This window comes from Trachypithecus francoisi, unplaced genomic scaffold (assembly GCF_009764315.1).
Source record: "Trachypithecus francoisi isolate TF-2019V2 unplaced genomic scaffold, Tfra_2.0 Lachesis_group0, whole genome shotgun sequence".
Classification (NCBI taxonomy): Eukaryota; Metazoa; Chordata; class Mammalia; order Primates; family Cercopithecidae; genus Trachypithecus; species Trachypithecus francoisi.
Window position 1 is genome coordinate 160,116,852 of NW_022681453.1, and position 144,179 is coordinate 160,261,030.

At 46.1% G+C, this 144,179-nt stretch overlaps 2 protein-coding genes across 2 annotated transcripts; both read left to right on the forward strand.

Annotated features, from left to right (window-relative positions):
* The first annotated feature begins 16,881 nt into the window (after nucleotides 1-16,881).
* Nucleotides 16,882-105,282, forward strand: SLCO2A1 (solute carrier organic anion transporter family member 2A1). The gene is made up of 14 exons (XM_033212639.1): nucleotides 16,882-17,304; nucleotides 56,769-56,906; nucleotides 62,561-62,723; nucleotides 82,131-82,358; nucleotides 83,537-83,635; nucleotides 85,982-86,118; nucleotides 88,664-88,742; nucleotides 89,288-89,452; nucleotides 90,534-90,723; nucleotides 92,768-92,933; nucleotides 95,288-95,451; nucleotides 99,534-99,598; nucleotides 102,122-102,245; nucleotides 103,141-105,282. The coding sequence occupies exons 1-14, from the start codon at nucleotides 17,209-17,211 to the stop codon at nucleotides 103,256-103,258; spliced, it is 1,932 nt and encodes a 643-aa protein (XP_033068530.1). The 5' UTR covers nucleotides 16,882-17,208; the 3' UTR covers nucleotides 103,259-105,282.
* Nucleotides 104,639-110,547, forward strand: LOC117078777. Its single transcript, XM_033202239.1, is given in 5 exon segments — nucleotides 104,639-104,900; nucleotides 108,858-109,271; nucleotides 109,274-109,551; nucleotides 109,553-109,695; nucleotides 110,169-110,547. Coding segments are annotated over 5 exon segments (1,476 nt in total).
* Nucleotides 110,548-144,179: the final 33,632 nt, after the last annotated feature.

Consider the following 144,179-nt stretch of genomic DNA (forward strand, 5'->3'; position numbering starts at 1 on the left):
GGTGACTGATGTGGCCTGGAGGTGACGGCCTCCGAAGGGGAAGAAGTCAAGGGAGTGACGGTGTAGGCAAAAGATGGTGGTCCCTGTGGACGTGGACATTGCCCAATGTGGCAGTGGTGTGAGTGGAGGCTGAGGGGAAGTGCTCTAGGTTAGAGCCTCAGCCTGGAAGGATGAGGGAGAGGGACCTGGAGAGGAATTCACGGCAAACAGGGAAAGGGTGGGGTGTGGAGCCTCACAGACAGAGATGAAGAAACAGTGTGGGAAGGGGCCTCAGAGAGCCAGGTGAAAGCCCACACCCCACCCACTTCCTGGCCCTGAATGTTGGAGAAACAGCAGCCTTTGCTCAGAAGGACACAAGGAGCAGGGCCCTTGAGGGCAGCTGGGTTCCAGCAGACACGAAAGCGGCAAGAGCAGAGATGGCAGAGGCTGAGGCGGTGGGGGATGGACCATGGACCCAGGGATCCAGGGGGCTGGGAAGGGGTTGGAAGGGGCAGGGCAGTGGGAGGTTGGGTCTGGGAGGAAGCATAGAGGGGTTAAGGGGTGAAGGAGGCAGAGGATCAGAAACTGAAAACCTTGCGTTTGGGGCCATGTCCCAGGCCAGTGTTGTGATCACATTTCCTGAGTTATGCCCATACATCACCAAAGTCAAGCCTCTGTTGATGACTGTTTCTTGTTGCCTTTGATAACTTCTTCTCTCTCTCTGAATAAAGCTCACCCACCCTAACTCAGGTCCCACCTTCTCTGAGAGTCTTTCTTGAGCATCCCTGAACCTTGAACTCTTACTATATTCTTTTCATTTTAATCTCCAAATAACCTTGCATTTTTATTTTACAGTTTTATGTATAGGGAGTCATAAATAAAATTGGTGGGTCTCCTAAACTTTTTTTTTTTGAGACAGAGCCTAGCTCTGTCACCCAGGCTGGAGTGCAGTGGTGTGATCTCGGCTCACTGCAACCTCTGCCCCCCGGCTCAAGCGATTCTCATGCCTCAGCCTCTCCAGTAGCTGGGACTACAGGTGCACACTACCACGCCCAGCTAATTTTTATATTTTTAGTAGAGACAGGATTTTGCCATGTTGGCCAGGCTGGTCTCGAACTCCTGACCTTAGGTGATCCGTCTGCCTCAGCCTCCTAAAGTGCTGGGATTTTAGGCATGAGCCACTGCACCTGGCCTAAACTTTTTTGATTATACACCAATCAAAGATTTGTCACATATGTTTTATGTGGCTATTCCTATAGCAATATATTATGTATATTATAAAATGCATAAAAAGTATAAATTTAAAATTATGAGATGGCAGCAAATACCTCTAAATAAACATTGTGATGTATTCTGCCCACTGCCCAAGAAATGGTCCTATGTTCCCACCAGGGTGCACACACTCCCCTTTGAGACTGCTGAGCCGTGGTATGAGTGGCTGGGGTGTGCTGGTCTCTCATATGTCCTCTGTATCTCCTTTGTGAACAAGAATTGTGTTGTGTGCATAGCAGATGATTTATAAATATTTGTGAGAGGGACAAATAAACAAGTTACCCAGGAATGTTTTGGAATAGAGGTATAAACAAAAGGTCTCTGAAAAGGAATTTGGAGGAAAGAGACTTTATTCCAGTGAACAGTTTGCAAACTGGGGAGACACGCCTAAAGTGTAAAATAAAGGTGCATTCCAGAGAACAAATGAAGAGTTTGGTGTTTATTTATTTACTTTTGAGATGGGGTCTCACTCTGTCACCCAGTTTGGAGTGCAGTGGCATGATCATGGCTCACTGCAGGTTTGAACTCCTGGGCTCAAGCAATCCTCCTGCCTCAGCCTCCCAAGTAGCTAGGACTTCAAGCACGTGCAACTATGCTCTTTTTTTTTTTTTTTTTTTTTTAAGAGATGGAGTCTCATTATGTTGCCCAGACTGGTCTTGAACTCCTGGCCTCAAGTGATCCTCCTACCTCAGCCTCCCAATGTACTGGGATTACAGGTGGGAGCTACGATGCCCCTCTGGGTTTGGCTTTTATAGAGAAAGTGCTTTCCCAGGCTCCCAATCAGGTCTAGCTGTGCAAGTGAACGATTCAAACTTACTTAGTTCTGATTGGTCAACATAGCTGAGTTCTGTTTGGTCAATACAGCTGAGCCCTGATTGGTTGATACAACTGAGATCCGAAAGTCCCAGAGTTAGACAGAGATGTGGGTTTTCAGGGAACTCAGAGTAGTATGACCTCTAGTCAGCAAATGGTCACTTAGCTCTATTTAAAATTTAGGCCCAATTAGCCACTTGGAATCCATCTTGAAGAACTGGCTCTTACAGGTTCACATTTGTTCACATTCTCCCATTTTGATCAAAACCTGTTGGCAGACATGCTGATGATTGAATAGGTTGATTCAATCATCAATGATGGTTCAACCAATCATTGTGGCACTGGAGTGGTTGACTACGTGCTCCAGGTTCATCTAGTCCTGTGCAGGAATTCTAATGTCAGGACAGTGACCAACTGAGCAATTAGAGTCACTTACTTATAAGTGGTACTCAGGTACCTGTCAAATTTGAATAAAGTCTCTTGAGTTAAGTTGGTTCTGGTCTGGATGGAGCAAGTTTAAAGTCTCATGGTGTCAAGTTAGCACAATCCTGGTGGAGGTTAAAACAGGCTATAACAATTTTAAAGAGGAGCCAAATGCTTAGCCCAAATAGGAAGAGTGTCATTAATACTTGTAGGGTGGAAAGCATAAGGGATCCTGTACCAGGGCAAAGCCAGCTGAAAATATCTGGAAATTGGAAGTCTAGTCCAGTAAGTCCAGCCAGAAGGCTTTCTGAAGAGATCCCTTTCAGAGATTTAACCAGATTTAGGCTCCTAGATGTTTACAGTTCAACATGACTGGAAATATTTATCCAGGTACTGCAAGAAATGTTAGTGACAGCACAAACACCACCCAGTGTGGTGAAGTGATTGTCTAAAGCAATGTGATTGTCTATGACCACATAAGCAAGGGAATCTAAGGGACCTCTGGTTTGTCCTTATGCTTCAGGCAGCAGAGCAAGCAATTCTGTTAGTAGTGTGGGAAAGTTTTCTGACCATATATATTCATTCCAAGCAGGGCCTAGTTCAAGCCAAACCCATCTAGTTTCTTCACTAGGGTTAATCTCCCCATCACTCCCAGGTAAATGAGAGTGTCCTTGAGAGTGTCCACACGACTATTGTCTTCATGATCTGAAGGGTTATCATTGGTGCTGGATTGTGCCCAAAGACGCTTAGCTAGCTCCTGGAGAGCAGGGTGGCAGGTAACATTGGTGAGGCTAATGGAAAAGATGGAAATTTGGGTAAAAGCCATTTCTGTGGCAAAATCTCCTGATGAGGATAACTTCAGCATTATTTCCCCATTTGGGAAGAAGGAAATACAAGCCTGGTAACTTTCTTAGAAGTATTTTCCAGGAAGTGTCTGGGGACCAACAGGACAAGCAAAAGGCAATGACTGCCAGTGAGGAGTCTACTTGGAAGGGGATAGGTGGAGATTTAGGGACCATTGTAGGCTGATTGGCCACCTTGACCATCTGGATGAATTCAGAACTCTGGGGAGGAGGGCTCATTGAATGCATATCAGGGTTAAGGATGGACAAGATAGCTCCAGTGTTAACCACAGCTCTGATTAGTTTGTCTCCAATTTTAATATCCAATTCTCCTGGTTGGTTAATTTCAAGTAGGGAAAAATGTCCCTTGAATGTCTTTGAAGCATCTCTAGTTTTGCATGAGAGAAGAGAGCCAGGGGCTTTATCAACATGTAGTCATAGCCAAATATTGGAGGAAATTAGAAGAATTCAGGATCTAGTCCAGTCTACAACTTGAAAACAATGAATAGGGCTACAATCTAATAAGAGGTATCTTTTAGTGTTTTATTTTCCCCAGAAACATAACTTTTTCTCTCCACATTGATTATATAGAAATCTCAGATTTAAAAAACCTCTTATGGCTAAGAAGCCAGACCAAGGGAGGCTTTAGATTTTGCTTACAATCTTCAGGTTCTTGGGCCTGCCAGGAAGTGATGATTTTTATGCATTCTGGGTAAGGCCAGGAATTCTTGAAGCCAGGCATTTTTGCACCTTCTTAAATATGACTTTTCCACCAAAATCTTTATAATATAACCAAGGTTTCCAATTTTATCTTGTATATAAAGAGAGAGCAGGTTTTTATTGAACTTACATAAATAAAAATAAGAATACTCACAAATAATTTCTGAATTTTGGGGGAATCAAATAGGTATAAAAATCAAATGTTTCTACTTTTGCTCATGAAAGGATATTTCACTAAATTATAGCAGACTATAAATCATTTATGAAAGAAAATTTCCTTGAATCTGAAAAATAGATCACATAAGTAAAGAATTAACCATCCTTGTCTCCTTATGTAAGCATTAGAGGAAAAAATCAACTTTATCAATTATCAACTACTTACTTAATTTCATGTAATTAATTTTGCTGTTGTTTTGCCCAATTTTGATTAGCAGTTCCAGGAAAAGCAATTTTGGACTATAAATGGTTGCAAATGCTTCCTGAGAAAAATTTAAAACAATAACTGTGGGTAACAAAAACCTAAAACAGCCATGCTCAAACATCTGATGAAAGTGAACAGTGGACAAGAAAATTTAGTTGTATTTGTGTTTATAAGAATTTAACATAATAGCCTGATCATGACTGATGGTACATGTCATGACATATCAGAGTTTTAGAAATCTCACACAATTTTGGAACATATTTTAATACCATGTGTATATACATATAACTTAAAGGAAGTTGAATATCATTTCTTAATTGATAATGCTTCCCCTATGATTTCTCAATAAGCCTAATCATTTAATCTTTATGCAAGATGAGAGATACATTCTTTGAGGCTCTCCAGGAGCCCAACTGGAAAATCCCGAAGTTAATTTTAGGTCAAAAAGATTTAATTTTGGATTTTGATCCTGGGGAAATCTACCAAAGATGTCAAAAAGTCTAAGGTACTTGATTGAACAGAATCGTAGGTCACTGCTAAATAATAGTTATTCATTTAACTAGAGTGGTAATCAAAATACTTCAAAAGCACTACAGAAAGTTACATGGATATAAAAACCTTAACCCTTTTAAAGTTCAATTTTCCTAGATATCAAAAACTCAATAAAGATAGCATGCAACACAGGAAATTGTCTTGGTAAAGCATAGAATCTTTGTTTCCTAGGCCAGTTTTCAAAAGGGCAAAGAAGAAAGAAAACTGCCTGTAGTACGATTGCTTTTATTTATACAATGTCCCTTTAGATAACCTGGAAGTTAAGCCTAACGAAAAGGGTACTTGAATTTAATCAGGCACAGGAGGTGTGCATCCAGGGTTATGAATGTACTCCATGTTATAGAGAAATGTAAGCAAGAAAACTGGTACCTTGCACAAGAGAATCTCTGGCTCTTAGTAATAACATAGGAAATTTCCTGGTTACATGGGACAATTCAGACATATCAGGAAAAGTCAAACGTACAGAATCAGGCTGGGCATGGTGGCTCATGCCTGTAATCCCAGCACTGTGGGAGGCCAAGGCAGGTGGATCACCTGGGATCAGGAGTTCAAGACCAGCCTCTCCAAAATGGTGAAACTCTGTCTCTACGAACAGTACAAAAATTAGCCAGGCATGGTGGCAGGCACCTGTAATACCAGCTACTCAAGAGGCTGAGGCATAAGAATTGGTTGAACCTGGGAGGCAGAGGTTGCAGTGAGCCAAGATCACACCACTGCATTCTAGCCTGAGCAACAGAGTGAGTCTGCATCTCAAAAAAAAAGTACAGAATCAAGTTGTACTGGAGGAAACACTGCTTTCCTAGACCTTCAAGATAAAAGCTTACATAAAAATTAGCCGGGTGTGGTGGCATATGCCTATAATCCCAGCTACTCAGGAGGCTGAGGCAGGAGAATCACTTGGACTCAGGAGGTAAAGGTTGCAGTGAGCCAAGATTGTGCCACTGCACTCCAGCCTGGGTGACAGAGCAAGTCTCTGTCTCAAAAAAAAAAGATAAACACTTTAGTGACAAATTGTAACGGCTGTGCTAAAACCAGGGAAAAAGTTACAGGACTTGGCAAAAATGTTGAAGGAGAGGGTGATCAACCCAGCCAAGCAAAAAGATAGACCTTTTCAAGGGTAGAAAGAAGGAGAGTTGCATTTCTAACCTGAAACTAGGGAAATTAGATAGAGCTCAGGAAGAAATGTGGCAGAAATAGAAACTATTTGTAGTTTAGAGGATTACTGCTAAGAAACAGATTTCAGAACCAAAAATCAAAACTTCTTACAATTTTATTAAAAGCAAATCAACATTTTATGAAACACCTCATTGTTCTAACGAAGGGGACCAACATTTTACGTTCTGTATTAGTGTGTTTTTAACATCAATCTCTAGAAAGGCTCATACACAATTTCCTTCCAATTGTAACTCACTTGATCACACAGAAAATTCCTTTTATAAATTGTCTTTTCATAAACATTATCATGATTTACTTAGATCATTAACAACATGCTTGGACTTTCTGGTTTGTCCTACACTTCCTCTTTCATGAATAATCAGTCATTTAATCTAGAACAGAAATTTACCACCCAAGACTTTTTTCTCATATAAAATTCTTTTCTTTTCTTTTCTTTTTCTTTTTCCTTATCTTTTCTTTTCTTTTTCCTTTTCTTTTCATCTTCCTTAGCAAATATACATCTTACCCTCCTCATATGCTTGCACACAGAACAGTCTTTCTCATCAACAGTGGTTTAATCACACACATTAATTACAATGTTAACTCTTGGCAACCCTAATTTTCAGTAAAAACCTAGAAAGTAAGCAGCTTTTAACCATCAATCATGTACCAACAATCCATTAATACACATTTTACAATTTCCAGGAACACATACTTTCTAACAGAACCAATTCTTTAATATGGAACAGGATATTTTTACTAGAAGATCCACTTATGTTTCTCAGAAATAAGAAGCCAAAAGTATATGAACCTAAACCCAAAATATTCAGCAGCAAATGTCTTAGCATTACGTCTTATCTGAAAATGATCTAGACATACAATGTACATCCATCATTTAACTTAGCTTAGCAAACCCTAAGGATATCATTACTAAAAATATTTGAGAGGCTGGGCACGGTGCCCCACGCCTGTAATCCCAGCACTTTGGGAGGCCGAGGCAGGCGGATCACCTGAGGTTGGGAGTTCGAGACCACCCTGACCAACATGGAGAAACCCTGTCTCTACTAAAATACAAACATTAGCTGGGTGTGGTGGCCTGTAATCCCAGCTGCTTGGGAGGCTGAGACAGGAGAATTGCTTGAACCCAGGAGGCAGAGGTTGCAGTGAGCCGGAGATCGTGCCATTGCACTCCAGCCTGGGCAATAAGAGTGAAACTCTGTCTCAAAAAAAAAAAAAAAATACATCTGAGAAACCTTCTCAAGTGAACATATAAAGCATAACCATTATCAATAGTTCATTTATGAACTTTTATTTCATTTATATGCATTCAATTCTATCACTTTTAACAATTATATTTGGAAAACTTCATGAGACACTAGACAAATCTAGCTACCGTCTTAAGCTAAATTTTTTCATCAGTCAAATTTACATTATTGCATGCCAGGCAAGTATCATAGAAGCAAGAACCCTAAAGTTAAATACATGCATATTTTCCTAATAACTCAGAAAACACAGTGATTCCCACCAAACCAACAATATTAGACTAGTCCCACCTGCCAAAAGATTACTAAGTCATGTGAACTTGACAAGCATTTGGACTTATTTGCTTAATTTATAAGTACTCATTCATTTATAAACCAATTTGGTAGCATGGACAATATACAAACAGATATGTATACACATATATACACAAAAATACAAAAAGACACAAAGATTTTACAGCTTTAATTTTAAAACTCACTAGTTTAAAAGGACAGTTGGATTCAAACTGTGTTTCTGTAAATGGAATAGGCTGAAATTTATCTGTCCCCCGTGGCCAAAGCCTTTACTGAATTTCAGATAAAACAGGGTTGGCCGGGCGCGGTGGCTCAAGCCTGTAATCCCAGCACTTTGGGAGGCTGAGACGGGCGGGTCACGAGGTCAGGAGATCGAGACCATCCTGGCTAACACGGTGAAACCCCGTCTCTACTAAAAGATACAAAAAACTAGCCGGGCGAGGTGGCGGGCACCTGTAGGCCCAGCTACTCGGGAGGCTGAGGCAGGAGAATGGCGTAAACCCGGGAGGCGGAGCTTGCAGTGAGCTGAGATCCGGCCACTGTACTCCAGCCTGGGCGACAGAGCGAGACTCCGTCTCAAAAAAAAAAAAAAAACAGGGTACAAATTTACATGTCAAGCACAGAGAGAGTTTAAGTTTTCTCAAGAAGGAGTTCAAGTGTGCTAGAGGAGGATTAAAATGCATGCCAAAGTAACATAAATCATAGCAATTTATCACACGATTTTACAAAGAAACATGTAAATGAGCCTAGAGAAAATGTAGGAACCTTTTCAAGATAACCAGCTGAAAGAGTGAAAGAGGAAGGAGGGAGTGAACAATAGAGCAGAGATGGTGAAAAAGGTGCAGAAGTCAGGCAGAGGTGAGCAAGGGGGCTAGTGGAAGAAGGGTCTTTCAAAGGTGTTTTAACAGTTTTAATTTCAGTCTTGCAAGAACTATCTCTTTCTGTTTCATTAAGGCACTCACTCAGTTTGGAATTATTTTCTCTAATGGAGGCAATGGTAGCCTCTTGATTCCATTTAGAACTTTCAAAGGGCCAACTGAGAATTAGGCTTCCTTCCCATTTTCTCTGGGATGCTCAGTATTTTCTTTGTTCCAATTGTACACGCAAATAGGCAAGTTTGGAGTTTCAAAGGAGCCCCCATTTTAGCCAACAAAGTTTAAGATTACCCTAAGTAGTTTTTGTCTAAAGACCTAGCCAATTACAATTCCATGGACTGTAATTTTTGCTCATAAGGCCAGCAGGAGAAAAGGAGTGCCGGAAGGTGGCTGATCAGCAGGGGAATCTTAAAATGTGGGTTATCCACTGCACTGACCTGATGAAAATGTCCCTTCCAATGCCCTTGGTGTGAACCTCACCACAAAACCTTACAGACCAGCTGAGTTTCACTGGGAAGAACCCCCCAAAAGGCAGGGTCAACGGGGATGGCAGATCCACCATCTCCCTAAGGTGCTGGGTAGTCCCACCTCCACCCTTAGTACCTTCTTAGCCACCAGGGCCTGATCCCAGCAGTGACAATAGCTCCTTGGGACTCAGCAGGAAAACAAGGTCTGTATTCAGAAGTCTCAGGTGCCAGGTCACAATGACCTCACAGCGGGGGTGCCAGGTCACACTACCCTTTCACATGGACTGGGGAGCCCTTAATAACCAAGCCTTAGTTCCTGTTCTTTGAAACATAGATTACAACAATCAGACCCACCTCTCATGGTAGCTGCACGGGTTAAGTGAGATGCTGGCTCTGAGGCTGCTGTGTGAATTGCCCAGTGTTGTTGAAAACTTGGTTTATTGGATTCAATAGTACTCTTCAGATGCCAGCAACAGGAAATCCAGCTCAACAAAACTTAAACTATAAAAAGAATTTATTGGCTCACAGAACTGCAAAGACCAGATGCAATGGCCCATCGAGACCTAGAGCCTAAGGGATGTGGCCATGGGCCTCGGTGACCTCTGGCCCACACTCCTGTTCCTCTGGTGGTCACATCCTGGGGCAGATTCTCCCCAGGGCTCCCTAGACCTTGACACTGAGGGAGGCGGCCCTCTACCCTGACGCTGGCCCTGGGAGACAGCACACTGTCCTGGTCGCTCCAGCAGGGGGCCCAAGTGGCCAGGCCTAGGCCCCATGCCCTCCTGCACCAGTGAGTGTCAGCTTACCTAGGCCTCAGAACCTGAGAATAGGGAGGTCTGGGACCCCGAAGGAAGGTCGGGGAACTTTCACGAGAAGAGGGACAGATTTGGAGAGGAGTAAACAGAAGAGGTCTACCTTGCTGACCATCATTCCTACTACTGTCGCTGGAGGGAGGTTCTCAGAGCTGGTGAGGCCAGGAGCCCCTGCGTGTATTTAGTCTCCACACCCTGGTGTGAGAGAGCCATGGGCTTACTGTCCTCAGGTCAGAGTCCTCCCTGGTCACTCTCCTCGGCCTCCTCGCCTGCTGCCTGCACAGGGAAGCAACGAGCATTCTCTTCCTGAGTGCCCTGCAATGGAGCCACACCTCCAGGCACTCCCTCCCTGTGACCATGAACAGGGAGGAGGCCTGACTTCTAGTGACCTCACCAGGTGACTCAGAGCACCATATTGGGTCCAGGGTGTGTTGCAGACCAGGGCCCAGGTAAAGGGTCTCCCTGAACTTTTATTGGCCCTGATGTTTACAGCAGAGAAGGCAGAACTGACATTGCCTGGAAGAGCCAGGCTGGCCTAGGGCAGGGGCCAAGCACAGGGAGAGGCTGTGGTCCGGGAGCCAGGAGCCGCTGCCCAGCCCCAGTGCTCTTGGCCCCTGCTTTGTTCAATTGGGAAATAAGGTATGCACTACATGCGTCTCCCATCAGCCCCTCGCGCAGGAGTGGTGGGGAGAGGCAAGCTCTTCTGACAAATCAGCCCTGCTGTGTCTCCGGCGGTGGCATCCTGCTATCTGCACTTGTGTTTGTACTTGGTCCCTGCCCTGAAGGCTCACAATCTACCTGATATGGGGTCAGTCCAAACAGTGCAGAGAGGGCGTGTGCACGGCAATGCAGGGCACCCGCTCCCTTTCCCAGGTGAGAGAAAAACAGGACTCAATACGTATTCCCTGGGCTCTGTGGACAGGGGCTGAGGTGCAGGAAGGCACGAAATAGGGAGCCTGGGGCCTTTCAATAAATGAGGAAGCCACAGACCTGGGCAAATAAAGAGAGGGGAGAGAAGAGGCCCAAGAAGCAAGACTGAGGAAAGAAGAGATCCCTCCCAGAAGTGAGGCCAGGGCAGGTGGGAGCGTGGGCCCAGACCAGGGGCTGGACCCCAGGCAGGGCACATGAGCCCCAGAGTGATTATACAAGTGATACAGGCATTGTGGGGAATCCAGACAACAAATAAGGATGTGCAGGGAACCTCCTCATTGCAGCTTCCACAGGCTGACCCTGCTACGAGCAAGGTGAGGACACAAGGAGAGCACTTCTAACCAGGAAATGCCAAGAGAGCATTAACGAAGCCTGCCTGCCAAGTGTGTGTGTGTGTGTGCATGTGTGTGTGTGTGCCTGTGTGTGCATGTGTGCATGCTCACGTCTGTGTGTGCATGTGTGCATGTGTGCGTGCATATGTGTGTGCCTATGTGTATGTGTGCATGTGTGTGTGTGCCTATGTGTGTGCATGTGTGTGTGCCTGACCAAGTTATTTTACCTCTCTGTGCCTCAGTTTCTAATCTTAATCTTCTCAGTCCTACTAGTTCTTAGGGCCCAGCTTGACAGTCTCCTCCTCCAGGAAGTCTTCCTGCTGCCCAAAGTGAATTAGGGCCCCTCTTCCATGCTGTCATAGCAACTGTGCACAATAGCTTTCTTCCTACATCACAGCCACATTTTCTTTTTGTTTTCCCCTCTGAGACCATAGAGTTTTTGAGGTCAGGAGATGTTCTTGGGGCTATTTTTTTTTTTTTTGTATTTTCTCAGTGCTAGGAAATATTTGCTGAAATTTGTGTGAAATGGAACTAATGAAAATAACCTTCCTCATTTGGTGATTTTGAGGATTAAAAGAATCAACCTTGGCAGGGTGCAGTGGCTCACGCCTGCAATCCCAGCATTTTGAGAGGTCGAGGAGGGCGGAACCCTTGAGGTCAGGAGTTTGAGACTAGCCTGGCCAACATGGTAAAACCCTGTCTCTACTAAACATACAAAAAAATTAGCCGGGTGTGGTGGTGTGTACCTATAATCCCAGCTACTGGGAGGCTGAGGCAGGAGAATCATTTGAACCTGGTAGGCAGAGGTTCCAGAGAGCTGAGATGGCGCCACTGCACTCCAGCCTGGGCAACAGAGTGAAACTCCATTTCAAAAAAAAAAAAAAAAAGACAACCTTGTATTAGAACCAGGCACAGCCTGTTGGCACTGTTAAATACAAATATAAAATAGTGATCAGGGTGACTTGCAGAGGAACAGCTGCCCCACCAGTGACAGTGACAAAGCAGCAGTGGAGCCCTTGCTGCAAACATGGCCTGTGACTCAGGAGAGGCAGTCACTGTTGAGAGTTAACCCATGATTACACTTGGATATCTAAATTGCCAAGGAAGCTTCATCAGCTGCTGCAGGAATGGGCAATGTGGCCCATCAAGTTCATGGCCAGCCACCAGTGAGAAGAGACAAGGCTGAGACCCAGAGACAACCCAGAGGCCTCCAGGGGGCAGAAGGAACAGGGTTTGGGCAGAGAGAACAATGGCATGGAGGTGTAGGAGCAATGAGGCCTTTTCCAGTCACCAGTCACGAGGGCCCTTTTAGAATTCATTTCTGCTTAATAGCACTTAATAAACATTTTTGAGCAACAGGATATGTTAGGTCAAATGGGGGAGATAAAGAGAATTGACACAGAACCTTTGCCCTCGAAGAGCTCACAGCTGAGATGGAGAAAGATACCTAGAGTGCAGTTTACTAACATCTATACCACCAACCCCCACAGCAACGCAGCTTCCCAGCATTGAGACCTTGCTATGCTCCAGGCACTCCATGCATCATCTCATATGCACTTCACAACAGTTCATCATGAAGAGAAGGCACCGCAGATCCAATGGGTTAAGCAAGCTATCGAAGGTAGTCAGCAATTTTGTCTGACTACAAGGTCTGTGCGTGACAGGACTGTACCACTGCAAGACATGATTCTACTGTTGTTATGGGGCCCAGAACAGGCAATAATAACATGAACCACTCCTTGAAGAAAGAAGCCAAGCATTGCGAGGCAGGCCATGCAGGCAGGGTAACAGCATGAGCAAAAGCCCAGAAGTGGGAATGAATTTAACTGCCCCCAGCACGAGGCCAAGACAGCTGGAGACAATTCAGGCAGAGAGGAGAGCCCGGAGCTGCTCAGCTGCTCCCTATCTTTCTCCTTCCCTCCACAACCTTGAGAAAGTAGTTGATGGGTTCTATTTGCATTTTCTCCTTTCCAGTTCCTCCTGCCCACATCACCCGCTGCAGACACTCTTGCCAAGTTCCTCAGTGCCAACGTTGCCAGCCTGGTGGCCACTCCTCAGGCCTTCTCTCGCCTCCTCAGCAGCCTGGCCATGTGCCTGCCCTCCTCCCTTTTGAAAGAGTACCCTTGCTCTGTCAACATCTCCTCCCCTGGTTTACTTTCCTCCACTCTGGCTCCATCCCTTGTGCCACCTTGATATTGCTGTGGCCCATCCTGGACCTATTTCTCATAACACAGTCTCTCCAGGAGACTCATCCCTTCTTGAGGCTTAACCATCACCTCCACGTGGGATTTCCAAGCCCATATCAATAGCCCAGTGTCCACCCTGAGTGCTGGACCCACATACCCATCTGCCTCCTGAAGATCCTTACCTGGGTGTAGTCTGGGAAATTTGAATTCAGAATGCAACCAGGATGCTCACTGGCTTCCTTCAATAGTGGCTACTCCTTCTGGGCCCCCTCTGTCAGGAGTGGGCATCACCAATGCTAGTTGCCCAAGCCAGATCCTGGGAGTCATCACTAACATCTCTCCTCTCACTGATATGTGGGTGCCACCTCCTTCTGACATTTCTCAAGCTTTTCTCTCCTTCTTACCACCATCCCACTGCTGCCATGCAGGCTTTTATCATAGCTCCTAGGATTCCTTCCACAGACTGCCCAATTCCACTCTGGCTGCCAGAGAGGTCCATGTGGAATGCAAATTAGCCCAGGCCACCATTGGTCAGAAGCCTTTAACAGCTCCCCATTGTGCTGGGGAGACAGCCTAAACTCTCAGCCTCTTTGCTTCATACCCACATACCCACTGCGCTTGGTCTTAAGCTCCAGCCAGACTGAAACCATGGAGTAGGTTTATCCTCTTTACCCTAACGCTCTCAATCCTACTAGTTCTTAGGGCTCAGCTTGACAGTCACCTCCTCCCAGAAGTCTTCCTGCTGTCCAAGGTGAATTAGGGCCCCACCTCCATGCTCCCATAGCAGCTGTGCACAATAGCATCTTCCTACATCAAAGCCATACTTTCTCTTCTTGTTTCCCACCCTGAGACCATAGAGTCTTTGAGGTCAGGAGATGTTCTTGTGGTTTAGCTTTTTAAATTATTATTATTGTTTTATTTTTATTTATCTATCTATTTATTTATTTATTTATTGAGACAGTCTTGCTCTGTAGCCCAGGCTGGAGTGCAGTGGCATGACCTTGGCTCACTGCAGCCCCTGCCTCCCAGGTTCAAGCGATTCTCCTGCTTCAGCCTCCCAAGCAGCTGGGACTACAGACACCTGCCACCTCGCCTGGCTAATCTTGTATTTTTAGTAGAGACGGAGTTTCACCATGTTGGCCAGGCTGGTCTCGAACTCCTGACCTCAAGTTATTTGCCCGCCTCAGACTCCTCAAGTGCTGGGATTAGAGGTATGAGCCACCGTGCCCAGCCTGTTTTTTGTATTTTTTCAGTGCTAGGAAATATTTACTGAAATTTAAGGACGGAAAGTCTGGGAGGCATACTCTGGGAGTGCTCTTGAAAGCAAATGGGTTACTCCATGTGTAGGTGTTGAAAATGTAAAACACAATATTATTTCTTTTTCCCTAATAAAACCCCAATTTTGTTCAGAGGACAGCAATAGTGTTAACTATACTTCTTAGCATCCTTTGCAGGGGGTAGCTATGTGACCCAGGTTTGGCCAAGAAGACTTAAGGAAAAGCAGCTGTGCATGCAAAGGAGCGATTTGCTCCCTTGATGTAAGCATGGCCCCTTCCTGTTTCCTGTCTTCCACGTCTTTCCTGGAATTAGGAGAGGAGGCTGGAGATGGAGCAGCCATCTTATGACAAAGAGCCAGCCATGGGGATGGGAACCACAGGCTAAGGAATCTTGAAGGGCCTAAGTCATGACCCCTGGACTACCTACTATCAGACTTCTTATTATGAGAGACAAATAAATCTCATTTAAGTCATTTTGGTTGGCTCTCCATTACATTTAGCTGAACTCCACCCAGTAAAGGTCAATGAAGGAAGATAAGCATCTGTGAGCATTTCTGAATAGGCTTTTCCTTTGGAGATGATGCTGGCGCTGACGGGAGGCAGAGGGCCAGGTTAACGGGACAGGACTAGGTGAGGGCTGGAGAGGCTGATCCTCCAGGGGTTCTACCAGCGGATCATAGTGAGGTCTCAGGGTTTGAGAAAGAAGCTCCAGCCATGGTAACCCTAAGGTGCCTGTGACCTTGGCCTGGGGGTTTTCTGGTCCCTGTTTGGTTCAACTTGCAAAATGGGGCTGCTGGACTAGACAACTTATCAGAAAGCACAGTGCTTCAAGTCTGGGCTTTGGAGTCAGACAAGGCTGAATTCAGGGTCCAGCTCCACCACTTGCTAGCTGTGGCTTTCAGACAGCTTTCTTATTGGACTGCTCTAGCATCCTTGCCTGTGGAGTCCAGACTCTAATAGTACCTATGCCTGTAGGGCTAACGTTGGGGCTTTATGAAATCATGCGTGTGGGTGCTCAGCAGAGGGCCTGGTATGCCCAGCACACACCAAGTGCTCCATGCTGGTATGTGTCCTTGCGTGCCATGTTCTCCCAGTGGACAGATGGGAGCTGGAATTAATGCCTGCCCTGAGGCTGGGGCTGCTACAGAGCTGTGGAAAGCCTGTCTGGATGTACCTTGCTCTATGGCTGAGTGAAGTGGCCAGGGGCTGCCCATTGTTCAACAGCTCTGGAATGCTGCCATGTCCAGGGACTTTGGGTCGCAGGTGGACAGAAGCCCCCAGACCCAGGCCAGGCCAGACCAGGCCCAGAAAGGTATCAGATCTTGGGTAGAAATAAGAAGCCTATGTGGTCTCTCCTGTGGCCTTTGTCTTAGCCAAAGCCTCCTGGATATCGACGGCATCTTTTCCTGGGTTTGGGGTGGGCTTGGAGAGGTTCCCTCTGCAGGGGACTACAGGAATGAGGGAGCTGGGAAAATGCCTCCAGAGCTGGATTCCTCACTGCAGCTGCTTTTGGAAGAACCTTGTTATCCTTCCCTTGAGAAGCCTCACTGTCTCTTCTCCACGCTTGGAATCCTGGTGGTAAAAAATCTTGGGAAAAAATAAACCCACTATTCATTCCAGCACTGAGGGGGTCAGTGGGGTGAGTCTCCTTTGTCCACACCCTCCCACCCCCTCTACCCCTCCCCCCAGCACCCCAGGCCAGACCCAGCCATGCCGACACTTGACAGCCCCTGCAGTTTACCTTGGCTCAGGTCCAGTGACTTCGGGCCCAGCCCCCATCTTTTCACCTTGTTACCCAGCCCCCTCTCCAGCGCAAAGAGCAGTTTAAATATAAATCAGTCCTCAACACAAACAGAGCTGCAGCTCTCAGAGCCATCACCGGAACTGAGGGCCCAGGTTTTATGCGAGTGCAAACAAGCAGAGACTGGCTCCGTAAATCTCCCCAAGAGCGTCGGGAGGGATGCTGGGGCTCCCCTCCACCCCCTGGATCCCGCTGGCCCCTCCAGCGCCCGCCTGGGGCCTCCTCATACCCTAGCCTTCCTGCCCCCCAGCCCTGCCAACCTCTTTCTCCATCCCCTCTAGTCACCCACCTTCGCTTCGCCCACCCTCTTTTCGCCAATCCCCAGGAGCCTCCACCCCCTGGCAGCCTCCTGCCTCCACACAGCCCTCACCTCCCCTCCCCGGGCCCGCCACCTCCTTCCCTCCCTCTCCGCCTCCCGGCAGGCGGGATCTTCTCGGGGCAGTCAAGCCTAGCGGGTCGCTGCGGCGTCACACCTGTCTGAGGGGGCGGCGGCGGCGGCGGGGCGGGGGCTCGCAGCGCCTTTGACACCCGAGTAAAAGAGGGAGGAGGGTTTCAGACAGCTTTCTTATTGGAGAGCGTTTCATCATCGGCGGCTGCCACTTATAAAAACTTCTGGACGCGCACTCCCTGGCTCAGTCTCCGCTCCGCGAATCTCCTCCGGCCACCGCCGCCGCGCTCGCCTCTCACCCGCCCAGCCGCTCCAGCCCGAGGCGCCCCGGCCCCCGCGCGCCAGGTCCCTAGACCCGGGGCCCGTTGCCCCCGCGCTGCTCCGCGCCGGGCCAACCGCCCACAGCCATGGGGCTCCTGCCCAAGCTCGGCGCGCCTCAGGGCAGCGACGCCTCTTCTAGCCGAGCCGGCCGCTGTGCCCGCTCGGTCTTCGGCAACATTAAGGTGAGCGGAGTCCGCGGGGTCGTCTGGGCCGGGGCCGCGCCGGGCGCACCTTCGGCTGGGCACCCGCGTCTATCTGCGGGAGCCAGGAAGCGCTGCGAGCCCCGGGCTCCCTCCCGTGCTGCGCTCCGATCTCACCCCCGGGCGACGCGTGCTGGGCGTGTGTGTGCGAGTGTGTGTGTCTGTGCGCACGCTTGTGTGCGTGTGTGTGCGAGTGTGTGTGTGTGTTCACACACTTTCATCGGAGTAAGTAATGGGACAATGAAAGTACCTACTTACTGCTTACTGGGACAACTTCAGGCAGAGTTTTAAGCGAGAGAATTGTCCTGCTCGGTGATTGAAAACGATCATCTCGAGGAACCCTTTTTCGGCCTCCAGCGGGCGGTTACTTCGTCAGGGGGATGGGCTTGGAGGTGCCAGGGGACACCCGCGCCTTGGGGGACAGACTGTGTCTCATCCGAGCCCCCTCGTCCTGGGGTGGGTGGCCTAAGGGATGTTCTCCTTCCCCAGGCTTTCTTCTGCCGCCAACGGGGGTGGGGGAGCTCTGCTACCTGGCTGTGCCGCTCGCGGTTATGTTGAGAATTCCCTCTCAGTGGGCAGCTTCCCCCAGGCTGGCAACAAACCCGCGTGCTCGGATTGGCTTCCCTGGTCTGGAAATATCTTGGGACATGTATGACATAGTGGGAACAGGGGACACTCAACCAGAGGGTCTGTCATTTGTCTAGGTTCCTTGTTGCTGGACAGACTAACCAATCGACTTTGGACATTCCTGCAAATACCTACAAACCATATAGTTTAGGGGAAGCGGATAAAGCCAGAAGACTCAGATCCGAGGTCCCATCCCAGCCACCTACTAATAGGATGATGAAGGGAAGCATTTCTCACCTTTCCAGGGCCTCAGGGTCCTTACCTGAAAAAGCTGGTAATTGACCAATAACCAGCTCATGGGACTCAATAAGGATTATGCGGAATGAGGCGTAGGAAAAGGGCTTTGTAAACCATGCTGTGCTCTCGAGATCAGTACCCATCTGAGATCAGTTCTTGCTTCAACAAATAGGATTTGTTCATGTTCAAACAATTAGGAATGATTGTTCCACCAATTCCATGAGGCATAGTTATTAGTTAAGAAAAACTACATTTAATAATAATAACGATGATTACAATAATAGTAATAGTGGCTAACAGTATTTGAGCTGTATGAGTGTACCAGGAACTGTGGAAATACTTTATCTGTATTTAATCCTCATTACAACCCTATCGAGTGGATACTCTTATTGTCCTCATTAGTAATGAGGAAAACAAGGCATTGTGAAATTGTTCTCATAACCAGAAAGGGGTGGACTGTAGAGGAACCAGGTGTGTGAGACTTCAGAGCCAAAGACCCAAACCCTTGTTCAAGTTGGCCCTCACCATCGACACTATGCTAGTTAACACTGGTTTAGCAGGGGTGTGCTCATTCCCAGTGGCCAGTGATTTCTCTGGGCCCTGGTGACACACACATCCCAGCAGTGACCAAAGGGAGCGGCAGTGGCTGCAGGATGGATGCTCTCGATGGCTGACGGGCTGATATGCTTTCCTTCTTCGTAACTCTTATCTCCAGAGTGTGGCAGCTCTCAGGTGGGGTTTATGTGTCTCCTCTCCTGCAGTAGTAAACCAGATTTAATTTAGAGTCTCTGTTGCCTCTGGCTTACAGGAATTTTTTTTCTTTTTTGAGATTGAGTCTCCGTCTGTTGCCCAGCGGGGAGTACTGGCGCCATCTTGGCTCACTGCAACCTGTCTCTCAGGCTCAAGCAATTCTCCCACCTCAGCCTCCTGAGTAGCTGGGATTATAGGCATCCGCCACCACATCTGGCTAATTTTTGTATTTTTTTTTCAGTAGAGATGGGGTTTCGCCATTTTGGCCAGGCTGGTCTCGAACTCCTGACCTAAGGTGATCCACCCTCCTCGGCCTCCCAAAGTGCTGGGATTACAGGAGTGAGCCACTGTGCCCAGTCAGGAATCTTAAGAAGCAAAGATCTGCTCCACAATCACTGTTCAGCATTCGGTGTCCGGAATGCTAAATTAAAAACAGGTTCATTTAGTAATCCTGAGGGTGGGGGTGGGAGGCAGCTTTTGCAGCTGACTTATCCTGGCGGCTTCAGGAAGCTCTATTTCTCCTTAAAATAAAACTTGCCCTCGGGACCAAACTGAGGTTATCTTATAGAAAGAGTGGTTGGTGACTGCTAGCAAATTTCAGGAAATTACACACCCAGAGCTCCAGTGTAGTGAAGTAATGTATATCCAATCAGTGAGGGAATATCCCAGTGGAGACTGAGAGCTGGAGAATAGTGGGAAGAAGGGAAAGGCAAACCTCACAACTTGGCTTCAGTGGCCCTGGTGACTTCTGGCCTGGGAGGACCAAGAAGTGGGGGAGAATTACTTTGTCTTGGCCTATGTCCATCACTTCCTGAGGCTTCTGACCCCCAGCGATGGGGAGGCATCTTGGGCTTGCTTAACTAATCAGTTTCCAGAGCAAAGTGCTCTATCCCAGCAACCAGATTCATGCTCAGGAAAACACTCTCAAGAGAATCCCCCGAACCCAAGAATCCCTTCCAGTGAGTTAATATGCCCACTCCTCCCCAGGGGTGGTGTTTCTCTAACGTTGACTACAGCATTGTTCTGTTCCTAGGCATCTGCCTCCTGAGAGGCCTGCCTCCCCTGCTTGTAGGGAGAAAGGAAGAACAACTGGAATGGGTAGGGTCAGGTGGACCATGGGTCACTCAAACCTCCTTTTCCTGGATGATGCTCAAAGCCCTCCTTAGCTTTCAGTTTGTCTTCTGGTGGTACTCACATGGAACACATGGAACAGTGTTGTATGTTTCGCAATATACATAGCTCATTTCACCTCTTTCTGATCGTTGTCTTTCGTTGTGACAGTGACTACCTGTTTTTTCCATTCTGAGAGATCCAGAAGTAATGTTGGAACATTGAGATGGGCACATGGCTTCCCTTTGCCTTCTTTTGTCTTGCTTGTGTAATAGACCAGAGTGTATGCAGAGGAATGGAGGGAGTCCCCTGGCCTTGCCCTTCTTCATTCTCCCTCTTCTCAACCCCCACTTAGTTTTATCCTGCCCCATGTCTTTAACCAGCCCCAGCACTCACTTCAATCCCCTTTCTGCCTGTGGTGGCACTGGCCTTCGGACCATTTATGTGCCAGAGCCTGAGAGCCAGTCATGGTAGAACTAAGCAGCCAGGGATGCTCCCAGGGCAAATGAGCCCATCAGGAAGCCTGCACAGGGCCAGGCTAGTTTGGGCCCTATTCTGAAGTTAAGTTCACTAACACGTGCTTGGCCATCCCATTCTGTTTCTGTTGAGGAAGGACATGAGGACACAGCTGTGTGAATCTGCACCTGTCTGTATCCCAGAGGATCAACACAGATGGTTGTCACTGCAGAACCTGGGGCCTCATGAGCCACCATAGAGAAAGTCAGCTGAGTTCCTAGTGCCAAACAAAATGATTGATTTAGAATTTTTAAAAAACTTTTTATTTTATAATAATTATAGATTCATAGGAAAAATAGTACTTACAGGTCCTGTGTAGGCTTTACCTAGTTTCTGCCAGTGGTTGCATCTTATATGATTTCAGTATAATATCAAAAGCAGAACATTGACATTGCTATCAAGTGTGTGTATAGTTCTGTGCCATTGCATCACATATGAAGATTTGTGTAACCACCACCCCACCACTTCAAGATACAGAACTATTCCATCACCACGAGGATTTCTCCTGTACTGACCCGTTAACAGTCATGTCCCCTCACTTCCGTGACTACCATCTCTAACCCCTGGTGACTAATCTGTCCCCTCCACCTGTATAATTTTATCACTTTGAGAGTGTTATATAAATGGAGTCATACAATCTGTGACCTTTTGAGATTGACTTTTTTCATTCAGCTTTATGCCCTTGAGATCCATCCAAGTTGTTTTGTGTATCAATAGTTTGTTTCTTCTTATTGCTGAGTAGTATTCCATGGTATGACTGTCCCATAATTTGCTTAAACGTTCACTTACTGAACGACATTTGGGTTGTTTCCATCTGGGGGCTATTACAAATAAATCTGTTATGAACAATTGTGTAAAGGTTTTTGTGTGAGAATTTTCATTTCTCTAGGGTAAATGCTCAAGTGTGTTTGTTGGGTTATATGTTAGTTGCATGGTGAGATACTTTTAAACTGCTGAACTGTTTTCTGGAGTGATCACACCAGTTACATTTTCACCAGCAATATGTGAGAGACCCAGTTGCTGTGACACCTCATCAGTATTTGGTATTGTCACAAATTTTTATTTTAGCAATTCTAACAGGTATGAATAGCGACACCTCATCATGGTCTTGTTTTGCATTTCCCTAATGGCTAGTAATATTGAACATCTTTTCATGTGCTTATTTACCATTTGTATTTCCTCTTCATTGAAATGTTTTTTTCCTATATTTTGCCCATCTTCTAATTGTAATCTTTTTTTTTAACAGTTGAATTTTGAGAGTTCTTTATATATGTTAGACACAAGTCCCTTGTTGGGTATGCAGTCTGAAATGATTTTCTTCTAGACTATAGCTTATTTTTTCATCCTCTTAACAAGGTATTTTACGGAGAAAAATGTTTAATTTTGATGAATTTTAATTTATCAATTTTCAATCTTCTGGATCCTGCTTGTGGTGTCATGTCTAAAAACTCTTCTCCAAACCTTAGTTTCCAAGTGATTTCTTCTATATTTCATTCTAAAAGTTTTTTCTCATTTACATTTAAACTTATTTTCTATTTTGAGTTAATTTTTGAATGGGTGGAAGGTTTAGGTTAAGGTGTTTGGTTTGTTTGTTGTTTTACCTATTGCTATCCAGTTGTTTCTCCACCATTTTTTTTTTTTTAAAGACTATCCTTTATTGATTTGCCATTGCACCTTTGTCAGAAATCAGTTGGTTGTACTTGTGTGATCTATTCCGGGTTTTTAATTTTGTTTTGTTGATCTATGTGTACATTTTTCTGCTGATAGCAGTCTGTCTTCATTACTGAAGCTAAAACAAGTCTTTATTTTTAGTTGATGAGCCCATCCATCTTTATTTTCTTTAAAAATTATTATTTTTGATTGACAAGTTTTTGATTGGCATAATTGTATATATGATGGAGTACAATGTGATGTTTTAATATATGTGTGCAATGTGGCATGATTAAATCAAGCTAATTAATGTATCATGACTTTGCTTATCATTTTTTATGTTGAGGCACTGCAAATTTACTCTTTACTATTTTAAAATATATATTACATTGTTGTTGACTATAGTCACTCTGCTATGCAACAGATCTCAAAATCTATTCCTCCCATCTATCTGAAACTTTGTACCTTGAATCAATCACTCTCCGTTCCCCCCCCCACCCTACCCCCAACCTCTGATAACCATCACTCTACTCTTTACTTCTATGAGTTCAGCTTTATTAGATTCTGCATTTAAGTCAGATCATGAGGTATTTGTCTTTCTGTGCCTGTCTTATTTCACTTAGCATAATGTCCTCTAGATTTACCCATGTTGTAGTAACTGACAAGATTTTCCCCTTTTTAAAGGCTGAATAATACTCCATGTGTATACATGCCACATTTTTCCTTACCTATTCATCCACTGATGGATGCTGAGGTTGATTCCATATCTTGGCTATTGTCAGTAATGTAGAGCAAGTCCTGAAGTTGGATAAAAGCTTGGTTTTACTTGGCAATGGTTATGTGTTTATCTTACGGATACCAAATTTTATTACCTGTTCAGTTTCTCTTCTATTCTGGCTTTTAGGAAGATTTAAGGGCAGGTTTAACGCTTGCTTTTGGTAAGTGAGTGGGATCTTATGTATTTATGTGCTCCAGCTTTTCTTCTGCCCTTAGCTGATTGGTATGTTTTTTTTCCCCTTGAAGCTGATTTTCAAGTCTATATTCCTAATTTTTTTCTAATCTTAATGACAGCCCTGCAAGAGAGGGATCAGCATCTCCATGTCACTGTCGAGGAAACCAAGGCTCATCCAAGGCCACATATCCAGTAACTGGCAAAGCAGGGATTCCCACCTGGTCATCTCGCTCCTATTCTTCCCATGACCACAGAACGCCTCTCAGCTCTGGATTCTCTCGTCCACCAGCATTTAGGCCTGAGCTCAGAGATCTCTGAGGTCCTTTCAGACTCTTAGATTCTTTTTTTTTTTTTTTTTTTTTTTTTTGAGGCGGAGTCTCGCTGTGTCGCCCAGGCTGGAGTGCAGTGGCCAGATCTCAGCTCACTGCAAGCTCCGCCCCCCGGGTTCACGCCATTCTCCTGCCTCAGCCTCCCAAGTAGCTGGGACTACAGGCGCCCGCCACCTCGCCCGGCTAGTTTTTTGTATTTTTTAGTAGAGACGGGGTTTCACCGTATTAGCCAGGATGGTCTCGATCTCCTGACCTCGTGATCCGCCCATCTCGGCCTCCCAAAGTGCTGGGATTACAGGCTTGAGCCACCGCGCTTGGCCACTCTTAGATTCTTATCTCATGATTTTAAGTTGCTGATTGAGATGAGACTAGGAGCAGGGCCAGTTAGGTCTGGACTCTTCTAGGAGACCTGTTATGAAACCTGGCAAAAGCACCCAGATTGTCTTTGAGCAATCCCCAGTCCTTTCAAGCTGAGAGGACCTCAATTCCCTGGGTGTGTCTTACTGTTTGGGATGGATTAAATTTGCCCAGGGGTGGAGATGAAACTGAGGAAGGAAGTCTGAGACCGCACTGAGGGGTTGAAGGATGGGATGATACTCTGCAGCCAGCAGCTCTCTTCCTGAGCCTGTCTTTCCAGCCTCTTTGTCCCGCTGAAGGGAAAGGCTATGGAGGCTCACAAGGATACACTGGAGGCTCAGACACAGCCAGAGCATTAACCTCAGGACTTGTGACCTTCAGAAACTCAGTCTGGTCAGCATTTGGCACTGTCTCCCACCCCCAAACGGGGCTGACCCCTGCCTTCAGAAATGTGGCAAACTACTGGAATCCTGTAGGAACCTGAGAGTCCTGATGACAAGTTTCATTTTGTTTACTCAAACATCAGTCATACTTGTTTATGTCTAAAAACTGCTCCATCCAACACCCTTGAGAAATGCTGGCCTAGAGCACAGACAGCCTCAGTTAAAATACCTGTGTTATCAGAGAGAGGGCTACCTTGAGCTACTGTTTATCAAACTGCCCCACCAAGAGGCCCTGAATTCTAGAAGGGAATGAAGAAGTTTCCATGCAGGAGTAGGATAAGGTGGGTGAGGGGAGATGTCTGGGGATGTGGCCTGACTCCTGAGTATTACATTTCTTTGATATATTTTTATACTTTATCTTAAAATCAAATGAATGATATATTATCCTCCACAATCTATGTGTTTCCAAATAATATGTCATATTTCTCTCCAAACCTTGGAGTAACATTGATGCTCTAGGAAGGTGTGTGTGTCTAACTGGGCTCTCCCAGATATGGACTCCCAGGTAGAGTGAATTGAGTTTGAAAAATACAACACAGGCAGACCTCACATTGGAACTAGTTTATGTGGTTGGCTTACCCAGCCAGCTTGTCAGGTGCAGAGGGAACGGTACCTAGACAATTTAAGTGGGACAGGTGTGTGAGGTGTGGACATCAGAAAATTCCTGGTCCAGGCCCCATGGGACACCACCAGACAGAACCAGCTAGAGAGCACAGTGAGGCCCTGTTGGCCTGGGGCATAGGGACAGCAGTGGAAGGGAAGAGTGGAGGGAAAGCAGGCTTCCAGAGCCACACTTCTGCTGCTTGTGTGGCTGCCAAAGAGATTGCAGAATAGGATTAAACTGATCTCTTTCTCAGACTGTTTTACAAGTCATTCTTCACTTGTGCCACAGGCCCTTTTGAAAACTTCCTCCTATACCTTTGATTTACAGTGTATTTGGGGTATGTGTCTGGGAGCTTAGACTGATGTGGAGCCAGGACCTCACTCACTCAGTGAGCATTTATTGAGTGTCTACTGTAAGCATCCGTTGAGTGTCTATTTTGTAAGCATTTATTGAGTATCTACTGGGTGAAGCTCTTTACTAGGTGTTGCTGTTTATACCTGGCTCCCTGAAAGTCTCCCAGGTTTCCAAGAAAAAATTGCCTATAAGTTCCCTGCCTTCCAAGGTGACCAAATGTCTTCATTTGCCCAGTACTGAGTGGGTTAAGACACCAGACTTTCAGTTTTGAAACTGGGAAAGTTGTGGGCAAATTACAAGGAGTTGGTCACCTCACTGCCTCCCTTGCTATGACATTTTACAAGAACAAACTCGCACCTTCTAACTGTGGTGCAGGGGAGGTGCCGAGGAGAGTCAGGGATGGTGTCCAAGAATGGAAATGAACCTTAGGGACCTATGGGGAGGAGAAATGGGGAACTTCCAGAGAGCAGGCAAGTGACAGCCAGGATGGCAGTTGCTGGGCTTCTGCACAGCGGTGGGGCTCATTGCCCTCTCTGGTTTCTATGTAGAAGTCCTCCCACCTAGCTTCCCACCTTCATTGCTGGTCATGATTTTTATAGTGTTTTTAAACATCTTATTGTATAGAATCTGTATAAGTGATGATAAAGCTGAGCTATTGAAAGATGGTGCTTCCTGGCTTATGGAATTATTGAATTTCAGACTAGACAGTGATGAGAAAGCTCATCGACTCAAAGACGCAGGAATCCTTTTGATGTCCTTGCCTCTGCTTGCAGAGTTCTGATGGGGAGCTCACTGTAGCACAAGGCAGACCCAGAACATTGTAGCACATTTACCAGGTTTCTCTTGTGTGGAGTTAAAATCTTTACCTGCCCTTCCATGTGTGTTCCCCAGAGTGAAGCTAGCAGAACTCATTACTCCCTAGTCACTTGATTCACTGTTTCTAATAGAATACTGTGTCCCCTCTCCCAGAAGCCCCTCTAACTGTGGACTGCTCAGCAGGGTTAAAATAGAAAACGAAGTAGTTAGGGCCACCCTCCTCTGAAAGCCAAACTAAGCTCTGAAGGTAGGCATTGCTGGGACATGTGTGGCTCCTGATGTCCCAGATCACAAAGGTTTCATTGCTGGTTCTGGTCACTGCCAGGAGCCTGGTCACCACTCATGTGAGTGTCTCAGGCTTTGTGGCAGCAGCTGGAAAGTGGCCCAGGACCCGTGGAACCAACAAAGACCCTCCCATTATGCCCCCTGCACTAGGCCTTGCAAGTTTGTGATGCCCTCATCAGCCCACGTCATCTCTCACACTCCTCCTCCTTACCCCCGCCTCCCTCTGTTCTCACACCCCAGCTCTCACCACTCCCCAACTTTGGGAGCTTTCATGGAGTATCCTAGACAGGTCATTGACTCCACCCTCCAGCCTCTAAATGGACAACATCTCTTTGGAGGAAGTAGAAAAGGGGCTCACTGGAGACAACATTCCCTGGCTTCATTGCCAGAGGGCTAACAGACCCCGCACACGGGGCATCTCGCCCAGTGCTCGCAGGAACAGGTCTTATGGGTCCCAGCCTGTGCTCCAGGGCTATACCCCACATACACCAGCGTGGTATGTGGCAGGTCCAAGTTAATGAAGAAGCAGCCTTGTATATGGCACCTACTCCACGTCTGTAACATGTACCTGACTTGGAAAGTGAACTCACAGGGCTGTGGTTGTCAATTTCATTTTGAAATTGTGCTTGATATCAGGACACTGCCTTCTGCACAGCTGAGATCTTCCTCACAGCAGCTCAAGCCTCCTTCTTCAGTCCTCAGAGTCCCAGGACTGCCACATCATGGGCCCACTGAATCCATGTGTAAATTTAATGTGTACTCCAGGCATGGTGGCTCATGCCTGTAATTCCAGCACTTTGGGAGACGGAGGCGGGCGGATCACAAAGTCTGGAGTTCGAGACCAGCCTAGCCAATATGGTGAAACCCTGTCTCTACTAAAGATACAAAAATTAGCTGGGTGTGGTGATGCACACCTGTAATCCCAGCTACTTGGGAGGCTGAGGCAGGAGAACTGCTTGAACCCAGGAGGCGGAGGTTGCAGTAAGCCGAGATCGTGCCATTGCACTCCAGCCTAGGCAATAGCAGAGGGAGACTCCATCTCAAAAAAAAAAAAAGATAAAATTTAACGTGTAAATGTGTAAAATTTATAAAGACTGGGGTTGGGCATTAGTCAAGCCTGTTTTGATTGCTTAAAATCACAAATATTTAGAATTTCCACCTGATATGATTTGACTCTGTGTCCCCACCCAAATCTCATCATGAATTGTAATCCCCACATGTCCGAGGAGAGACCTGGTGGGAGGTGATTGGATCGTAGTGGCAGTTTCCCCCATGCTGTTTTTGTGATAGTGAGTGAGTTCGCAGGAGATCTGGTGCTTTTTATTTATTTATTTATTTGACAGAGTCTCACTCTGTCACCCAGGCTGGAGTGCAGTACAATCTTGGCTCACTGCAACCTCTACCTCCCAGGTTCAAGCAATTCTCCTGCCTCAGCCCCTTGAGTAGCTGGAATTACAGGCTCATGCCACCATGCCCAGCTAATTTTTGTATTTTTTTAGTAGAGACAGGGTTTAACCATGTTGGTCAGGCTGATCTTGAACTCCTGACCTTGTGATCTGTCCACCTCACCCTCCCAAAGTGTTGGGATTACAGGCGTGAGCCACCGCGCCCAGCCGAGATCTGATGCTTTTAAGGTGTTTGGCAGTTCCCCCTTTGCACTCTCGCTCTTGCTCTCTCTGCCTCTCTCTCTTGCTGCCTTATAAAGATACGCCTTGCTTCCCCTTCACCATCCGCCATGATTGTAAGTTTCCTGAGGCCTCCCCAGTCATGTGGAACTGTGAGTCAATTAAACCCCTTTTGTTTATAAATTACCAAGTCTCAGGTAGTATCTTTATAGCAGTGTGAAACGGACTAATACACCACCCTTAGCACCAACACATTTTTAGCAGCAATTATAATTTTCTGAGCTACTATCACAAATATGAGCACATTTCCTTAGGACACACATATGGTGAAACATAGGGCAGTGTATGGATATTTAGCTGTGAATGCAAATACACTTGAGGCCTCTTGCTGGGAGCACCCATTATGTACCACATTTACTGACATAATATGGACAAGGGTAGGCCCTTTCAGAAACACTACCTGACTAAACCCTCCCTGCCATACTGTGAGGTATGTATTGCCCACATTTTATAGTGGAGGACATTGGGAGGCAGCCCATGGGAATTGCCACATTCCACAGTGACAGAGCTGGAATTGGGAGTCCCCGTCTTAAGATTTTTTCCTCTATGTGCTTCACTACAAACCACAAACTGTTGAGCCAGACTTTGCTATTTGATTACTTTATACCAGTAGACCCACCAGAACTGCCTATTTATATCTATTGCTGTATTTTTCCAAGCCAAGTTCGTCAATGGTGATCCTGAAGGTCTTCATTCCTTAGTTTCCTCTTCCAGTGCACATTCCCTGACCCATGGTTGTGAGCCTAGACACACACTCCAGCTGTGTGGCACATGAGCATTTACACCCTGCATGGGTGTGGGGCAATCAAGTGGCTTAAACTCTTGATTTCTAAGTGAAAGAATAAATGGGAACCCAGTCAGCTGCACAGTGCTTTATCATATGACTCACCTTCTCAGAAACTTACAGTGAGGAGGTGACTTGTATATCTAGCAATCAGAGAGTCAATACATAAATCATGGGACATCCATCTACAAAATACGTACAAATTGTTTTTTAAAAAGTCTTATGGAGGATAGTTGAAATTTGGGGGAAAAGTTCATTCTCTAATGTTAACTAGAGAAGGCAGGATAGAAAAGCATATGTAGAGATGATCCAAATTTGTCACAATCACAATATACAGAGCAAGAAGACTTGAAGGGCATGTACCCATACTGTGTGTGAAACCTATAAATGGTTTTGTTTTTGTCTTTGTGAATTTCAGTGTTTTCCATTTTCTACAGTAAACATGTCCCGTATTTATACTCAGAAAAATCTCTTAGTTAAAAAGCCCTACAGTCTATGGTCACGCCCCAGCTTCCTTTGGCAGGCGTACTAAGACCTCTCATTGTAGTATATAAAATGTGACGTACGATGGAAGTGGCTCTTCTCCGATTACCTGAGGGTGGACCAAGGATGCAGCTGGGATTGCAGCCAAGAGGATGGGGTTGTCTAGAAGGATTGACCCCTGCAATGCCATCACTGTTCCCACTGCATTTTTCCATCTGTTGTCACATTTGAGTCATGGCTTTCCAGAAATTGAGGCAAAGTCAGATAACAATACTTTAAGTCTTAAAGGGAGGCAAGAATGTGGAGCTTTTTCTTTTCTGGGAAGATCAAGAAGTGATTCTGTCCAGGAATCCGCTCTCTCTGCTCTTCTGGTGCCCACTCCCAGGGGCTGACTCAGAGTGTAGGAATTCACCCTAAGGTTTGGCCAAACATCTTAGAGAAGCAAAGATATCTGATCAGCTCCTTGCCATGTAGGAAGAGTAGGCCTGACAGTGAGGTGGTGAAGACAGAAGCCAGGATGGGATCTGCTAGGTGCTAATGAGGGGTCTGGTCCTGAGCCTGGGAGGATGTGGGGAACATTCCTGGGTGGGTTTTCACCCAGTCGTTGGAGAGAGTTTATTGACCATCCACTGTTTGAAAGGTAAAACTCTACTAGTGTAAACAGCAGGGGTTTCTGAATTCTGAGGCCAAGAGTGGTGTTGGGATGGATGCCAGAGACCTATTTATTCATTCATTTATTCTTATTGACCTTCTGTCATCAACCACTGGAGATCCAATAATGAATAAAACAGAGAGAACTATGCCCATATGAGTGAGATAGACAGTGGACAGATCACAAATAAATACAGTTACAAAGCACATCGTATGAGAGAAAAAAGGATTTGGTTTTGTGAGAGAGAGTGGGGTTTGGTTTTGTGGGAGACATAACTGGATTCTACTTAATGCATCTGGGGTCATGGACTCTGAATTTTAACAAGTCACCTTCATGGTTCTCATATAGAACCTTTGTATGGAGAGCATGACTGAATCAGACAAGGTCCCTATCTTCCTTCCAAAGGCTGTGGTTAGGTGGGGTAAGATGACCCATAAGGAGCTATTGTGAATTATGGTTTCCATCAACGTGACAGGTTCATGTGGAATCCCTCCTCCTACAAACACCACATAAAATAGAACAGCACCAGAGATTTAAATACATGGCAGAACTCGCAAGAAAGAAAGTGAAATCTTTAGGTGAAAGAAATGAAGAATGAATCGAACACAGGAAAAATGAGGACACCAGTTGACCTTGCAGCAAGGAATAAGGAGGAAATGTGTGTGGTGTGATTAGACCAGTAAGGAGACGCTAAAGGAACTCCTAATGGATGCTGGAATTTAGTACTCACACAGGTACCCAACGATGATATGGGGCGTTGAAACTCAGACCCATTCATAAAGCTAGGTGCCTTGGTGAAAAGGGAACTAATAAAACCCTGCCCACTACTCCAGGGTCAGCAGGGGTTTGTCTCTAACAACATTTCTGGGTAAAAAATTCCTCTGAGAAACTAAAACCCCAAGGCTATATCACATAGAATCAGAAACAGAATTTATGCCATCCACACGGTATAGTGATGCTTACCTTACTCCCTATATAGAAATTAACTTAAAATGAATGAAAGATCTAAATGTAAGAACTAAAACTATAAAACTCTTAGAGGAAAACACAGGGAAAGCTTTATACCATTGGATTTGGCAAGGATTTCTTGGATATGATACTGAAAGTACAGGCAACAAAAGTTAAGATAAATAAATTGTATTACATCAAAATTTAAAAGTTCTGTGCATCAAGTGACACAATCAAGAGAATGAGAAGGCAATCTACAAAATGGGAGAAAATGTTTGCAAATCATATATGTAATGAAAGATGAATATCCAGAATATATAAAAGGTTCTTACATCTCAACAACAACAAACCCAATTTAAAAATTGGCAAAGGACTTGAAAAGACATTTCTCTAAAAATGATACACAAGTGGCCAAAAGGCACGTAAAAAGATGCTCAACCTTGCAAATCATTAGGGAAATACAAATCAAAACCACAATGTGACATCACACCCATTATGATGGCTACTATAAAAAAAAAAACAACAGAATATAACAAGTGTTTTCGAGGATGGGGACAAATTGGAACCCTTGTGCACTATTGGTGGGAATGTAAAATGATGCAGCTGCTGTGGAAAACAGTATGGCAGTTCCTGAACAAATTAAAAGTAGAGTCATGATATGATCTAGCAGTTTTGCTTCTGGGTATACATCCGAAAGAATTGAAAGCAGGGTCTCAAAGAGATATTTGTGCAGTTATGTTTCTAGCAGCGTCATTCACGACAGCCAAAAGGTGGAAACAGCCCAGATGTACATCATTAGATAAATGGAGAAACAAAATGTGTATATACATACAGTGGAATATGATTCAGCCTTAAAAAGAAAGGAAATTCTGACACATGCTACAATATGGATGAAACTTGAGGACATTACTCTAAATGAAATAAGCCAATCACAGAAAGACAAAATACTGTATGATTCCATTTACATGAGATACCTAGAATAGTAAAATTCATAGAGACAGAAAGCAGAATGGCGGTTGCCAGGAGCTAGGGGGAAGTGGAAATGGGGAGTTATTGTTCAAGGGGTATAGAGTCTCAGTTTTGCAAGGTGAAAAGAGTTCTAGAGATGGATGATGGTGATGGTCGCACAACATGTGAATGTACTTAATGCCACTGAACTTGAGATAGGCTGGGCACTGGTGGCTCATGCCTGTAATCCCAGCATTTTGGGAAGCTGAGGCAGGAAGATTGCTTAAGCCCAGAATTTTGAGACCAGCCTGGGCAACAAAGTGAGACCTCATCTCCGCAAAAAATGAAAAAATAGAAATAAAAAAAATTAACCAGGCATGGTGGCATGCGCCAGCTGTGATGGGAGGATTGCTTGAGCCTCGGAGGATGCTTTGAGCCATGATTGCACCACTGCACTCTAGCCTAGGCAAGACTCTGTCTCAAAAAATAATAATAAAAAGGTTAATATGGCAAGTTTTATGTTGCACACATTTTGTCACAATTTTTAAAATATATGGGTAATCATTAAGACAAAAGACACTGAATATACCTTCTAAAACAGAAGAGAGTAAAGAATAAAGAAACCTAATTAAACAATAAAAGCCTAGGAAAGGAGGGGGGAAGTGGTAAAAAATAAAAAAGCCAAAAATAAGCTTCATGGTAAATAGGAACACAATATAAATATAATTAGGTTGATGCAAATCTAGATTTATCAAAAATTATAATACATGACAATGGACTACTCATTATTTCAAAGCTAGACAATCTCAGATTGGATTAAAATAGAGATAAAATCTAGTTACATGCTCTTTAAAAGAGACACCTAAAACAATATGACACAGAAAGATTGAAAATCAAGGGACAGAAGAAGATATAACAGAAGAATGCCAGCTAAAGAAAGATGATTTATCTACTTTAATAACAGATAAGAGTGTTTAAAGCAAAAAGAATGCCAGAATGTGAGATGTTTGCAGTGTCTAAAACTGACTAGGGATGAATGTATAGAATGCGCAAGGAAATCTTGATAATCTACAAGAAACCTAATAGGAAATGTGTGAAGGATTTGGACAGGTGGACTGGCATGCCAGCTGGGCTCGCCCTACCCTCTATACTTTTCTCTGAAAGTCATGGTCATTGTTTTCCACTGTGAACCTCTGTCTTCTCCATGGCTGAGTAATGCTTGGCAACTAGAAATTCCTGTTTTCCTTCACTGGAAAGCCCCCAATTTGACAAATTTGCTGTTAGTCTCCCATTGCTGCTGTAACAAATTATCATAAACGGAGTGGCTTAAAACAGCACAAATGTATTGTCTAATGGTTCTGGAGGTCAGAAGTTCTTGATTTCTTAAGGTGTTTGTAGGGCTGTAGGGTAAGCTTCTGCAAGGAGACCTGGAACGGGGCATTCTGTCTATGCCTTCCCACAGTTTGAAAATCCCATGAGGGATCTGCTTCTCTCCTATACACAAACTCTGCCTAAGCCATAAAGATCAGACACCCAGCATATCACCAGTGTGTAGATGTCCCTTCCTTATGTGGCTTACCAGTATATGTTCTGTGACCCACTGCTAAGGTCACAGGCCCTGGGCTGCAGACATGAATCCACCCGTGTGCTGGAAAGGTAGGTGAGCTCATGTCTGCTTCTCCTAGGACTGCAACTGGTAGGTGTCAAGTATTTGCTTAGCTAATCTTTCCTCACCTAAAGATACTAATTGATGATTTCATTCAGGACTCTTGAAACATACAGGTAGAAATCCCAGCCAAAACAAACCAGGTGTAGATGATGAAACCACATTCCCTTGCACTTGCCTTTGAGAACTCTAGTTGAGGGAAGCGGAATGTTCAAAGTAGTTGGGAAGTGGATCAGTCCTGGAATGCTCTCGGTCCACACCAACAGTGCTGCCAGACCCTCCATGTGGAGTTCCCATGCCCAGATGGGCAGATGGCCAAGGAGAGTACAGAGAAATAAAGAAATTGAATCAATTTTACCCCAGAGAAAGGCTTTTTTTTTTTTTTAGCTGCCCTGTTTTATACAATAGGTTTGCACAAGAGGTTTAGCCTTGTTTCCGAGAAAGAGTTATCAAGAAGGAAAGATTTAGGTTAGAGCTCAGGAAGACCTACTTGAGTCTAAGGTGGTGGTTCTTAAAGTATGGTGCTTGGACTAGCAGTGTTAGCATCACATGGGGGTTTATTATAAATTCTTGGGCCCCATCCCAGACCTACTGAAGGAAAAACTGTGAGATGGGCCCCAGAAAACTGTTCCAACAAGGCCTCTAGGTAATTCTAATATACCCTAAAGTTCAAGAACATCTGCTCTGAGACAAACCCATCTCAGGGCAGTGATTCCTACACAGCAGTCACTGAGGTGGCTGTGATATTCTGGTGGCCAAGGTATTCATTAAAGTGATTGGCGGGAAGTAATGGATATTCAACTCAAATGGTTGCCAGGGAACATGAGCTTCTAATGCAGGAGCTATAATTGATAGGAGGAACTTCAGGAGCATCCTAGGTTTGCCAGGGAAGGCCTCCCAGAGCTGTCTGCCATGGCCTGGGGCAAAAGCTGAGGGCTGTGAACCTCAGTCCCTGAGAACCCCTGGGCCAGGAGGCAGGAGGGTGCTGAGCGTGGAGCCTTCTTAGCAAGGAGAGACCACCACATATTGGAATTTGGAGAGTCTGTAGGAGTGCTTATAGCACACGCACTTGCTGTGCTAGGCTGAGTTCCATTTCTGTCTCTCTTTGCCCCCAGATAGTTTGGAAAAGGCAAATGTTCTGGGAGGCTGAGGTCAGGAGTGTTCTCACTAATGATGTTTATAGGTTCAAGTTAAATACTGTAGGTAAGCAAGGAATTTGAGAAATTGGCTGATGCAGTCCCTTTGGTGGCTACTCTTGCCCTTATTTTCCATGCCTTAACTGAACATTTCATGGTGCAGAGAAGACCTTGATGTCCTGAGTGACCAACGCCTTTCACAAGGGTGGCGATCACTGTGGTCTACTCGCCTTGTTCCCTGGGGTCATGGTGGTGGGGTGGAAGAGAAGAGGTTCTGGTTGCTATCATCTAAACATGGTTTTCTGATGGGGGAGGAGCAAGCATGCCTTTCTTGACCTCCTGCCTTGACCTTTGCATATAACAGTTTCTTTTCCTTTCTCACATCAGCGTGGAACCTGGGGCATCTTTTCTGAAAAGGGATTTGGGTATTTTCTGTGGCATTGACTGAAGCCCCCCACTCTCATCTTTCATTCACTTTCTCCCACCTTTCCTTACCCAGACCCTGCAGATGTTTCTCTCCCTCTTTGCCTGTATTTGTTGATCTGAGGAGTAGAGAGAGAGGGAAGGCAGAGGGGAAAGGGAGGAGAAAATGCCTTGGGAGACACAGGGAAAAGTCAAAGAGGTGAGTTTGCAGAAGGAGCAGCCAGCCCTCTATTGAGAAAAGTCCAGTCTTGGTGCAGCCTCCAGAGATAAAGCAGACTCCTCCCATCTAAAGACTAGACAAGGCTGGGTGTGGTGGCTCACATCTGTAATCCAAGCACCTTGGGAGGCTGAGGTGGGTGGATCACCTGAGGCCAGGAGTTCGAGACCAGCCTGGCCAACATGGTGAGACCCCATCTCTACTAAAAATACAAAACTTAGCTGGGCACGGTGGCATGGGTCTGTAATCCCAGCTACTTGGGAGGCTGAGGCAGGAGAATCCCTTGAACCCGGGAGGCGGAGGTTGGAGTGAGCTGAGATCGAGCCATTGCACTCTAGCCTGGGTGACAGAGTGAGACTCCATCTCAAAAAAAAAAAAAAAAAACTAGACAAAAGACTCTATGGACCCACCAACACCCCCTATGGGGCTCCAGATCCTTGCTCTCTCAGAAGCCAGAGATCAGATGTGTTAGAACGTACGCCAAGTGATGAGGCCTTTGTCCTTCTACTTTCTTGCTAATTTAGCAAGTGAAGTTCTGTTAGGAACAGGTATCCTTGCAGCTGTATTTCAGGCAAGCCCTCCGTCTTAGCAAGGGAATTGTGCAGATGTGCAGAGTTTGACAAGGCATGAAGCTCTGGCCTCAGGGAGCAGAAGCAAAAGGTAGCAGACGTAATAAGACAAGACATTTTCCTTAGCTGGCTAAGGAAAGCTCTGGCTCAGGGAGCTCCAACATTGTGTAAAGCCCAAGGGGGGTTTATTTCAAAATCCCAAATGTTGCTACTGGATTGCCATTTTAAATTGGGGATTGGTCTTGGATTCCATGCACCAGAAGGGACCTTATCTTTTCTTCTAGGATGTGAGGTTGAATAGTTGGCAGAAGTGAGGCTGCCTTTCCTTAGAGTTAAAGTTTCCCTGGAGTTGGAGTTTCCCTAGGCTAAAACCCAGGGATCTATTCCTAATGCTCCTGCCAGTCAGCCCCCTGCACCCCCTTCCCCAGGTGTGTGACTCAAGTTGTCACAATCTGTTTACAAGGCTGGAGAGAACTGGTCTTACAGTGCTAGGTGGTCAGAAAGTGCCTGGCTTCTCTCTCAACACCTCCCATCGACCCTTTTCCCTTTGCTGTAGACACCCCCATCCCTACCTCCCTGCCCCCCTCTCCTCAGTGACCTCTCTGTGGAATTGAAGAGAGGACCACTCAGACCTGTGTCCCCGGCCTGACTGCATCTGCATCTTCTCCCACACTCCCAGTGCCTCCCTGGACATCTCTACTTGGTCTCCCAGCCCCGTGGCCTCAAGCTGCCTCCCCGCACTCGCCCAGCTCCCCCTGGCTTCTTGAGCTCCTGGCTTCCCTGACGTCACCCTCCCTTCTCTTGGACTCAAGTATGCACTCGTCATCCCCCACATCTCCTAGTCATCGGCCATTGCCTCCCCTCAGTGTCTCTCCCGCTGCCGTCCCCTGGCCACTGCTACTGCCTGACTGGAGGGTTTATTTATTTATTTTTTTGCCTTGTCCCAAGACCTTATATGGCCTCTCCCCCTCTAGCCTGCTACAGATTTCTCTTTCTGAAATGTTTGACATGCATTATCTCTGCTCAGAAGTCTTCGGTGATAGCCAGATAGAGATAAAACTCTGTAGCTTCTCTCAGGCACCAACCCTCTTTCTGACTTGGTTTTCTCTTCTCACCTCCCTGGAACTCTCTCAGACTAACTGGGTCTTTTCCAGACCTCTAATCACCCTTACGTTTTTCCCCTCCTCATCTTGTCTCCTAGGACTAGGGATGGCTCCTTTTTTCTTGCCCACTTTCTGAAATTCTCCTTGTCTTCAAAACCCCAGCTCCAGCCTCACTTCTCCAGGGACTTCTCCTCACCCTCCCGTGTTCTGAGCCCCTCCGGCACTACTACTTGTACCGCTCCTTGGCATCTGCCATATCACCCTGAGAGCAGCTGCCACTATTGTGTGCATGTGCCTCATCTTAGTAATAGTATGCTCCTGGGGGGCTGGGGGAGGCAGCCCTGCTCGTCCCTTGGTCTCCTGTGAATGTGCTTGGTCTAGAATAATAATCAATAAATATTTGCTTACCATATAATCTCAAATGTTCCTTCTGGGCAAAATTAGCAATAATACACCCACCCATACTCACACACAGCCCCTGATAAAATCTGTCCAAGCTGGCAGGCCAGGGGAATTGTGAACTGTCTGCACCATTGCCAGAGGGAAGCACTATTTCAGTCACCACAGGGAGACCCAGCATCCATTTCCTGATAAGTCTTGAACAGTGTGTGTTTTGAGCTGTGATCTTCAGGAGTGTATCTCCATGTAAGCCACACCTGGACTGGAATCGCAGGTGTGATGGTAGAGAGGGGCTCGCAGGTCCCTGCGGGAGCCTGTAAGCCGAGGAGTAGCCTAGAAAAGGGATCAGGAAAGGCATCCTGGAGAGGCAATGTTCCAACAGAGCTGCCAATGGAGTCAGAGCTAGGCAGGCAAGAAGGCCAGAGAGGGGGCAAGAGAGTGCTCTAGGCAGAGGGATAGAATGCACAAGAAGTCAGGATCCAGATATAGAGGAATGGCACAACGTCAGTGTGACAGCTGCCACCACCTTCCTGAGCCGCCATGCGGGGGGAGGATGCCTCTTCCAGGGATTTGTGCTGGGAGGCACAGGTTTAGAGTGAGTCTGGAAAAGCAAATCAATCTGGAGCCTTGTCCTTTATAAGATGTGGAAGAATCGGTGAAGAGGCATTCACTGGTCGGTGGAGAAATGTCTGTAGACCCACTCCGGTGGTTGCAAGGATTTGCCATCAGCAGAGAAGGCAGGGCACCATTCTGTACGACAGCTTCGAGAGGAAGGAGAGGAAAAGGTTTGACTGACAGGGAAAAAGAAGGCCCCCTTCAGTTTGTGTGGGCTTCCTGTAGCTATGTGGCTCACATAGAGGAGAGGTCTGTGCATCTGAGGAAGATGCTCATGGGACATGAACAGCCAGAACCCTCCACGTGTGGACAAAAGGCGAGTGTGGACAGAAGAGCCTGGGAATGAGAAAAGAGGATGCCCAGGCAGGGGAGTGGAGCCCAAAGGCAAGACAGGTCAAGGGATGGGAGCAGGGGAAGGAAGGACCTGGGCGGCAGGCACAGGAGGCCTGGCTGTCCCCGTGTCTGTCCTCAGCAGACACTGAGTAATAGATGAATTAAGGAAATAGCGGGCAAGTTTGGAGGGACTTGGAGAATATAAAAATAAAGTGACTGCTTCCTAAGTCACCGGAGAGCCAGAAAAGGATAAGCAGACTCTCCCCAGAGCTGGAGGAAGAAATGTGTGGTGGGCCTAGGTGAAACGGGAAGTCTGCGCTGGAAGGGAAAGGATTCTGCCACGGAACCAAGGGGATCCCATGGCGTGTCTCCTGCTGCAGCTGTGCACCTCCTGGAGCCGGCCCGTATAGAGCAGGGGGCAGCTCTTGCTGAAGGCAGGTTTTCTGATGAGCGATCCCTGGCATGAGACAGCCAGCACCTCCCCGGCACTGTGAGCAAGGCTGTGAGCTAGGGCTTTACAATATCTCCAAACACTCCTAGACAGCCGTTCATAGTCCCTACTGTTAGCACCACCTCACAGGTGAGGCTTAATGTAAGTAGTGTAACTTGCCTGTCATTTTACTGTCTGTAATACTGGGCAAAGTCAAGAATCAAATTCAAGTCTCTCAACAGAGCTCATGCCCTTACCCTTGCCTTCAGGCCAAACTTCTGGCCTGGATATTCATTTCTTAGAGCTGCTGTTTAAAAAATACCACAAACTTGGTGGCTTAAAACTGCAGAGATGTATTCTCTCACAGTTCTAGAGACTACAGGTGCAAAGGCAAGGTGTTGGTAGAGTCGGTTCCTTCTGATGGGGAACCTATTCCAGGACTCTCTCCTCGCTTCTAGTGGTTGCTGGAAACTCGTGGTGTTCCTTGGCTTGCAGACACCCCACTGCAACTTCTGCCTTGATTGTCAAATGGTATTCTTCCTTGTGTCTTTGTATCCAAATTTCCTCTTTTTGTAAGAATGCCAGGCAATGGATTAGAGCCCACTTGATTTCAGCATGGTCTCATGTGAACTTGATTACATCTGTGAAAACGCTATTATTTCAAATAATGTCACTTGCATGAGTACCGGGGTTAAACCTGCCACATATCTTTATGGGAGGCATGATTTGGCCTGTGATACCCAGCAAGGAGACTAGGGGCAGAGAATGTCCTCAGCATTTTGCTTTGAGTTGCAGAGGCAGAGGCAGTAGGGTGGAGAGAGGTGTGAGACCAGTCGTGGGGATCATAGCGAAGAGTGCTGGGGGCTGCTTTCGGGGCTGGAGGTGAGAGGCACTCTGGGGAGGGAAGTGGAGGATCCCAGGGCGTGGTGAGGACGGACATGGACATCTCCAGGAGATGGGGCCCTTCAGGTCTGTATCTTTGGTACTTTGTTCTTGATCATTGGTAAGCCAAGACGGTGGGTTATGTGACCCTCTTATGATCCACAGGAGGTCAAGTGGAATCTGGAATTGTGCTCAGAGCTTAGCGCTTAGGGAGGACTTTCTCTGGAAGTATCCCATAGGACAGAGAGATCTGAATGTTGGACAAAGCCTTCTCCTGCTGCCATCCTTCTACCTGCCACCAGAAAAACTGGGAGGAGTGACCACAGAAGTGTGCGATTTTCCTGTGTGGAGGGAACTGACTGTGTTGCACACTGGGCTTTTCTTTTGTTTATTTGACCACTTTATTCTGGCTGCCAAAGACTTGCTGTATACGGGACCCAGTTTTCATCACTTTTGGAATGATGGGATCTTGGAAGATAGCCTGTGGTCATGAATCCTAGATCTCTCAGCAGGCAGGGGAATGCCAGGGTGACCAGGTTGGGGTGTGGAAATGTTCCCATGCCAGAAGGCATGTCTGCCAGCAGCAGGCTGTTGCAGGGGAGCTGCCGCCTCTGCCAGTGTCCCAGTGTCATGAGGTTCAGCCGGAGGCTAAGCTAGCCTGTCTGTAGCATGTGTGACTCTGGAATGCCATAGCCTCAGGAGCAACTCCACTGTCAGAGCGGAGCACTGGGTAGAGCCGACAGGCGTCCATGCACGTCTGTCCTACCTTCTGCTCTCATGGGGGTGGGCAGCCTGCCTGCCCTGCTTCTAAGCATCTGTTATTTTGGGTCTGATTACAGACTCTTGAAGCTTTGTTCTCAGACCCCCACTGTGGCTTTGAACAGGCCGGGTGTGTTGTGGTTTGTCGGGAGGTCTTCTTGGAGCAGCTGCTGCCAAAGATGATGGGTGGGCCCAGGCCACCCCCAGGCAGAGGTTCCCCCAGATGAGGGCTCCTTCCCTGTCCTGCTGGGGCACTAACTTGTTCTTGATGAAACCTCCTCGGGCTGTTCACCACCAGCCCCAAGGACACCCTCTCCTCCTCACTGCACAGAGGGGTGAGTCTCCAGTCTCTTGTCTGCTACAGAAAAACCTTGAAAAGGCCAAGAGTCAAAACTGGCTCTAATTCTCCAAATGGAGATGGTTGTATTGGAAGCTCTGGTATGGAGCTGGCCCTAAAATATCGACAAGGGCTTGCTGAATAGCTTACTATTCCCGCAGAAATTTGGGGGGAGATAAATGGATACAATAGAAGAAAAATACCTGTTTCTACAATGAATTTACAACCCAATTTGTTAATTTTATATTTACTCACTTATGGCTTATGAGTGCCTAGGTAACCAATGGGGTCATTCACTGACATTTATTCTTTTCCTCTGAAATCATTTGTCATTGTTTGTGGAGAGGATTACTCCCTGCTTCTCTGGTCATTTCCCTCCTCTGCTTTGCTGGCACAACAGATGTGTCCTGGGTGACAGGATTGCTGTGGGGCCCAAAACATTCATGGTGGTTGTAATTGCAATCTGGGCTCAGTGCCCTGAAGGAACAACAGAGACCGGGTAACAGGAGGGACTTTCTTTACCAGCAGGAAGACGGATAAGTAGAAGCTCACCCCAGGCAGAAGGGATGGCCCCCACCCACAAAGGCTCTGAGACAAAACATCACCTGAGGAGGGCCATGCATTTTCCACTCAGCTACAGATTTCTACTGTTTATTTTCAAGCAATGATGTAGGTAGCTTGGTACTGGAGAGGTGGCCATGGTGGTGGGAAGCACAGCGACATTGGGAGGGCTGGGGGTGCTTTGCCTGAATTTTAATCTGAGGTGGGGGGAATCCATTGGAGGGTTTTTACAGGGATGTGACAGGCTCTGATCTCTATTTTTGAAGATCATGCTGACATACTATATGATTCTATTTATATAAAGTATAAAACAGGCAAACTCATCTTTGCTATTAGAATCAAAAGACTGGCTCCCCTGGAGGTGGAGGTGTGTGGTGACTGAGAGGGGCTCTAGGGGTTTCTGGGAAGCTGATGATCTCTTTCTTGATCTGGATACCAGTCCCTCAGTTGTACCTAGCTTGTGAAATGTTTCAAGCTGTACTCTTATGATGTCTGCATTTTTAAAAGATGAGTGTTGTATGTCAGTAAAGTTCTTAAAAGATTACTCTGGCTGTTGGTTAAAGAATAGATCAGAAGAAAAGAGTGGGTGTAGGAAACAGGTAGGAAGTCATGATAGTGGGCCAGGTGAGAGCTTACTGGGACCTGGACTGGAGGTGGCCAAGCAGGTGGAGCGTGCAGAGTGGACTTGGGACTTGGTTTGGAGTTGGTAGAAGCAGGGCAAGAACTGGAATGGGGAGGAGACAGTGGTTGGGGACATGGATTTGAGGAACTGAGGGGAAATCAGAGTTGAAATGTGTAGAATGAAGTTTGATGTGAGGCCCAGCAGACTTCAGTGCGAAGCCCAGGATGCCCACGAGGGTGCATGAGCAGGGCGCCCATGGGAGGCATGTGGGAAGATGGGCACAGGGCTAACGACAGAACCCAGACACCATCAACATCAGGTGGGGAGAAGGAAGAGGGCTGCCACAAGGATTTCAAAGAAGGAACAGTCAGAGAGAGAGCGAGCTAGAACACAGGGACAGCAAGTGACATCACAAATGGCAAGGGGAACCCTGCAGAAGATAGGTAAAGCCATTGCTGGAGGGCCCACTGGACATGGCACTTAGGTAACTGGCAGTCTTGGTAAAAACAATTCAGTTGCACCTTCCCGCTCACCCCAGGCAGCATGGTGGAGCAAGGTGATGGATTTGGCATCAGTAGCCTGCTACTATTTGCTAACTCTGCCCTGAGCCTCAGTGTCCTCATCTGTAAACAAAAGGGATCACATGTACCTCTTAGGGCTGATATGAGGTTTAACTTTATTCAGCAAATATTTATTAAACATTTATTATATCCTAGATAGTCAGTCAGACACAGAAAATACAGAGTGACCAAGAGTGACAAGTAGGGAGACAGAAATAAGTAAATCAATGAGTTGATGTGAAGAAAATAAATGCCCCCCATGCTTCCCTGCAGCCATCACCCAACCTTCTTGGGACTGTGGGGTCACTCCTTTCCTGACCAGATTCCTTGGGGTCATCTTCTAACATCCTAGCTCTTCTGATACCACGTCCCCAAACCCCACTTTCTCACTCTGAAAAAACTAGCTTCTCTTTCCTTGAAGGCAGGAAGAGAAGGGTTTAATCTTCAAACTCTTCCAGGATGCAAGAAAAAATATTGACATCCCATCCTATTATTAGAACAGAGTAGGAAGAATATAAAATAGTGAAGTTTCCATATTGATGTTTGAATAATGTCTAATAGGTCTGAATGTCCTATTCCTGCCATAAATGGATGCAAAGCAGGTTCTTTTCAACCTAACAAATTACTGCCAACTTTCCAGAAAGACAAGATGGCACTTGATGAAAATGTTTCTGGCTTTAAAAAAAAATCAATTGGAAAATGTCTAAAGAAGAAATTGGACACATATTTACATAAATATCCGTGATAATTATGTTTTGAAGTGTTTCTTTTTCTGGGAAACCAGGCTTCCAACTGACCTGGAAAATTCATCTTGTTTCACATGCTTATGTTTCCTCTCTTCCAGAATTTTTTTTCAATCTATGATATCTAAAGCCCAGACCCCTGGCCCCCTGCCGTGGGGCAATCTTTCACTTGTGAGCTTCCCTTTCACCTTCTTTCACAGACCTCACCACTCCAGCTATCCACATGCTCCATTCCTACTACTGAGCTTTGAACAGGGCACCATTAGGAAAGAAACACAACACAAAACAACTGAAGCAGGATATTTCCCTTACCCCTTCGCGGGCGGGAACTGGAGTGCACGGACGCTGGACCTAGCTGGTCGCTTCGGCACTGGCAAGGATGACCTCCACTCACTCAAGTCCACTGTGTTCCACTCCTTGTGGAGGGGGAGCACAGGTCAGCAGGTGCAACAGCTGGGGCTAGCGCTTTTGGGCTCCAGCAGGAGCAAAACTCCTTGTGGGCCCCATGGCAGTATCTGGAGGTGGGGTGCCCATGACCCCTGAAGCCCCAGAAGGAATATTACAGTGCCCTTTTAGCCCATCCACGAATGGCTTAGGTATTAACAGCTCAGTGGAGGGTCAGTGTGACAGCCTTTTGCACCCACACTCGTGACACCCAAATTCTTGTCTGGCGTCCAAGAGGAATACGTTTGCACGAACGAATTGAAAATGGTAAATGCAGGGGATTTAACAACCAATGAAAGTGGCTTAGCTGTAAGGGAAACTGAAAAGGGAGCAGGAAGGTAATCTTCCCTGGAGTCCAGCTGTCCCTGGACGGACACCTCTCCGAAGGTACATTGTCAAACTGTCCCTCTGAAGTCAAGAGGCTTCTCTCCAATGTCCAACCATAGTCTCTGATGTCCAGCTATTTCTCTTCCCTCTGCTGGCAGAGCCTGGGGTTTTTATGGGCTCAGGATGGGGGTGCAGGGCGGGCCATGGGTGGTTGTGGAAAAGGTAACATTCAAGTCGGAAAACAGGAATGTAAGCTCTCACTTTGGGCCACAGTTCCAGGCTTGAGGGTGGGGCCCTCGCCAGGGACCTGCCCTCTTCTGCCTGCATGGAATTTTTCTGCCTCCTGTCCCTATCACAACCACAATACAAAGCTTTTTAGGATGACTGGTGTTATTAGGAGCTAGAAAGTTTGTCTGCCTCCCTTTCTTGTGCTCTATCTTCCTTCAAACAAGGCCGCTGCAGTAGAAATCTGTTTCTTTTTCAGATTGTCTTGACCTTTGTCTTTTCAAGGGCCCCCAGGAGCCTCTCTTATCAAAGGCTTTTTTAAGTTCATAATAACACAAGGTGCAAAAATACAAAATAACAACAAAACACTACAAAATTATGCAGATTGGCATTTCCAGTGTCCATTTAAATTGTATCTTATATGATGACCTTCCACTGAGATTTTTGTTGAAGTTGAGTGTACTAACCTAAAAAAGTGGTCAAGAGCTCCTGGTCAGGTCCAATTCAGTCAGGACTTTGCTCAGAGAGTTCCCTTAACCAGAGTCCCCCAGGCAGTGTTAAAGGTGGAAAGAGAATCCACCTTGCAGTTTGCTTCTCTGTGCCTGTTGTGGTTTCCTGTGTCCTCCACTGAGGACAGATGTACCAGTCCTCCCAGAGGCTGTTCTCATTAGGCCTCAGAGGGTGCCTTTGCTCAGTCATATTGGGGAACTCTGCCAAACAGTAAGGTCAACTTTGTGGGCAGTAAAGGCTGGTAAGGGGACTCAGGAGAGAAGAAGGGGAAAGAATTACACTGGGCAGTGAGGGATCTGTTGGAGGCCTGGCTCCTCCAGCCCCCCTGCAGCCTCCCCTCCCAGGCAGGGTCTCAGGCCCAGCTCCACAGCCTGGCTACTCCCCTCTTAAGGAACAAGGAAACTGTGATGGAAATCTATGTGTTTCTTCCTAGATTGTTCTGATTTTTATATCTCCAATGACCCACAGGACCATGTCTTATCAAAGGCTTTTTCTAATTCATAATAAAATGAATAATACTAAAGATACCTTTTGTCATTGCTATGAGGAATATCACCAACTTTGACCCCAGGCTGACTATTTTAAATCTCTGAACTTTATCTTGTGCAGGCATTCTTCCTGCGTGGGAAAATATTGGATTTCCTGAATCACTTCTTGAAAGAGTCATTCTCCTTTGGGGCATTGGGCCATGGTCTGGATTCACAGCCACACCCTGCAGAAGGGACAGGAGGGGTGAGCAGGCCGACCGCCGATGGAGGACTTTTATTCTAGAATGCATTGGACTCGTGCTTTGCTTCCTTCATTTTAGGGGCTGGGGGCAGGGAGAAGGATCCTACTCCCTGCTTCAGCTCTGAGGGTCTTTCAGATGCACTTTAGAGAAGCCAACCTAGAAGCCCTTCCCACCTTCAGATGCCTGCAGTTTGTTTGTTTGTTTGTTGTTTGTTTGTTTGTTTTTGAGGTGGAGTCTTGCTCTATCACCCAGGCTGGAGTGCAGTGGTGCGATCTTGGCTCACTGCAGCCTCTGCCTCCCAGGTTCAAGCGATTATCCTGCCTCAGCTTCCTGAGTAGCTGGTATTACAGGCCCTTGCCACCACACCTGGCTAATTTTTGTATTTTTAGTGGAGATGGGATTTTACCATGTTGACGAGGCTGTTCTCGAATTCCTGACCTCAGATGATCTGCCCGCTGCAGCCTCTCAAAGTGCTGGGATTACAGGCGTGAGCCACTATGCTTGGCCAGATGCCTGCATGTCTGATGACACTGGGAAGCAGCCAGGAGTCACCCTTCTGAGTTCACTTCTTTATCTTTATTGCATTAGGGCCTCTTGAGCCCCAAGCCTCACCTCCCAGGTAAGGAGAACTGCCAGCCAGGACCAAGAATGAGTTGTGTGAATGGAGACAGTGCAATGGAGAAGTGGAAATGGGCATACACCCAGAGCCAGCACCACCCTCAGACCACCTGCCGTCTGTTGGAGACGTACCAGCCATTTTGGAAGACTTAGTAAGATAAAGGTGGTATCAAGACTCATGAGTGTAGTGGGAGGAGAGGAAGGATTTGGTATATTTTTTGGTTTGACAGCCTAGTCTCTGACAAGCACATATTTCTTGAAGCCTTTCTCTTTCCCATTGAAAAACTGGGGACAAAATGATTTGTCTGCTAGGTTTAGCACCAGGAAATAGATTGGTTTATGATTCAAGATGGCCGACTGAACACATTTGTCTCCCCTCCTCGCTGACACCTTTATTATAATGAAACTAATGAAGAAAAAGGAGAAAAATCAATGACAAAAAACTGAAGAAGGAGAGAGACTATGAATTGATGAAAGATTTCAATAATTTCAGCAGGGTGGACAGTGGTTGGGAAGTGTTGATGGATGAAATAGAATGGAGGAAGACAGGTGGTCAACTGCGTGCACAGGACCTGCAGTAGTAGGGAGCCCGCAGGCTTGGCACAGCCCAGAGAGGCAACAGATTTAGAATTGGCGAATGTGGCAGAAGGAGAAGTGGGATTAAGGGATTAAGATAGAACAGCGCTTTACCCCACGGAAAACACAAGCAACCTTCTCTCCTAGAATTAACGGAACTATCAGACACTGTAAAGGTTTGTGTCCAGGAGGGAAGCCCTGCTCCTCTGGCTCCCAGTTTGCCTCCCACAAAGTAATCTGATAATAAAGATACTGATAGAACTATTAAAAGTTGGGAGGAGGCCGGGCGCGGTGGCTCAAGCCTATAATCCCAGCACTTTGGGAGGCCGAGACGGGCGGATCATGAGGTCAGGAGATCGAGACCATCCTGGCTAACATGGTGAAATCCCGTCTCTACTAAAAAAATACAAAAAACTAGCCGGGCGAGGTGGCAGGTGCCTGTAGTCCCAGCTACTCGGGAGGCTGAGGCAGGAGAATGGCGTAAACCCGGGAGGTGGAGCTTGCAGTGAGCTGAGATCTGGCCACTGCACTCCAGCCTGGGCGACAGAGCATGACTCCGTCTCAAAAAAAAAAAAAAAAAAGTTGGGAGGAGTAGGGAGAAGGGAGCACTGCAAGTATAAGTGTGCTAAATCCTCTTCTATAGTAATAGGCACCATAAAATGGTAAGTCAAGAAACTGCAGAACAAGTGTATTATTTTGAGATGTGTGGATGTCATCAACAGAGAAACTAAAAACTAAAAGCAGAGATGGTTGTTCCCAACCTGCAGTACTGGTGGTGGGCTGGCCTGAGTGCAGAGCTGGGCTTTGTCATTCTAAGCTCTTCCACACTACTTGATATTTTAAACATATGCACGTGTTACACTGATTTAAAAAAAATAAAGTGTGGAAAGAAATGTAAATTGATTTTAATTCCATAGGTGGGTTCCAGTTAACTATGGAATGGGAGGACTGGATGCCTGTCCACCGTTGCTCAAATCCAGGGGGGCTGTCAGTGTGGTTGTGCAGTTATGCTTCTTCCCAAGAGAGGTGTCAATCTCAGAGGGGGGTTACCACTGGAGGGTCCTGACTATGAGTTGTCCAGGTCCTTGGCATTTTGAAAAAAGAATTGACCAACATGCAGAAACAAAGTACCGAAGGAATGAAACGCAGGCATGAAGCAGTGAAAGCAGGAATTTATTAAAGCAAGAAAGAACTCCACAGGGTGGGAGTAGGCCCTAGCAAGTGGCTCAAAGGCCCAGGTATAAAGTTTTCTGGGCTTTAAGTACCCATTTGAGGTTCTTTCCTTTGTCTGGATGAAGGCTGAGGTGAATTGGCACCTTATGCAGATAAAGGGAAGGTCCCTGCTGGGCCTGTCGGCCAATCCAAGGCACTCTTCTTTTCCATCTGAGTTGTGGTGGAAGTGGGAGTGTTGCAAGGAGAGTAGCCTTTGATCCTTTGTTACTCAGAGTAGGGAGATGGGGTTTTCCCTTTTGCTTTAGCTGTAGGAAGTTTGTGTTAATTGGCATTAGACTCCCTGCCCCCAGACCTTGGTGTTTTTTTTGAGGAAGTTAGCACAAACTAGCCTTAAGTTCCTTGTCTCCAGACTGTTCTCCTGTCTCAGGTATTCCCACCTGTCTGGTATGCTGTCAGCTCGGCCTAGAGAGCAGAGGAGCAGAATGTCCCCTGAGGCCAAATTCACTTTCAGAGGTTGGGAGGGACTAAAGCCAGCAGCACCTGGATGCCCCCTCCCTCTTTCAGAGAACTGTAGCATGGCCCTCAGCACCCCGAACTCTCCCTCCCTGCATCCTGTTGTCAATGAAAACTGTCAAACTGGCTCCAAATACATCTCTTCAAATACTTTACAATTGTGAGTGACCATGGCCTGTGACACAGCCCTCAGTAAGTCCTGAGAACGTGTGCCCAAGGTGATCGGGGTGCAGCTTGGTTTTATACATTTTAGGGAGGCATGAGACTTCGATCAAATACATTCAAGAAATACATTGGTTTGGTCCAGAAAGGCGGCACAACTTGCAGTGGGGTCTTCCAGCCTATAGTTAGATTCAAAAATTTTCTGATTGACAATTGGTTGAGTTTACCTAAAGACCTGAGATCAATAGAAAGGAAAGTCTGGGTAAAGTTAAGATAAAGGATTATGGAGACCAAGTTCTTATCTGCAGAGGAAGCCTTCAAGTAGTAGGCTTCAGAGGGAATAGGTTGTAAAATGTTTCTTACCAGGCTTAAAGACTGTGTCAGTGTCAATGCTGGAGAGAGAGATATAATGAGGCATGTCACATCACCTCATTATACTCTCACTTCCCGTCGTGGCCTGAAACAGTCTCTCAGGTTAAGAGTGTCCTGACCAGGAGGAAGTCCATTCAGATGGTTGGGTTGGTGAGGGGGAATACTTAGAATTTTCTTTTTGGTTTATACCTGGTGAGGGTGAGAATAAGGTTTTTCTGTGCTGTTCTTTTCTTCTCCCTTTTCCTCCCTCCTTTCTTCCTTCCTTGGAAGAATTGTTTCATTCAGATTGCCCTGTCAGAGTCCTGTTTGGGAAAGCAGATAGCTGCCATTTAGGGACAGAAGCCATTGTTTCAAACTGGGAGGTCACCAGCTGTGTGTCTCAGTCCAGCCCCATCTCCAGCAAAAGGTTTTCCTCCGACTCCTGGACGCTTTTAGTACATTGAATCACCTCAGAGAAGTCGCATCCTAGTGGATATCGATGGAAAGTGTCAAACTCTGTAAGATATTTGAAGAGATTTATTGAGCCAAATATGAGTGACCACAGCCCGTGACACAGCCCTCAGGAGGTCCTGAGAACGTGTTCCCAAGGTGGTTGAGGTGCATCTTGGTTTTATACATTTTAGGGAGACATGAGACTTCAATCAAATATATTTAAGAAATACATTGTTTTGGTCCAGAAAGGCGGGACAACTCGAGGTGGTGGTTGGGCGGGGAGGGGAAGCTTTCCAGTTTATAGGTAGATTTAAAATTTTCTAATTGACATTGGTTGAGTTTATCTAAAGACCTGGGAACAATAGAAAGGAAATGTCTGGGTTGCGATAAGAGGTTGTGGAAACTAGAGTTTTATCAGCCAGATGAAGCCTCCAGGTAGCCAGCCGGCTTCAGAGAGAATAGATTCTACATGTTTCTTATCAGACTTACGGTCTGTGTTGATGTTAATGCCAGAGAGGTATAATGAGGCCTGTCTGACCCCCACATCCTGTTGAGACCTGAACCAGTCTTTCAGGTTAAATTTTAAGAATACTCTGGCTGAGAAGGAAGTCCATTCACAATGGGGATGGGTCGGGGTGGGAGGGGGGCTTTGAATTTTATTTTTGGTTTACATGGACATAAGACATCAGTTGAATTTACTAGTTTTCCTTCCCTGGGTTATGTGTGGAAAACATCGGAGTGGGTGGACAGCAGTCAGTCATTAAATAGATAATAACCCTATGGGGATCACACTTCAGACCTTCCGCAGGTGTTGCTATAACCACGGTTAGACGCCACTGTGACCTAAAAATGGTTAGATCATAGTTCTGATGTTTAGTTTGGAAAAGAGAGGCATGAACATGTAGATCAAAAAAAGCCATGTCTAGACTGTCCTTTGATGCTTTCTCCTTCCTCCTGAGCTATGGGGGCCTCCCTCCTTGTCCTGTGGCTTATCCGCCATGGTCATCTCACTTACGTCACTGAAGCGTGGCTTGGGCCAAGTCCCCCACACCCCCAACTTTACCTTGCATCTCAGTAGCTTTTTAGCCTTTCTTAGCTCTTTGACACAGGTGGTAACAAGTTCTCTCTTTATTAAAGATCTTCATGTCCACTCCAGTTTCTGCGCTTCCTTCCTCTTTATTTTTGTTAGGATTGGAGAATGAATGAGGCTGTCGTGAGTATGGCCGTGACAATTAGAAGCCTGAGTGCCTCCTGCCCTCCCTGCCCTGCAAGAATGTTGCTCGTCCTCCGCGGGGTTTCTCTGCCAGCTTCCTTCTATAAGATGTGTCTCAAGTGATGTGTTTACCTTAACACACACACACAGCCCTTGTCAACCTGGATGTTTAGATTAGCACACACACACAAACCTAGATATTTACCTGGGTTTTGAACCTGTCAAAGTAGGCCTCTTGAATAAACAAAGGTATTCCAATGACATTGCCAATGCTCATGATTAAAAAACAAAAAACAAAAAACTGTTTGTCGAATTCCCTTCAAAGCCCCAGAACATTATTTTGAATACCTCATGGTTGCAAATCTTTTTTCAAATGAATTTCTTCTTTAGCCAACTTTATAGAGGTATCTAGTTTACATATAATAAAATGCACATACTTTAAATGTTTGTTGAGTTTTGACAAATGTATAAACCTGTATAAATACCACCACAAAATTAAAATGTAGTGTTTCCACCACAGTAGAAAGTCCCTTCATACATGACTGCAAATCTTATTTTAGTTTGGGTTTAGCCAAGTGAATAAGTAGGGCAGCTGAACTGACAAATGCTGTTTTGTGCCTTGTAAGTTGTGTGGCTTGTAGACTGATCAAAAGCAGCACCAAAGGAGCAATGTATAAATGATTGATGACAGACCATGGGAACAAATCTGCAGCCTTCCAGAATGGCTACTGTGGTGGATGTATGTTCTGGAGCTTGGGCTTATCAGTTAGAGTACTTTACAGACATATCGTTCATTTGACAACGGTTGAGCTCCAGTTACGAACTGGGCATCATTTCATGCACTATGGATTTGTTCTAAAAAACACACATTGTATTTCCACCATGAAGTCTCTATTCTGGTGGGAGAAAATGTCAATAAATGAGAAATCAAATGCGTGATGTAATTTGGGGAAGCAATACCTGCCGAGTAAAGAAAAAAAGTGGAGTGAGGAGATAGAAAATGATGGTATATACCATTTTAAAGAATATGATGCAGCCCATGTAATGCATCTTTATTTTCTTTTCCTTTTGTGAAGAAATTGCAAGACTCAAATTCTACCAAAGGTGTTTTCTAAAAGGCACATGTTATCTTTCCATAAAGTATATTCTGGAGAGTGCTAGCATCTATTATAAAGTAGTAGTGATGTGTGTGTGGATGGGGAGTTACATAGTTAAAGAAGCATGGAAAGTTGGCTTAAACAACATTAACTAGGTCTTTACTATGGAACTCAGAACCTTTAATATGCTAATGTGATTGCACATATTCATGAGGGAGGACTGTAGCATGTTATGTTTTCCAGTTTTTTTTTCTCCAGGGAGTTGTTTTGGCCTAGAGCATCTTAAGCAAGTGATGTTCTGTGTAACACATTGTGAGAAATTCTATTCTAGGGTTCTCAGACTATAGGAGAACTGAAAGCAACCGGGAAGTTAAATTACTCGGAGGGCAAGAACAGGGAGTGGAGGAAGCCTCAAGTTACTGAATATCCCTCCAGGATGTGGAGCACTCACCAGGCAGGGTGTGTGCCGGGCAGGTGGCAGGGGCCTGCAACATTCTGTGGTGCAAGCCTCGAAACTCAGGTGTTATCATAGTTTCCGTTTGCTAATAGGAAAACCTGCTGCTCAAGGAGACCCAGTTGGTAGCCAAAGGTCACACTGTGGCTTACAAAGTCAAGACCCGAACCTAGACCTGTTTGACTCCAAAACTCAAATAATCAAAAACTGTAAAACTTTATTGCCTAAATAATGGGGAAGGGTAGGTTGCAACCCAACTAGCAAACCTTTTCCTACTCCCACCAATGCATCTCCATATACTCGTGAACCCGTGTCCTCCTCGAGGGATAAGCTTTTGTTTTATCTGCACGGTGTCGAGTGTTCCTCGCTGTGTCTCATGCTGGCCATATAGGAGGTACATGATAAATTTGAGCAGCCAAGGTCATGGTCCCATCACATAAGCTCAGTATATGGGGCCAGATGGCTGTGACCCTGAGTGATCCTGACAGAATCATCTATCGACTTACTTCCCTTTTCCCTGCCTTTTCTCCCTGCCCTTTTCTACCTTGCAGCCATCAGTCTGATCCCTCTCCATATCCACTGGAACTGAGGGGCCCAGATATATACAAACACCTCTGCCAGGGACCCCATGAGGCACCCAGACCTGACAGGGCTTGCAGGGGCCAACAGCTGGTGGCCAGATTGGCTCTGTGACGGGGTGGAGGATATGGAAAGGAGCCAGCTCTGGCTGGAGTCTTTCACCCAGTAGCTGGGGGGAGAAAGTGGGGGAGTTTCTGTACTTAGAGGCATGTCTTTCAGGAAAAGATCTGAGACAAATTTCCTCTCCCACCATCCTCATCTTCCTCTCATGAGACAGCTGGGGAAGTTGGTGGTGATTAGTCACTCCTGTTAATTCATTACTAATTTGGATGGAGGGAGACTGGTCTTTTCTAAGCCTCATGATCAGAAACTCAAGTGCTCCAAAACTGAACTCATGGTCCTTGATCCCTTGATCTGCTTATACTCTCCTCCTTCTGGACACTGCCCCCATCCCCCCGCCCCTGTTTCCATGCATGCATGGCTTTGCCCTCTTCCTGGCCCTGAGGCTGGAAACAGCCCCTTCTCTTCTTTCACGCTGAATCAGTGACAGCCGTGTCAACTCAGCCTTTGCAAGAGCCTCTAATTTGGTGCCTCTCCACAGCCCACTACCCCAGTCAACCCTCGTCTCTCCCACAGTTGTTTTGACAGCCCTCATTCCTCTGCTAGATGCTACTCTTGCCACCAGCCGTGTGCCAAGCCTTCAGATGCTTCTGTACAGGAGTTAGCACAGGGTGCTGGGATTTTTAGAAGCCACCTTGAACTAGACACACAACTGAGCTCCATGCTGGGCCCCACGCTGCTCCTGAAGGGCAGGGGAAGTTATTCAGTCAAAGAAGGGGAAGATTGTGAGCAAAGGCATTGGCACAGTGCCTCTGGGGAACTCCGAGAGTGTGACCTTGATGTGTTTGAAGGGCAAGGTGGCAGCAGGTGCTACAGCTGTCTAATGTTGCATACCAGAACAATCCAAAACTTAGTGCTTAAAACAATGGCCACATTTAGGTTGCTGACAAATCTGACAAATCTGCAATCTGTACAGGGCTCTTTGGGGATAGCTCATTTCTGCTTTGCTTGGCATCGAGGGCTGGGGCCGGAATCATCTGAAGGCTGGCTCAGTAACATGTCTGGCGGTTGACGCTGGCTGAAGACCAAAATCTGAACCGGAGTTATCAGTGAAACATTAACATGTGGCCTCACCACGAGCAAGGAAGACTGGGCTTCCCTACAGTGTAATGTCAGGGTACTCAGGGTCCCAGGGGAGAAGAGCCAGCCAGATTCTTTGTCCACTTTTAGGACCAGACTCGGAAGTTACATAGCATCACTTTTCTTCATTAGAAGCAAGGAGCTAAGATTGGCCCATATTCAGAGGGAGAGAACACAGACTCCACCCCTCGAGGGAGTGTCACTGTAAGAGGTATATGTGGATGGCAGAGATTGGTGTGGCCATCTTTGCAAAATACAATCAGTCTCAGCAGAAAATACGGAGGCAGGCTGGGTCCAGGACTGTGGCATCTTGGCTATCACTCCTAGAGTGTTGGTTTTTACCTTACAGAAAGTGGGGCGCCAGTGAGAGAGGCTAATTCAGGCATGACCTGCTCATGTTTGTGCTGGAGAAAGCTCCTTCTGGGGTGGTGTGGTGGAAGATTTGAGAGGGGTAGGCAGCGGACCTGCGAGAGGCTGTTGCGGTGATCTGAGGAGGGATGGTGAGGGCTTGAGTCAAGGCTTACACCTGGAGAAGAGGCAGGGCTCCAATGTGGGAGACACCAAGAAGAGACCACAGGACTCAGGGAGGGGCAAATGCCAGAGGGTGAGGAGGAGGGACATCAAGAAGGAGTATTGGTTTCTGGCTTGGGAAACTGAGTGAAGGTGATGGGGAATGAAGGAAAAAGGGGAGCAGTTTATGGGGGAAGATGATGAGTCCTATTTGGGAAGTGATTGGTTTGAGGGACCTACAAGTGTCCAGGTGGATACATCCATACATCCAGCAGACAGTGGGGTGGACCTGCTTGCAACACTCTGGGGAAAGTTCTGGGTGAAGACCTGAGATTGGAGGCCATCATCCTATGGCAAATGGGATTGCCTATGAGCAGGTGCAGAATGGATTGTGTCCAGAGAAGGAGTCTAGAGGCAGACTTTGGGGGCATTACTCTTTAGGAAGTGGTTAGAGGAGGAGGATCTGGCAAGGCATCTGAAGTCAAATTGTCTCTTTCCTAGGTCTGGCCTGGACCAGGGAACAATCTGGGTTCGAGTGAGCTTTGGTGCCCTGTTTCCATGGAAAATGACAGGATGTTGACAAATCCCATCCCCATCACTGTCACTGTCCTGTGCTGCTTTCCTATAGCTTATAACCTATAATGTGGCTCTTGTCTTTCCTTCAACCTTATAGTGGCAATTCCTATGGATTAGGGAATGTCTATGATTGTTTTTCTTTTTTTTTTTTGGAGACAGAGTCTTGCTCTGTCGCCCAGGATGGAGTGCAGTGGCACAATCTCAGCTCACTGCAACATCCACCTCCAGGGTTCAAGCGATTCTCCGGCCTCAGCTTCCTGAGTAGCTGGTATTACAAACATGTGCCACCACACCTGGTTAATTTTTGTATTTTTAGTAGCGACGGGGTTTCACCATGTTGGTCAGGCTGGTCTTGAACTCCTGACCTCATAATCTGCCCGCTTCAGCCTCCCAAATTGCTGGGATTACAGGCGTGAGCCACCACGCCCGGCCTTGCTTTTCTTTTTCTAATCTTTCACATCTTACCCTTTACACAGATGGTCAGAGCCAGAAAGAGTCCTCTAGCCACTGCCTGGAAACCGTGTTGCCCCCCAGACTCTGCTGGTAGAAGTTTCCCAAATAACGCATTTGTGGCTTCACTCCTGTGATTTTGATCCAGTAGGTCTGAGCTTGGGCCTAGCCTCTGTATTTCAAAGGCACTCCCACCTCCTCATCCATGTAATTTTGAATCAAAGCTGAGTTATGAACCATTGACTTAGCCCAGTTACCTCACAGTTGGGAAAACCCAGGGCACAGAAGGGGGAAAAGCACACCCAAGCCCAGATTGTTCCCTGGTCCAGGTCAGACCTAGGAAAGAGGCAATTTGAGCTCTGATGCCTCTCCAGATCCTCCTCCTCTGACCATTCCCTAAAGACTAATGCCCCCCAAACTCTGTCTCTAGACAGAGACATGACCCTTTCTGGCAAAGTTTGCTCTGTTGAGTGAGAGGCAGGTCCAGACCTGGTCCACGCCAAGCATCAGGTGACTAGCACAACAGCTGAGAACCTGGGGGAGCCCAGAGCTCAGCCTGCAGCCAAACGGGGACATCATGAAACCCTTCTCCTACCCTCCCTGATGTGTTTTCTGTCCCCATCCACCATGGAACTCACGTTTACTCAGTACCCCGGGACCAGGTATGAGGCCAGGTGAGATACGGAGATAAATGGCCTCAGTCCCTTCCCTGGGGCCTTGATCATCTATTAAGCAGGCAGCAAGCACAGTCAGTCACAGACATTCCTGATGAGAGGCCAAGATAGTCCTGATAAGAGATGAGGACGTGGACGGGGACATTCATTCAAACCAGGTGCTTTGGGGATTGCGTTATGGTGCCTTACTGGAGGCATTAGAGGTGGGCCTTGGAGGACAGGTGTGGGGAATGGAAGACAAGTCAAGAGAGATGGATCCACGTGACTCAGGCTTGTTCATCTCCCAAGAGCGGTCTGAATTGGATGGGGAGTGGCCTTCAGCCCTCACAGGGCACAGGAGGAGGGCAGACGTGCAGCCTGGGGAGCATTGTGGTACTGCTGGGGAATACTCCAAGATGCTCAGCTGAGCAGTTAGGCCCTTCCCTTGGGGATGAGTCCCCAACCCTGTCATATCTTCAACACCCTGTGGTTTCACTGGGCCACATATCACAACAGTGATGAGAATGCAGTAATAACAGGAATGGCTAGCACTTTTGGAGTGCTTCCTGCAGAGTGCAACACAATGTTGCAATGATGACATTTCATCCTGGAGACCCTGGGAAGTAAGTGCTCCTAGATAACAGGCGAGGAAACAGAGGTCAGCTTGCTGGGGCCCCTAACAGATAGCTGGGAGGGCACCAAGGCTTGTCGTCCAGAGACCTCACGTGCCCATCACTCTTCCCCCAGGTGTTTGTGCTCTGCCAAGGCCTCCTGCAGCTCTGCCAACTCCTGTACAGCGCCTACTTCAAGAGCAGCCTTACCACCATTGAGAAGCGCTTTGGGCTCTCCAGTTCTTCATCGGGTCTCATTTCCAGCCTGAATGAGGTAAGCAGGAGGTTCTAGTCCATCAGACCCCACCTGTGCACCACCCTGACCATAGGATCCAGGAGAAGCAGAGGAAAAGGGGACTGAGATGTGCACATAGGTGCAATGTCTCTTTCTGCCGGGTAACAGCAAATGAAACAGCAAAGATCCAGTGGGTGCAGTAAGAGCAGCTAGATTTCCTGAGGCCTGACTTGTGCCAGGTACTGAGCTGAGAGCCTCCCACGCCTGACCTGGGGGCCTCTTCATGGCAGCCTTGCCAGCAGGTATTCTGTTCAGATAAGGATACTGAGGCTCAGGAGTACAAGTGGCTTGCTCCAGGTGTGCAGGGCTGTCTGCCCTCAAACTGTGCTTCTAATTGAGTTCTGTGCACTCTGCCAGCCTGTGGGGCCCCTGCTCCATATGTAGTCTAGGGAAGATAAGCTCCAGGCATTCAGGTGGGTCAGCAGCCCTGGGCCCAGGCGTCTCCTGTCTTATGAGGGCCACAAGAGCCAGAGCTCTTAATGGCCTTGACTCCCAGATGAGATCAGAGCTCTATGGCCTTCTAGCATTTCCCGCCATCCCTCAGTGACTGCATATTAAAGTTAGAGGAAGATAGGGTGGACCAAGAAGCCAAAGGAGGTAAGAGGTCAGAGGGCAGGGCCTGCCAGGAGCCACTGGAAGCTGGGGAGAGAGAGTGAGCGGAGGCAGCAGAACCCCTTCATCCTGTCTCCACAGTCTAGAGACAGGGCTCCTGGGCTGGCTTCCATCTTCTCCCCAGGGCCACTCTTCCTGGATGGAGGCAGGCAGCGGTCCCTTCCCCAGAGCCGGTTGCTCCTCTGGAGCGTCATGAGGTCTTCCCTTGACTTAGTGAAATTCAAGTCGTTGCCGTCACTTAGAGCCTGTGCCCCTGTCCCGTGGCATCTTCTGGCCAAAACAGAACTGTAAAAGAAGGCAGATATCTCCTCTCCTCAGACTTCTCCTGCTGGAACAAGGCTTTCTCTTTCACCCCTGCCCGTTCCTTGATGGTTCACATAGCAGTGACCCCAGGACCACTTTCCTGTGCCAGTCCCTTCTACAGTCCTAGGAGGGAGGTGCTCTTCACAGTCACGTTTCTCAGACAAGGAACCCTGCATCAGAAAGCCTGAGTACTCCACCCAGGTCAGCCCCATCATGTGCATGGTGCAGCCAGGGTCTGAGCCCGGGGCTGTCTGAGGGCTGCATGCTAAGGCCTCCTCTGTGAATCCCTGTCTTCTCTACCGCACCTCCAGTCTCTTGCTCACAAGCACTGCTCCAGCCAGTCTCAACCTCAACAAACGTTGCTGGAATCTTTATTGGTGTCCCTCGCTTCATGGCCCCCCCTCCACCATGGGCTCTTTCCTCACACATATGACATGCATGCACATATACACGCACAGTCCTGCAGCCTGTCTAAGTCATCCCTGCTGGCCTGAAACCTCCTCCTCTGAGCTTCCAGGCCCATGTGTGTGCCTTCCCTGCTTTCTGTGCCAGGTGTGTGTCTGTGTACCAGTCTGTGTGTGGGCCTGTGTCTCTGTCTGTCTGCTTGTATTGCTATCCTGAGCTTCCTGGTGTTGCCTGGTGACTAGGTCTGCCTGACTGTGTGGTTGCCTCCTCCTCCAGGACAGCACCCTGGTGTCCCTGCCCTGCGTTCACACAGAATGACCCTCATCGATGTTGACCTGTGACTTTGGCAATGCCCCTGGCACATGTTGTCCTCACTCATGACGGACATCAGGAAAAACAAATGTCTGACATTTGCGTCACTACGGTCCTGTTCCATGGCCATGGCAGGCATCACTAATTACTAATGTCCCTTTCCTGCTGAGTTCATGCACAGCCTCAGAATCCTTCTCAACACAGTATTCTGAGTCCTGCTACTAATCAAAGTCAGAGCTGGCATATGAGGCGAATATTCTCTTTCACCTCAGCCCAGGTGGTAGCCAAATCTGTGATCTCCCATGGTTAAATTTTTGTTAAATGTTGACCCTATGCTTGGAACAAAAATGTGGGCCCAGAAACAATTGGATTCCTCAGTGGGCTGGGAGTAGCTAGCTAGGACTTGTAGCAGGATCTGCTTAAGACAGGAGGTTGATTAGGCAATGAAAGAGCTTACTATTTTCCCAGCGATAGAGTTTAATCAAAAAATAAAAATAATTCACCCACTAACATCTTTCCCAGTCTCAGATGAACTTTTCAAGAACCTGACTTCGGCTCATGCCTGTGGGCATGATTTGAAGCAAATATCATCAGAGAGTTCATTCCTCTGACCTTATAACCCTCTGTGTGTGTGTGTGTGTGTGTGTGTGTGTATCTGTGTCTGTGTATGTTTGAGTATTTGTGTGCAACTCTGTATGTGTCTGCCTGTGTACAGTATATGCGTGAAGCCTGGGGGGATGTGAGAAGAGAGCCCGGCCTGGTGCAAGGTGAAGGTGAGGCTATCTGGGTCATGGAGTGTGCAGCGAACCTCCAGGAAGCATGAACCTGCAGTCTGTAGCTCCCAGTCTCAGAGAGCCTTCTGTGGGCCCAGGAGTTGATATGAAGCCTTTGACGGGCTGGGCATAAAAGTCCAGCAGCAGGAGGAGGAGCTTAGTTAACAAGAGAAGACATGGAGCAACTTGGCTTGAAGCAGCAGCTTCTCTTGTCCACTACAAAAGGCCAGGGCTGAGCCCTAGAGGCTCCCTGCCCTTCATGCTGCCCACCAGTGGCCCCTACTCCCCTTTGGTTTGAGATGTTGAAGGGCAGGGGCATGTCACAATGGGCGTTGTAACAGCTTTCAAAGAGTCTCACAGCAAGTCCATGGTAGTGTTTCAGGGGCTGCTCCAGGGCTAAGGAGACTGAAGTCTTGGGGCCCTCTTCTCAGCCAGAACAGCTGCATTTGGGGGGTTTGTTTTATATTAGGGAAAAACAGTTTTTTCAAAGGGACTCTGTGGCTGAAGAAAAGTTTGAGAACAAGGTCTTAAGCCAGCATTAGCCGTAACACCTGTGGAGGTTCAGCTTCCCACAGAGAAACAAGTGCAGGCCCCTCGAGAGTGCGGAAGAGCTTCTCCTCTGTCCCTCCTCCCTGAGAGCCCCTTTGGGGTCCTCCACCCACCCTCACCCAAGCCTTCTAAAGTCAGCCACAGTCAGCATAGCTGATATGATCTGGCATTTACAATCATTTTATGAAAAGCAATAGGGAAATAAGAAGGAAATAAACAAAATCTAGGAAGCAGAAGAATCAAACTCTCTTTTCAGGTGTGGGCTTCAGGATGTCCTAGATCCACCGTTGCAGGGGCTGCCCCTCACACACCTTCACACCCGCTTTCTCTGTAGATGATAAACCATCTCACTCTTGGCCATGCCGGAGGGGTCTCCCGGGCAACTATGTCCTCCTCCAGAAAAAGTCTACCATTTACTCATTCATTCATTTCTTCAACAATATTTAACAAGCACCAAGTATATGTTAGGCACTGTTAGGTGCTGGGGAAACAGGAATGAACAGACAAAAATCTCTGCTCATATATCATTCTAAGGATAAATATAATATTTATGGAAATAAAACATACTGTCGATCAGGTTATGATGAGTGCAGTGAAGACAGAGAAAGTCACCGATGGGAAAAGGTACACGGTGCCACAGTGGTGGGGATGTGGGTGTATTTTAAATGAAGAGGTCAAAGAAGAGGGCCTCCATGAGATGATTCAGTCTGAGCAGAGGCCTGAATCTGGTTGATAAGAACTGAGTCCTAAGGACCTAAAGTCAGAAGGAGCAGCAATAACCAAAGGGGGCTGGGGGAATGCCTTTGTTCTTTGGTGTGGCCAAAGAACAGCTGGGGGCAGTGTGGCTGGATGGAGGGAGGGAGAGGAGCAGAAGAGCGCAGACCTGAGAGGTGACCGGGGACAGGCTGTGTAGGGCTCAGGAGGCTCTGGGACAGCCTTTGCCTTTTAACACTGGAGTTTGAGCTGAGGGAACATGGTCTGATACTTCAGCAGGACCCCTCTGGCTGCTGGGTGGAGAATGAACAGTAGCAGGACATGGATGGAGGCAGGGTCCCATTAGGAGGCTGCCACAGTAATTCAGACAGGATTGGAGGTTGAGGAGTCACTGGTTTCCAGGTGGCTATGGAAAGTCCTGCCAAGGGGATTTGCTGATGGATTACATATGAGTGTGAGAGAAGTCAAGATGATGTTCGAGTGTTTTGTGTGAGCCACTGGGAGGATGGAGGTGCCATTTACTGAGACAAGGAGAACCAGGACAGGGGACTGGGGTTTTGGAGGGAGGAAGAGGAGTGAGAGTTTAGATGAACTGAGACTATGGGACTTAGAAGCACACACAGAGCATAAATAGCCATGGAACTGGACACACTTAGGGGCAGAGCTCTGGGCCCAATGTTGAGAGTTCAGGCAGATAAAGAGGAATAAGCCAAGAAGACCGAGAAGAGTAGACAGGAGAAGGGAAGCAGGAGAGGATGGTATCATGGGAACGCTGAAGGAAGTGTTTTAGGATAAAAGAAATGGTCAACTGAGTCAAATGGAACTGAGCATTGACCAGTACATTTGCCAATAAGGCCACTGGTGACCTCAGTGATAGCCGTGTTCTGAGGCTCTAGCTTCTGTTTCCTGACATAGGAGCACCTGTTTCTCCAGCTGGGAGGAAACTGGGGTTAACAAGACAGGGCTATGGCTGCAGATTTACAGAGCTCCTCCAGTCCAGGTGAACTGTGCTCTGAGGAGAGGACCATCTTTGGTAGAGACATGGTCAGAAGGCCTGGCAACATCCCCTTACCATTGAAGACCTTACTCCCCATGCTGGAGCCTTCAGTTCCCTTTCCTGGTTCTGGGTGGGGCTCAGAGAGCACATTTTCCAGGGAGCACCAGGAGCATGGAGTTACCCATGTTTCCAGCTGGAAGGGCCTTGGGGTGCTCTAGTTCTTATCCTTCATTTCACAGAATTGAAAACAAACCAAGGCAGGGGAAGGGGCAGGATAGTAGCAGAGCTGCTTGGGCAGAAATCCTCTTCTTCAAGAGGTGGCAGACAACTCTAGTTAAGCCTTGGTGTTTTAGAGTCAGGCAAGACTGGTTCAAGCCACTCCCTAACCTCATGGTCATGGGCATGTTACTTAATATTCTGAGCCCCAGTTTTGTCAGGTAAAATGAGAATTGTTTCATGATTAAATGAGATAAGCATGTTGCTTGCTTGTTATTCTGGCCACCAAGCCAGGGTCTTTGGGTCCTTTAATTTGTACCTAATTAAACTTGGGATTTTGCCTAAACTTTAGGTACAAACTCTCAAGTTTAATTAGGGAACATGTTTTATTCCTAGGAGCCAGCCAGGATTGGAGGTTTCTTTGGCTTTTTCCCAAAAAGGTTTGATTCTAAGACGGTTAAAGTTTAGGTTTTGAGCTTTTCATAATCTTCAGATACTTCCTTTGGTCTGGTCTAGAAGAGGGAGACCCAGAAGGGTTTCTGATAACAGAGAGAAAACCAAAATTGCTTATGCCTGCCCCCTTGTGAAGCTCTCTGGGAAAAGCTGACACTGTAACTCTGCCTGGGCCCCAGCTGACACTGGGCAGCCCCCTCCCTCTCCAGTTTTCCTGGATAAGATATGGTCAGGTCTTCTCTGTGGGTGGGTGAGGACAGGGCCTCTTGTCTCACTCAGCCTTTCTGCTCTCTTCTCAGATCAGCAATGCCATCCTCATCATCTTTGTCAGCTACTTTGGCAGCCGGGTGCACCGTCCACGTCTGATTGGCATCGGGGGTCTCTTCCTGGCTGCAGGTGCCTTCATCCTCACCCTCCCACACTTCCTCTCCGAGCCCTACCAGTACACCTTGGCCAGCACTGGTGAGTGGCCTCCAACCCCTGCCTCAAGGGGGTAAGGAATGGGTGAACATCTCACAAAATTAGTGGGGATACTCCTAGGGCAGTGGATACCACTCCAGGAAGAGGACATATGAAGCTCAGAATATACTGAAGTATGTAGAGCTATGGAGCAGCTGAACTCTGGTTTGTTCAGGAAAGTGTGCAGTGCATGGCTCACCTCCTGCTGTGATTCCCTGTGCTTTATGCCAGGAGTGACCCAAACTCTACCTCCCCGGGGACACTGTGAGCAGTTTCTGCAATGGGGCTTGGCAGGAAGAGGGTCAAAGCATTAATCATTATGAAGTCTGTGGATTTTGTCCACTTTTAATCGTAGCACTTTGTGACATTTGTACATTCTTCCGTCCTTAGGTGACAGTGCACTTGTACAATGATCTCATTTGATCATATTTACTCTGTTGAGTTTGTCAATCCATGAACATAGGATGCCCACTATTACCCTTATATTTAACATTGACGTATGATTTAACAACCACTGAAGTTCATGAATGTCTCTATTCTCCAAGAGAGCAAAATAAGGATCCTAGATGCTTTTTTGCCCACCATCCTCTCTCATTTTCCACTTATTGTTGACCCATATTTTTATTCTACCTGTCTTTAACCTCCCCACAGTGGTCATTATTATAAATTGTTACTATTCTGTTATTTATAAATAAGTGAGTGGTTATTTATGTACTCACAAGTTTACTGGTTTCTTTGTTCACCATTGATTGCTTCTTGCATTTCACCCATGCTGTTGATTATTTCTTTTTCCTGAAGGATATCCTTTAGTGTTACTTTCAGTAGGCCTATGAGTAAGAAAATCTCTAAGTCTTTGTCTGAAAACACCTCTATTTTACCCTTGCCCTTGAATTACAGTTTAGCTACAAACAAGATTTTAAATCAATGGTTATTTCTTCTCAACACTTTGAAGGTACCATGGCTCTATCTTCTGGTGTTGGGACTTTTCCATTAGTCTAATTGTCATAACTTCTTAGGTATCCTGTTTTTTCTCTAGTTCTATTTAATATTTGTTCTTTTCTTTTCTTTGTTGTTCTGTATGTCTACCATAAGGTATCTGAGTATGGCTTAATTTTCACTTATCTGTTAGAAAGTTTGATATGCTATTTCTTTTGAAAATTAGAGTTTTTCTTTAATTTTGAAAAATTTTCAGCCAAAAACATTCCTGATATTGCACACCCCTATTTTCTTCATCCTTTTTTCTAGAACTCCTTTTACATATGGCTTCACATTTTCATTTCTGGCCTCCTTGTCTCTTAACCTGTCTTTCATAGTTTTCAGGGCTTTATGCTGCATCCTGGGTGATTTCCTTAAAGTATGACTTTCTGTTCACTTAGTCTCTCTCCAGCTTTGTTCATTGGTGTCAGGCCCATTTTTGACATTATAAATTTTAATGACACTACATATTTTGCTAATTCCTAAAGTTCTTGTAATAGTTGTTCAAATCTGTCTGCCCTGTAGACACAGTTTATTGGTGTTTCCTTATGATTTCTTTTGTATTGTTATTGATGTCTTCAATTATTTTAAATATATTTATATTATACTCTTTTTCAGATCGTTCTGTTAGCTCAAGTTTTAAGAATGTTAATTCTCCTATTGTTTTATGTCTGCTTGCTCTTGTTCATGGTGGATTACCTCCTTATGTTTGACCATGAGCCGTTTGCAGGGGCTTTTTTTCCTTGTAGAAATTGTATGTGGACTAGGGTTAGGAAATAGCCCTACAGAGTGGTTTGGCATTTACATTTACTCAGCACCCAGGACAATCACTGCTTTGGAACTAATTTTATGTTAATGTGTTGACTTAGGATGAATTTGCACTTGTTTTAAGGACTGTGGAAAGTGGCTGTGGTTTTGTGATGCACATTGGTGAGAGGACTAGTTCATATATGCTCACCCTTAGTCCGCTGTATTGGAGTTGAGGTTAAATGAGCCACTCAGGGAGGTGCTGAGGGAATAATTGATTCTGGTTTGCTTAGAAAACAGGCTATTTTTTTCATTCAGATATGTAGACCAGGTTAAAGAGATGAACCACTTAGAATAATAGAGGGCATCCCTTAAGATTGTGAGGCCAATGATGGAGAGAACGAAGTGCCTGGGACAGGAAAAGAATAGGGCAAGAACGGGGGTGTCTAATGATGAAATGTCTCCTGGGTTCTGGTCATGGAACTCTTTCCCCCACCTCTTTATAAATCGCCAGTGAACTGATCATTTCTCATAAATGTATGGACTCTGTGGGGCTGAATCCTGCTTCAAGTGGGCAGAGGATGAAGACAGATAATGAGCCCCAGGGTCCTGCCATACACTTTCTCCCTCTTGATCTAATGAGAGCTTGAGACCAGCTCTGAAGCGAGTCAGGAGTTGCTGGCTATCTTCTTGGAGAGCAGTGTGGCCAGGCTGGCTGCACTGTCTTCTTTCCAGAGCCACAATCCCTGCCCTTCCTCATCACGTGAAGACTGGGATAATGAAATCAGCAAGGGAGCCTGGGGCACTGGGGCCAGGCGGAGGGGAGGGCCTCCTGCCAGGCGCCACACATCGTGGCCTGCTCAGCCTGGCAAGTCGGCTGCCGCAGCCTAGGCCCACATCCCAGTGGCATTTGCCTCACACTGAGCAGCCATGGGAGACTGGTTAGGATGGCTTCACTCTGCTCCTTGTTAGGAATAATCAGTGAGTTTGGGTTCAACCCACCATGACCCTCTCAGCTCAGAAGGAAACATTGTGCCGTTCCAGCCTTGACCTCAATGCTCTAAGCCAAAATCTTCTGATAGAGGACAGAAGTGCTCTGAAAAGACCATAGCTTGCCTCTCAGAGCTTCAGGGGGGCACCATAGGCCAGAAGAGTGGGCTATTTTGTAGTTTTTGTTCATTGGTGCAAATTCTAATGGCAACAATAGGGCACTAGTCTCCCTCAGTCTGGCTGTGATAGAAGCAGATGCTGGAAGTGCTCAGAGCTGAGCTACCTTCGGGTATCTTCTTGGTGCCAGGGGGTGGGATGAGGAGGACTTTGGCCCAGGAACCTCATCCATGCGATCTAGCTGGGGCTGCAGCTGCACACTGGGTACCAATGCACCACGTGAGTGTGCTATGCTAATATGTGCAAATAAAAATATTTATAAAGTCTTACTTCATAGGAATAGCTTAAAATGTGACTCCTACTTCAAATGTATTCATATGGGAATTTTAGTTTTGAATCGTGCAAGGTCATCAGGAACAAATGCATTTCATTAAATGTACCACTCTGAGTGGGAGTGTGAATCTGAATCGTCTACTGGAACTCGGCAGTCCTCAGTCTGAATCTGGGCTTTGGGACTCCCAAGTGGGCTCAAGCCACTTCCTCCCTGCTCTGCGTTTCAGTTCATCCCTGAGTGTCTATTTTATAGCCCTCGTAGGGCTGCAGGGGCTGAGAAGATGCATGTTCACAATTTAGCCTGTTGGCTGTCACATGCAGTAATCACTGAGTGGTGGCTCTTGTCCCCACAGTGGTAGGGACAATACATATGTGATGTTGTATAAACTAGTAGACTCTCTGGATCCCAAAGGAGAAAGCACCTTACTTCCTGTGAAGAGTGTGACCCCTTATGGGCTGGGTGGCCTGGGGGCATCTGAAGGCAGCTTCTTTCTGGTCTACATCATAGGTCCTTTGCTCTGTTCTGGAGCAGGGCGCCTCCCTTGGCACAGTCCCTGCTGCATCCTCACATATGAGTCCTTAGGATTTCTGTTGGTGGAAGCTTAGGTTGCTGTTGTGCTCTCTTCCCAGATCCTCGTGTTGGTGCCGCCTGGTGTGATGGGTGGACATGCCCCCCACCCCACCTCCATATGGACTTCAACATTTGAATCCTAGCTCAGTCACTTACCTGCCAAGTCTTCTTAGGCAAGCTTCCTCACCTTTCTGAACTTTAGTTTCCTTATCTATAAAATGGGAGCAAGAATACCTTGACTTTCAGTGTGTTCTGAGAGTAAAATTAAAATGAAATAAGCCAGATATGCTGTAATCCCATCACTTCTGGAGACTGAGTCAGGAAGACTGCTTGAGACCAAGAGTTCGAGACCAGACTGGGCAACACAGTGAGACCCCATCTCTACAAAAAGAAAAAGAAAAAATTAACCAGGCATGATAGCACATGCCTGTAGTCCCAGCTACTTGGGAGGCTGGAGTGGGAGGATCACTTGAGCCCAGAAGTTTGAGGCTGTAATGAGTTATGATCATGCTACTCCACTCCAGCCTGAACAGTAATCAAGGCTCTGTCACCAGGCTGGAGTGAAGTGGTATGATCTCGGCTCACTGCAACCTCTGCCTTCCGCGCTCAAGCGACTCCCCTGCCTCAGCCTCCCGAGTAGCTGGGACTGCAGGTGCGCACCACCAGGTCCAGCTAATTTTTTGTATTTTAGTAGAGACAGGGTTTCACTATGTTGGCCAGGTTGATCTCCAACTCCTGACCTTGTGATCCACCCGCCTCGGCCTCCCAGAGTGCTGGGATTATAGGCATGAGCCACTGCGCCCGGCCTGCTCAGCATATTTCTAATTGCCTGCCCTTGTTGTGGCATTTGAAATCTGTTACTCAGACCTATTACTTGTGTTGATTACTGATTCCTTCCTCTTGGAGTAAAGCTGCTCCAGAAATGAACATGGGAAATGAAGAGCAGCAATGTGTTTTAGGGAAAAAAAGTTAAAGAAGGGCTAAACATTTTGGGAATCACAGAGACCTTTAACAACTAATTGCTAATTCTTTTAAAGGCCATGAAGACATTTTTGGATATTTAGATTTTCTAAATGTCAGTGGGGTCCGGAAATGTGCCCTGGCGCCTTTAGAGAAAAGACGAGCTATCCAGCCAAAGCCTCTAAGACCACGTCTGGAAGGCGCAGAGAGGTTTTCCTCTATGGGAAACAGGCCAACGTGAGACCAGTCCTCCCAGGAGATAAGAGAAGGGGCTTCGGAAACCAGTGTCTGGTAGGACTAGGTGTAACCTGTGAACGATCCTTCAGCCAAGTCCAGAGGGAAGTCTGCCCACATGCAGACAATGGATACTGCAGGCAGGAAGCTTCCTGGAGGTTAGGAGGGGCGGGGGATGACTGTATTTTTGGAGCAGACAAGAAAAAGAAAAAGAAGAGTCACTTTCCAGTCCTTTATTCATGAACTTGCCATCCCCAACCTGGGCTTGCACATCCCAAGGGTGTCCCTGGGAAAGAAGGTCACCGGTGGGAAGGCACAGGGCAGGGGAGCCTCAGGATCCTGAGTGAGTTGGTCAGGACAGGGAGCTCAGCCTTTCCACAGTGAACACCCACCTATGGTGTGAGATGGGTGTGCTAGGAAGCCCTGGAGGAACAAGAGGGGCACCCATGGTTTGGGCAGCCTGAGTGTGTTTGTGGGTAATTGTGTATAGGTGTGTATGTGAGGGAGGTGTGTCTATGAGTAGAAAGCTGAGTGTGGGGAGGAGGTGTGTGGGTGCAGAGGGGAGGTAGGCATATGTGGAGATGTTGGGGGGGTGTGGGGATGGGAAGGACTGGGGTAGGAGGCAGAGGAGAGTAAAGTATGAGGATGTGTGAGTGGAGTTGTGGGGTGAGGGTTGGGGTGTATGTAAAGGGGAAGGTGTGAGGGAAGAGGTGGTATGGGGGAAATGTGTGGAGGTGGGGTGGGATGCCTGTGATGGGGAAATGTGTGTGCATGTGTGGGGGTATGCAGGTGGCATGGGGTGCCTGTGATGGGGAAGTATGTGTTCACGTGTGTGGGGGGTATGGAGGTGGGGTGGGTGCCTGTGAGGGGGAAGTGTGTGTGCATATGTGTGGGGGGGTATGGAGGTGGGGTGGGTGCCTGTGAGGGGGAAGTGTGTATTCATATGTGTGGGGGGTATGGAGGTGGGGTGTGTGCCTGTGAGGGGGAAGTGTGTGTTCATATGTGTGGGGGGTATGGAGGTGGGGTGGGTGCCTGTGAGGGGGAAGCATGTGTTCATGTGTGGGGGGGGTATGGAGGTGGGGTGGGTGCCTGTGAGGGGGAAGCGTGTGTTCACGTGTGTGGGGGGTATGGAGGTGGGGTGGGGTGCCTGTAATGGGGAAGCAAGTGGGCTGGTAGGTGGTTGGAGGGTAGGGATGGGCAGATGTGCAAGGAAGGAGGAGAAAGGGTGTATGTGTTGGTGGAGGGCAGGGTGGGCCATCCTAGTGGGAGTTGCACAACCTGGCCAGTGGATCTATTTAACTCAAAAAGAAAGATAAAATAAACAACAGAGAAAATCACAAAACACATGGGTGTTATTAATTCGACTGAGAGAAATAGAGCCCTGAATGGATGAGCAGAACAAAACTTAATGAGATTTGATGTGGAACATTTTTTAAACGTGTGGTGTAGGAAAGAATAGAAATAAACATGGAGAAATGATAGAAAACACTAGACTGCGGTGGAGAAGGCCCGGGAAAGAGCGAGGCTGGAAACTGGCGGGAGAGCTCTGCGCTCCATGGTGATGGCGCGGCAGCCTCTCTGAAGGCCTGAGCCTGAGCCGTGACATAAAAGTAGCTGACTCTGTCAGGCTTTTCTGTCATCTGTTTTTATGGGCAAGGCACAACTCCCTTTGGCTCGCCTGGAAACTGGACCCCTCGTTCTGCGTCTCTAGCACAGGCCTGGTGGAGACCTGAGTGTGGCCCCTCAGGCATGCCTGGTCATTTCCCTTGCTCAGGAATAAAGCTGAGTGACAGGTCTGCTTGTGGGAAGGGTCCCGGAGGCAAGCTGCAGCCTGCTCCACCGAGAGTCGCTTCTCTGGGAAGGCTGGCAGACCGTGTCTTGGGCCCACCTACAGCAGGAGGATGATCTCAACCATGTCTTGGGCCCACCTACAGCAGGAGGATGACCTCCTTAGGAGTTAGTATCCAGGGTAGAAAGGAAAGCTGGCTACTGTTCCAGTGGCTTTGGGCACCCTGGGAACAATGCTGAGAATGAGGGAAAGCCCCACAGAAAGGGGGAAATGTGGTTCAAAGAAACCATTGATCCTCCCTGCAAGATGCCTTGAGCTCCCCAAGCATCCCCAAGGGAGACAGGGAGGAACTTTCTGCTCTTTCTGCCACACTTAGTAGAACTGTAGAGCTGGGACACTGACTGTGTGCACAGGTACCTCCTGTGGCCCTGAAGCCTTGAAATGGGAACCACTGGGCCCGACTGAGCAGCGTACTACCCACCAGGAGGTTGGAAACAACAAGGATAGTTTCTTTCTTTCAGGAACAAAAGGACTTCTCAAGATTGAGAGCTTGGACTAGACACAGTCAGAGAGGATGTGAGGCTCAGAAATCTAAAAGAGGGAAACAGCAAAGAGAAGTTAGTGTGACAGAGGACTGACGCACAAACCAGGACCTAAGGGGGCTGTCTGGTGCTCTGGAATGTTCTGGAGAGCCCCTTCCTGGCCTCTTCTTGGCCTGGGGCTGGAGTGTGGAGAGGTATGAGCAGGGGACCCCATACTCCCCTCTCGTTGTTTTGTCTTGATGACACCTGCTTTTGTCTGTCTCATACATTGTGCTTCTCCAGAAGCATTGGTTGCAGAAAGATTTGGTGGTTGATGCGTTTGAACACCATGGGACTAGACCAGGGGTCAACAGACATTTTCTGTAAAAGGCCAGGTAGTGAATATGTCAAACTTGTGAACCATGAGGTCTGTGCTGAAATTATTCAACTTTGCTGTAGCAGCCCGAAAGTTCCCCTTCACAATAGATAAGCAAGTGGGCATGGCTGTGTCCGCATAAAACTTATTGATAGACACAGGCTGGGAACTGAACGCAGCCCACAGGTTGTGGTTTGCCAATCTCTGGACCAGATAGTTCCCTCTGCCAGGCCCACTACTGCCCTCAGGCATCTGAAGCTGAAGCCCAAGGATGGGAACTGCAAGGCTGCCTGGATGTGAACATCCAGTCATGGCCCCTCCCTCTCTCCCATGTCACTCATTTTCCTAGATTTCCCTGAATTCTGTCTTCCTATACTCTACTCCATCAGGCCGAAGTCAGTCTGCTGGAACCATGCAGAACCAGCCCATCAGTTCACAGTGGTTGAAACAGCCATCGCATAGCCCAGAGCCTTTGCGTCCTGAGCTGCTGGCCTTCACTCTTCCCCACAAAATAAGGCTTCCAGCCCTCTGGGGGCCCAAGCTGCCTAGGCCTAGTGTGGTGCTGTCAGGGTGGTCTCCCTGGGAAGAAGACAGAGGGAGGCTCACATCTGAATCTGAGGGTCCTCCTCACAGGCTGGAATTGTGAACTTGTGGTCAAAACACCAGGGACTTGTCCCCATACATTGTGCCAAACCAGGTGTCACCCTTCCAACTGCTGACTAGCTGAATTCCTTGAAGCTATGGTCCAGTTTCATATTTTCTCCCCATAGGAATCATTCTCCTTGGTTGGAGTCCCTCCTTATAGCCGTGGGTCTAATTTTGAGTTATCAGCCTTTGGACTGTCTAATCCTCCCCGCTTCGTGTCATCCACGTCATTCACACATTTATAAGCAGTTTCCTTCTTTCTCCAAAGTCCGTGACGAGTGTTGAGTGGCATGCACTTAGAGCAGCTTCTTTCTGGGTGACGCTGGCCCATGGGCACCCGAGCTAGGCATGCTTTGAGCCAGTTTTCCCTGAGGACTCCCCAGCCACGTGTCCCCATCTTGTCTAGCAGGATATCATGACAGGCTTTGTCAAAAGGCTTCTTCCAGTCAAGTAACACCATGTTATGGCTTCCTGCTAGGTCAGGAGCCCCATTAACAAAGGAAATGAGGTTGGTTTGGCAAGACTGGCTTTTGATGAGCTCATGTTGGCTCCGCTAACGTTTTTTTTTGTTTTTTGTTTTTCCCCCTTCAAAGAGCTTCTCATCAGCTTACTGAATAAATCTGTGAATAATAAATTCTGCCTTACACCCATGGGGGTGGGGGAGTACTAATTAAGCTCACATTTCTTTAAATGTTAAAATTAAATGGCTCTGAGCTGCATCCTGCTCCCTCAGGTATGTCTTCCTTCCCTTCATCCACTAAAGAACCAGCTCTGATGATGAGCCGAGCCAGGTGCTGGTGCCAGACCATGTGCTGGGCTAGGGTGTGGGAGTGTGTGCAGTGGAAGAGAAAGCCCCTGGCCAGCAATATAGCGCCCTGCCTTGTTGGGCATGCACAGTGAGCCTACCGTCTTGTGCCCAGCTCATTCATGGCACAACCTCCTCAATACAAGTAGGCATTTTCCCTAGGGCCCCCTCTAGTGCCAAGGTGGTAGTATAGGAAGGGACATCCAACCCCAGTCTCAGAACTAGTCTTGGAAACCCAGTCTTGAGAGAGGAGCAGAGCAGTTCCTCCTTCCACTGCCCTGAGCTCCTTTTTCTCCACAGATGTGAACCTCTCCAAGCACACTCACTTGCCCTGTAACTACTTTATTATAATCCATCCATTGCTGGTGACCAGCATTGATCTTACTGGTATCTAGTTTCTGGACCCAGTTTCCAAGTTCTTAAAGGCCTGGGCAACATTGCCTGTCTCCAAGTTTCTCCCATTTCTCTTATCTATTTGAGTTTCTCACAGTTACTCATCTCTTTGGATGAAAATTGATCTCATCGCATAATCACTATGTCCCAGCTTATATAAACTCATTATTTTTAATTCTCATAAAAATATTGTAAGATAGGTATTCTATCTGTTTTGAAGATGAGGACACTGAGGTTCATTCCGACAGGCTTCTGACTATCAAGTAGTAGAGCCAAGATTGGAACCTGCTCTGTCTGGCTTCAAGGTGCGAATTTCTTCCATTGCCCCACAATGTGCCCCAGACTGTCAATTGTCAACTCTTTTTTTTTCCACTGGGGCAGAAGACTATGTTCTCCTAGTTTTCCAAGATGAAACTGAGTGCATTTGCCCATAGGAATTATTTTTTAAATGGAGGCTTAGTTTAGCTGGAATAGAACATATGTTATTACTGGAGCATTATGGATTAACTAGGCTTTGTGAACTACACTGGAAACCCAATCATTTCTGATTTGCAAACAACCCAATTTACAATCGACTTTGAGATCTCAGATCATGAGTAAGTTTGGGACAGCCTGTTCCAAGCCTGCTGGTAGGTATTGCCAGAGTTTCGGGAGGAACTGTAGAGTGGCTGAATTTAGGAGATGGGGAAATAAGTCCTTCGGAGTGGAACATTCTGAATGAGGTTCCAGGAGTTGTGCTGATAGCTTAAGGGCTTGGCACCTTGGCCATGCTTCCAGATAACTCTCTGGAAACACGCCTGTGTTTCTCTGTTGTTCTCTTACGGATTGCTTCTGAAGTTTGGGACTGGCTAACCTCTTCCCCATTTGACCCTATTCACCCACACACTCCCAGATGACAGCCATGTCTCCTTCTGAGCAGGGAGCGGATAAATGGCTCTTAAGAGCCGTGGCTTGAAGGAGCCCTCCTCTTTGCTGGCAGAAGTCTCTTCTCTTTGCTTTACTAGAATGATGAGAATGACTAGTCAAAGGAAAGCCCCACTTGCTATGGCCTTCTCATGTTGCTTGGTCCTTCTAGGGTCCTCTCCCTACCCCAGCTCTAGACCTTGGTGCAAAGCCTCTTACTATTCCCTTGACAGCTGGAAGGCTGGCCTCAGCCTGGCCATTCCGAGGGGTGGGACGGAGTGCTGAAACATGTGGCCTTGAGCAGCGGAATGGCTAGACCTTGGCCTGCCCCAGATCTGCCCCATCTCTGGAGGTCCCTTTCTAGGGAAGTAGACCTTCCTGACAGAGACTCCTACATTTCTAAAACTGCTGAGGGTCCAGAATTTAGAACTGAAATTCTGCATATTTAAATGGTGGGGTGAGTCAGAGGGTTGACTCACGTGCTGGTGGGGTGGGGCTGGGGGAGCTGAAGGAGGGGAGAGGTCCGGCCTGTTTCTAGTTAACATTTCACAGCCCTGTGAAAACTAGACCGGCAAAGCCGGGCCTCTGGTGTCCTACAGGAAAAAATGTTCTCCGATGAACTTGAGCCTTCCAGAAGGTTGCCTGGGAGAAGATGAGAAACAGACCGATATCTGGCTAAGAAATAGACTCCCCTCACTCCTCCAGACCCCTCCAAGATAGGGGCAGGTGGCCGTGTTTGGGCAGGCAGTCTCTGGAGGCTGTGGTGGCTGGAAAAGACAGGCAAGTTCCTGACCTTACCACAGGATTCGACATGGTGGAAAGGTCAGAGTTAGCAACCTCTAACCTGCTATGCTTCTATAAGTTAAATGGAGTAGCTGTGTTCCAGCCTTTGCTAGAGTGCTTGTGAAGCAGTGAAAGGTTGCTGCTTCTTTCCTAATGTGCACCCGAGTTCCTGAAAAAGGCTGGAGCTTTTGCTCCAGGGAGGAGAGGGGTGGAGTGATGCAAAGAGAGCCAAGTCCTCCGTTCTGTCTGCCAGGGACTGTCCATCAATGTCACTAGATCAGAGGCTGCCCACGGGGATGGTCCTCATACAAGGTCTTTTCTTCCCCTTCTTCCTGCCCTTTGAACTCCTATCCCTGTCTTCCTATTTTATTTCTTTTTTTAAATTTGTGTCCTCTTATTTTTATAAGGGAAGAGCTTAATGTTCTAAATTCTAGAAGACTTGGCCGGGTGTGGTGGCTCATGCCTCTAATCCCAGCACTTTGGGAGGCCGAGGAAGGTGGATCACCTGAGGTCAGGAGTTTGAGACCAGCCTCACCAACGTGGTGAAACACCGTCTCTACTAAAAATACAAACATTTGTGGGTGTGGTGGCATGTGCCTGTAATCTCAGCTACTTGGGAGGCTGAGGCAGGAGAATCGCTTGAACCCGGGAGGCAGACTTTTCAGTGAGCCAAGATCACGCCACTGCACTCCAGTCTGGGCGACAGAGCGAGACTCCCTCTTAAAAATAAAATAAAGTAAAATAAAAATAAATTCTAGAAGACTCTATTCTGACCAGAATGAGCCAGCCAGGGCCACCTGCTGCCCAGGGTGTCTCAGGCTTGATTGTCTAGGAAGCCCATACTACGTCTGTCTCTGACACAAACACCTGTCCCCACATAAAGCCAGTTCTGTTAGCGGGTCACTGCTTCTCTGACAGCACTGACCTCGGGGGTTACATGTAACTGCTGTTCCCTTTTTACATGTGTCAGAACTTGATCTGGGATGTGGGATGGGTTTGGGCCCTATTCAGAGTTGGCATAAAGAAGAAAGTTCTTTGCAAGATCTTGAATCAGTTTGGAATGTAGAATAGGCCAAGAGGAACTCAGTAGACTTGGATGTAGTTGGGGCCAATTGATTATTTTTAAATGCGTATTTTAATAAAGGCAGTTTCTGACATGTAATCCAACATTTTTAAAGTTAGTGGTAACAGTTAAACAATCCCCAGAAAGTTTCATCTCCTGAACACTGCATGAGATGAACTTCATGAGGATTTTTGTGGCCTTAGTGCAGCAGGCAACATGCCCTATGAAGACTTAATAAGTCCTTCAATGTTTTTACCATCTTTGATGACCATTAAATATCTTGCAAAAAATGATTTGCTAGTCAAGTCAGCAACAATGTTCAAATAAATCTGTATTAAGTAAATTAATGAGAATCAGTAGAATCAAGAATTAGCATTCAAAAAACGCACACATTCTCTGGCCCTTTCTTTCCCCGGCGATGTTTCTCATGTCATGCCCCTGCTCTCCTACAGCAGCCTGGCCTTGTGTGTCTACGCACACACCCTCTGGGCTATGCATTCATCATCCTCGCAGCCACTAAGCCCTGCCCCTCATACTATGCACCAGCTGCTTCTTGATGGAATCAACTCCCCTCTTTATCCGTCTCAGTTGGCAGGGCCTTGCACATTACTCCTAAGCCCTCTAGTGTGTTCATTGCACTGCCCCCTCATGATCTTCACCCGTCTGGGGTTTTCCTTAGGATACAATCCAGGCCCCTTCCCATCATGCACAAGCCCTCCAAGGGCAGCCAGGCCTCACCCTGGAGGGCTTGTATTTGAGCACCAGCCTCACTGAACTTTATTCATGTTGTGGAATGTACCACCCCCACCTCTGAGCCCTTCCACACGCTCTTTCTCTCCTCCATACCTCCCCGATCCCTACCCTTATCTTCTATCTATGCCTGTCGATTCTTCTCAGTTCAGAGGCCACTTTCTCCAGAAACCTTTTCTAGAATGTCCTCTCCTACAACACTGGGTCTGCTGCCTCTCTCTTATGCTCCCTGGCACTCTGTCCCAGCTTCACATGTCCTGGGCAATATTTTTAAATTGTGGCAAAATATATATAACATAAAGATTATTGTTTAACCACTTTTAAGTGTATAGTTTAGTGGCATTAAGTACATCAACAATGCTGTGCAACTATCATCATCATCCACCCCTAGAACTTTTTCATCTTCTCAAACTGAAATTCTGTATCTGTTAAACACTAACTCTTCATTCCCTTCTCCCCCAGTCCCTGGCAACCACCATTCTACTTTCTGTTTCTATGAATTTGACTTCTTAGATGCCTCATCTCAGTGAAATCACACAGCATTTGTCTTTCTGTGTCTGGTGTATTTCACTTAGCATAATGTCCTCAAGGCTCATCTGTGCTGTAGTATGTGTCAGGATTCTCTTCCTTTTTACAGCTGTATAATATTCCATTGCATATACCACATTTTGTTTACCTATTCATCTGTTGATGCATATTTGGGCTGTTTCTACCTTTTAGCTATCAGGAATATAGTGTTCTGAATATGGGGGTACAAATATCTCTTTAAGTCCTTGCTTTCAATTTTGGGGGGTATATATTCAGAAGTAGAATTGCCAGATAATATGATGATTCTATTTTTACTAGTATTTATTTTTTTTTTTGAGACAAGGTCTCACTCTGTCACCCAGGTAGTGGCACGATCTCAGCTCACTGCAGCCTCTGCCTCCTGGGTTCAAGCCAACCTCTCACCTCAGCCTCCCAAGTAGCTAGGACTACAGGCACACATCACCATGCCCAGATAATTTTTTGTATTTTTAGTAGAGACAGGGTTTTGCCATGTTACCCAGGCTGGTCTTGAACTCCTGGGCTTAAACAATCTTCCCCCTTGGCTCCCAAAGTGTTGGGATTACAGGTGTGAGCCACCACACCCAGCGTTGATGATTCTGTTTTTAACTTTTTGAGGAACCACCCTTCTGCTTCCCACGTTGGCTACACCATTTTACATTCTCACCAGCAATACACAGGGTTCTAATTGCTGCACACCCTTGCCAACACTTGTTTGTTTTTGTTTTTTGTTTTTTTTGGTAATAGCCATCCTGATGTGTATGAAGTGATACCTCATTGTAGTTTTGATTTGATAAAGCAACATTATGGTTGCTTTTTTGATGCTCTGGGTACCACAGTGGACCAAAGTTAGGGCAGTGCCTGTGCCTCTCAGTCATACCCACATCTCCCACCCAAGCAGAGTGCCCGCCCACCACTATCAACCAAATAACTGAGTGACTGAAGAATGAATGAAACTGGGTCCAGGTCCTTTTCAGGGCTCCGTGTTCTCCTTTTCCCCTGTGACGCAGGTATCACACTGCTGCTGAGGGGACAGCCACTCAGACCTAAGCATCTAGGCATGGTCCTTTAGTGGCTGAACTGGGAACAGAGGCTGATTCTTTGCATGTCTTTCCAGGTATTGTGATTTGCTTTAAACCGTGCTCCCATATAACTTAGACTTGGTCCTGCCACCCTGCAGCCTGTGAGACAGTGTGCCACAGAGAGCCACTGTCACACCGAGGGGAATGGCTCAGCCAAGCACACTTGTGAATGACAACAGCTTGAGGTTTTAGGGAATTCAGACTTTGTTCATTTCTCCATACACAGTGTACCCAAGATTTGTTTGAATCTTCAGAAATAAATACCCACTTGGAAATGTGGCAGCAGCCCTTTTATTTATGGATGCAAAGTGTATGTTGGTCCTTCAGAAATGCATCAGTTTGGTCAAAGTTGGCACAGAGAAGTTAGCAGAGAAGTGTGCATGTTGATTTCTTTGAGTGACTGCACAGCCGTGTTGAGTCAGTTGGCCATGCCAAGTCAGATGGGTTTGTATAAGTGCTTGAACACTTCCCAAGCTGAGCAACTGGCTTAGCTCTCTTTCCACTACATGCCTATTTGGTCTTGAGAAGAGCATGGAGCCATGTTACCTGTCCCTCACTCCTTCCAAAGACCAGCATAGCCTGTGCGTGTAAACCCTTATCCACCTGGGACAGCAGCCCCAGGTGTCCTGTCTGGCTGCTGCCCTGGGAGAGCGACCAGTGAGCCTAACACTCTGCCCACTAGATCTACCAGCAGCATTTCAACCTCTGCTGTGCTTGGTCGCTCCCTGGAATCCTCTGAGATCTTTCAAAGTCAGAATCACCACATAGAGAGCCACGAATTCGGGATCAGAGGAATCTGGGTCCCAGACTCCCAGTCCAGGTTTTCCAACATCTATTAGCCTTACCCACTCAGCGCCACCCTGACCTAACCCTGGGATTCGCAGGAGTCGGCCAGCGCCACACCCAGTTCTGGGTGTTGGAAATAGTCCATCTGATACAAGGATTCCTGAGTGGGAGGGTGGGCCAGACAGCCCCTGTGGTCTTTCAGCAGGAGCAGTTGACAATTCTGTGCTTCAGGACCCTTGCAGCATCACTGAGCTACACCACCCTTCTTTCAAAATGGCAGACACAGCCACCAGACCTGCTGTGGGACTGGCAGGGTCTGACTCCGCATGCTTTGGCCTCTTTTTGGAACCATAGTCTTCTACCTCTTTTTTTTTTTTTTGAGACGGAGTCTCGCTGTGTCGCCCAGGCTGGAGTGCAGTGGCGCGATCTCGGCTCACTGCAAGCTCCGCCTCCCGGGTTCATGCCATTCTCCCGCCTCAGCCTCCGAGTAGCTGGGACTACAGGCGCCCGCCACCACGCCCGGCTAATTTTTTGTATTTTTAGTAGAGACGGGGTTTCACCGTGTTAGCCAGGATGGTCTCAATCTCCTGACCTCGTGATCCGCCCGCCTCCGCCTCCCAAAGTGCTGGGATTACAGGCTTGAGCCCACAGCGCCCGGCGTCTTCTACCTCTTTAATGACACAGATAATCTTTCTATCTAGCCACTACGCCAAGGGAAACTAAGGCTCAGAGAAATTTAGAAACTTGCTCAAGAATACATAGGGATAAAGCCAATTTCTTAACTCCCTGTACTGTGTTTATTTCATCTTTTTGCCCCAGATTCTAGCACACATCCCAGCAGCCAGCCTGTTTCCTGACAGGAAGTAGGTGTAAGGTCCCAGCCACCTCCAGAGGTCAGAGAGCTCCTATGTCTGAAGGTGGCTAGGGATGGAGGAAATCTTCCCATGCCGTGTTCTTCCATCCTTGAAAAATGTGTGTTCTGTCTTTTCAAACTGCCATCAGACTTGATTTCAGTTTGGACTTTGAGTCAGACATATGCAGGTTCAGATCCCAGCTTTACCCCCAAACCAGCCGCTTAGGTATGGTCTTATGTAGTCTCCTGCTCACAGTAACCGCTGTGGGCAGGAGACCACATACATCACAACCTTGGCACAGGGCCTGGCCCAGTAGTACATAGGGCTTTGACATTTCTGGTGCTAGGACTTGGGTCTCTACCGTAGAGCCTGTCAATCAGAGAGAGGCCCAACACTCCACAGGGGAGAGGTGGTGGTGGGGTGTGGTGGGACTTAGGCTCACCTAGCTCAGGGCAGCACAAGAGAGAATTAAACTGAATGTCATCAGTGTTAAGTGAGTGAGATTGGTGACGTCAGCAGTGGGTTGTTGGGTTGTGGTTGGTGGGGGTGGGCAGAGACTCAGCTCCACTGTTGCAGGCCTAGAGCCTAGAGCAGAAAGAAGGGCAATGGGAATGGGACAAAGAAGAAATGGGAGAGACGCTGTTAAGCTTTGGATATATTTATTTACAAAAACTTTTAATTTGAAAACTTTGTTGCTTTATTTCAAAAGTATCATGTGTTCATTTCAGACAAATTACAAAATAAATGATGAAGGGGTGGCCCACCCCTCCACACCTGTGGGCGTTTCTCATTAGGTGGAACGAGAGACTTGAGAAAAGAAATGAGACACAGAGACAAAGTATGGAGAAAGAAAAAGTGGGCCCAGGGGACTGGCGCTCAGCATACAGAGGACCCACGCCGGCACCTGTCTCTGAGTTCCCTCAGTATTTATTGATAATTATCTTTACCATCTTAAAGATAAGGGAGTGGCAGGACAATAGGATCATCGAAGGGAGAAAATTAGCAGTAAGACATATGGATAAAGATCTCTGTGACATGAATAAGTTCAAAGGAAAATGCTGTGCTTTGATATGCATATGCAAACATTTCCATAAACCTTTTAGCAGCATTGCGCCTGCAAGTCCCGCCAGCAAGTCCCACCTTATGCCGTAAGGCGGTTTTCTCCTATCTCAGTAAACAGAGCATACAATCGGGTTTTACACCGAGATGTTCCATTGCCCAGGGACGGGCAGGATTTTTAACCAGCAAGCTGCCTTCAGGCACTTGTTTAACAAAGCACATCCTGCACAGCCCAAAATCCATTAAGCCTGAGTCACCACAGCACATGTCTCTTGCAAGGACAAGGTTGGGGGTAGGGTCACAGATTAACAGCATCTCAAATACAGAACAAAATGGAGTCTCTTATGTCTACTTCTTTCTATATAGACACAGTAACAGGCTGATCTCTCTTTCTTTTCCCCACAAAATGAGGCAAATAAAAAAAGATCAGCACAATCTCATTACCCAGAGAAAGCCTTCATCTTCCAGAGGTTTTCTCTGCATATTCAAGTAGTCCACAAACGTTTTATAAATTAGGGAACATATTCTTCTCCAAACTACTAGTTACTATTTTTTTATTCTAATAAGCTGTTCCAGCTGTCTTTCCGTGTAAAAAAAAAAAGGCTATATTTTCACCCTAATTCTAAAAGGTTGCATATTCTGTCATCATGTGGTCGGGCCACTCTATTTGAATTCTGCCATTGAAAGGCAGGATAATGAACATGGAGTGGGAAGAGGGAGGTACAGAGGGACCCTGACCACAGTCCCTGGCTGCTTGCCTGGATGCTTCCTTCCATGAACACAGCTATTGAAGGTCTAGATGACCCTGACCAAACAGACGCCTTGGCTTCCTTTCCTTTTCCTGGGACAGGCTTCCCTGACTGATGGGGGAGCTCCCATGACAGCAACTTTCAAATGTGTCCTGCATAGACACCATGCAGAGGGCAGACAACAGTGGGGCCAGGCTGGGCGAGGGGTGTGCGACTGGGGAGAGGGGAAAGGGCAATGAAGAGCACAGACCCCTCTCCCCAGCCCCACCATCCAGGGCAGCCCTGAGCCCAACAGCACCAGCACAGTCCAGTGTGAGGAGCAGGGCTAGTCTACGGCGCTCGGTTTTCCTCTCTGTGGGACTTAGGCTCACCTAGCTCAGGGCAGCCCAAGTGAGAATTAAACAGAATCGCATGAGTGTTAAGTGAGTGAGATCAGTGATGTCAGCGGTTTCCATTAGCCTGAATGAGGCAGGAAAAGGGGATCTCATGGAAAGGAGCCCTCAAGAACCCCTAAGGCTTTGGAGAGCTGACAATGCTAATCGCTTGGTGTGGGCCAAATTAAAAACAGAGGCATGGAAGCAGCAGCCCAGTCTGGCAAGGGCCACAGCCACAGGAACCACGGTGCCCACAGGCTTCACCCAGGATGTCTAGGACCCTCACAGAAGGGCTTCAAGAAGCAGCCTCAGCTTCCCCATCTGTAATATGAGAGGTTGAACTAGAGGGTCTTAAAGCCCCCCCAGCATCAGAAGTTCTGGGAGCTTCCCCAGAATGGCAAGGATATTAAATGTCTTTGGCAGTAGGTCTTCCAGTGTGACTTGGTGCTGGGTTCACTAAGAAGTGAAGGCTCTGGGAGTCACAACCAGGGATGCAACCCAGGTTATAGGTGACACCAACCCGGTCCAACAGCATGACCTCTGTCCTGCTGAAAAGAACCCTGGGGACCCAGAGCCCCAGGGCTGAGCACAGGATGCTGGAGGCCGACGGGCCTGGGCTTTGACCCTGGAACCCCCTTTTCCAGCTGGGTGCCCCTTTCCTCCATGGATGAAGGTACTGACCTCTCTGTGCTCGCTGCCCACCAGTGCCCATGGAGGAGAAGGCATGGACATTCACGAGAAGAAGATTCCTCTCCACCTGAGAAATAGCAGCTCCTGGGGCCAGGGAGCCCACATTCTACCTCTCTCTCACCTTAGTTTCTAGAGTCCCTCCTGCTGGCCAGACAGAAGGACGTGGTCCTCAGGGGCCATGTCCTGTTTGCTAGCACAGCCTCTGGCCAGAGTTGGTCCTTCCCCAAGGGGCCTGGGAGAAAGGCCAGGTTTAGAGGCCAGCCAATGGAACCAGGAGACCAGGGTGGTGGAGACCAGCAAGCACTCTCGTTGCAGGAAACAACAGCCACTTGCAGGCTGAGCTCTGCCAGAAGCATTGGCAGGACCTGCCTCCCAGTAAGTGCCACAGCACCACCCAGAACCCCCAGAAGGAGACCAGCAGCATGTGGGGCCTGATGGTGGTTGCCCAGCTGCTGGCTGGCATCGGGACAGTGCCTATTCAGCCATTTGGGATCTCCTATGTGGACGACTTCTCAGAGCCCAGCAACTCGCCCCTGTACATCTGTGAGTCATGGGTTTGAAGAGGGCTTTGGGGAGAGGTGAGGTCCTGATATAGCACTTGATGAGGCCCTGGGGGACTAAACTGAGGTCCCACCCTCTTTGCTTACAATCAGCAAATGAATTCACAGGCCTGGGATCAGACAGATTTGGTTTGAATGTCAGCTCTGTTACCTCCCAGCTGTGTGATCTGAGGCAAGTGGCTGAACCCCAGGGCCCCAGGTTTCTCACCTCTAGAATGAAGCTGATATTATCTGTGCACTGGATGACTGTGGGATACATGAGATGAACGACTTAGCTGGTGTTGGGCACTGGACAGACCCTAAACCAATAGCAGCTACTGTTGCTGTCTAGTCCTCCAGGCACAGGCCAGGACACACATGTCTTCTGTGAGACATCAACTTAGGGGAAGGTTGGCCTCAAAGAAGCCCATGCAAAGCAGATAGCAGATGACCATGTGAACGCCCAAATCCTTCCCTTAGAACAAGCCACTTTGGGCTGGAAATGGTGGCTTACACCTGTAATCCTAGCACTTTGGGAGGCCGAGGCAGGTGGATCACCTGAGGCCGGGAGTTCAAGACCAGCCTGATCAACATGGAGAAACCCGCCTCTACTTAAAATACAAAATTAGCTGGGCATGGTGGCGCACACCTGTGGTCCCAGCTACTTGGGATGCTGAGGCAGGAGAATCACTTGAACCCTGGAGGCAGAGGTTGCAGTGAGCCAAGATTGTACCATTGCACTCCAGCCTGGGCAACAAGAGTGAAACGCCACCAAAAAAAAAAAAAAAAAAGAACAAGCCACTTTGAGCATCCTCAGGGCCTATACTCCAGACGAGACAGACCACCCCCACAGGCTCTGTGGCACCATAAGCTCCTCCGAGGGCCCCCAGCATTGTACCCACAGGGAGCATCACCTGGCATTTTTAAATGCCTTGGAGCCTGTTTCCTTCCTGGCAAGCAGGTCTCTTTGGAAGTTGGCTGGAGGTAGAAATAGCCTTGGTTCTATATGTCTTGGAATCTTGAGTGGTTCTGGCCTTGCTGGTGGGAGATGCCATAGGTGTGGGCTTATCAGGCTTGGGGACAGATGGAGTGACATCTCAAGACTCTCCCTCAGCTTGGGAGCTCCCATGGCCAGACTCTCTCCATTTCTCTCAGTCTCCTTCCCCTTACTTCCATTTCCAGCCATCTTATTTGCCATCTCTGTATTTGGACCGGCTTTTGGGTACCTGCTGGGCTCTGTCATGCTGCAGATCTATGTGGACTACGGCAGAGTCAACACAGGTGAGTGTGTGCAGAGGACACTCACTCCCATCCCCAGCTCAATAAAGCAGCCCCCGGCCCCCTCATTCAATCAGAACAGAGAATGAAGCTTCAGATCCAGAAGCTTCTGCTCTGCCACATCCTCATTCATCCCTGCAGTCCCTCGGACAGCTAGGAGCAGACAGTGTGCGCCTCCTCTCTCAGGGCCCAGGCTGGCTACTGTGGGGAACAACCTGCTGAAGCAAACTCACTTTCTGTCCTTAAGAAGTTTGGAGGCCGGGCGCGGTGGCTCAAGCCTGTAATCCCAGCACTTTGGGAGGCCGAGACGGGCGGATCATGAGGTTAGGAGATCCAGACCATCCTGGCTAACATGGTGAAACCCCGTCTCTACTAAAAAATACAAAAAAACTAGCCGGGCGTGGTGGCGGCGCCTGTAGTCCCAGCTACTTGGGAGGCTGAGGCAGGAGAATGACGGGAACCCGGGAGGCGGAGCTTGCGGTGAGCCGAGATCCGGTCACTGGACTCCAGCCTGGGGGACAGAGCGAGACTCCGCCTCGAAAAAGAAAAAAAAAAAAAAAAAAGAAGTTTGGAGACCTAGGGCAGGGCCTCAGGTGTTGCCGCCACAACGCCCATGTTGGTGGTGGCATTAAAAATATTTCTATGTTCTTTGATTCTAAGATATTGCTGGTTCTTTTTTTTTTAAAAAAAGAAACAAGATTTAATAAGAGCTCTTTTGAGGAAAAAAAGAAACACCATATAAAATATACACATGGATGATGACTCACATCCAGAGGGTATAACATGGTGTTTGACTGTGTGGGTGCTGGGATGGGACTGCCTGGGTCTCATCCTGGTTCCATCTCCTACTAGCCAAGTGATCTTAGGCAAGTGACTTTGTCTTTCTGTGCCTCAGCTCCTCACCTGTAATATGGAGCTAATGATAGTAAAATAAAGTTGTTGTAAAGATCAGAACAAGCCTGATGTATATTAAGAAGTCAACAGTATGAGTTTGTATTCTTCAACAAGTGGTATGGATGAGAAGATATAGTCCCTAGACACTGGCATAAGTTCTGAGATAACCATTCAGGGAGCCAGGCCCAGGATGAATCAAGCAAGGGCTTCCTGCCTTTGTGAGCATGTCCCACACTACCCAGTCTCCCACAAGACGGGGAAGGTCAGCACCATAACAGAGGGACAGGCAAAGTGCTGTAGGGTGGAGAGTGTGGGTAGTGTGTGGGTAGGATATGAAGTTCCAGCTCAGCTGGAGCCGTGGCTGAAAGGCAGGACTGAGCCAGACTCCAGGAAGAGCACCCACACCAGTGCCCTGCACACAGGTCAGGTCACAGATATCTGGCAGGTGCTAGTTGCAACCATGCTGCCAGAGCCTAGACTCCCATCCCTAGGACTGTCAGACCACAGTGCCATCTGCATGGTGTCATTTGGCTGTACTTCAAATGAAAGTGGAAAGCCAGGGGGTGTCTTATGCCTCAGAATCAAGCCATCTCTGTCCTTTTGCTGGCACTTCCCGAATTGGCTCCTGGCTCTTGGTTGTCCAAAGAGACAAGCTACTGAGCGCCCAGTCCACTCAGGGCAGTGCCCAGGGATGCTTGTCACGATTTGACTGAACCGTTCTGCCACCTTCTCCTTCCCTTTATGCCTGGATAGTTTCTTTACACAGAGAAACACAATGGCAGACTTTTACACGTGTGCAAGAGAATTGCCAAGAGAAAGCTGCTCCTTTGGAAGCCAGGCAGCTCACACGGTTGATGGCTGTTTCTTTAGGCTTCTAAGGATTATGGGGCCTCCTTTGTTAGGGATCCATAAAGTTGGGAGGCAGTAGTTTAATGGTTAAGAGGGCAGGTTTGCATACCAGGAAGACGTAGGTTTGAAATTGACCAATGAAATGGCACTTACTAGCCTTAACCTGAGGCAAGGGACTTAACCCCTTCTATCCTCAGTTTCTTGACTGGTGAGAAGTGGGCAGACTTGCTAGTAGAACCCAGTGGAAAACAGATGGAAAGCACATGGTCTAGGGTCTGGCCCATGGTGTGCCCTTGTGAGTGAGAGTCAGCTCCCTTCTTCACTACTCCTACCATGGGCTGGGAGTTGAATAAGGAGGTGAAGGTACTGCTCCCTCCTGCCCGGGGATTTTCTGATGCTCTGCTTCATGTGCAGTGGCCCTGGTCCTCTGGGAAGACCAATAGCTGGGAGAGGGAATGCTGTTTTGACCGAGAATCTAGCTCATGGCTTGCCTCTTCTCCATCCTGGGAGGAAAATCAGTAAAACTCCCTCTGATCAGAGGTTCTATTTCCAGTAAGGTGAGATCATGCATTCAACAAACACTTGCACCCTTTGGTTTCTCTTCAGCTGCAGTTAACTTGGTCCCGGGTGACCCCCGATGGATTGGAGCCTGGTGGCTAGGCCTGCTTATTTCTTCAGTCTTCTTGGTTCTCACGTCTTTCCCCTTTTTTTTCTTTCCTCGAGTAATGCCCATAGGAGCAAAGGTAAGGTTCCAAGAGCCCATGACTCTACCTATGGGAGTTTAAGAAAGAGATGTTGGGGTACAAAATAAATAGAGCTAAAAAGCTACAGCATGTTAAGCAAATCCAGGGTGAAATCTAAACAAATTTCATGATGCAGGACTTCCCAGAGGCTTTGAGAGGTGAGGGTGTTGGTGAATTTCCAAAAGGTAGTATCTGCTCCATGTTCCCTTACCATGTTAGCATCTCGAGGATCAGGAGACCTCCAGGGAACAGTTTGGGACACGCTGAGCTTATCTAAATTGAGCTAAAGAATTAAGAGCCAGGCCGGGCGCAGTGGCTGAAGCCTGTAATCCCAGCACTTTGGGAGGCCGAGACGGGCGGATCACGAGGTCAGGAGATCGAGACCATCCTGGCTAACATGGTGAAACCCCGTCTCTACTAAAAAATACAAAAAAAACCTAGCCGGGCGAGGTGGTGGGCGCCTGGAGTCCCAGCTACTCGGGAGGCTGAGGCAGGAGAATGGCATAAACCCGGGAGGCAGAGCTTGCAGTGAGCTGAGATCGCGCCACTGCACTCCAGCCTGGGCGACAGAGCGAGACTCCGTCTCAAAAAAAAAAAAAAAAAAAAGAATTAAGAGCCAATAAAAGCCAAGTCTGCGACCTGGTATAGTCAACTTTTACATTTAATAGGGCCTATCAATGTTTGAACCTGAAAAACTGAGGGATTTCTAGCACTGAAGAGTATGAGGGTGGCTGAGATTGGAGCATATTTTGAGCAGGGGACCTTCCAAGCATCTTCGTCATACCTACTGGGGAAAGGAATCAGGGCAGGATGAGAATGGAGAGCAAGGAAGAGAAGTCTGGATAGGGGCTTGATGTCAAGCTGAAGGATCTAAAGATTGTTCTAATTTCATGAAGTTCTGGGGCACTGCAGTGACTGGGTGGCTACTTGGGTGGCAATATGGCAGCTAGGTTGAGTTTAGAGGGTAGGGAAGGAATGGAAGCTGGAGATCTGAAGAGGCCAGTGCAGAGACCAGGTGAGAAATGGGGAATGCAGCAATGGTTGTCGGAGAGCTGGGACAGGGCCAGGATAAGGATAGACATTCCTAGGGTGGATGCCCAGAAGGGCTCAGCGGTGAGCTGAGCTGGCTTGGAGGAGAAGAAGGAGCTAAAGTTTATGCCTAGGCTTCAAGGCCCAAAATAGAGCTCAATGTTTGACAGTGAGGTATATAAAATCTAGGCCCAGCTGGGGGAAGAGGGGCAGGGGTGGGAGGACCTCAGCTTGTCTTGGGGAAGAATTTCAGAGGTTGGCTGCACATCATGCAGGTGCTGGGGTCAGGCAGGGTTTGAATGCAGCTCTTCTGCTTATAAACCAGCTGAGTTGGCCAGGTGTGTAATCTCACACTTTAGGAGGCCAAGGCAGGAGGATTGCTTGAGCCCAGGTTGAGACTGGTGGGTAGGGAAGGAACGAAGTTCAAGACCACCCTGGGCAACATAGCAAGACCCCATCTCTACAAAAAAAAAATTTATTTTAAAAACTTAGCTGGGCATGGTGTTGAGTGCATGTAGTCCCACCTACTTGGGAGGCTGAGGTGAGAGAATCACTTGACTCAGGAGTTCAAGACTGCAGTGAGCTATGACTGCACCACTGCACACCAGCCTGGGTGACAGAGTGAGACCCCGCCTCTAAAAAAAAATTAAAAAAATTAGAAAGCAATAAACTAGCTGAGTGATCTTTGCCAAGTTTCTTTGTTCCTAAGCTTCCTCTTCTTTACAGCGCTCCAGCTAATTAGAGTAGCGATATGGGAAGGAGTTGTGAGGAATGAGACAAAGCATGTGAATACTGGGCATGGGCCCAGCAGGGAGTAAGCACTCAGTGAATGGGAGAGCCTATTCCTGGCGATGAGTTCCTGAGTTCCCGGCAGGATCCTGAGGCTGTCAGAGCCCAGGGGCCTCACATCTGAAAGGCAGCTCAGAGCTGCAGGGCCTTAAGCTGGAGCTGACAAGGTCAGAAGAGGTAGGAAGGTTCCCTGGGGTAGTATACCCAAGAAAGTGCAGGTAAAGGTTTAGGACAGAGCCTTGAGCAGCACTCACCTTTAGGTTCAGGAGGAAGCAAGAATCCCAGAGAGGAGATAGAAAGGGGGAGGAGGGTGGGGCTGGAAACAGATGGCATTCTAGACCAGAGTGTCCCAGAAGCCAGTATCCCCTGGAATCTGAGCGTAGGGGAGAAGTGTAGCCATGACAGATGGGGGTGAGGAGTGGGGTCCAGGAAGACACCTTTGGCAACAGTCATGGGAAAGTTAGATATGAAATAATATGCCCACAGGTATCGTGGGAGGCATTGACATAGATGTGTTTTGATTGTCGGCCAAAACACCAGGCTCACGGAAATGCAGGTGTTGTTTGCTTCAAGAGAGCATTCTCTGGATGCCCTCCCATGCACACACGCCGGGGGCGGCTCACCTCCGCCCAGCCTTGAGCCTCTGAGGCCAGAGACCCAAGGGCCCAGGGAAGGGTGGCTGCAGTGAGCCTGGGCCGTGAACATTCACCCCTTTCATTGCCTTCAGAGGAATCCTGCCACAGCAGACGAAGCAGGGAAGTTGGAGGAGGCCAAGTCAAGAGGCTCCCTGGTGGATTTCATTAAACGTAACTGACCCTGCAGCCCTGGGTGGGCTGGCGCAGTGCAGGGGAGGGGATAATGGCCAGGGGACCCCAGCCCCCGTGTATTGTATGTGGTAAGGGGCAGTAGGAGCAGATGGCCCGGAACTGGCCCATCCCCTAGGTGTGCCTGCAGCCCAGGGGTTCTGTCAGGGATCCTGGTGACCACTACTTTGCAGGTACCGGGAGACCCAAATTGCACTGGATCAGTCACGTGGCCACCCCGCGGTCTGGTCCCATGTTCTTCTCCCACTTCCCCTCTTGCCTTCTTGTGGAGGTGGCAGGCATGTGAGGAGACTGTTTCCAGTGTTAGTCCTATTTCTGTCTGCCTGCCGCCTGGTTTCTTTCAGGCACTGTGAGCATGTGGAGAGGGGGCTCGGGTGGCCGTATGCCCCTAGACTGGTCACAGAACATCCTGGTGCTCAGATTCTGTCCCTTCCTAGAAAAGAGAGTTGCTCAGAAGGAGGGGGCAGGAAGGGGTGCCCCATGCTGGCTGCCACAGAAGCCGGCTCTTGACGGCGGTCTGTTCACAGGGTTTCCCCGCATCTTTCTGAGGCTCCTGATGAACCCGCTCTTCGTGCTGGTGGTCTTGGCCCAGTGCACCTTCTCCTCCGTCATTGCTGGCCTCTCCACCTTCCTCAACAAGTTCCTGGAGAAGCAGTATGGCACCTCAGCGGCCTACGCCAACTTCCTCATTGGTGAGTCCAGAGGGTGCTGTAGGAGCCGTAGGGCTTGCCTGGGCCAGGAGACAGGCACTCCAGCCACCCATTCAGGGATGGGTGCAGGCCAGACCGGACACAGGCAGGGGCCGGAGGAGGACTGCCCAGGAGAAAGAATTTTAAGGACAGTTTTCCTGGTTGGCAATCTAGAAAGTTCTTGGCAGATTTCTGACTCCTATCCTTCCAGTCAGGAGTGGGTGGAGGCGGGGGGCTGCCTTCCTCCCTGTAAAGGGGCTGGAAGTCTGACAGCTTCCCAAAGGCCCTGACATCATCAGGGACAACACAGGAAAGAGGGAAGGTTGAATTTGAGGTTAGGCAAAATGCCTCCTGGGTTTTCTCTTCTTCTCCAGGGACCTGAATATATTTGCTTTGGTTAGAGAGTGCACGGTTTAGTGATTCTCAACTGAGGCTGCACCAGAGGCTCCTCTGCAGAGCTTTACAAAACACAGATGCCCGGCCCTACCCCAGGCTAATGAAACCAGAATCTCTGGAGGTGGGGCCCAGCGTTAGTATTTTTTCAACTGTGTTGAGAACTACAGATGTGGTCCCACCAATTACCCTAGGAAATCATTGGGCCCAACTCACAGGTGAGTTTAACCATATGGAGTTGGCGAGGTGATCAGTGCATGAGATTTGAGGGTGACTCCCGTGCACCCCCTGGCTGGTCCTTGGCTATGACTTTACCCCTCAGGCCTTCCATCTCTGACTGGTACATAGGGGTCATCACTCCCGTGTTGCTAACCCCATGTGGTCCCATGCAAAGAGGCCCCAAGGAATGAAAGGTGCTTAATAAATGCATATTCAACCCACATCTCTTAAGCTGCAAGAACCCCACTTCCGTATTCTTTGTATAGACCAGGCAATCCTGTCTCAAGATATTTCTCTAGGTGTGCCTGGCAAGCAGTAGATGCTCAATTAATGTCAGCTATTTATATTATAATTTAACATACCAAATGTTCCTTCCTGAAGCCATGCTTCCTTCTCAGTGATCCAGCTCACTGTAGCCCACATGCAGTCCCAGGCCTGTGCACCTGGATCACCAGCTTCTTTTCACTTATAGGTGCTGTGAACCTCCCTGCTGCAGCCTTGGGGATGCTGTTTGGAGGAATCCTCATGAAGCGCTTTGTTTTCTCTCTGCAAACCATTCCCCGCGTAGCTACCACCATCATCACCATCTCCATGATCCTTTGTGTTCCTCTGTTCTTCATGGGATGCTCCACCCCAACTGTGGCCGAAGTCTACCCCCCTAGGTAATGGGAATAAGGGGCACAGAGATCCCCTTTGCTAAGGCCAGGGCCTAGATTCGGCTGTTATACATCTTCCTTCCTGCTTCCTCAACTCTCTTCTCTGCTGTACACATTTGTTTTTTTTTTAGACAGATTCTGGTCTTGCTCCATCACCCAGGCTGGAGTGCAGTGGCGTGATCACTGCAAACTCCACCTCCCAGGTTCAAGTGTTTCTCCACCTCCCAGGTTCAAGGAGTTTGCTCACTGCAAACTCCACCTCCCGGGTTCAAGTGTTTCTCCCAGGTTCAAGCAGTTCTCATGCCTCAGCCTCTCAAGTTACTGGGCTTACAGGTGTGTACCACCACACCCGGCTAATGTTTGTATTTTTACAAACATTAAACAAACATTTAGTTGAGGTGGGGTTTCACCATGTTGGCCAGGCTGGTCATAAACTCCTGACCTCAAGTGATCTGCCTGCCACAGCCTCCCAAAGGGCTGAAATTACAGGCGTGAGCCACCCCGCCCGGCCCACTTTTGATCTGATCTCTCACGTGGCAACTTAGAAAATCAGGTCTTGAATGGTATGCTCCATTATGAGAAGAGATCAAAGGCTCTTACTGGGCCACCAGCAATCAGGGTTAGAGTTCTGTTTTCTTAAGAAGCACCAAAAACTAATTTGTTTGATTTCAGGATGAATTTGTAGGGCTGTGAGCCACAGGAACCAGGAAATAAGCTATGTTTAGCATCAGCTCTGTGCTGGCTAGAATTTCAGTTTCATTGAGCTGCTGAAGAGAGATGAAAGGAGACTTGAAAAGATCTGGAGAATAATGAGAGTGATGGCAGACTTGAAAAAATTAGGGCAGGTGAGGAGGAGGGCAGGTAAAGTCTGCCTGTTGGTTTGGGTCACAGTGTTAACTTGGGCTTTATGTTCAGGAAGAGCTTCAGAGCCCTGTGAGGGGGAGGATGCCAAGCAAGGGGCATTTTATTTTATTTTTCCTGGGTGCCACCTGTCAACAAGCTTTTTTTTTAGACTTTGCCTAATGAAGTTGCAACATTTGGAGATGCTGTACCTTTTAGCCCTGGTATTTTCTCTATCTTTTTTTCTTTGAAATGACCTCCTCTGTCTTTGGTGGGTGAAGGAGAGAAGGGGTTTGAGGGAAGGGAGGGTTGCTTGGGGTAGGGAGCTCACCCCTGGTCTGTACGGCACTTCTGCAGGCTGACTGTGGACTGAGAAAAGTCGAGAAGCCTTTGGGCCTTTTGGCAGCGTCCATTGGTAGTTTACCACACAGCTTTGTCCTCAGACAGGCCTGGACTCTATGCCAGTGCTCCTTACTAGTTGGGGGAGTTACTTACCTTATCTAAGCTTTGGTTTTCTAATCCACAGAAGGCGAATAATTCACTGTAGACTCATTGTGATGATTGTGCATGAAAGCCCCCGGGCACAGCGTCTGGCACATGAGATGAACTCTCATTTGTACAGTTATACTAGTGAAATATCTGGACAGTGGTTTATCAGTCCCTTTCCCAACCCTCCCTGAAGAAGGTCATGAATATCAGATACTGGGGAACAGTGAGATCAACCAGTGAAAGCTCTGGTTGAAGCTCATGGGGATGCAGTAACCTAGGCAAGGTCTACATTAAGCTAGGAGACAGAGAGCTAACTAAATCCTGGATTGCCTCAGCGGTCCCAGCCACTGTTTTTCAGGCTGAAGAAGAGGGAAGATGAATATTGTCTGTGACCTGCCCATTGCAGGTGCCCTTTCTGGTTAGTTGGTTGTCTTGACCCCTACTGTGGCGGGGGATTCACCAGTCAGGCCTTCCCAGCGCATAATTAGTGGATTTGGGCTCCCAGTGGCAGAAGAAATGGAGAGATGCCGTGACCACTAAACAGTGGCAAATTCACTGTTGGCTCCACCAGGCATAATTCACATCCCAGGGTGGCACTGGCCCAAAATAAATAAAGATGCACAGACACACTCACCAGGCCAGGAACTCACACTGGGCTGGAGGGTAGGGTTTTTCTTTGGTCTTGCTTTGTTTGACTCCCCGTTTCCTCTTTTGCTGGCAGCACATCAAGTTCTATACATCTGCAGCCTCCCGCCTGCCGCAGGGACTGCTCGTGCCCAGATTCTATCTTCCACCCGGTCTGTGGGGACAATGGAATCGAGTACCTCTCCCCTTGCCACGCTGGCTGCAGAAACATCAACATGAGCTCTGCAACCTCCAAGCAATTGGTAAGGGCAGCCAGGGTCCAGAGGCAAGAGGAGCCCCACAGGATCTCGGAGCTCAGTGCATGCCCTCAAAGACTGTTTCTCGGCTCCAGGATAGGCGGGGCTCCACACACACACTCATTACCAGCATCCTGGCCTCCTCTGAGCCACATCCAGCCTCTCTCTACCTCCCTAACCCTGGGGTCATGACCAGATGTCGACAGCCCACAGTCAATTAAAGACTGGCCGACATCCAACAAATTCACATTCTTGAGGCCTAACTGCTCAGAGCAGAAACCAGTCAAAGCACTCCTTCAGCTGAGGCCTTTGAGCCCCATCCTGAGGGTCCTCATGGGCATCTCTGGGTCCTGCAGGCTGGCCATGGCCCAGATAAATTGAGGGCATTAGGCTTCTGTGACACGGACCTGGAAGGGTAGAGCCAGAAGCAGTAGCTGAGGGCATTTGGTTCAACCCCTCAGCTCCCAGGTGTGGCCACATGGCTGGCCCGGAGTCATGCAGCTATTTCGGGCTGATCTGGGACTTGAACCCAGGGCTCTGCCTCAGTTTGGGGCACTTCTATTCAAAGCCATTTATCTTCTAGCCACCAGCCTTCCACTTGGGCAGCCTCCATTCACTGGACTCGCTTGGCAAAGTACAGTCCATTTTTCTGTGGCTCCACACCTCCTAGGATCAGCCAGCAGCAAACTGACTTGAGTCATTTGTTTAGTTATTCAATAAACAGAACACTGGGCACAGCCGTAAGTGCTGGGGACGTGATAGTGAACCCATCAGACAAGGTCCCTGTTCTCATGGAGTGTGCATTCTATCAAATAAACACACAGGGTAATTCTAGAAAGTAACCCATGCCATGGAAGGACTTAATAGGATGGAGAGTTCCCAGGGGCCTCCTGGAGGGGGTGACATTAGAACTGAACAACCAGAAGAACAGAATTCTATGTACACCAGGAGCAGTGCATTCCAGCTAAAGGGAGCAGCAAGTACAAGTCCCATGGGCATGAATGTACTGGGCACGCTGTAGGAAAGAAGAGAAAAGACCAGGCTTGGTGCTGCAGGAGGAATGTCACGCCCAGCTGGCCAGGGAGCAGGCAGGAGCTAAAGCCAGGCAGGCCAGGCTTAGGAACTGCTGAGCAATGAGAAGACTGTGCAGTTAACATAAGCTAGGAACATGCCTTATTCCCTTAAGCCTGTATGGAGGAGATGGGCAAGGCTAGCGCCTAGTTACCAACCTCCTCTAAAAGGACAGGGCAAGGCTGCTGCCACTGCCACCACTGCAGGCAAAGGAGTGTGGCTCCCAGGCAGAGGAAGGACAAGGAACTTGGACAAGATGCTCTTTGAGTTGTCTTCCAGTTGTGGTGGCTTCTGTGGTTTTCTTATCTTTGTTAACTTCCCTCTGAGTCACCTATTTCCAGAAATAATCTTGGCAAGTTTCCCATAACAGCATACGTACCTCAAGACAAAAATCCATTAGCAAAATATCAAGAAAAAAATCAGTAAATTATAAAGAAAAAAGTCTCTGTTTAAAAAATCTAGACTGAGGAGAGTAACAGCAATATTGTATATAACTAACTTTGGAGTTTCCTAGGGGCCAAGTGAAGAGAGTGCATAGTTACCACTGTTGGCAGAAGGAAACATACTAGTCCATTAGTTCCAATATTAGTCCTGTAACTGCTTGGACACTGAAATTGTCACAGGCTAGGCCATCTGACAAGGGCAGTGAAGGAAGGTGAAGACCACCAGACAAGGGCAGTGGCCACCAACGTGAGTTGGACAACAGTATTGAGCCATACGGACTTGCAGACTTGAGACAGGGGCCTCCTTCTCAGGAGTCCCTTCTAGGCAGAAGGAGTTTCTTTCAGGCAGGGAGCTCCAGCAAAGGCCTGACAGAATCAGAACTCAGGGAATTCCACTGTGTTCCCATTGCCCTCCTACTGGTTATCCCTCCCTCTGCAATAAACACATAAACAGCAAAAACAACAATCTGCAAAACCGCCGCTGCTGGGCACAAGAGGCCTGGCCCAAAGGAGAGCCCTCCTGGGTCCCTGGCTCCAAGCTGGGGGTGGGGGTCCTAGCCTGGCAGTGTTCCTGGGCATCCAGAGGCAGATGTGACTTCTGGAGGAGTCCAGCCCATCCCAGAAGATGGTTTCTGTTGCCCAAACAGTGACAGAGGTGGGACCCCTGGGGCAGCTTGAAATCCTCACCTGGCCTCCTCAGCCTCAGCCAGCTTCCCTGGGAACCAGATCCAGAGAACACAAGGGTTGAAACCTAAGTCTCCAGCAAGAGCTGGTGCAGACCTCTGAAGTGTGTGAAAGTGAAATAATCACAAATTTTCCCTTTTTCCCCTCCCCTTCTTCTTCAAGATCTATTTGAACTGCAGTTGTGTGACTGGGGGATCCGCTTCAGCAAAGACAGGATCGTGCCCTATCCCCTGTGCCCACTTCCTGCTCCCGGCCATCTTCCTCATCTCCTTCGTGTCCCTGATAGCCTGCATCTCCCACAACCCCCTCTACATGATGGTTCTGCGGTGAGTGGCAAACCTCTGGGGGTCTGGGGCGTGGCTTCTCCTTCCCCACAACTCCCTTTGACTTTGCGCCTAGTTGCCTGTTTCTCATTTCTCCCCCCTTTTCTCGCCCTCAGAGTCCTTTGAATGACAATGTGCAATGTTCTTTTGCTGAGGGGAAATAATAATAATGGCAACAGTGCTGGGAGCCCTGCCCTGGGAGGCACTGTGCTGAGCTCCTCATTGCAGGGCCTCATTCAGTCCCACAGCATCCGTGTGACACAGGCCCTGTTGGTGCCTCCACTCTGAACATTAGAGGTTAAATCAAGCCTAGGCTGGGTGCAGTGGCTCATGCCTGTAACCCCAGCATTTTGGGAGGCCGAGGCAGGGGGATCATCTGAGGTCAGGAGTTCAAGACCAGCCTGGCCAACATGGCAAAACCCCATCTCTACTAAAAATACAAAAATTAGTTGGGCGTGGTGGCCGGTGCCTGTAATCCCAGCTTCTTGGGAGGCTGAGGCAGAAGAATCACTTGAACCTGGGAGGCGGAGGTTGCAGTGATCCAAGATTGTGCCACTGCACTCTAGCCTGTGTGACAGAGTGAGCCTCCGTCTCAAAAAATAATAATAATTAAAAGAAAAATCACTAGCCTAGTATGGCAGAGCCAATGAATGGCTGAGCCACTTGTTGAAGCCAGGCTGCCTGGCTCCACGCCTTGGAAATGCCTGTAGGTTTGCTTATTTTTAAATTCTAAAAGAAATGAGAAGAGCAAAGAGAATTTAGTTGGATGCATAAAACCAAGGCAGGAAAATGTGGAAAGTTTCAGAGTCAGAGTGAGGGCTATGGAAAAAGATGAAAATGAGAAAATCCCGGTACGATTGGCTCCAGGACCAAGTCCTCAGGTCAGGAAGGGAGTGGCTGGCCAGAGCTGGAGGGGAGGAGCAGGGTGTCCCGTTACAGCTGGCAGCTGGCAATGATGCCTCTGAGGTTTTCACTGGGAATGACCCGCTCTTCACCTCACTGGCTGCAAGGAGAAAACAACATTTGTACCAAATTCACCTAACCCACCCCTGCTGCCCTCCCTCCTGTCCTCACTCGCCCGGCAAGTAGAGAGGGCAAAAACGCAGGATTTGGACTCCCGGTGCCAGGATCAAAGTCCCTGCTCTGCCACATACTGGCTGTGTTAGGGTGTTGCCTAGCCTCATTGAGCCTCAGTCTCCTCATTCATGAAATGATGATAATGATATCGACCTCAAAGGGTTGGTGTCAGGATTACATGGTAAATTGCTTTGTAAATAAAAGGTGTTCTATATATTGGTTAATTATCACTATTAATCAAATAACAATAATAATAATAATAATAATAATTAACAGCTAGCTAGGTGTCTATGACCTGTTTTCCCCAGAAGGCTCGGAGAAAAGGAAGGAGCAGATGCAGCCACTTGTTGGGATCTGGCATTTTACCCTATTTATAAGTGAGCTATCAAGTTAGCTTGAAAGCTATCAAATCAAATACTATTTCAAGGATGCTGGCAGAAGATGTGAGACTCCTGGGTCAAAGACAAAATACTTTATTACAGCACAGAAAGCACAAAACTTAGGGTGTGTCAGTTATCCTTGTCCCCCAAATCCTACAGGGGTGACACAGAGAGGCCTAGGTGCACACTTTGTAGGAACACTGAGCATAGAAGAGCCACCACTTCTACGGTGACCAGCGAGCAATGCTGCGCCTGGTCTTAGAGGAAACGTTAACTCGTGCCTCAGAGTTGCTCATTACAACTACGACTCTGAGAAACGGTGCAGGAAAACAGTAGTCAGGACCTTGCATTTTGAGCTTACTCAGCAAGAAGGTGCAGGGATGCTTGGAACCCACAGCGTGCTGCCTTCCCTGACGCCATAGTCACTCCCTTCTCTACTGCTCCCATCCTGCACATTCAAAGCACTGACACCTTCACCTGAGACTCTTCAGCAGGCTTCCCTTCTTGCACCTTGGGTCAGATGGACCACAGTGGACCCTCTAGCCCTGACATAAAACTACACGAGGCCATGATGAGGAGACGGGACAGGGTAAGAAAATCTCCCTGGCAAGTCCCTGTGCAGCAGGGAAAAGGGCAATCCCTGTCAAATCTCCTCCCAGAGGACTCCTGTTAAATCCCAGGGACGAGGAAGTCATGAAGAACAGAGCATCATTTCAACCACAGGATGGGCTTCTCTAGAAAAAGCTCTCCTTTCTAGGTTGTGTAGGGGTAGGGGGTGGAGAGGAGGCCCCCGGATCCCACAATGATTTAAAGATAAATCCCACTGGGAAACATGACAGGATTGATGCTATTTAGTGTGAAGAAGGAGAGGCTTAAAGATGACTTTATAGGCCAGGTGTGGTGGCTCACACCTGTAATCCCAGCACTTTGGGAGGCCAAGGTGGGTGGACCACCTGAGGTCAGGTGTTGAAGACCAGCCTGGGCAACATGGCAAAACCTTGGCCGGGCATGGTGGTGGGTGCCTGTAGTCCCAGCTACTCGGGAGGCTGAGGCAGGATAATTGCTTGAACCTGGGAAGCAGTGGTTGCAGTGAGCTAAGACTGAGCCACTGCACTCCAGTCTGGGTGACAGAATGAGACTCTGTCTCAGAAAAAAAAAAAAAAAATGACTTTGTAGGTGACACAAGCATTATTTGTATGAGTCCTGGCCCCCAGTTAGCCATGGGAACACAAGCTGGAAGTGAAGGCTAGCTGAAAACGTGAAAGGAGAAAGAGAGGTCAGAAAGCCAGCTTTCATTCAGGGCCACATGGGACAGAGACTAGAAGGGGCCCAGGACCTCAATCAAAAGCCAAATTGGGGTGGCCAAGTCCCATTTCATTGAGAATCTAGGGGAGTCTGCCCAGGGCAAGGGCCAAGACAAGGCAGGCATCTATTATGAACTGGGCCACTGGAGGGATCTGTAGGCACAACAGGATTTGAGACACTTTACACTGGGGGGCCCCAAGGGGTGCCTCTTCCCCTGCCCCAGTGAGTATTTCTCTCCGGGCCATCCCTCAGAGGCTGCGCAAAGGTCACTTTCCAGTTTGCTAGCGGAACTGTGATGGTGGTGGTGAAACAGACCATAGGTAGAGGCCTGGGGGTTACTTCTGAGCTCCCTTCCTCACTGTCCCCTAGTACTGAAAGCTCTTCCCAACAAGCACCCACTGAGAGTGCGTGTGCTCAGAGCACAGAGAGTCCTGCAGTAAAGTCACGCATCAGGTGCCTCTGCTGGCCAGCTGCTGGCTCCCTACCTTGTGTGGGGGTGTCCTCTCCCTCTCTCCACTCCCCAGCTGGGATGGCAGGGCTGTCTCCCACTTTCTCTGAATCTCCTTCCTTAGCCAAACACATTTTCCTCTTTTGAAGGAAGATGGTTAGGGGCAGGACCAGCTACCTTATTTGCAGGACCTATTGCAAATGAAAATGTAAAGCCCCTGGCTCAAAAATTAAGAATTTCCAGACAGCTGCAGCAGAGCATGAAGCCAAACATGGGACCTTTCTGAGGGTGGAGTTGTATGCACACACCCACAAGCTAGCCCGGGGTAGGGAATTCTTTTAGCTGTGCACAGAAGCCTGCAGCCCAAGGGCTCTAATTGCACTTTGCAGCAGGGCTGTCTTTTACTGGTATAAGACATTCTGTGGGAGTTGTTCAGACCTGCTGCTATCAACACACCCACAGCATCCTTCTCTCCACTCCTAGCCTCTACTGCCCTCTGCTTCTTGAAGGGGGCTCTGGGCAGCCCTGAAAATCACACAGACCAGTGGTTCTCAGTGGTGCATCAGAACCTCTTGGAGGTAAAATACAGATTGCTGGGCCCCATCCCCAGACTTTCTGACTCAGTAAGTCCGGGGTGGGCCTGAAAATCTGCATATCTAACAAGCTCCTAGGGGATGCTGATGATCCAGGGACCACGCTTTGAGACCACTGATGTAAAGAACTAGAGCATTCAGCCCAGGTGAACCCAATCACCAGAGGGCTCGTCAGGCCACATGAGGGTTGGTTCTGACCCGCTCTGAGGCTGGCTGTCCCTTACCCAAGGGATCGTGCAGCCCTGAATCCTCCCACTGCTGATTTGCTGTCTGTCTTTTCAGTGTGGTGAACCAGGAGGAAAAGTCATTTGCCATCGGGGTGCAGTTCTTGTTGATGCGCTTGCTGGGTAAGTGTCTAAGACCGCTCTTCCCAAAAGTGGCCCCAGGCGATGGGGCATCTGAGGGCTATGGGTGCAAGGTAGCGATGGAGGAAGCACCATCTCATCTCCATGGCAAAGAGAAGCTGTGCATAATCAACAGCAGATGCCAAAATCCATGTGGACGGTTTCCCAGATTGCTTGAGGTTAGGAAAGACTCCATCTATGGCTTTCATTCCTAACTAAGTTATGTAAGAAAAATTAAAAGTGAACACAGCTGAGAATACCTAATAGAGTGTTAAAGGCAGGTATTTTTAAATCTTTCTCCCAAAACTCACTGTAGGAACAAAACTTTGCATTCCTGCCAAGCCGGAGCAGCGGCTGAGCACAGCCCTGGCTTCCTTTCCATTTACAAAATTCACTCCTCCTAAAACTATTCAGCAAAAGTTTCTTCCACGTGGGGCCCTCTGCTGGTGAGTCCTGCCTGCCCTCAAGCAGCCCAGAGCCCACCAGAGGAATGGCGCTGTGCACAAGTGATCAACAGTGCCCCGCGGGAGGGCGAGCTGCTTGAGGCAGCAGGGGTGCTCTCCCGGGGTGCCTGGGCTGAGGGCTGGGGGCACAATGCAGGCCCGTTCCTGGACTGCTCACACTGGCTGCTCCTTCTTGATACATCTGTACACTAGACTTTAACACAAGGCAGTAATAGAGGGATCCTTGTAATGTCAGGCACACAGAAGTAAAGGGACCTAACTGAACTGAGGATATATTAATTAAGGGTGCAAACTACAGAGGGGAATGTGGAGACTGCAGCGGAGGAACTTCAGTTACTATAAGGTGTCATTTGTGACCATAAATGCTGAAATGTGCCTAGTTCCCCAGGGGCCAGGTCAACACCGCACCCTGCGGTGAGAGCAGCGGCTTCCATCCCCATTTTGGGATGTGTTGGTGATGTCCCTACTGGGGCCAGGTGAGCGGGAGCCCTTGCTGGGCCCAATCCAACCCCAGGTTGGGAGAAGTGTTTGGATGATGGGAATGAACCAGCTTTTTCAGTGGGATTTCTTGTTCCTCTAGTCCCTGCAGAGCCTCTTTAGGCCCTGCTCCTGCTGCCTGCATTATAAACAGAGGAAGCAGGGCGGCAGGATCTACCTGTCCTCCCAGCAGAGGCTCTGTTGTCATCAGAGCTCCTTATTTTCATTTATAACTTAACTTTCTCTAAAACTTCTGCTGCGAAGGAGACCTCACATTCCTCTCAGCCCATCCAGCAACTAGGACAGGCTCTAAAGAGCCCTTTCCTGCTTCCTCCAGCAACCTCGAAAATGACCTTGAAAACAAGGACTCTCTCGACTGTCTCGCACTGCTCGAAGCACTTGCTGCGTTTGTTTTTCCATTTGAGCTCAGATAACTCAATGTGGGACCACAGTGAGAAAACCCAGGCCTGGAGGGGTTCCATGTGTCACCCAAGAACACAATCCACTCTTGGGTAGATAAAAGGACTTCCTATTACAGGTTTTAAATTACCCATTGGGATTGGGTCGACAATGTTTCTGGACTTCGTTTCTACCCAGGGAAGTGTCACATGTCACTCTGCCTGGCCAGTTTTCATCCCTCTGTTCACCTGGAGACTTGGGAGTGAGCAGGATTTGAGTGGAGAGGCTTCTTCTTGTAGTTTCCCACTTGTGGGCAGCGCCACAAGTGGAATATTGTCTGTCTTTCTTCTGGAAGCAGCTGCTCACAGGGCCCTAAACAAAGTCTGGGAGGTTGTTCTCAGCACCCTGGTTCTGAGAATGGGATGGACCAGCCTTGGTGTAAATCCTGGACAAGCCCCTCCCCAGTCCAGTAACTGCCTAGAGCTGTAGCTAGTGGTACACTACCCATGGGTAGTGTAGGCGTCCAGAATATTTAACAGCCAGGAAGGCATAGCCCCTGCCAAGCCAAATCTTAGCACTCAGCTGCTGGGAAGTTCGGGGGCCTGGAGAAGAAGCTCTGAGAAGCCAGGTATTGGGAGGTCTGCAGAGGGGTATTGTCTAATCCAATAGGGCAGCTTGGTGTGGTGGAAGTGCATGGGATTCGAACCTCCATAAACCAGGGTTCAAAGTCCTGCCTTGACTTCTCTTGGCTACGTTACAGTGTCCCAGCCAAGAACCTCTTCCTCTTCACTAAACAGCGGGCACCCACACCTCAGGGCTAGTGTGAGGACCTGAGAAGTCGATGCCTGGAGAGCCTCCTGCCACACAGTGGAGGCCCATGTAGCTCCACTCTGAGCTGATCTCAGAACTCTGTTGGATGTCTGAGCTGGCATCAAGGTGATCTCTGTGACTTACTCTGCCTTGAAAGAATGGCCCAGGTCCCTTTTCTCTTCTAAGCCTTCTGGTGAAAGAGAAATTCAGGCTTCACTGAAAGCTATTCTGCTTTCCAGAGTCACTGTGAATCCTATGGGTGCAGCAGAGCCATTCTCATATATGTGAACCGTGCAGGGGACTTGGCGCCCACACCCCTGCTGGGCACCTCTGCCTGCAGTTCCATCTGACCAGGGCTTTCCGAACCCTCTTCCAGCCTGGCTGCCATCTCCAGCCCTCTATGGCCTCACCATTGACCACTCCTGCATCCGGTGGAACTCGCTGTGCTTGGGGAGGCGAGGGGCCTGCGCCTACTACGACAACGATGCTCTCCGAGACAGGTGAGGGCCCGACACGCATGTGTGTCCCGGAGCCAGGCCCTGGGCTTGAGACGACAGTAGTCATATGCCTGGTGGCTACTGTGGGGGGCTGTCAGGCTTCTGAAGAAGAGAACATGAAGGGCCACCTCTGCGGCCCTGCCATGGACAGGGAGCGGGGGCTACTATAACAGGGATTTCAGGGCTCACAGGGAGATGTCCAGGACTTCCATGACCTGAAAGCATTTGGAAGGGGCAGCAGCAGAAAGAAGGGGTGGGGATGGCTGAAGCCCAAGGAAGAGGCCATGGCTGTGGAACAATGGGGCAGCCTCCTGCTGCTCAGAGACAGAGGGGGCCATATCATGGCTCCTGGCAGAGGTCCAGGGCAGGGGGACCAACCTACCTCAATGGGCCATGCCCAGCTGCAGTGCCATTGGGTTCTGCACCCCTTCCAGCCACCTCACCTGCTGCCATTGTCATAGGGTCCAGAAACCACAGGAAGGTGGGCTTGAGGGGACTGGGCAGGGGCTGGAAATGGTATGGGAGTGGCAGAGAAGGCCACAAAAGGGACAGGTCAAGAGGGCAATGAGAAGATGCCCCTCTCCTTCTGGCTCTGCTTGGATGACAGGACCCTCCGGGGCTGGCTGGGGCAGCTGGGTCACCTCTGGCCCTCTGGAAAGAGCCGGTGGAGGGATGACGAGCCCCGGATTAGGAGTCCCATGCCTACTCCCTGCCTGCTTCCCTGCAGCTTTGTTCCCTTTTGGGTCAAAGAAATGAGGAAAGTGATCCATAACTGGATGGTGCCCACACCCTTCGTGGGCCAGCGTGGGAATGACGTGGCTCTTCCCAGGGGTCCTGGCCCTGGGATGTGGGCTGCGGAGCCCCCTCCCTCACCAGTCCTGCCTCCTCCTGCCCGCAGGTACCTGGGCCTGCAGATGGGCTACAAGGCACTGGGCATGCTGCTGCTTTGCTTCATCAGCTGGAGGGTGAAGAAGAACAAGGAGTACAACGTGCAGAAGGCGGCAGGCCTCATCTGACCCCAGCCCAGGCCACCGCCCTGCTCCAGAGAGTGGACCGTGCCTCTTCCACACCTGCCTATATTCACTAATGTTAACACGTCATTTCCTTTTCGTGTTTTTAAACAAGAAAGAAAACCCCAGTCCTCATTTGCCTTCCCTACCTTCTCCTCCCAGAGTCCTCCCCACAGTTCCTAAGGGCCACTGTGCACCTGGGCTGCATGGGCCAGAGTTGGGGGGCTGAGTCTTCCCTGGCCCCTTGGAAGGGGCCTCCAGATGCCCAGGCTCACTTCAGTGCTGAGTCCTCCGTCGAGGATGCCCACTGAGGCAGCCAGGCCCCTCACCAGCCCTGGGGAGGAATCCTAAACAGAGAGAGAAAAAGGGTATCTGCCCTTCTTGCCAGGCAGCTCCACTCTCCCGTTGACTGCCCACACCCCGCAGAGTGGCAGGGGTGAGAGGAAGAAGGAAGTGGCTGAGTTATTAATAGCCAGAGCCACTGGGAGACTGGGGAGCCTGGCTGTAGCCCCCTTTGTACCTGGGTTTGGCATCAGCACAGACTATGGGAGGGGCTGGCTCCCTCCCCCTCAGATCCTCACTTCCTATACCTAGAGGCCATTCTGGATGCTGCCATGTTGGGAAGTACAGCCTCTGCCCATCATCTGCACACAGGCACCAGAGCAGGGACTGAGAAACCCCAAGGATGGGTCATCTAAGTGCTGTCCACATGAACCTTGGACTTTCTGTCCTTAGATCCTCACATTTCATCCCTGTCTTTCTGGGGTACATTTCAAACTGAGAAAGCTACAACACAGTGAAGACCCAAGGAAGGCCTATGAAATGGTCCTGATGCCCAACCTCCCACCCCTTCAATGTGGGGACGAGACCCCCTCATCTCAGAGTCATGGGAAGAACCTCCCACATCTCCCTGGCAGCAGATGAGGTGGCGTCACATGCACTTCCCTGTCTGGACTTCAGCCCGTATTCCGAGGAGCAGAGAGGCAGAAGAGATGTCAGCAAAGCAAGTGACGAAGCAGAGTAGATGTCCACTGCCACCAAGCTGGATGGCAAGCTGTGGCCCACAAAACAGAGCCAGTCAGGGTGGCTTTCCTGGTTTCAGATGTGCTCACACCATTACCATTTTCTCAGCCTCTTCTCACTGCCTCCAGAGAGGTGGGTGCCTGGGCTGACAGACACCGCTGCTATGTGATAGAGGTTGAGAGACAGAAGCCAACAAAGGAGGCCATTCATCAACAAATATATTTATCGGAGACCAACTTTGTGCAAAGCACTGCTAATACAGGGTTCTCCAAGGAGCTTCCCTCAGCTTTTACCTCACCTCCCTCCATTTACATTAGGGCCTCCTCCCAGGGTGTGCTCGGTGGGCAATGTGGGACTGAGGGCATGGGAGTTGGTGAGAGCAGGAGGAGAGGTGGGGACAGCAAGCAGCCACAGATTGGCATGAAGGATCCTGACCTGACTGTCCATGCCATCCATGGCCCCCAGACTGACTCTGCACCTGGCCCTTTGCCAGACAGCTGTCTCACCGTGTCCTCTGGAACAACTGGGCATGGGTCGTGGCCATACATGACCCTTAAGTGCCACTCTTCTTGGAAGACCTCCTCCAGAAGCATACTAGAAGCCACCTCTGGAAAGGCCTCATATGGTGATATGCCAAAATATTCACATCAGTGTCCAAACAATATCCAATGCCATGAGACTGACGTCTTTGTGGAAACCACTGTTACAGACAGGCTTATTTTCAGAGCCACCTCATTTCCAAACATCTCACTCAGGAAGGGAGGCTCAATATAACCTCAGGGGCCAGTTTTAGCATTTGAAATGGTTCTGCTTGGAAAATGATTCCCTGCAACTAACCCTGGTCTTTCCCACAGCAATCTAACCAAATTTGGAAGGCACTGCCTTCAGCTGAGTTTATGAACAATGAATGCCAACCTTCAGGTTCTAGAAGATTATGGTTGCCCTCCCAAACCTTTATTCTATTACAATATTACTATTAAAATATTCTAATTTTGCTATTGAGGTAACTTGGTCATGAATTTATGTTGTCATATACATCTGTCAGAGAACAGACAGCACTTGCACTTTATTTTATTTTTATTTTATTTTTCAGATGGAGTCTTACTCTGTCACCCAGGCTGGAGTGCAGTGGCACAATCTTGGCTCACTGCAACCTCTGCCACCTGGGTTCAAGAGATTCTCCTGCCTCAGCCTCCAGAGTAGCTGGGATTATAGGCCTGTGCCACCACACCTGGCTAATGTTTGTATTTTCAGTAGAGACAAGGTTTCACCATGTTGGCCAGGCTGGTCTCAAACTCCTGACCTCAAGTGGTCCTCCCACCTCGGACTCCCAAAGTGTTGGGATTACAGGCGTGAGCCATTGCACTCTGCCAGCACCTGTATCTTGTAAACAGAGAAAGTGCTCATGACATAGACCCCAGGAGCCCATGGCCATGGGGATTAGAAGTAATGCAACTGTCAACCCATTAGCCTGGTATCAGGCAGGTACCAGACACTGCTTATTCCTTCAGTGTAGTTCTGCTGGGCTCTGAGGAGGCCAGATCACTGCTCTTGGGTTTATATCCACAAGGGGAGTTGGACGCAAACAGCTAAGTCCATGGCACAAAACAGAATTAATACCATAATCATAATTGATCACATGGTCACAACCAGTACTACTACTCCCCAGAAAATCTTTCTTCTCATCTGTCAGCAGGGAATATAATAGTGTCACTTTCATTTCACTTCCAGAGCAAAGCTTAACTTTCTTGAGTGTGTGACACTCATAGAGGATGTTGTTAAAATGCAAATTCCCAACACCTTCCGCCCAGCCCCAGAGTCTACTTCTGTGGGTCTAAGAGGGACCCAGGAATGGCACTTTTAATGGCCCCCTCATGAGATTGATGGGGGTGGTTCCCAAACCCTGTGAGGGGGACTGTCAGTGCAGTGGAGCCTGGGGGATGCCCATTTGTGCTTAGGCCACTGAGAAATGTACAGGCTCGATAGGCCTTTGGTATATTCAAAGGTGAGTGAAAGATAACAAGGTGAAGAGATGCCTGTGAAGAGATGCCTGTGAATCTGATTTTTTGGATGACTGCAACCAAGAGTGAGTGGGCATGAAAAACAATCCGAGAGCTCACATTTATATGAGGCTCTTATCAGTGCTGAGACAGACATTCTCATTTCACAAGCTTGGATGTACAAAAAGAAAAAAAAATCACTTATTTCTTTAAATCAGTTATTGATTTCAAACCCCTCATCCTGCTGTCTGGCTGGAAATTCAGTATCAACCATGCTTGGTTCTGGCTCCTAGAGCCATCTGAAGGTCCTTGGATGCCACTTACCCTTGAATCAAGGGTGCCATTGTGGGTCTTTGGTCCCTTTCCCATTTGAGGCTGTTTAATGGCCCTACTTCTCACCTGAGCCTGGAAATCCTACAAAGCCTAGACCCTAGGGTTAGGCCCACCTCCCTGTGCACACTCGCGGCCATGCCCTCTCCCAGCCCCAGTCCCAGGAAGCCCACTCCTCTGCACCACTCCCTCTCCTCACCCAATCCAGCCCCTCAAGGGCTGAACAAAAAAGCCAGAAAAGGAAGAGTGTGCAGGAACCTTTTATATTCCATCCTTCTTTGATGCTTCTTGGAAAAACTGCAAATACAGTGATAACTAAATACCATATCTCTATCAATTATCCTTTGGCCCAAAGCCCTCTGGGGTGATCCTCCATGATGGATGTCCCATTTAAAGGTGAGGAATCTGATTCTGAGGAAGCAACCATTGTGACCAGCTTCACATAATAGCTGGCCAGGCCTAGACTCAAACCAGGCTGTCCACCTCTCTCTGGTCCAGCCCAATCTCCCCAGCTGAGTCATTCTGAAGAGTCAGCGTGGACTAAAATGGTGGAGAGGGCCCTCTTCCCACTGATGTTCACTGGCCCATGGGACAGAAGTGGGGGAATCTCTTGAGGGCCATTAAAGTGGGTAACGGAGGCAGGAGAACCAGGAAACAGTTCATGTACTTACCTTCTACTCAACAGCTATTCATTAAACAGGGTAATTTATCCCTGTTGCACCGTGAGTTAAAGGAGAGTTGTGGAGAAAAGAGACAAAGAGGGGAAGGGTTTTGAGAAGAAAAGGCCCCGAGAATCCTGCACACAGGCCTTCAAGGGAACAGCCCCATCTGGCGACTGCTTAGCGGATTCTTGCTCAAGAAACAAAGCCATGTGATTTTCTTCAACCACTCTCAAAGATGGAGAGATACAGTTAAGCTGGAGTCTGAAGCCAGTCAGTATCAAATTGATATTAAAATATTATATTACAGCAAATCCAGGAGAAATACATCCTATCTTTCACAACTACAGGAATTAAATACCGGGAAGAAAGGTCCATCTTCTGCTGGTAGCACCAGATACCAGACTCATTATAACCTTTCATCAGAGATTAAATATGGAAACAGATCCTGGGCAAGCCCTTGGCAAATCATAAATGAGAGGGTTTTTCTCCATGACATACCCTGGCCATTCCTCCACTCTCCCAGCCACATCACGTCTCCAGCCCTGCTGCAACTTGACAGCAATAATAATAACTAAAATGTGCACAGATCTTCACAGTTTACCAAGCCATTAACCCATTTAGAACACTTCTTTCATCGGTAAATCAGTGGCAAAATGCTTGGCTATGCTGTAGTAACAGACCTGTCTAATCTTAGTCACTTGACACAACAAAAGATATCTCACTCACAGAACCTGCGGTGATCTGGGTAACTCTCAGGTCAGTGGCTCAGCAGTGCCCCTATGCCTGCTCAGGGCCTGGACATAGGGCCTCAGAGCCCGCCCCCCCCCACAGCCAGTGTCTCAGTAACCCAGACTGTTTGGAACCTGAGGTACCTCCATTTCATTATAAGCTGCTATGATCGATGGGGCAGGGGAAGAAAGTCCTGGAAGATCCTGCACTGCTAAGCAATGCTTTGTCCCAAAGTAACACTCTTCACTCTGCTCCCAGTCTAGCTGCCACAAGAGCAGGACGGAATATTCTGTGTGCTCAGAAGAAGGAAAGAGCAGATGTGGTTGAGCACTAAAACTCTCTACTGTGGGTAGTGAACCTAGGTGGACACAGTTGCTCACCAGGACACTTAAACCAGCTTTGCGGGACTGTCGGGGTTGGGAAACACAGTCTGGAAAGATTTCCCAATGGAGGAAGCACCAACTGTGGGTCCCCAAAGCTGAGGAGATGATGCCCAGGCAAGGCCGAGGCAGTCTGCAGAGGGCTGGGGAGGTGGGAAAGATGATTTGCTCAGAGGAGGCAGAGATGGGGTGGTGGCTGAGAGAGATGCAGGGTCAAGAAAAGGATGGCTTCAGAGGGAAGAGATTTGCTGGGGCAGGGGCCACAGGATGGGGAGGTTGCAGAGTCCAACAGGACAGCTGACGGGGGGAGACCCTGTGGGCGAGGCAGATGGGGTGACTCTCGTTGCAGAATCGCACCAGAGTTCCCAACAGCCCTGTGAGGCCGCTATGACTAGTCCCATCCTGCACATGAAGAAAACGAGGCCCCTTCCAGCTGTCCCTCATGCCCCACTTCATTTGTGTAGTACCTGATGTGTATAAGGACAAGAGGTGACAAACACATGGCCCCTACCCTTCAAGGACATACATCCAGAGCTAGGACAAGACCTTAACACAGGGCAAAGTACCAGTGCTCCGAGTTCATCTGATGAGCGATGGGAGAAGGGGCTTGATACTAGCCATGTGGGAGAGACTGGATTTCAAGAGAGTCAAGTGTACTGGGAAAGACTTTCTGGGCAAAAGGAACAAGCAAAGGTGTGCAAAGGTAAGGAAGCAGGAAAACCTGTGCACATCCTGAGAACTTGCCGGCCAGAGGCCTGTGAAGGAGCACAGTGGTCAGGCAGGAGAGGCAGTCGGATCCAGGCTGAGACCACCCTGGAGGGTCTTGAGGCTGCCTTACCCCAGGCTGTGAGTAGTGGGCCCAGCCTAGTCCTGGCTCCTGGGTTAGTGCTCACCTGCCCCATGCCCATTCAGGGCCTGGAGGAATGGCCTCAGAGCCCCCGCCAACCAGGCTCAGGAAGGCATTCCTAGCTCAGAGTACCCTCCTGGAGTCTCCACTGGAAGGGGCTCCTGAGTGGGCCGCGCCACACCCCGAGGAGCAGAGGAGCAATTCTTCCGCGTGCTCCCAGCACACTCCACCCCTGCCCAGCATACCCATGGCGCCTCCACCTTGCCCACCTGGGGAGAACCACCCACTCTGCCCCCGCTCAGGGAGAGGTGGTGGCCACTGCTCTATCCCCTCCCTCCCTTCCTTCCTCTTCTACCTTCTCTCTCTTCTCATCTGGATGCTGGAACCCAAGCGTGAAAGGGAGAGTCAGAAAGTCTCAGTCTGAAGGCAGAGCGGGGCAGCTAATTTCAAACGGCTTCTACTCCGGCCCCCAGTGTGACCAATCTCCTTCTCTTCGCTCTACAGGTCTATAAATGGGCCACACAGCAGGCACCCCTTTTTAAATCTGTAAAATCTCCGAATCCATTCAAGTGACTTCAGAGGTCCCAGATAGGGACCAACATTTGTTTAAACCTTTGTCCTCATTACATTTCATGACCGCCAGCTTACAAAAGAGAGACTGGGGGTTCTGGATGAGACACACGCTCTCCCTTGAGTCCACACTGGAAAGGACAGAGGCAGGTGTCACACCGTTCCCCTTTGACCCGAGCCGCTTGAATCCCAGAGTTTCAACAGCTCAGGTGGGTTGAAGGCTCAGAATGTACCAGACATCCGAAGCGCTTTACATACATTTGCTCCTTGAATCTTCACGACACCCCTGTGAGATGCAATTATCATGCCATCCCACAGACGAGGAAACGGGTCCAGGGGACTGCGGTCTCGGCTCCTTTCCTCTGGCTTCCTCAGGGAAGGCGTGGAGGTCCCCGCCGGGTGGGCGAGGCGGGGTGGGCGGCCCCTCGCACCCTGGAGTCGCATTCGGCCACCAGGGGGCGCCGCCCCCCTCCGTCGCGGCCCGGGGAAGCCATCCGCGGAGGCTCCACGCCCAGCCCGCCACGGGACCCCCCTGCGGCCCCACAGCGAGCTAGGCGGTACTCCCACCACCCAGCTCGCCTCGGACAGTCCGCTTCCCTACCGGGGCGCCCTCCCGGCCTGCGGGGCTCCCCGCGCCCACCGCACGCACACCTCCCCCTATTCGGGCCACCCCGGAGCCCGGGGACTGAGCCCACTGGCGCCTGCTCACGGGACACGGCCTCGAGGAAACTTCCTGTCTGCCTCCCCGGGGTAAAGCACCGTTTAGTCTGTTTAAATTTTCAGCACGAAAGTGTATTAAACACGTTAGAGAACAAGGGGAGTAGAGGGTAAGGTGCCACGAGGCACCGAGAGGGCCCGCAGGCACACACGGCTTCCTCAGGCTCTCTGACCGGCCGTGGGCAGGGTGGTCCCCGGCCGCACTGTGGGGCCATTCGCACCCAGAAGCTGTCAGCCTCCCCACTGCGTCACTGGCACCATCTGGGACCCATTATTCAGCCACTGCAGGGGGCTCAGTAGCCTCTGCTTCTTCCTTCTTCCAATTCCCAAAACCTTCACCAGAGCACCTCCTGGGGGCCTGGCCCTGAGATAGGCGTGCATGTCAGAAAGAAACTGATGTCAGCATTCCGGGCACTGTCTACCCCGGGAAAGACAGACTAAGGCACCCGGGCAAGCTGGGCACCAGGCCTATAGGGGTGAACAAGACAAACAGAAGGCAGATAGACAACCAAGAAAGCATCCAAACTGTGGCTGCAATTGGCTGATCAATTATAGGTGCAATAGTGCCATGAAGGAGAAGTGCAAACAGACAGATTCCTGCATGGAAATGCAGGGGGAAGCGGGTGTATGTGGTGGATTAACAAAGGTGAAAGAGGCCCATTCCCTAGGGGATTGGAGATCTGGAGCAGAGGTGAACTCTAACTGTGCCTTGAAGCATAGGGTAAGTTTGTTGACAGGGGCCTTAGAGAAGGTGTTCTGGGCGGAGTGAGCTACAGGAGTGAAGACTCAGAGGTGAGAAAGCTGGACCAGTGTTTGCCTGGAGGGCAGGGTGTAAGTAGTGCCCCCAGTTGCATGGTGCCTCAGGCAGAGCATGGTGAGAGGTAGATTCTAGAGGGAGAGTGTATCATGCACATCTCCTTTAGTAACTAACAGGGTGCCGCCAGTGGATGATGGGGCGTTGCTGACAGACTTTTAACAGCAGCAAGATAGAACCAGATTTCAGGGTGTAAAAGGCCACTGGGGCTACATGTGTACTTGGAAGAGGGAACCTGGCTGGCAAAAGTCCTTAGGAGGGAGGCCTCCTTGTCATTATGGCCACTGGGATACTAGAGTGGGAGATGTCAGAGCCAAGGGCAGGACCAGCAAGCCGCAGGAGCATCCCAGGCACCCACAGGCTCCTCGCAGCCAGGTTGAGCCAGTGCAGAATGCGGGGTTAGCAAAAGGCCATGCTGGAGCCCATCCCAGCACCAGAACTTGCCTTGTTATAAAACAGGCATTGGAAACTGGCTGAGCCTGGGCCCAGCACAAGGGTTCTAGTTGGCCTACAAGATATTTACATGTCTTTAAGTTAGCTCCAAACACTGGGAGAGTTTGACTCAAGTTTTCTCTTGAAAAACCCTGGTGCAGCACTCCAGCCCAAAAACAATGGATTGGAGCTGAGTAGAGGGCAGTCCTTCAGATGGACCCTGTCCTCTCGGGGAAGCTGCGGTTCCCACATCATCTGCCTGGCCCTTGTAGGTATTTAAAACTTACACACACACACACACACACACACACACCACACACACCCTCAAAGAGTCAAGTTAAAACACCAGAAATCCAGGTGGATGTTGGAAAAGACAAGCCCAGAAGGAAAGAAAGGCTGTTTGAGAAATAATGAACAGGGAAGACTGGCCGTGCTTGAGGATGGATGGGCAGAAGATATGAGGAACAAGGGTGATCGCCAGGTGACTGCTTGTGACCTGCTAGAGAATCAAGTCCAACACTGAGCTCCTCGTCCTCCCCAAACTTCCTTTCACTGACTTTCCTGTCTTTCCTCTCTCAGTTAATGGCATTCCAACCTTAGTTGATTAGACCAAAAACTTGGAGGCAATAGAAAATAAGCTTTAAAAAGACTTTTTAAAATCTACTTTACTGACATACAATTTATGAACAATGAAAAGCATTAATTTTAAGCCTACTTACTGTTCAATGAGTTTTGACAAATGTATACAACCATACAACCACCATTTTAATCGAGATATAGAACATTTCCATGACCACCAGAAAATTTCTTGATACCTCTTTCCAGACAATACTATCCCTACCTCCTCACTCCATCCTCCTTCCTTGTGCAAGCAACCAATGATAAGCCTTATTTCACCATAGATTAACTTAACCTGTTCTAGAATTTCATATAATCGGGGTCATATAATACATTATGTATCTGGTTTCTCTTGTTTTGCATGTTTTTGAGATTCATTTGTGTGGCTATGTGTATAAGTAGTTCAAATCCTTTTCATTGCTGGGCAGTATTTCATTGGATAAATAGATCATCATTTGTTTTTCTGTTCATTTATTTTTTGGCAAAATATGTTTTTCTGTTCATTTGTTTTTTGGCATTTTAGTTGTTTATAATGTTTTTACTATTATGAATAAAACTACTTAAAAATTAAGCAGTGCACATTTGTGCACAAGTCTTTCTGTGGACCTATGTTTTCTTTTCTCTTGGGGAAATACTTAGGAGCAAAACTTGCCGGATCACAGGGTATGTGTACATTTAACTTTATAAGAAACTGCCTATTTCCAAAGTCATGCCATTTAATGCTTCCCACTGATGTGGGAGAAGTCAGTTGCTCCGAATCATTTTGAAAACTTGGCATCATTAGTGCTTTTTAATCAATCGTCTTGAGGTTTAATTTACATGCAATAGTATCCATATATTTTTATTTTTATTTATTTACTTTTTTGAGACAGAGTCTCGCTCTGTTGCCTAGGCTGGAGTGCAATGGTGCAATCTCAGCTCACTGAAACCTCAGCCTCCTGGGTTCAAGCAATTCTCATGCCTCAGCCTCCCGAGTAGCTGGGATTACAGATGCACACCACCACACCCGGCTCATTTTTATATTTTTAGTAGAGATGGGATTTTGCCATATTGGCCAGGCTGGTCTTGAGCTCCTGACCTCAAGTGATCCACCTACCTCAGCCTCCCAAAGTGCTGGGATTACAGGTATGAGTCTACCATGCCCAGCCAATATATTTTTAGAATAAGGTCAATTTATTCTCATAAATGTGACATCCATGTGACTTCCATATCCAAATTAAGATATAGAACATTTCCATCTCCCAAATAAGTTCTCTCCTGCTCCTTTATGGTCTCCTTGTTACCATATCTCTTCCTCGCAGGGAACCACTGATCTGCTGTCTATCACGGTAGATTAGTTTTTCCTGTTCTAGAATTTAATGTAAGTGGAATCTTAAGTATGTCCTCTCACCAGAATGCTTTTGAGTGAGATCCATCCATGGTGTTGTATGAATCAGTAGTTGATTCTTTCCCCCACATGCAAAATGAATTTTAACTTTAAAAATCGTTTTTGGCCGGGCGCGGTGGCTCACGCCTGTAATCCCAGCACTTTGGGAGGCCAAGGCGGGCAAATCACGAGGTCAGAAGATCGAGACCATCCTGGCTAACATGGTGAAACCCTGTCTCTACTAAAAATACAAAAATTAGCTGAGCGTGGTGGTGGGCACCTGTAGTCCCAGCTACTCGGGAGGCTGAGGCAGGAGAATGGCGTGAACCCGGCGGGTGGAGCTTGCAGTGAGCCGAGATCGCGCCACTGCACTCCAGCCTGGGTGACAGAGCAAGACTTTGTCTCAAAAAAAAAAAAAAAAAAAATCGTTTTTAAATCTTTACATTATGAACATCTTTAATAGTCATGAAATCATTATTTCAAATGGCCTAAGCCCATCAGTTTGTATTTCAAATGATTTTACTACATCTTAAATATCTAATAAAATAGGTAGTTTTAAAAGTCACATATTTGTAGAATGAACCTAGTAAAGGCTTATCATGAAGACTGCCTGCTGAATATTCCTGTTTTCCATTATATCCATAGGTAGTCTCTTAAGTAGGATCAGATTATGACAATCAGATCATCTAAGTTTCTATGAAGGCAAAAATTTAGTGTCTGCTTTTTCAGTTTTCACATAAAAATGCTGATAAGACTATCTGAAAAAGTGAAAATACTATCTGAACTATCCTATGCTTGGCTAATTTTCCACAAGATATTTGTAATGGCCGGGCATGGTGGTTCACACCTGTAATCCCAGCACTTTGGGAGGCCAAGACTGGTGGTTCACCTGACGTCAGGAGTTTGAGGCCAGCCTGGCTAACACGGTGAAAGCCTGTCTCTACTAAAATACAAAAATCAGCTGGGCGTGGTGGCAGGCACCTATAATCCCAGCTACTTGGGAGGCTGAGGCAAGAGAATCGCTTGAACCCGGGAAGGCAGAGGTTGCAGTGAGCCAAAATCGCACCACTGCACTACTCCAGCCTGGGCGACAAGAGCAAGACTCCATCTCAAAAAAAAATAATAATAATACAGAGAGATCCCTTGTACACTTTGCTTAATTATCCCCAATTGTAACATTTTACAACACTATAACATTGCAGCCAGAATATCAACATTGATGCAATCCATTTATTTTAGATTTCTTCAGCTTTACTTGTACTCATTGGTGTGTGCATATATATGTGTGTGCCTATAGCTCTACACAATTCTATCACCTGTGTAGCTGCATGTATCCACCACCACAGTGGAGATACTGAACAGTTCCATCACCATAAGAATCTCTCCTGTTGCCTTTTTTTTTTTTTTTGAGACAGAGTTTCACTCTGTTGCCCAGGCTGGAGTGCAGTGGCTCGATCTCAGCTCACTGCAACTTCTGCCCCCAGAGTCAATTCTCCTGCCTCAGCCTCCTGAGTAGCTGGGATTACAGGCGCACACCACCATACCTGGCTAATGTTTGTGTTTTTGGTAGAGACAGGGTTTCACCATGTTGGCCAGGCTTCACCTCAGCTTTCCAAAGTGCTGGGATTATAGGCGTGAGCCACTGCGCCCAGCCTCCTGTTGCCCTTTTATAAACACACTCACCTCCCTTCCTCTTGCCCCCTTCCCATCTCTAGCCCCTGGCAATCACACTAATCTATCCTTCATTTCTAAAATGTAACTAACCTATCCTTCATTTCTAAAATCTGTCCTTTTTTTCTAAAATTCCTTTCTAGAAGGTACATTCTAGAATGTACACACACACACACACACACACACAACATGGATGAATCTCACCCAGAAGCCTTAAGGTGAGAGGACATACTTAAGATTCCACTTACATTAAATTCTAGAACAGGCAAAACTAATCTACAGTGATAGACATCAGATCAGTGGTTCCCTGGGGAGAAGATGTATGGTAATGAGGAGACCATATAGTATATATGATGGTATACATAATAGATGGTATATATAATCATATGGTATGTATTTTTTTCACTCAATATCAAAATAATTCACTGGACAGTCATTCAAGTTGTTGCATGTATCAGTAGTTTGTTCTTTTTTATTACTGTGTAGTATTCCATGGTATGGATGTACCACAGTTTGTTTAACCATTCACTTCTTTTTTTACATATACACTTTAAGTTCTGAGGTACATGTGCAGAACGTGGAGGTTTGTTACATGTGCCATGGTGGTTTGCTACACTCATCAACCCATCATCTACTTTAGGTATTTCTCCTAATGCTATCCCTTCCCTAACCCCCGCATCCCCTGAGAGGCCCTGGAGTGTAATGATCCCCTCCCTGTGTCCATGTGTTCTCATTGTTCAGTTCCCACTTATGAGTGAGAACATGCAGTGTTTGGTTTTCTGTTCTTATGTTAGTTTGCTGAGAATTATGTTAACCATTCTTTTCTTGAAGGACATCTGGCTGATTCGAGTTTGGGGCTAATAATGAATAAAATAGACTATGAATATTTGTATGTAGGTATTTGTGGGAAGAAAAGTTTTTATTTCTTAGGGATAAATATCCAAGAGTGTAACTGCTGAGTCATATGATAATTGCATGTTTAATATTTTAAGGAATTGCTAGTGTTTTCCAGAGTGACAATACCATTTTACATTCTCACCAGTAATGCATGAGTGATCCAGTTTCTCTGTATTCTTGCCAGCATTTGATATTGTCACCCTTTTAGTTTAGTGATTCTGATAGATATGTAGTAACATTTCATTGTGGTTGTAGTTTGCATTGCCCTGATGGTGTTGAGCATCTTTCATGTGCTTATTTACCATCTGTATATCCTCTTTGGTAAAATGTCTGTTCACATCTTTTGCCCATTTTCTAATTACATTGTTTTTTAACTGTTGTGTTTTGAGAGTTCTTTATGGTCTGTAAATATTAGTCCTTTGTTACATATGTGATTGGCAAATTATTTCACCCAGTCTATAGTTCATTTTTTCATCCTCTTCACCTGAACTTTCACAAAGCAAAAAGTTTCATTTGTATGAGATCCGATTTATTAATTTTTCCTCTTATGAATTCTGCTTTTGGTGCCAAGTTCATTTTACTCAGTAGTTTTCCATTGTATAAATACCATATATCTACATGTTTCGACCTTTGACTTGCTGATGGACATTTGGGTTGCTTCCAGCTTGGGGGCCATTATGAACATTTGTGTTAGTGTCCTTTTATAGACATGTTCCCATTCCTCTTGGGTAAATACCTAGATGTGGAATTGCTGGATCATATGGTGAGTATATATTTGACTTTATAAAAAATACTAAACTATTTACCAAAGTTATTAAACTTAGAGTTGGATTACTACTTCCCACTTTTGGCCTTCTTCATTACTTTCCATAGATCCAAGTTTCTACCTGGAATCCTTTATCTTTAGCCTGAAGAATGTCCCTTAGAATTTCTTGTACCACAGTTCTCATGGTGACAAATTGTCTCAGCTTTTGTTAACCTGAAAATGACTTTAACTTATTTTTGTCAGATGTTGTTTACTGGATATAAATATAAAGATCTGGGTTGGCAGTTTTTCTCCTTTGCACTCTAAAAATGTCATCCCATTATTTAGGCTGAGAAGTTAGCAGTCCATTTATGTCACTGATCTCTGTATGCAATGTGTCTTGTTATCTTTTGTTTTCTAGCAGCTGTCAATATTTTCTCTTTATCTTTGATTTTCAACAGTTTGATATGATGTCCCTAAGTGTGCTTTTATTTATATTCTCTTATATTTATCTTTTATTTATGTTTATCTCTATATATTTATTTATATTTATAGTTCACTGGGCTATTTTATCTTGCTTGGGATTCACTGAGTTATTTTTCAATTGAGAAAATTTCAGCCTTATACCTTGAAATATTTTTTTCTAGCCCATATTTAGTCTCATCTCCTTCTAGAACTGTGATTAACCGTATTGGACCACTTGATACATTCCACAGGTCTTGTTCATTTTCCTTCATTTTTTTTCCTCTGTGGTCCTCAGACTGGATAATTTCTATTGCTCTGTCATCTTCTGTTAACCCACTCTTATGACCATCCAGTGATTTTTAAAATTTCAGTTTTCATATTTTTCACTTACAGAAATACAATTTGATCCTTTTTTAATAACTTCCATTTCACTGCTGAGATTCCTGAACTATTCACTCATTAAAATAATATTCTCATTTAGTTGTTTGAATATATTTTGCTTTAATTCCTTATTTTTAATTTATAATTCCTTATGTATAATAGCTACTTTAAATTTTCTGTCTGCTAAATCCAACATCTGGGCCATCTCATGGTCAATTTCACTTGATTACTTTTATTTCTGGACTTTGGGTCACATTTTCCTTTTCCTTTGCTATTCTCGTTATTTTTTAGTATCTGTTGGATATTATGAATGTTATCCTGTAGAGACTCCAGATTCTGCTATCATCATCTAAAGAATGGTGGTTTTTGTTCTAGTAGGTGGTTCACTTATTAGCTGACCACCTTGAACCTATGTAGGCTTGGTTTTATATACTTTGTCAGGAAAAATCTATAAAAATCCCAGATATTTGTCAAGCCCTTCTAATTTATTGGGTCTCAACCTCCAAATTCTGTTCCCTCTAAGGGTCTCATTAGGGCTTGATTTTAGGCATTTACAAGGCAGGTCTAGAATGTGCTTTGTTCTAGGACATGTTCCTACTCCTCCTCTAATAGCACGGGGTGTGAAGGCTTGCTCCCCCATCCCAACGTTTTCAGGCTTTTGGTTTGTATAAGGTAGGAGATGAGGGGAATAGCTGGTGTTTCAGCCATAGCCAATCACCTTCTGCATGTCTGCACCACCCAAGGGAGGCTTCTCTGATCTCTTGTTCTGCCACATCTTTCTAATGAGCACCCAGGGAAGAACCATGGAGAATCTTATGAGTGTGTGCAAATTCGTATCTGGAACTCTCAGTTATTCCCGACTGATATGTTAGACCAAACTCAGCTTTTAGGAATTTATGAAAATATTAGCTGATTTCTTTTTACCCACTTAGATGGTGGGCTCCTCTTCTTCCTGTGTTTCGCTAAAGGTAAAATAGTTTGTGTGTTTCTGGGTTGCCATGCAACCTCAACTCTCTGATGGATTTATGAAAAGTTATGCCTTTGCAGGCTGCCTGAGCTTGTTGTTGTTGTTTTAAGAATGGGAAAATATTCACCTGCAGCTTTCTACCTCCCAGACAAAAGTGGAAGACCTCAGTCAGTAATGTCCTCTTATAGAAAGACATTACATAGTACAAGTAGCCCTAACCATAAAAAAAATTGATAAATTAAACTACATTAAAAGTAAGTACTTATTTTCATTGAAAATGCCATTAAAAGAGTGAAACAGCAAGCCATGGAGAAGAAAATAAATTACCAACTTATACAGCAGACAAAAGATTTGTACCAAAATATGTACACAAAGCTTCTACATGTAAACAATAAATAGACACACCCAATAGAGAAATGGGCAAAAGACTTAAACAGATACTTCACAGAAGAGGATATCTCCAGCAAATATATTAAAATGTACTTAGTCTCATTAGTCATCAAGGCAATGAAAATTAAAGCTACAACATGATTCTACAATACCCTCACCAAAATGACTAAAGTTAAAAAGACTGATGATACTAAGTATTGGCCAGAATATGGAACAATAGAAGCTCTCATACATTGCTGGTGGAAGTGTAAACTTGTGTATTCATTTTGAAGATATTTTGGCATTTGTGTATTCATTTTGAAGATATTTTGACATACTAAAGTTGAATACCTGCATATCATCTAACCCAGAAATTACACTCCTAGGCACATACTCAACAGAAGTGCACTGCACATGTGCACCGAGAGATATGTTTAAGATGTGTCCTAACAGCATTATTCATAGTAGTCCCAAACTGGAAACAATACCACACATATACACAAACATATCCAATATACATACACCAATAAACATAAATGAACCATAGTAATCACAACATCATGGATGAACAGTACAAACATTTCATTGAGTGAAAAACTAAAACGCAAAAGAACATATAACCAATAATTTCAAAAACAGGCAAAACTAGACTATCATATTGTGAGTTATAAAAGTGGTTAAATTTGGGAAGGAGAGAAGTTTTAGTAATGGGGAGGGGCTTGGGGGAGGTTTCTATGACTGTGGCAATGTTCTACTTCTTGAATTCATGGTGGGTAGATTGTTTTGTCATAATTCATTGAATTGTACATTTATACTTAATATACTTATGTGTATAATATTCTACAGTATAAAATGTTAGAGGCGGTTCCAAGATGGCTGAATAGGAACAGCTCCAGCCTCCAGCTCCCAGCGTGAGTGACATAGAAAACAGGTGATTTCTGCATTTCTAACTGAGGTACTGGGTTCATCTAACTGGGGCGTGTTAGAAAGTGGGTGCAGTACAGTGGGTGCCGCCTACCGAGTGAGAGCCAAAGCAGGGCGAGGCATTGCCTCACCTGGGAAGTGCAAAGGGGAAGGGAAGTGCAAAGGGGAAGTGCAAAGGGGAAGTGCAAAGGCCAAGGGAAACCATGACACACAACACCTGGAAAATCGGGTCACTCCCACCCTAATACTGCACTTTACCAAGAGTCTTAGCAAACGGCACACCAGGAGATTATAACCCGTGCCTGGATCGGAGGGTCCCACGCCCACGAAGCCTCCCTCATTGCTAGCACAGCAGCCTGAGATCTAACTGCAAGGCGGCAGAGAGGCTGGGGGAGGGGTGTCTGCCATTGCTGAGGCTTAAGTAGGTAAACAAAGCAGCCAGGAAGCTGCCCACCGCAGCTCAAGGAGGTGGCCGCCTGCCTCTGTAGACTCCACTTCTGCACACAGGGCATAGCCAAACAAACAGCAGCAGAAACCTCTGCAGATTTAAATGTCCCTGTCTGACAGCTTTGAAGAGAGTAGTGGTTCTTCCAGCACAGAGTTTGAGATCTGAGAACGGACAGACTGCCTGCTCAAGTGGGTCCCTTACCCCCGAGTAGCCTAACTGGGAGACACCCCCAACTAGGGGCAGACTGACACCTCACACCTCACATGGCCGGGTACCCCTCTGAGACAAAGCTTCCAGAGGAACGATCAGGCAGCAACAATTGCTGTTCAGCAATATTCACTCTTCTGCAGCCTCCGCTGCTGATACCCAGGCAAACAGGGTCTGGAGTGGACCTCGAGCAAACTCCAACAGACCTGCAGCTGAGGGTCCTGTTAGAAGGAAAACTAACAAATACAAAGGACATCCACACCAAAATCCCATCTGTACGTCACCATCATCAAAGACCCAAGGTAGAGAAAACCACAAAGATGGGGAAAAAGCAGTGCAGAAAAGCTGAAAATTCTAAAAATCAGAGTACCTCTCCCTGTCCAAAGGAACGCAGCTCCTCGCCAGCAATGGAACAAAGCTGGACAGAGAATGACTTTGACGAGTTGAGAAAAGAAGGCTTCAGATGATCAAACTTCTCCGAGCTAAAGGAGGAAGTTCGAACCAATTGCAAAGAAGCTAAAAACCTTGAAAAAAAGATTTGATGAATGGCTAACTAGAATAACCAATGTAGAGAAGCCCTTAAATGACCTGATAGAGCTGAAAACCATGACAGGAGAACTACATGACAAATGCGCAAGCTTCAGTAACCCACTCAATCAACTGGAAGAAAGGGTATCAGTGATTGAAGATCAAATGAATGAAATGAAGCAAGAAGAGAAGTTTAGAGAAAAAAGAGTAAAAAGAAATTAATAAAGCCTCCAAGAAATATGGGATTATGTGAAAAGACCAAATCTACGTCTCATTGGTGTACCTGAAAGTGACGGGGAGAATGGAACCAAGTTGGAAAACACTCTGCAGGATATTATCCAGGAGAACTTCCTCAACCTAGCAAGGCAGGCCAACATTCAAATTCAGGAAATACAGAGAATGCCACAAAGATACTCCTTGAGAAGAGCAACTCCAAGACACATCATTGTCAGATTCACCAAAGTTGAAATGAAGGAAAAAATGTTAAGGGCAGCCAGAGAGGAAGGTCAGGTTACCCACAAAGGGAAGACCATCAGACTAACAGTGGATCTCTCGGCAGAAATTCTACAAACCAGAAGACAGTGGGGGCCAATATTCAACATTCTTAAAGAAAAGAATTTTCAACCTGGAATTTCATATCCAGGCAAACTAAGTATCATAAGTGAAGGAGAAATAAAATCCTTTACAGACAAGCAAATGCTGAAAGATTTTGTCACCACCAGGCTTGCCCTACAAGAACTCCTGAAGGAAGCACTAAACATGGAAAGGAGCAACCAGTACCAGCCGCTGCAAAAACATGCCAAAATGTAAAGACCATCGATGCTAAGAAGAAACTGCATCAACTGACGAGCAAAATAACCAGCTAACATCATAATGACAGGATCAAGTTCACACGTAACAATATTAACCTTAAATGTAAATGGGCTAAATGCTCCAATTAAAAGACACAGACTGGCAAATTGGATAAAGAGTCAAGATCCATCAGTTTCTGTATTCAGGAGACCCATCTCACGTGCAGAGACACACATAGGCTCAAAATAAAGGGAGGGAGGAAGATCTACCAAGCAAATGGAAAACAAAAAAAGGCAGGGATTGCAATCCTAGTCTCTGATAAGACAGACTTTAAACCAACAAAAATCAAAAGAGACAAAGGTGGCCATTACATAATGGTAAAGGGATCAATTCAACAAGAAGAGCTAATGATCCTAAATATATATGCATCCAGTACAGGAGCACCGAGATTCATAAAGCAAGTCCTTAGAGACTTACAAAGAGACTTAGACTCCCACACAATAATAATGGGAGACTTTAACACCCCGCTGTCAACATTAGACACCTCAATGAGACAGAAAGTTAACAAGCATATCCAGGAATTGAACTCAGCTCTGCACCAAGTGGACCTAAAAGACATCTACAGAACTCTCCACCCCAAGTCAACAGAATATACATTCTTCTCAGCACCACGTCACACTTATTCCAAAATTGACCACATAGTTCGAAATAAAGCACTCCTCAGCAAATGTAAAAGAAAAGAAATTATAACAAACTGTCTCTCAGACCACAGTGCAATCAAACTAGAACTCAGGATTAAGAAACTCAATCAAAACCAGTCAACTACGTGGAAACTGAACAACCTGCTCCTGAATGACTACTGGGTACATAACGAAATGAAGGCAGAAACAAAGATGTTCTTTGAAACCAATGAGAACAAAGATACAACATACCAGAATCTCTGGGACACATTTAAAGCAGTGTGTAGAGGGAAATTTATAGCACTAAATGCCCACAAGAGAAAACAGGAAAGATCTAAAATTGACTACCTAACATCACAATTAAAAGAACTAGAGAAGCAAGAGCAAACACATTCAAAAGCTAGCAGAAGGCAAGAAATAACAAAGATCAGAGTAGAACTGAACGAGATAGAGACACAAAAAACCCTTAAAAAAATCAATGAATCCAGGAGCTGGTTTTTTGAAAAGATCAACGAAATTGATAGACCGCTAGCAAGACTAATAAAGAAGAAAAGAGAGAAGAATCAAATAGACGCAATAAAAAATGATAAAGGGGATATCACCACTGACCCCACAGAAACACAAACTACCATCAGAGAATACTATAAACACCTCTATGCAAATAAACTAGAAAACCTAGAAGAAATGGATAAATTCCTGGACACATACACTCTCCTAAGACTACACCAGGAAGAAGTTGAATCCCTGAATAGACCAATAGCAGGCTCTGAAATTGAGGCAATAATTAATAGCCTACCAACCAAAAAAAGTCCAGGACCAGATGGATTCACAGCCGAATTTTACCAGAGGTACAAGAAGGAGCTCATACCATTCCTTCTGAAACTAGTCCAATCAATAGAAAAAGAGGGAATCCTCCCTAACTCATTTTATGAGGTCAACATCATCCTGATACCAAAGCCGGCAGAGACACAACAAAAAAAGAGAATTTTAGACCAATATCCCTGATGAACATTGATGCAAAAATCCTCAATAAAATACTGGCAAACCAAATCCAGCAGCACATCAAAAAGCTTATCCACCATGATCAAGTGGGCTTCATCCCTGGGATACAAGGCTGGTTCAATATATGCAAATCAATAAACGTAATCCAGCACATAAACAGAACCAGAGACAAAAACCACATGATTATCTCAATAGATGTAGAAAAGGCCTTTGACAAAATTCAACAGCCCTTCATGCTAAAAACTCTCAATAAATTCGGTATTGATGGAACGTATCTCAAAATAATAAGAGCTATTTATGACAAACCCACAGCCAATATCATACTGAATGGGCAAAAACTGGAAGCATTCCCTTTGAAAACTGGCACAAGACAGGGATGCCCTCTCTCACCACTCCTATTCAACATAGTGTTGGAAGTTCTGGCCAGGGCAATCAGGCAAGAGAAAGAAATAAAGGGTATTCAATTAGGAAAAGAGGAAGTCAAACTGTCCCTGTTTGCAGATGACATGATTGTATATTTAGAAAACCCATTGTCTCAGCCTAAAATCTCCTTGAGCTGGTAAGCAACTTCAGCAAAGTCTTAGCATACAAAATCAATGTGCAAAAATCACAAGCATTCTTATACACCAATAACAGACAAACAGAGAGCCAAATCATGAGTGAATTCCCACTCACAATTGCTTCAAAGAGAATAAAATACCTAGGAATCCATCTTACAAGGGATATGAAAGACCTCTTCCAGGAGAACTACAAACCACTGCTCAGTGAAATAAAAGAGGACACAAACAAACGGAAGAACATTCCATGCTCATGGATAGGAAGAATCAATATCGTGAAAATGGCCATACTGCCCAAGGTAATTTATAGATTCAATGCCATCCCCATTAAGCTACCAATGACTTTCTTCACAGAATTGGAAAAAACTACTTGAAAGTTCATATGGAAACAAAAAAGAGCCCGCATAGCCAAGACAATCCTAAGCAAAAAGAACAAAGCTGGAGGCATCATGCTACCTGACTTCAAAGTATACTACAAGGTTACAGTAACCAAAACAGCACGGTACTGGTACCAAAACAGAGATATAGACCAATGGAACAGAACAGAGCCCTCAGAAATAATACCACACATCTACAACCATCTGATCTTTGACAAACCTGACAAAAACAAGAAATGGGGAAAGGATTCCCTATTTAATAAATGGTGCTGGGAAAACTGGCTAGCCATAAGTAGAAAGCTGAAACTGGATCCCTTCCTTACACCTTATACAAAAATTAATTCAAGATGGATTAGAGATGTTAGACCTAAAACCATAAAAACCCTAGAAGAAAACCTAGGCAATACCATTCAGGACATAGGCATGGGCAAGGACTTCATGTCTAAAACACCAAAAGCAATGGCAACAAAAGCTAAAATTGACAAATGGGATCTAATTAAACTAAAGAGCTTCTGCACAGCAAAAAGAAGCACCATCAGAGTGAACAGGCAACCTACAGAACGGGAGAAAATTTTTTAAGGGTTTTTTGTGTCTCTACTCGTCTGACAAAGGGCTAATAACCAGAACCTACAAAGAACTCAAACAAATTTACAAGAAAAAAACAAACAACCCCATCAAAAAGTGGGCAAAGGATAGGAACAGACACGTCTCAAAAGAAGACATTTATGCAGCCAACAGACACATGAAAAAATGCTCATCATCACTAGCCATCAGAGAAATGCAAATTAAAACCACAATGAGATACCATCTCACACCAGTGAGAATGGCAATCATTAAAAAGTCAGAAAACAACAGGTGCTGGAGAGGATGAGGAGAAATAGGAACACTTTTACACAGTTGGTGGGACTGTAAACTAGTTCAACCATTGTGGAGGACAGTGTGGCAATTCCTCAGGGATCTAGAACTAGAGATACCATTTGACCCAGCCATTCCATTACTGGGTATATACCCAAAGGATTATAAATCATGCTGCTATAAAGACACATGCACACGTATGTTTATTGAGGCACTATTCACAATAGCAAAGACTTGGAACCAAGATTAAGATTAAGAAATTAAGAACCAAGATTAAGAAAATGTGGCACATATACACCATGGAATACTATGCAGCCATAAAAAAGGATGAGTTCATGTCCTTTGTAGGGACATGGATGAAGCTAGAAATCATCATTCTCAGCAAACTATCGCAAGAACAGAAAACCAAACACTGCATGTTCTCACTCATAGGTGGGAACTGAACAATGAGAACACTTGGACACAGGAAGGGGAACATCACACACCGGGGCCTGTTGTGGGGTGGAGGGAGGGGGAGGGATAGGATTAGGATACCTAATGTAAATGACAAGTTAATGGGTGCTGCACACCAACATGGCACATGTATACATATGTAACAAACCTGTACGTTGTGCACATGTACCCTAGAACATAAAATATAATATATATATATATAAAAATTTAGTTGCTGAGGCTGTAATTCATTTTTTTAACAGATTTTCCCTTCTATTTTTTTTCTAAGTAAAAGCATCTGCCCTTTTGACTGCAAAAAAAGAAAAGAAAAGAAAGAAAAAAGAAAAAAAATGTTATAGGCTGGGTGCGACGGCTTATGCCTGTAATCCCAGCACTTTGGGAGGCCGAGGTGGTTGGATCACCTGTGGTCGGGATTTTGAGACCAGGCTGACCAATATGGTGAAACCCCAACTCTACTAAATATACAAAAAAATTAGCCGGGCATGGTGGTGCGCACCTGTAGTCCCAGCTCTTCGGGAGGCTGAGAAGGAGAATTGCTTGAACCTGAGAGGCAGAGGTTGCAGTGAGCCGAGATCACAGCACTGCACTCCAGCCTAGGTGAGAGAATGAGACTCCATCTCAAATAATAATAATAATAATAATAATAATAGTAATAAATACAATGTTACAATGATATGCACATATTTCAGTTGGGCACTATTACAATTACACCGTCATCCCAGGGATAAAACACAGAATCATTCTTAAAGTAAAACTCATACCTAATATTTGATTTTTCTAAAGGTTGATTTAATTAGAGGTTTTAGACTAAAATCAATACTCACGGTTTAATTATACAATCGCATGCTACTACCTTTTTAAATAAATAGTTTTGTATTAAAGTGTCCTCAAATACAAAACATTTCCAATTGTCAAACTTTTACTAATTTACCTTTACATTTCTGAAGTTGTTTCGAATGATGTCTGAGATTACCATATTAAGGTAAGATATTATCATGCAGATAAGAAATTACCTGCCCTGGAACTTATTTTAGCCAGAGATGGCTTCAAGCCAAAAGTCTGATTTTTTTAAATTTAAAAAAGAGAAGTGACTTTCTCAGTCTGCACTGTCTGATAGGATAGAAAACAAGTTATGTGGGAAAAAATGATCAGTTTAAACACTTAACATAAATTGTAAGAACACTTTAGTCTTTACTGTGAAATTCATCTGGAACTTAATATGCTATAATTAATAGCTTTTTACCCCAAAATATCTTCAAATGTTTGTTTTCTCTTATCAGAGCACAATATTTACTTTTTTATTTTTCTGAGATGGAGTTTTGCTCTTGTTGCCCAGGCTGGAGTGCAATGGCACGATCTCAGCCCACCACAACCTCCGCCTCCCAGGGTTCAAGTGATTCTCCTGCCTCAGCCTCCTGAGTAACTGGGATTACAGGCATGGGCCACCACACCAGCTAACTTTGTATTTTTAGCAGCGATGGGGTTTCTCCATGTTGGTTAGGCTGGTCTCGAACTCCCGACCTCAGGTGATCCACCCACCTCGGCCTCCCAAAGTGCTGGGATTACAGGCATGAGCCACTGTGCCTGGCCTCTTCTTGCTTGTTAAATGAAAGTTTAATTCTTAACCCACAGTTTAATTTTATACTCACAAGGTACCTATTTCGAAGAATAAAGTTTTTGTGTTTTTGATCAAGTCCAGTCCTCAATCCATGATTTTCTTAAAGAAGCTCATTTAATATGCTTACATACATTTCACAGTTTAAAAACCACAGTTTCACTCAGCATTCTATGAGATGACAAAGATCAGCCCGTTAGAACTACAGGAACACATGGAGGGCAGGGGAAGGAACAAAATGTTTATCAGCCCCAGCTGTTAAGGCAATGTGTCAGGAATCGACAAAGAACTTAACTGCTTGTCTGAACACCCCTGTAATATTATTCCACGTCTTTGTATTGACAACCTCCTATGGCCATGATTCATGTGTGCTGAGCAGGAGGGAATTCCTAGGGACACACCCTCCCTTCTCCTCCCACCTCACTGCACTTGGGTGTCCAAGAGGAACATCATTCACCCTTCAACAGTGGAACAGAGGGACTCAACCCCAGTGCAGCTGGAGAGGTCAGGAGGCCCTCTCTACTCATCCAGTGCTGCCAGGACTGGTCAAGTAGGAGGAGTTTCTGGGATGCGAAGCACAAAGCACACATCTAAACAGAGGGCTCTACATGCCTACATACTCACAGCAAGCACCCACTTTTTGTCTGGGTGCTATTTAAATATGAATGACATTCCACATGAATGCCCCATGTGCAGTGAGGAAAAGAAAAGACACTTTGGTGAGAACTGACTCCTAGTGAAGCAGTAGAAGCCAGAAGCATGAAAGCCCCACAAGGGTTGGGTAGATCAGAACACCCACTTCTGCCTGCCTGGCCTCTCCCAAGGTCCAAGAGAGCAAACACACTCAGACTAGCCAGCATGGGTGTATTCTCCAATTGAAGCTTTACCGTCTGGCCACAGAGACCTTCAGGAGGGAGGTGAGGGCGCCTGGATAGCTCCGGGGAGAGCTGGAGCCTCTGCCTTGGTCTGTGACAGTGATGGAAACCTCTTTCTCAGGCAGGGGCTGCACAATCCAGGGTAGGGCAAATGCACACATCCTCATCTTTCAGATTGAAACGTGCATTTCTACGGTGTGAAACAGCTGCCTCTGGAGGAGACAGAAATGTGTGTAGCTCTTTCTTAATCTTACCATCTTGCTACTGCTGTGGTAGGGTAAACCATGGCCCCCGAGGATATGACCACCTTCTAATCCCAGAACCTGTGAATGTTACTTTATATGGCAAAGACTGCAGATGTAATTAAGTTGAGGATCTTAAAATAAGAGATTATCCTGGATTACCTGGGTGGGCCCTAAATACAATCCCAAGTGTCCTCCCAAGAGGGAAGCAGAGGGAGATGAGACAGGAATACCTGGAGAAAGGGAAGGGACGGTGGAGGCAGAGATGGAAGCGGTGGAGGCAGAGATGGAAGCAATGCAGGCACAGACAAGGAAGGCCAGCAGGATGAGTGGGCAAGGAGCAATTCCCTGCCAGGGCCTCCAGAGGGCACATGGCCCTGCCGACACCTTAATCTCAGCCAGTGATACTAATTTCGAATTTCTGGCCTCCAGAACTGTGAGAGAATACATTTCTGTTAAGCTACAGAATTTGTTACAACAACCATAAGAAATTAACATACCACCTCTCAGCTAGAACACCTCCTCACTGACAGGGTTTCTAACGCCTTAGGTTTCAACCTAACTGACCTGCAGGTGGGCGTTTCCTTTCCATATATCATTTAGGGATTACAAAACAAAATCGGCTTCGGGCTAGCTTTGAACTGGCAGGGCAGTTTGCTGGGATCCCAGCACACGTTCAGATAAAGTCCCGAGCCTGGCAGGCTGTGCACCCCGTCTCCCCACTCCCCAGTCTGATCTGACTCACAACTATTTAACTGTTATAAAAGGTTCTGTGTTGTTTTAGAAATAAATCTGCTATAAATTCTTCCAAAAAGCCTTCTTAAGGAAGAAAGCTTACCATTAAATTTCTTGTTCACAAAGACTCTACTTAGTTTATAAACTCTCAGATTAATTATAGCAAGACCAGAGGGGACATAGCCAGGGATTACTTGTCAAGTGAAGGATGAATACATTCAATTTCCTACCACAAATATAGTTTGCAAATCTTTAAGTGAACAGTCACAATCTTTTATAACAAGGATCTTAATAACTCCACTTTTCTCCAACAAATATAAAAAATAAAACAAGCATTGTAGTCTCTACGGCCTTGAGATTAAGGGTTACATTCCATAGGGAATTAACAATAAAGCCTAGAGTTAAACTGTACAAGGTTACCAGAGCATTCTTGCAAATAAACTACTTAAGGTTATGATGACAAGACTAGAATAAACAGAGCATTAATTTTTTTAAGTTTTCTTTTTTAGGTAAAGAAAAATCAAGATAGGCTTTGTAAAAATAATGCATGCTTATTATAAATTATTCAAGCACTGCATAGAGGTTAAAAAATTCAAATGCCACTACTCATAAATAATTAGCATTTACATTAGCAGAGTATCATTCTAGACATCTTTTTAGTTCATATGTTCCAGAAACTCTAAATAGATATATTAAAATATTTTTATAAATATGTGATTGTTTTTATGTTATTTATCATAAGTTATCAGATTTAATTTTATTTGTATTTAAAACTTGAAAAAGAAACCAAAAGGAATTTGAAAAAATTATAAAATTTCAAATAAATGTTTATTCACTTTGAGAGTTTTTACAAAATAATCTTCTATATTTACAAAAAGAGATTTGGGGAGAAAAACCATGGAGAGTGATCATTTTTACATTCCGTACTTCAGTTTAGGTATTATCTTTTGATTCCCTGCTACGAAAGATAAGGACATTAGATACAAAGCATCCTTCCTTCTCTTCCCCCATCTTCACATATTGTCATATTAACATTTTACACAAGCAGCATTTATATTTTATTTTGCAACTATAATTTGCAAAATGTTTTGCATTAATTTATTATTTTTTTAATACGAAGTCTCACTCTGTTGCCCAGGCTGGAGTGCAATGGCACGATCTTGGCTCACTGCAACCTCTGCCTCTGTCTCCCGGGTTGGAGTGATTCTCCTGCCTCAGTCTCCCGAGTAGCTGAGATTACAGGCATGAGCCACCAAGCCCAGCTAATTTTTGTATTTTTAGTAGAGATGGGGTTTCACCATATTGTCCAGGCTGGTCTCAAACACCTGACCTCAAGAGATCCGACTGCCTCAGACTCCCAGAGTGCTGGGATTACAGATGTGAGCCATCATGCCCAGACTGTATTAATATTATTTTATAGTTAGATGTTTCCAAGTCTTACCACTAGACATTAGAACACAGCTCTCCACTTTTAAATTTTTTATTTACAAAAATTTAATTTCAAATAAGCCCTGAACCACTCTCAGCTAATGATATTTATTCTTCAATGTTTTTATTCTGACAAGTACTTATTTTAAACAATATTTTCCCTTTAGAGTTTTCACTGTGAATTGTGGCTATTTTCTTGAATATCTAATTTTTTCCCAAGGTTTAGAGAAATTAAAAGATCATACCCAAAGTCACACAGCTGATATCCAAAGTCAGGATGCAAATACAGGTCTAATTTCCGAGTTCATTCTGTTACCATCTATCCCATTATCCACTGACACCACTCAGTTACGCAATTGCTCATTATCCAGAATCCCCACCTGTCTAGTTCTGTAGCTATCCATCTGTTACATCCATCCATCCATCCATCCATCAAACATCCAGTGACCTACTTCTTCATTACTCCATTCACACATATGATGCAAACTTACATATACTTACATGTAGTCATTAATCTATCCAGACATTTCAGTATGGCATCTATCAATCCATTGATCATCCTTCTATCCACCTATCTATCCATTTATCTACATTAATTTATTCCATCCACCATTTATACATGCATACATAGATACATCTGCTGATCCAGACATTCATCTATTCATCTACCCACCTATCAATTCACCCATTCACAGGTCACTCCATTCCATCTCCGATCCATCATCTATCCTTTCTATTAATTCATCTATTCATCCAACCAGTTCATCAAATTATCTGATAACTCTGAAACCTGGATCTTTCATAGAATAGGGAATGGTTTCCGTCTATGTCTCTTCTGATCTCATTCCATTTTCCAGCTATCAAGGGAAGACCACAGCATCTCATTAGCATGATAAGCAGTCTGTGAACTCACATCCTAATTGCCTCTTACCTAAATAAAACTTCTTGCAACAGAGTGTGGATCTTATGGTATCCTATTCAACAGTGGGCCCTCTGTTAACAATCTCTCCAATAACTGGATTTTCTAATCTTACAGTAACCAATTCCCTCTTCATTGAAGAGTAATCAGCAGAGATTATGACCTCACACTATGAAGCAGAAACATTGCCCATATTTGGACTCATGTAGACCTCCTCCCACATTGGTCTCTTGATTTTACTGGGGGCACAACCTTCCATCAATCCACCCACTACAAAGCTCTCTGGCCATCCAGCCAGCACTGAATGTGACTTGCCAAATTGCATATAGTTGTGTTTGTTTGTTTGTTTGAGACAGGGTCTCGCTTGCCACCCAGGCTGGAGTGCAGTGGCCTGATCACTGCTCACAGCAGCCTTGACCTCCTGGGCTCAAGCAATCCTCCAGATTCAGCCTCCCAAATAGCTGGGACTACACATGCACACAACCATGCCTGAGTAATTTTTGTATTTTTTGTAGATAGGGGGTTTTGCAATGTAGCCCAGGCTGGTCTCCAACTCCTGGGCTCAAGAGATCTACCCACTTCAGCTTCCCAAAGTACTGGGATTACAGGCACGAGCCACCGTGCCCAACCTGCATATAGTTTTAAATCTTCTCTCCCCACCCTCTCTGTAGGTTAAGCAGCCTGGAAGCACCACTGAAGTGGACCTTGGTAACAACTAGAGGTAAGAAAAGCTAAGTTTCTCACTCAGATGAGTGAATCACAGCCACAGTGACCGAATCAAGGCTATTTATGAAAAATACAAGTCAAAACAAATCAAGAGGAAAGTATACAGAAATACAGAAATAAACAAACTTTAAAAACTCTCTTGTAGATTAATTTGCAAAGTAGGAACAGAGAAACTGTAATCTAACCTAGAGTTGAAAAAAAAAGAAAGGAGAAAGAGGAAGAAGAGACTAGGAATAAGAAGAATAAGAAGGAGTTGAAGAGCCAAAAGAAAGTAGGAGAAAGAGGTATACCAGTGCCTCACAAGATAGTGAACTAACCTTGTCTTCTAGTTGTCTCCCAAAAATTCAATGATAGAGAAATTATGGAAGATGGAGGAACTAATATAAAACTGTGACTAACCCTTGGAGAGACTAAAGCTGGGATGAACTAACGTGAAAAATTAACAGTCTGGGCTGGGCGCGGTGGCTCACGCCTGTAATCCCAGCACTTTGGGAGGCCGAGGCAGGCGGATCACGAGGTCAGGAGATCGAGACCATCCTGGCTAACATGGTGAAACCCCGTCTCTACTAAAAATACAAAAAAAATTAGCTGGGCATGGTGGCGGGCACCTATAGTCCCAGCTACTCAGGAGGCTGAGGCAGGAAAATGGTGTGGACCCAGGAGGCGGAGCTTGTAGTGAGCCGAGATTGCGCCACTGCACTCCAGCCTGGGCGACAGAGCAAGACTCCGTCTCAAAAAAAAAAAAAAAAAATTAACAGTCTGAGAGGTAGGAAGAAAGGATGGTGTAGATATTTTAAGTTCTGCTCATTCCTCTCTCCCATATTTTCCAGGGAAGGTCACTAGTGGCCTCTGATACTGTAAGAAAGAAATCAGCAGCAAGAACTCATGCCGCTCAGGAATTCCATGGTAATATCAGAGCCATGCTGGATTGAGATTCTAAGAAAAGCAAATGCAAGCTGACCAAGTGTCACAGGACATTGACTTTTCCATCCTATTCTCCTCTAAACCTCCAAGGATAGTGGATGAGCATCTCAGGGACAGTGGATGACCTTCTCATGTGTATTAGTCTGTTTTCACACTGCTGATAAAGACATACCCAAGAATGGGCAATTTACAAAAGAAAGAGGCCTATTAGACTTACAGTTCCACATGGCTGGGGAGGCAGAGGGGAGCAAGTCACATCCTACATGGATGGCAGCAGGCAGAGAGGGCTTGTGCAGGGGAACTCCCATTTTTAAAATCATCAGATCTCATGAGACCCATTCGTATCATGAGAACAGCAGAGGAAAGACCTGCCTCCATGATTCAGTCATCTCCCACCAGGTCCCTCCCATAACATGCAGGAATTATGGGAGTTACATGATGAGATCTGGGTGGGGACACAGAGCCAAACCATGTCATCATGTATGGCAGCTGACCATTCCAGAGATTTCTGTCTCCTCTCGGTGCTGCATTTTTCAGAAAATTCAAAGAGGAATCCCTGACTAAAGAAATTTTCCTGTGAAATGAAAACAAAAGGAATGTGGAGCAGCAGCTCTGCAATACCTGAGGCTCTCCATCCTGGGGCTCATCCCCACTCCTCTCTTCATATTCACCAGGAGGGGCAGACTTTAGTCACATCCCTTATCCATGATCAGACTGAGAATCTCATAATCACCAGGGAAACACAATTTTACAAGCCAAAATCAGTAGACACCTGAGGAGCTATAGAAGCTATACAACAAACTGAATAAAGCGTTTATCACAGACAGGCCAACAGTGGAAAATAAGCACAATAAATATTAGAAATACCTTCAAGGATGTAAAAGAGAATATCAGTAAAATGAAGAAGGAACAAGAAGGCATAAAGAAGAACCCTGTGCGTTTTTTGAAAGAAGAATAGGTCATTCATTCAGGATATCAAGAAAAACTAGAAACAGTTTTTAACAATACATACTTGAAGATACTAGATAAATAACAAGGTAGTAAATAATTAGCGGGCCTGTAGCTTCAAAAATAAAAAAGTAAAAAAGGAATCCAAAAAGGCGAGCTCCACATTTGGACTCCTTCTACCTTGGGAACATTTATTAATTCCGGAGGAGTTAGTGGAGAACCTGATCTGTGTTTTAGACAATCTCAAAGAGTGGGGTAAAAAGTCAGATTCTAGGACTCATCAAGGGAAACAGCCTAGCATTGGGATGAGAACTCAAATAATCACAGTATAGTAATAAGATTGGACTGCAACAGACCAGTTCTCACAGAGATTTCAGCCTCAAATCAGCTCAGTCTCTGGAATTGGATTAAAGCAATACCGGTTTGCCAGGATTCCCTGGTGCCTGGCATAAACAAATGGAAATCCTCCCTAGAGAAGGAAAACATTTCCTAGGCCTCAAGTTATTTCTACACAAACATTTTTTCAAATACAATGTTCCTCAGATAATAAAAATAATCAGACACTTGAGGAAACAGGACAACATAAATGAAAAGGAGGAAAAAACACCCCCAAAACAAAAACCCCAAACCAACCCACAAAGGAAACAGACCAATAAGGATTCCAGATAGTAAAGGTACTGGATACACACTTTAAAATAATGCTTGCTAAATTTAATGAAGTTAAAAAAAAAAAGTTAGAAAATTTTTGAGATAAGAGAAAACCATTAAAAAGGATATATTTTTAAGAGAATACAGTAGACTTAAAAACAAATATACAGACATACTAGACCTTAAAAATACAATCATTAGGAGCTCATTGGATGAATTTTTAAAAGATTAAACATAGCTAAAGAAAAAAATTAGTAAATTGGAAGGTTAATCAGAAGAAAATATTCATAATGGAGCATAAAATCACAAAAGAATGGAAAATAAGAGATACATGGAATACAGTAAGGTCTAACATATCTGTAATTGTAGTCCCAGAAAGAGAGAAGGGAGAGAGTGGTAAGGAAGAAATAGTTTAAAAGGTAATGTCTGATGGCTGGATGTGGTGACTCACACCTGTAATACCAGTGCTTTGGGAAGCCAAGCAGGGTGGATCACCTGGGGGCAGGAGTTCAAGACCAGCCTGGCCAACATGGTGAAACCCCGTCTCTATTAAAAATACAACAATTAGCTGGGCGTGGTGGCAGGCACCTGTAATCCCAGCTCACCAGGAGACTGAGGCAGGAAAATCACTTGAACCTAGAAGGCAGAGGTTGCAATGAGCCAAGATCGCACCACTGCACTCCAGCCTGGGTGACAGAGTAAGACTCTGTCTCCACAAAAAAAAAAAAAAAAAAAAAAAAAGATAACGTCTGAGAATTTTCCAACACTGATGAGAAATATCAAGCCATATATTCAAGAAGCTCTAAGAACTCTAACCAGGGAAACTGAAAGAAAAACATACCAAAGCACATCAAATTTCCTAAACCAAAGGAAAGAGAAAATCTTTAGCAGCCAGAGAATAAAAGACAGATTCCCCCTTAAAGGAGCAACAGTTAGACCAAAGGCTGACTTTTCAACAAAAACCATGGAAGTCAGAAAACAATGAAATATTTACAAAGCATTGAAAGAAAATAACTGCAACTTTGAATTTTATGCCCAGCAATAACTTTCAAAATTAAAACCAAAATAAAGATTTTTTTTTTAACTGAGAAAATTCACCACTGACAACTCCATAGCAACACTTAAAGACCTTATTAGGCAAAATGAAATCGGTCCCAGAAGAAAGAAGGAGATGCAGGAAAGAAGGTAGAACAACAAATTGGTAACTATGTAAGTAAACCTAAATGAATTTTGACTCTACAGAATGGCATAATGTGAACCAGGTATGCAATTTTACACTTTTTAGTAGTCACATTAGAAAGAGTAAAAGAAGCAGGTGAAATTAATTTTAATAATATATTTCATTTAACCCAATAAAACTAAATTATTATTTTTTCAATATGTAACAAATATATAAGAAATTACTAAAGAGGCATTTTACAGTTTTTTTAACATGAAGTCTTAGAAATCCAGTGTGCAGTTTTACATTTATAGCACATTTCAATTTGGATGCAATATTTTCATAGAATTTATAGATAAGAGTAGACTCACATATTTAAATTATTTCAAATATACATTAAAGTGTTTTAATAACTGAATTCAGTACTAAAATATTTTCCTTCAATATTATACTTTTTCTTTAATATTTGCATTCATACTGACAAAACCAGTTCATCTTTTTTCAGAAGAATTAATTTGACTTTAAAGCAAAAGCATATTGGTTTCAAAATTAGATCTAAATTAAGAAAATTCAATAACCTATGTCAACTCAGTATTATTAAATCACATTAAAGGAGTATTATATAAATTAAAAGGCAATTCCAAATTTATCAACATTAAAAAGTATTCCTCAAAATTTTCTTATAGTCTTTGCAGCCAGTTTACATAATGGTAGCAATTACAATTAAAATCTTGTGCATGCTGATTCATTTTAGAAAAATGTGTCAAATCGCTATTATTATTCTGTACATATTATGAAATATTGCACTTTCAAAATAAATTCTTGAAAATTAGCAGGGCATGGTGGTACATGCCTGTAAACCCAGCTATTTGGGAGGCTGAGGCAGGAGAATCGCTTGAACCTGGGAGGTGGAGGTTGCAGTGTGCTGAGATGGCGCAACTGCACTCCAGCCTGGGCAACAGAGTGAGACTCTGCCTCAAAAAAAAAAAAAAAAGAAAAAAAGAAAAAAAATAAACTCTTGAACCTATCTTACTTCTAACCTTACTTAGAAGTAAGCTAGAAGATCTTACTTCTAGCTAGGTCATAAGTAAGCTTTATTCTTTCCTTGACATTTCAAATTAAGATGATTCACATGCAGTGTAATACCAGTAAGAAAACTTAAATCCCACTGACATTTTTATCTTTGATTATTGAATATCTGACTAACATTTGTTTTAAAAAATCTTGAAATATCAGTCTCTAGTTTTAAACTTTAAGTATAGATTATTTACTTAACATTGCTGCAGCATCTTCCATTGTTAGAAACTAATTTTATGCATATCTAGCTGAAATTATTTTTTGATAAATGTAAAACATTGAAAATATTCTGATCACAAATTCAATTTAATCTTTTAGACCACAAACTGACAATATTATTAGTATATTTATATGATTAGCTTCACATGGTATTTTAGGCAAATACAAAACTTGAGATCACTGCAACAGCAACAGAGGTAGCTATGAAATTATCACAGCAGTACAGCATGTACTACAGTAATTACATGCAGTTATGATTTAATATTGTAACTTTATATTTGTTTACATTTCTCTCATGAACCAAATGTATACTGTTGTAAGGATCTTGTACTATAGGTAAAGTAGTATGATAGTGTATGAAGACAGGCTATGCTAAATCAAAGATGCGAACTATAAACCCTATTGTAACCCCCAAAATAACACCACAAAGAGTTATAGTTAACAAGCCAACAAAGGAGATAAAACAGAATCATTAAAAAATGCTCAATCCAATAGAAGGTAGAAATTGAGGAAGAAAGGAACAAAGAACAGATTAGACAAATGGGAAAAAAATAGCAATTGATAAATTTAATTAAAGCCAATACTATCAATAATCACATTAAATGTAAATTTTTTTAACCACTCTAATTGAAGGCAGATATTGTCTGTTTAGACAAAAAAAGCAAGACCCAAATATTAATATATACCACCTGCAAGAAACACGCTTTCAGGAAAAATATATAAATAGGTTAAAAAGGGAAAGATTGGAAAATATACTATACTAAAACTATAAAAAGTTAACTGTAGTGACTATATTTATATCAAAATGAAATTTTAAGGAAATAACATTACCAGAGATAAAAAGGGTCATTTTATAAGGATATAGGGGTCAATTTTAGGTAGGAAGTGGGACTCAACTGCAGAGGGCTCGACAGCAGACCAGATTGAGGACTAGCTAAAAACACAACCCCGGTGAGAGCAGCTTTCAATCAGACCTACCCACCAGTGTGCCATGTCAATTTACTGTTGCCATGGCAACACCCGGGCATTACCACCCCTTTCCATGGCACCCAATGATTCAAAAGTTACTACCCCTTCCCTGCATAAACCACCCCTTAATCTGCATGCAATTTGGAATGGGTATAAATATGACTGCAAAACTGCCCTGAGCTGCTACTCTGCCTTTGGGACAGCACTGTTCTGCAAGAGCAGTCATGGAGCTCTAACACCACTGGAGCTGTATCACTGCCTGTTCAACAAAGCTGTTTTCTTCTAACTCTGGCTTGCCCTTGAATTCTTTCCTGGACAAAGCCAAGAACCCTCACGGGCTAAGCTTGCCTTTGGGGCTCTCCTGCCCTGCATCAAATTTATCAAGAGAGCATAAAAGTTCTATACCTTTATGCAGCTAATACCAAAGTTTCAAAGCACATGAAGCCAAAATTGATAGAACAGCAAGGAGAAATAGACAAGTCCACAATGATAACTGGTGATTTCCAAACACCTCTCTCAGTAAGTAATAGAAGTGGAAAATCAGTGAGAATATACAAGACTTGAACGATACAATCAGCCAACTTGATCTAATTTATATTTGTATAACATTTCACCTAACAACAACAGAACATACAGTCTATTCAAATGTACACAGAATATTTACCAAGATGGACCATATTCAGGGATATAAAACAAGCCCGAATAAATTTAAGGGATATAAATCACAAACTGTGGTGTCTGACCACAATGAAATAAAATCAGAATAACAAACTATTTCTTAAACATCTCCAAATATTTGTAAAATAAATAATACTGTTCTAAAAAGTAACCACCATAGATAGAAGAATAAATCAAAAAGTGAAAATTAGAAAAGATTGTGAACTGAATTAAAACGAAAACACAACATATTAAAGCTGGTGAGATACAGCTAAGACTTGGAATGTAATTTAGAGCAATAAATGTGTATATCAGAAAAGAAGAAAATTTTAAATAAATAAATCAGCCTCCACTATAAGAAAGTAGAAAAAGAAGAACAAATTAGACCCAGAGTAAAGAGAATAAAGGAAATAATAAAAACAAGAACAGAAATCAATAAAAGAGAAAATAATAGAGAAAATCTACAAAACCAAAAGTTTATTCTTTGAGATAATCAGTAAAATCAGTAAACTTTTAGACAGAATGTTGAGGGAAAAAAAGAACAAATACACAACTTACCAATATCTGGAACAAGAGAAGTGATATCATTACAGGTTCTAGATATATTAAAAGGATAATAAGGTAATATTTGAACAGCTATACATCAATAAATTATACATCTTAAATAGACAAATCCCTTGATAGACACAAACTGCCAAGCGTACCTTAAGAAAATAATAGATAACTTAAAGAGTCTAATATCTATTGAAGAAATTTAACATTTAAAAAAACCTTCCCACAAAGAAAAGAACCAAATGGCTTCCTTGGTTAATCCTACCAAGCCTTTAGAAACAGTAATGCCAATTCTACACACTGTTCCAAAAAACTGATGAAACCATAACACTTCCCCAAAATGATTTGTGAGCAGAATATATTAAAGAATTCTCAGCTGGGCACAGTGAGTGGCTCACGCCTGTAATCCTAGCCCTTTGGGAGGCTGAGGTGGGCAGATGGCTGGAGCCCAGGAGTTTGAGACCAGTCTGGGCAACATAGCGAGATGCTGTCTCTACAAAAAATGTAAAAATTACCTCAGCATGGTGGCATGCACCTATAGTCCCAGCTAGTTGGGAGGCTGAGGTTGGGGGATCGCTTGAGCCTAGGAGGCAAAGGCTGCAGTGAGCCCAGATTGCACCACTGCACTCCAGCTGGGTGACAAAGCGAGATCCCGCCTCAAAAAAAAAAAAAAAAAAAAAAAAAAGAATTTTCAAAACCAAACAATAAGAAAACAAATAACTAAAAAAGAATTGGCAAATTTTTAAACTGTAACTACCATCAAATAAGATATATAGATAGCTAATAAATATATGAAAAGATGCTTAATACCATTACTCATTGGGAAAATGTAATTAAAAATCACAATAAGATACCACTATACATCTATTAGAATGACTAAAATTTTTAAAACTGATCATATGACATTATTGTATATGTAGAAAATCCAAAAGGAATCTATAGATAACCTACTACAATAAATAAGTGAATTTAACATGATACTGGATAAGATCAATAAGAACAATCCATGGTAAGGCCTCTACATAAAATTACAAAACATCACTGAGGCAAATTAAAGATACAAATAAGTGGAAGTAAACACTGTGTTCATGGGTTGAGAAACTCGATATTGTAAAGATGTCAACTTTCCCCAATCTGATCTCTAGATTCCATGAAATTTCAATCAAAACCCTCTCAGAGGAGTTTGTAGTATGTGTGTATATGTGTGACTTTGGAAACTGAGACTCTGTTTCACAAATGTATTTGGAAAATATAAAAAAGAAACAAGACAATTTTCGAAGATTAATATACACTACTTACAACATAGCTATAGTCATTTAGAGAGCGTGGTGTTGGCCCAATGAAAGTGAAACAGACTTAACGGAAAAGAAGTCCGGAAACAGACCACTTACAGTCACTTGGTTTATGAAAAAGGTACGATTGCAGTACCTTTTGCAGAAAAGGACAATAAAAAGTTGATAAATGTCACTGCATCAAGTAGATATCCTTATGGTAAAAAGTGGATCAATTTCAGGTGTTCTGTAACCTGAATATGAAAGGTAATACAACGTTAACTTCTACTAAATGAAGTATAATATTTGCATGATCTTGGAGTGGGCAAAAGTTTTTTAAACAGGACACAAAAAGTCCTAACAATAAAGAAAACAATACATTTGACTACATTTAAAAAAGGATCTGTTCATGAAAAGATATCATTAAGAAAGTAAAAAGGCAATCCAGATTTTAAAAAGATTCTTGTCATACATATTATTAAAAATACCAGAAAACATAATGTACGCTACATGCCAATAAGAAAAGACCAGAAAACCCAATAGAAAAATGGGAAAATACTTGAACAAACACTTCCTTATGAGAATATCTAAATGGATAATAAACATAAGATAAGGTGCTCAACACTACTAGTTGTCAGAGATATGCAGATAAGACTAATGTGAGATATCACTACAAATCTACCAAAATATCTAAAATTAAAAGACTGATAAAATAGCAAGTGTTGGGAAGGATATGAAACACTGGAACTCTTACACACAACTAATGCTTTATACGACCACTTTGGAAAGCTGGAAACACCTACTAAATCCGAAAAAATACATGCTTCAGCAACCCCACACTTAGGTGTACCCAGAAGAAACATGTACGTATGCTCACCAAAAACATGTATAAGATTTTCATAACAGCAAAATTTGTAATAACCAAACACTGGAGACAACCTAAATACTTTTCCACAGTAGAATGGACAAATAAACCGTGATGTATTCATACAATACAACACTATGCAGCAGTGAAAATGAATTTATTTTGTCTACATGCAATACTATGGCTGAATCTTACAAACCCAATACTGAAAGAAAGAGATTCCAAAGAGAGTACATATTGTTTGACTCAACTCATCTAAAATTCAAATATGGGCAAAACCAATCTATGCTGATGTATCTGAAGGGTTATTTCCTTTGTGGAAAATGCAGTGTAATGACTGGGAGGGGTATAATGGAGACTTCTGGGGTATGGGTAACATTCTTTTTCTTGACGGGAGCAGTGGTTACAAGGATATGTTCGTTCATTCTATTGAAATTCATTAAGCTGTACACTTGTGATTTGTTGACTTTTATGCCTGTATGTTATGTTTAAATATAAGTTTATATTAAAATGTGCACATGGAAAGATGAAGTAGGGATACTCTTCTCTATTCCTCCTGTTAGGTATAACTGAGTACTCTGGATATTGCGAATAAAACAAACATAAGAAAACTCTGAAAGGTGGAGGAAAGAAGGAAGAACCAGTTAGAGACCCTGGGTCCCAAGGGATGAAGCAGTGATGAGCTTTTTGGGTTTTCTTTTTACTTCATATATATTTGAGTCCTGGAGCTGAAGAAGGTGGCAACCCAGACACATCAATAAGCACAGGCCCAAATCAAGCCCCAATAAAAGTTTGATCTCTCTAGTCAAAGGACCAGAAAGGGTTTGTTTTACTCCAGCCAAACACCACAGAAAACACTGCGCTGTTCCCACCCCACACCTACCTAGTGAGCAAAGTCTAAGTGATGAATATAGACTTCTAGCATCACCAGACTATATCAAGGTGCCCCAACTCTTTGCCTGGGATGGGGATATCACAGAAGGTCAAGATGGGAGCCAGGACTTTTGCCTTCAGTGGGCAGTACCAAGGCCTCCAACCTGCAATGTCAGCGTAGACCATGTGGGGAGGCTGGACTTCCACCACCACCCCACAGTAATGAGGACCGGCAAATTTTTGACAAAGGTGCAAGAGCAATTCAATAGAGAAAATAGAATCTTTTCAACAAATGGTGCTGTAGCAACTGGACATCCATGGGCAAAAACCCGAAAACAGACAACAAAAAAACCCCTCTAGCCTAAGTCTTATACCTCATACAAATTTAACTCAAAATGGACCATGAACATAAACAGAAGACATAAAACTATTTTTAAATTTTTTTCAAAAAACATAGGAACATTTCTTTGGGACTTAGGGCTTAGTAAAGAGTTCTTAGACATGACACCAAAAGGCACAATTCATAAAAGAAAATACCATAAATTAGACTTCATCAAACTCAAAAACTTTTGCTTTGAAAGAGACCTTGTTAAATTGCTCAGAGTGGTGGCTCATGCCTGTAATCCCAGCACTTTGGGAGGCTGAGGTGGTAGGGTTGCTTGAGGCTAGGAGTTCAAGACCAGCCTGGGTAACATGGCAAGACCTTGTCTTCATAAAAACAAAATTTAAAAATTAGCTGGGTGTGCTGGCGCACCTCTGTAGTCATAGCTACTTAAGAGGCTGAAGCAGGAGGTTCACTTGAGCCCAGGAGTTTGAGGTTGCAGGGAGCCATGATTGTGCCACTGCACTCCAGCAGAGTAGGAAAAAATATTTGTAAATCACATATCTGACAAATAACTAGTATCTAGAATAAATAAAGAACTCTCAAAACTTAACAGTAAAGAAAACAATCTAATTTAAAAATGGACAAAAGACATGAACAGACATTTCATTAAGAGGATACACAGACGGCAATTAAGCACATGAAAAGATGTTGAACATCATTAGTCATTGGAAATGTAGATTAAAACCACAGTGAGATGTTATTACATTCCTCTCAGAAAGGCTTAAAATATTGACAACAGCAAATGCTGGTGAGGGTGAGAAGAGGCTGGATCACTCATCTATTGCTGGCGTAGAAAGTGGTAGAGTCACTCTGGAAAAGTCTGGCAGTTCCTTTAAAAAACAAACATGCATATGACCCAGCAAGTGCACTCCTGGGCATTTATCCTGGAGAAATAAAAACTTCCTTTCACACAAAATTCTCTACATGATAGTTCATAACAGCTTTATTTGTAATGGCCCCAAACTGGAAATAATTCAGATGCCTTTCCACAGGTGAGTGGTTAAACAAACTGTACATCCATACTATGGAATGCC

Excerpts from the sequence above, each read along its gene's own strand:
- SLCO2A1 (XM_033212639.1), top strand. The coding sequence starts at position 17,209 with ATGGGGCTCCTGCCCAAGCTCGGCGCGCCTCAGGGCAGCGACGCCTCT. Across the intron at positions 88,743-89,287 it reads CCTGGTGGATTTCATTAAAC|GGTTTCCCCGCATCTTTCTG; the intron begins GTAACTGACCCT and ends GTCTGTTCACAG. Across the intron at positions 92,934-95,287 it reads CTGCAACCTCCAAGCAATTG|ATCTATTTGAACTGCAGTTG; the intron begins GTAAGGGCAGCC and ends TTCTTCTTCAAG.